General features: G+C 41.1%; 5 protein-coding genes across 13 annotated transcripts in view; 3 read left to right on the top strand and 2 right to left on the bottom strand.

Annotated features, from left to right (window-relative positions):
* csde1 (cold shock domain containing E1, RNA-binding) overlaps positions 1 to 37,681 on the bottom strand; it is a gene marked incomplete at its 5' end in the record, with an annotated part of 42,131 nt that extends 4,450 nt beyond the window's left edge. Inside the window, 20 exons of one of the 9 annotated variants that reach the window (XM_080031888.1) lie at positions 5,609 to 5,772; positions 5,872 to 6,050; positions 6,155 to 6,274; positions 6,404 to 6,516; positions 6,975 to 7,153; positions 7,390 to 7,494; positions 11,120 to 11,284; positions 11,371 to 11,541; positions 11,717 to 11,932; positions 12,083 to 12,208; positions 12,293 to 12,421; positions 16,022 to 16,103; positions 16,293 to 16,328; positions 16,675 to 16,772; positions 22,806 to 22,892; positions 23,696 to 23,862; positions 24,338 to 24,536; positions 27,667 to 27,911; positions 34,610 to 35,285; positions 37,551 to 37,681. In XM_080031888.1, coding sequence (XP_079888014.1) covers positions 5,609 to 5,772; positions 5,872 to 6,050; positions 6,155 to 6,274; positions 6,404 to 6,516; positions 6,975 to 7,153; positions 7,390 to 7,494; positions 11,120 to 11,284; positions 11,371 to 11,541; positions 11,717 to 11,932; positions 12,083 to 12,208; positions 12,293 to 12,421; positions 16,022 to 16,103; positions 16,293 to 16,328; positions 16,675 to 16,772; positions 22,806 to 22,892; positions 23,696 to 23,862; positions 24,338 to 24,536; positions 27,667 to 27,792 — 2,462 coding nt within the window. Of the gene's footprint in view, positions 1 to 5,608; positions 5,773 to 5,871; positions 6,051 to 6,154; positions 6,275 to 6,403; positions 6,517 to 6,974; positions 7,154 to 7,389; positions 7,495 to 11,119; positions 11,285 to 11,370; positions 11,542 to 11,716; positions 11,933 to 12,082; positions 12,209 to 12,292; positions 12,422 to 16,021; positions 16,104 to 16,292; positions 16,329 to 16,674; positions 16,773 to 22,805; positions 22,893 to 23,695; positions 23,863 to 24,337; positions 24,537 to 27,666; positions 27,912 to 34,609; positions 35,286 to 37,550 lie in introns of those variants that run through there. The other 8 variants (XM_080031889.1, XM_080031891.1, XM_080031890.1 and 5 more) reach the window with 8 other exon arrangements.
* Positions 37,682 to 62,289: 24,608 nt separating this feature from the next.
* On the top strand, positions 62,290 to 69,784 carry sike1 (suppressor of IKBKE 1). Its single transcript, XM_080030573.1, has 5 exons — positions 62,290 to 62,723; positions 63,428 to 63,533; positions 63,615 to 63,757; positions 63,857 to 63,970; positions 67,635 to 69,784. The coding sequence occupies exons 1-5, from the start codon at positions 62,565 to 62,567 to the stop codon at positions 67,746 to 67,748; spliced, it is 636 nt and encodes a 211-aa protein (XP_079886699.1). The 5' UTR covers positions 62,290 to 62,564; the 3' UTR covers positions 67,749 to 69,784.
* A 427-nt stretch (positions 69,785 to 70,211) lies between these two features.
* micos10 (mitochondrial contact site and cristae organizing system subunit 10) lies at positions 70,212 to 79,333 on the top strand. Its single transcript, XM_080030863.1, has 4 exons — positions 70,212 to 70,324; positions 77,181 to 77,228; positions 78,904 to 79,010; positions 79,117 to 79,333. Exons 1-4 carry the CDS (start codon positions 70,252 to 70,254, stop codon positions 79,123 to 79,125), a joined length of 237 nt encoding a protein of 78 aa, XP_079886989.1. The 5' UTR covers positions 70,212 to 70,251; the 3' UTR covers positions 79,126 to 79,333.
* Positions 79,334 to 84,870: 5,537 nt separating this feature from the next.
* On the top strand, positions 84,871 to 100,266 carry htr6 (5-hydroxytryptamine (serotonin) receptor 6; the record flags this gene model as incomplete). The annotated part of the gene is made up of 4 exons (XM_080031312.1): positions 84,871 to 85,691; positions 91,524 to 91,608; positions 93,137 to 93,271; positions 98,982 to 100,266. 4 exons carry the CDS (start codon positions 84,871 to 84,873, stop codon positions 99,306 to 99,308), a joined length of 1,368 nt encoding a protein of 455 aa, XP_079887438.1. The 3' UTR covers positions 99,309 to 100,266.
* Positions 100,267 to 100,493: 227 nt separating this feature from the next.
* Positions 100,494 to 125,841, bottom strand: tmco4 (transmembrane and coiled-coil domains 4). Its single transcript, XM_080031269.1, has 14 exons — positions 125,779 to 125,841; positions 124,975 to 125,125; positions 120,669 to 120,843; positions 120,039 to 120,066; positions 116,297 to 116,426; positions 114,490 to 114,587; positions 113,398 to 113,541; positions 113,118 to 113,237; positions 112,373 to 112,537; positions 110,567 to 110,703; positions 108,833 to 108,917; positions 108,470 to 108,587; positions 105,964 to 106,081; positions 100,494 to 101,407 (listed from the first exon to the last, which is right to left on the bottom strand). The coding sequence occupies exons 1-14, from the start codon at positions 125,825 to 125,827 to the stop codon at positions 100,955 to 100,957; spliced, it is 1,971 nt and encodes a 656-aa protein (XP_079887395.1). The 5' UTR covers positions 125,828 to 125,841; the 3' UTR covers positions 100,494 to 100,954.
* Positions 125,842 to 144,179: the final 18,338 nt, after the last annotated feature.

Genomic DNA, 144,179 nt, shown 5'->3' with positions numbered 1-144,179 from the left:
TAGATGACGAGAATAAGGTAAAACTAATTGTGTTGTCTGAAAACACTTCAGACTCACAACAAACTAAAATAATGTGCAAGATTTGTCACGCGCGGACACGCGAGTAACATGACATACGCGACCGAGAGACAGAGAGAGAGAAAGAAAAGTGATATACGACCTGATCTGCACCTTTAAACATCCCGACCAATTTGTTTATTCACTTTAAGTCGAGTCATAGTAGTCTATGACCAAGCAATCAATGAATAAAAACACAGGAAGTTTAAAGCTCCTTAACTCCTGCCACCACAACTGTCAACACTACAATGCAACTGCCTATCCAGCCAGCTCCATGACATAAATAAATCATGCCCTTACATTTAATGCTAGCAAAAGACGTGCCCTATCAACACCATTTACAACTGGTTATTTTTATTTTGACATATTTTTATTAAATTATTAAAAATATGTTTCACTTATTTAGCCTATTACTATTCTCCCTGTTTTCAGTTAAATTAGGCCTTTGTTTAAAGTCCAAAGTCATGGTGTTTTTAGAAAAAAACCTTGTTAAAAGTAAAATAAATGCATAATGTTCTTAAATCAATGATTAACTGTCTTTAATAATCGTGATAACACAATGTGATTACTCAAAATAATCATGATTATGATTTTTTCATAATTGAGCAGCCCTACCTTCTTCCATGGTTTAGATCAATTAGAAACAATTAAAGTATTAAAAAGTTAGGCCTAGTCATTATTAGTATTTTGACTTCATATCTACAGGTTGTTTATTGTGATTTCATTAGCGTCAGTGAGCTCCATGGTAACGCAGTGATTGACAGGCTGACTGAAATGCTCTTGAGCTGGACAGAAACTCCCCTCTCCCAACCCAACACCCCTCTTAAAATACACAAACCGTTTGCCTTTACTGTCGCGACCCCAAAAAAAGTCGGTCGCGTACTGACCCCCCAAAGGCCCATTCTGAGCCAGGAAAAACCCTGGAGATAACTGCACCAATCTAATGCATGCTCTGAAGGCTTGGCGATCAGCCCGTCATCTAGAAGGGAGGCTCAAATTGACTTCCATGTTTACTCCAATAAATAAGCATCTTGATTTTTCACCGGGAATGATGAACTCATTCTTCCGGCAATGGCATGACAAAGGCATAACCAAACTTGGTGACTTGTTATTTTTCAGATAACAGTTTAATGTCATTTGAAAATTGATAAAGAAATACCAACTTCCAAAAACAAGATTTTTTTCATTTTTTAAAAAAATTACAAATAAGGCATTATATTACTAAGAGTACAATTCATTTTTTTTGTAAATGCAAATGAGCTATACACTAATCGTACATGCCAAAAATAAACCCAAATAGGCTTAATTTTTTCCTTTACTCCTACCACAATAAGAATGTACATAGTAAAAGTATAGTTGGAAAGTAACTTTTTTTGTATTACAAGTTTCTTTTTAAATGAATTTGAATATGCACATGAGCTCCACACTTATTGAATATCCAATCATTGTACTGCCAATGGGTGATGGCAATGCTGCTTTTAGACTGGCCTCTAACCTGAAAAAATGCCTGGCTTACCTGCCAGGGGTATAACAGGTGCTTCTCATGAATTAGATTGATAGATTGAGAGTGAAGGAGTAGGGATGTCTTCCACAAAACATCCAGCTGTGATGTTGTGTCATCTGCTGGCAACAGAGCCAGTGGCTGATACACAATAGGTTCACGTATAGGAGGAATCATAAAGTACTTAATGTGTATGTGACCAGTGTTGGGAACGTTACTTTAAAAAAGTAATTAGTTATAGTTACTCACTACTTGTTCCAAAACGTAACTGAGTTAGTAACAGAATTATTTTATAATAGAAGTAACTCGTTACCAGGGAAAGTAACTATTTGCGTTAGCCTACTGTAAAAAAAATAAATAAATTGTCAACAAATTTGGATTTTCCTGAGCAGTTTTCACAAGTCAGTTGAAATGAGTAGAACAGACAGGTAGGCCTACTTGTAGGCTACATAACCGTCAATATTTATTGCACATCAACAGACAGCAAGAGGTTTATCCTGCACTTCAAGTAGGCCTAGCCTATTTTGTTCTCAACAAAAGTAGTAGAGGAGACTGCTGAATGTACCGTGCTGATCTGCTATCACTGGATTCACTTCAGGGGTGTCGGCTAAAACACCACTTAAGGCCAAACACGTCAGACTATGAAGCATGAGACGATGAGAGGAGGAGTAAGGATTTATCCTATGTTTATTTCCTTCTTTAACATGCACAGCAGCATACAGATCCCAGGAAAATAACAGTAGCAATATTCGGCTCGTGATGACACGCTAAACAGCTGTTGCAACCGGCGAATCGCGGCTGTTTAATAACGTGCATAAATTATAATTTATAGAGATCGGGAAACTCCATGCACTTACTCACAAGGGCGATGCAAACAAACTCAGGGAGAGCACGTTTCAACCGTGGATTGATAGGTGGTTACTGCGGCAACGCGCACAACAGAGAGAGAAAGAAAAATAAACTTCACTAAACAGGCGCTCCGGCTGACTGACGTGACGGCGCTAACTGACAGTTATAATGTCATCCACACTGAATAAAACACAACTTAAAACAGTATAAGAAATAACAATCGCTTATCTTGTTGTTAACCCACCGGTCTCCTTACTAGCAGTTTGTGTAGTATGGAGCCAGCCAGGGGTGCTTTTGGATTACACAGTTTATTCAATCAATTCATAGTAACGCACCGCATTTAACGTTCAGTAACGATAACGGCGTTGTAACGACGGAAAAAGTAATTAGTTAGATTACGCCGTTACTGAAAAAATAACGGCGTTACCTAACGCCGTTATTTTAAACGGCGTTATTCCCAACACTGTATGTGACCAACCGCAGCAATATCTGCAGCAGTCACTTGGATCTTTAAAAGGTAAAAATTAAGCCTATGCGGATATATTTTTTGGTAGCCTATATTTGATAAGTGTATAGCTCATTTGCATATTAAAATGTATTTTCAAAGAAACTTGTAAGATAAAAATGGTGTATCTCAAACCATGCAAAGCACGATGCAGATGTGCTCATTGTCCAAACTGCCATTACCTCTGGCAGAACAAAAGACACAGTCTCAGTAGGTGATGACAGACTTGTACTCTTGTTGCATCATGCTGATCTGAATGCACACGAGCCGTTTATGGCACAAGAACCAAAGAAAGCAACAAAAATAAGACAGATACAGTATGGTGCATAAAGTAGACAAAGGAGTTACTTGGTCCCAATGTGTGTGACAATCTCCTCTTTCTCCATGCCATTTCAGGCTGTGATTCTACGTCTATTTGGCATAGGAAAGGGCATGGCACTAGCCTGGAAATCCAGACCTGCCACTAGGCGCTGGCAAATTAAATGCGCTGCGCCTGTTGGTCTTGACACTCTCCATTGAAGCTCATTAAATATGTCAAGAAATCCTGAGCTACGTTTCAATTGGTTCTATGTGATATGGGCGGGCCAGAGCCCTATGTATGGTGCTCTGGGGCGGACGTAAACGGATGACGACAGTGCGCCGTCGAAGCCGTGATAGTAAACATCAAATATAGCTGCAGATATGTTGTTTGAGTTTGAGACGGCTTTGGCCTCGACCCTTTACGATTTGGAAGACGGCACTCAAACCTTTCATTAGCAAGTAAGTGGAATGTTCCGTTTTGCCGACCGACCACAGCAAAAGTTACATTTAACAGTTTAACAGCTGTTCGCTAAACGAACGGGGCTTAATACGTCACATTGTTCATTGCTCTGATTGGATGTAGTACTATCAAATTGCGTGCAGTGGCATTTGAAGAGACAAATCTAATTCATGAGAGGGACCCCTGGCAGGTAAGCCAGGCAGTTTTTTAGGTTAGAGGCCAGTCTAAAAGCAGCATTGCCATCACCCATTGGCAGTACGATGATTGGATATTCAATAAGTGTGGAGCTCATGTGCATATTCAAATTCATTTAAAAAGAAACTTGTAATACAAAAAAAGTTATTTAAAGTATACTTTTACTATGTACATTTTTATTGTGGTAGGAGTAAAGGAAAAAATTAAGCCTATTTGGGTTTATTTTGGGCGTGTACGATTAGTGTATAGCTCATTTGCATATTAAAATTAATTTTCAAAGAAACTTGTAATAAAAAAAAATTCATTTTCATGGATACTTTCATTGTGTAAAGTTTCATTTTGAAAGGACTGAAGGAAAAAAATAGCCCTATTGGGATTTATTGGTGTCTCGCCTTATTGGCACACACCTCGGATTGATGAGAATTAAACCTATTTCCCCAACTAGGATATCTTAGGACTTTTAGTATGTTGTTCTGGACACCTCAGAAATTATCTGAGCTGAAAAAATAAAAATATTTTACAATTTATTCTATTTTTGGCACCAAAATGCCTTACTTTGCTTGGCCTAAAGGTGTCTGTTAGTCTGCTTTATGGTGTAATAGCTGGTAGCTCTACTACTGATAACCAGAGGATCAAAAGTCTGTTGGAGAAAGAATTATCAGTCAACATTGATGACGAGATATGGGTGGATATTTGGAGTTATGCTAAAAAGATTTCCATCTGTACATGGACAAAAGCAATCCAGTTAAAAATAATACATAGGATTCATATATCTCCTAATCGCAGGCATTCTTTCAACCCAGCACTTTCTCCTCCGTGTCTTAAATGTAAAATAGAAATAGGTACCCTAACTCATTGTCTAATATTGGTCTGACATGTTAAGTGAAATAGAAAAAATATTTGGTATGGATTTAGAAATGGATCCAATGTGTTTGATTTTATGTCTTCCAAGTGGAAGTATACCTACTAAATCTGGCAAAAGGTTATACAACATTTTAACTTTTGCTGCTAGGAAAAATATCTTGTTACAGTGGATTAATGATAAGAGCCCCTCTGTTAATGGTTGGTTGAAGGTTTTACTGGAGTTGATTCCTCTAGAATATCTCACAAATATTATACATCACAAAGTGGACCAGTTCTACAAAATCTGGCAGCGCTGTTTGAACTATCTTGGACTGGACTACTCTTTGATTATTGTACAAGGATTCTCCTAAACCTGGATTTGTGAACTGTGACTTATGATGGGCCTGAAATGTGAACCATTTCCTGTGGCCTCAACGTAATCTCTGTTGACTTGAGCTGTACTTTGTATTGTTTTATTTGTTTTTGTTTGTTTGTAAGTATTGTTTGTATATTTGTGGTGCTTCTTTGTATTGTTCTTGTTGACAATAAGAAAAGCCAATAAATATGTTAAAAAAAAGGAGGCGTCGGTCATTAGCATAGAGTAGCAGGGACAGGCTCTTCCTTCTCTCCTAGACAACTGACAAAACAAAAAGGAGGCGCCATCTAGTGGCACTGCATTAAACAGCCTGGCTGTGACCAACTACTGTAGACAGTTCATGTGTTTTGGGGTGAAGAGAAGATGGCAGTCATTCATTAATAATTAGTTGTGAGGAATTTTCACTGATTTTGACAAAGTGATTTTGACACCAAGCATTCTCCAGAATCACTGACTGCACCTTTAAGTTTGAACCAAAACTTACTTGAGGTTCAACAGTGTATGTTCCATTGGAGGACTTACCTGATCCTGCGTACATTGCAGGCACTACATTTTCCTGTGCGTTGATTGAGGACAACTGAGAACTCAACCTCATCCCCAGTCTGAAGCTCCAGGCCATCCTGCACTTCTTTAACATGGAAGAAGAGCTTTTTGCTCTCACCCACTTCATATGTGATGAAGCCAAACTGGAGGCAATAGGAACATACAACATAGGATTAGAAGCAGTAACTTCAACATGTGATGCAATAAGCACTAATGAATCTAGACCAATACATGCTCCCTACCTGGTCTTTGACACATTCCACCATGGCTCTACGCTGAGGGACCACGTTACAGGCCATCTTCTGTCCAGTCTGGGCCACTGTGCAAACCTGGAAGTTCACAAGTTCTCCTTTCTGCAGACAATCTGCCTTGTTTGCCATTCCCATGATTCCAAAGGGATAATTCTGGCCTTTCGTTCCATCTGAAAGCAACCAAGAAGGGAGGACAAGTGACATCTTCAATTACCAGAGAAATGTTGACATTTAAATGCTTGCTGTGAAAGTCCCAACCTAACTAGACACCAACCTTCCTCTGTGAGCTCAATAAGCCCTTGGTATTCTGTCTGGGAGGGGTCCACACTGCGTATGGGACGGATGACTTTCCCCAGAATTGTTGTCTCATCAATATCCTCACAAATACCATTCACTAAAAAAATAAATAAGGTGGAAAACAGATTTACATTTATTATTTTCTAGCCAGTTCTTTTTGCTGCCAAGTTTAACATTAATAATATGACTAATGTCCATTAGGAAGCAGGCATTAACCCCCTCTTACCTGAAGCCACCTTGGTAACCTTTTCAGCACTGACTTTGTTTCCCTTTCCCTTGGACAAAGTGTACTCCACTGTGTCGCCCAGTTCCAAGTTCTCCAGGTCCCCACACATTTCACTGAGCAAACAAGAGATATAGTGAGACTATGGAGATGGTCCGATGCCATTAATACATACATCAGCAACTAACATCCTCCTTCCATCATAATCATAAAAACTAGTGCAATAGCCCATAGGGCAATGGACACAAGCACTCAGCACTTTACTGTTCAGCATTTTAAATGCATTAATGTCCATAGGCCTGGTTAACTAGTGCAATAGACCACGTGCAATAGAGCAGTGTGCAATAAACTCAGGTACTTTTTCTCGCACTTTAAATTGTCTGAATGTTTTTATGTCCTAGAATTACCGTGTGATGTTCTTGTTGTTTTAGCTTTGTTCAATGTGTAGGCCAAGGTTTTACTGTGTCATAGTGTTGTTGTCTACTGGTTAAGCAAAATGTAGCACAATGCCCAAGACAAATTTCCTTAACAGGACAATAAAGTTTACCCTGACCCTTCCAACTTAAAGCTCTACCTGTAGTGAAAGAAAATCTCCTGGTCATGATTTGCGGTCTCAATGAAACCAAAGTTGTCCTTCAGTGTGGCAACAAATCCATGCAGTCTTTTGGCATTGGAGGCGTTGCGGTTAAGGACCCTGATGGACACTGCACTCTGCTGGCCAGTTCGCTTCACTTCGTTAATGGAGAATTCCACCTTAAGAGGATAAATAATGAGTCGCACGGGGAGACAAAAAAGCTTCAAATTTGAAAATGTCTGAAATCCCCCCCACTGCAAACAGCTACAAAACCTGGGTTATACTAGCAGCCTGTCTGGTAGAGGAGCCCACGGCTTTAACAATTTAATTTTAATACTTAAAAGACAGTTTACATTGTGCTGACCCTTTGTACCATGGTCCTATCATTATTAAGTAAAAGTCACTGTGTAGATACCTTGTCTCCGGCATGTGGCAGGCCTCCTTCCAGGTCCTTGGTATGGTATGGCACAGTGAGCTTCTCTCCACAATCTTCATATGCAATCACTCCTTCCTCAGCTTCCTACAGAGTGTGCAACAAATACACATCATCATCATCTACTAATCATGAGGGTCAACCAGCTTTCCCCAGTTATGGTGGATCGTCTCATCAATGCTACACCTGGAGCCGTATTCACAAAACATTTTATCTAAGAGCTAAGAGTACTCCTAAGGAGCACTAAAAGTTCTTAGTAAAAGTTGGACTCACAAGCTTTGTGAATAGGTTTTAAGAAATGAGTCTTAACTAAGGAGTGGGAGAAACTCCTAAGCTAAGACTAGAGGGCGGTGTTGACCCTGTTGCTATGGATGACATCGTGTTAATACCTTCTATGCCCACAGTGATTGGTTGAGAGGGAATGAGTCCCTAAGAGGGAATTTATGATAGATCATTAAACCCTCACAGGTATTAAGGTACCTTTCAGAAAGCTCACTATCATTAAATCTCTCCAAAATGCCATCAAATGGATGTATTGATTTACTCTTAGTGACTTAGGAGTTTTCATATATTTAGGAACTAGTTTTAGCTTTGTGAATTACTGATCTTGAAAAGTTAGGAGTCCCAAAATTAGGAGTGAACGCTCCTTATTTAGTTAAACCGAAATCAGCAAGTTAGGAACTACTCTTAGCCTTAAGATGTTTTGTGAATACACATGCCCCTGTTTCTCAACAAAACTGGTGTAAGCTACCAATGTCTCAACATATAAAATCAGATGATCAACAGTATGAAGTGTATTAGAGGATGTAGTGCAGTCAGGCGACACAACCATAAGAAAAGCAATGTGTGCATTCTATAGCAGCGTAGTTGGTTAGCATTAGTTTAGGGCACACTCACACTAGACCATCTGAAACGTGCCTAAGTACGCTTGACCCCTAAAGTTTAGTACGTTTGACCAGTGTGAGTGCGCCATCCGTACTCATGTACAGTACACCTCCTCAACCACGGCACACTTGGGAGAGGTGTACTCAGGCCACAGTACAGATGCTAATAAGCCGACACGCACACTAGAACGCACATAGATGGCGATCCTAACGCCAATTTATAAGGGAGGCACACTTACTAGTCGACACCAGAAATATAGTCGTTAGCAATTTATTGCCCATCACTCAGCCTTGAACATTTTGATTTTCATGTGTGAGAATGAAGGTGTAGGCCTATAGGTGTGGGCTTAAGGGAACCATCTCTGGCCATACAAAAAGCTCTGACTTGGAGCCATTGATGTGTGTAAATTCAGCTGGTACGCGTGTCTGATGACAGGCCACTATCTTAATAATAAACAGTGCAGCGCACATTACAACAGCATTAGCATTAACAGCTTGGTACTTGTCTAGAAGAATGTTAAGACTAAAGGGCTCCTAAAGCATTTACATTGTGCCTGATTTTCTCCCCCACTGGTCATTCCTACAGTTTACATGAGACTGCCCCCCGCGACCCAATACGTCAACGCGCGCAACGAAGGCTACATTTAAAAAATAAATTTGCTGAAGGATTCTTGTTGGTTTGGGGCCGTATTCACAAAACATTTTATCTTAGCGCTAAGAGTACTCCTAAGGAGCACTAAAAGTTCTTAGTAAGGAGTGATTTCTTAAAACCTATTCACAAAGCTGATAAGACCAACTTTTACTAAGGAATGGGAGGGACTCCTAAGCTAAGACTAGAGGGCGTGGTTGACCCTGTTGCTATGGATGACGTCATGTTCCTACCTTCTATGCCCACAGTGATTGGCTGAGAGGGAATGAGTCCCTAAGAGTGAATTTATGATAGAAACACTGTGGGAGATATCCATATCGTGTCGCTGTATTAAAGTAAAGAGTTTTTATATACAATTAATGACAAGTGACACTGATTTAACATGAAACCAAGATACTGCAGGGTTTCCCACACCTTCGTTCACAATTAGCCTACAATAGCGCCACATAGGCCTATTAATTTTAAATATTAAAATGATTTGAATCGGAAAAAATATCCTCATTGAACAGCTGCACGCCATGCACTCTCACTGTATTTCTCTCAATGGCGGACTATGCAGCAATAGTCAGACAGCGACAAACCAGGAAATTCACCATTTAGAAACAACAGCCGGCGAAATCGTAAAATGCATGCGGAAGGAAAAAGGCGAGACGCGCAACTATACAGTAGCGGACCTGTGGAACGGAGGAGATGCTGCGAAGCGCCACATATAGGCCTACTCTAGTAGGAAATTAAACCCAAACGTGACACCAACAGTAACTTTCAGTGCATCATAAACCCAAAGCAACTGGAGGAAAATTAACTTAATAAATATTTTTTTAGGCTATATAAATATGATATATATAAATGTGTCTATACTTTCTAAATATAGCTTTACTAAGATCAATAAACCCTTACAGCTATTAAAGGTACCTTTTACAAAGCTCAATATCATTAAATCTCTCCAAAACACCATCAAATGGTTGTCTGTGATTTACTCTTAGTGACTTAGGAGTCCTCTCGAGGACTCATAGCTTTTCATAGATTTAGGAGCTAGTTTTAGCGCTAAAATGCTTTGTGAATTAAACTTATCTTAAAAAGTTAGGAGTCCTAAAATTAGGAGTGAAACGCCCCTTATTTTTGAGAGTTACTCCTAAATCAGCACGTTAGGACCTACTCTTAGCCTTAAAATGTTTTGTGAATACGGCCCCTGATGTGGAACTGGAATGTTTGCTGGCAGGCTCGTGTGGCCTAGTGTAGGGCTGCATACACACACACCCATTAGGATTGTAGTTGACCACCAGGAACAGCTCTGCAATAATCACTATGTATTCCCTCTCCGTTTTCAAAGTAAATGCATTACAACTTACTGGCATGTTATTGACTTTGGAATTGAATACCTCATCTATGAATTTCTGACTTTTTTAAGCTACTGATGACCAATTCAAAGCTTGCCGACTGTGCATGCTCTAGGCCCCAGGGCTGATACAATGACTAATCCTGGTGCCATTTGTATCATTTCAGAAGGACCAAAAGAAAGTGATCGTTATTGATCAAATATCCTCACACACCCACTAGAGTAAAGACGGTTCCTTAAACCATACTAGTAATATGGATCACAGTTTCATCATTAATTGTGCAGCCCTACAACTCACCGAGTCAGTGATACATGGTTTGAATGTGTGTTTCTAAAGGTTACATGATCAAATACCATTCTGTCAATTAATGATGTAAATGATGCAATGAGTGGGCCAGGGGCCTGCAAAGACCAACCTTTTCTACAACTTTACCCTTGAGAAATAAAGAGACAAACATCAATTAGATTGCAAGTCTTGTCAACATCACAAAGATTATTTGTGGAGTGTTGGGTTTCAGAAGGTTTATTCACGTTCTGGGAATCAAGTCATTATTTCATAGACTAAATGCAAGTGAACTGTTAAGTGTGAAAGGTTTTTAATTCATTTGAGACTTTATTAACATGGCTTCATGCAGGAGGTCTAAGTCCTACCTTGTCTTTTTTCTAACCAACAAGGAGCATGTACAGGGCCAAGTCATTGGAAAAGAAAGCAGAGGAAAATTAGAACTAAAATAAATGGTGAAGAGGGGTAGATGATGTGGGGCTGGGGTGGATTATGAGGCTAAGTTCTCTGGTATTTTATATAGAGTTGTGATGTTTGTCATATAATGGGCATTCTGGTACCTTCTCTTTGCCTTTGGTGGGACTGGCGTTCTTGTTTGAGTTTGCCAATACTTCCTTCTCCACCACGCCCACAAAGCGCTGCTCAGACTGGGTATGGAAGGACACTGTGCCCTTGGGCAGCTTCTTGATGCGCACTGCATGGTTTCTTTGAGCGGACAGCATATCCTGCCAACAACGGGTAATTCACTTTAGTTTTGTCATCAACAAATTATTACTATGTGCCTGCTTAAGTAATAATACAGGATACATACTTTTGCGAAAAGCTTATAAACAGGACCTACAGGCACAACAGTGAACTCCACTTCATCTGAGATGTGCAGTTGGCTCTCCTCTAGAACTTCACTGAAGTGAAAGAACATCCTAGCATCTCGATCCACACACTTAATGAATCCAAAACCATCGCGTATAGCTGCGATCACCCCCTAGGAGAAGGTTTAAGAGACAAAGTTACTGCCTGATTGAGTATTCACTTCAGCTCAATAAATAAGGCAGTCCCTTCCAGATCTTATTTTATTTCCCTAATCTCTACAATGATTAATCAGACTACAATTGTCTAATTCAAAAAATAAATCAGATTTATTCCTTTGGAATCCTTACCATTTCACGGCTCTCCTTGGTGACATCAAAGGTGTCTTGGAGGATGTCAATGTTGGTAGCTCTCTCCAGCTTGTCTCTGCGGTCAGTGGAGATGTTAAACTGGATGTGGTCTCCCTCCAGAAGGGTCACCTTGGACTTTGTGTCCTTTTCACCAAAAGGCATTTCCTTGTCAGCAAAACCAATACGAGCACTGATGCGACCTGGAAGAGGGTCGTTCTGTGGGAAAAAACTTGTGAATTTGAGTATAAATTATCATTTATAAGTTTAGTTTTTTTAGGGAAAATAACCAAATATCTCTAGGGTTCACAAACTTTAGAGCAGCACTGTACATAGGAATTCAACTCGTCAGACGTTTGATCAACTTGCCTGGTTTTTGGTGGGAACCTTGGGGATGACCTTGACGACAGTGCCTTCAAACTGCTCAATGCTGATGTCCTCAAAGATGACAGTTCCTTGGGGGAGCAGCCTCACATCTGTGGCCACTTCTTTACCCTATGACCACCACAACAACAGATAATGTTATACACATTCAGGCAGTGGGTGGGCCCAGCGTTCATGTGAGGAGGGGAGAGTTACATTTCTGTCTTTGATGGTGAACTCCACGTCGTCTCCAGCCTGCAGAGCCTCCAGATCACCTTTGAACTCGCTGTAGTGAAAGAAGATCTCCTTGACCACATCAGCCCGCTCAATGAACCCAAACGCCTCCTGGAAGAGAACACATGCGTCAACATGACGCTACAGTAACCTACCACTCACCATGGTACATTCAGGGATGGAAATAGGCATTACTTATATTGATATTAGGGCTGTCAAAATTAACACGTTAACGCAGGGTGATTAATTTCTGGAATTAACGCGTTAATTTTTTAACGCATGTGCAGAATGATCCGCCCCGTGCATCGCACCCGCTCTGTACTACAGCCACTCTAACGTTGTGGCTGACCCAGGATCAGTAGCTGCGCGTGGCCAAACAGCAGCAGCTAGTCTGTTTTAAACTACTAACCACGGACCTATAACTGCTGCTAACGGCCACGTCTGTGTCGCGGGCGGCAGTTGCTCTCGGAAGCAACAGGAGAAACATTCTGCTCCGTTCACGGGAGGAAACAAACGTCTGCAGTTTTCAGAGGTGTGTGTGATTAATACGTGACATATCATCAACATAACGTCGGCTTTCTGTTACAAATGAACAGTCCCATAGAACGTGGTCGCGTGTGCAAACACACACACACACTGCAATCAGGTTGTAGTCAGGGATGCAAAACCATGGATTCACCAAATAAATGCAATTCTATAGCCTATCCTATATTTGCTCAAAGACATAGGAATAGAGACAGCCAAATTGAAGTATGGTGCGGTAGCATATGTTTTAGTTGATTATAATTTATTTGCAGTATTTACACCATCATTTGGATTTTCAATTAATAAAACGACATTTACATGTATATATTCACCTTCTGTCCTTTATCTTTCCATTCATACAACAATATACAGAAAATGGTAATTTTTCAGGCCTATTTCGAATGGTAGAATTAATTGTGATTAATCCACAGACTCCTGTGATTAATCTGATTAAAAATGTTAATCGTTTGACAGCCCTAATTTAAATCAGATCTTTCCATTTAATCTACCTGTATTTTATTTTACCAAACAGCCAGGGTTCAACATAACTTTTTTTTCCTACTGGCCCGCTGGGCCAGTGGATCCGAGTTTTACTGGCCCCTTGTATATTTTCACTGGCCCTGCACACACTTTTTTTTCTTCATAATTTAGTGTCAATAATTATAATACCTGTATTAGAAAAATAACCAGATCTAAAGGGAATATCTATACTGTAACAGTATAGATATTCCCTTTAGATTTGGTTATTTTTCTTTTAGTTAATTATATGAAATGTTGATATCGCTCATACACATAATATAAAACCAGGCAAACATATTGAATTTGAAGCCTACAACTGAAAGTATGTTGAAAGAGTGGGCCAGTATTTTAAAGTCCAGTAGTTTGATGATTGTTTTTATTCATGAATTTGGGCAGTTTAATGAATAGTTCACCTGCAGAAGTCATGTTCAAACATAAAAAAAATAAGAGATGAAGGTCTGATCATTCTTTGTGGTGTGGTAGGCTGTTTTTATTACTTTCTCTATATGCATTAGGGATGTGAATGTGTCGACCGAATGACCGGTTTTCCACGTGCGCTCAAGTTGACTTTAAAAATAGAATAGAAATCCGAAAATCAGGGACTTATGCCGTTTTTTTAAATGGGAGATTTCACCGTATATGCGAGTTCACGTCTGGTCGTGAGCGCGCTGCAGGAGTGTCACTTCTCCATGAAGTGTCAGCTTCACATAAGAGTCCGGTGTGGGACCATTTTTTCAAACTATTGATAAAAAACAGTGCAGTGCAAAATATGCAGCATAAGTTAAACGCTCGTCTAAGACTATGACGTTAAATCACCTTAGAAACACACAATGCCTTCGTCCGATCACAGCAGCGTTTCACCGTGTGATCTCGCCAGCGAGTGAGCCTCCGCGCAGATGAACTGTGGTTTGTGGCTAAAATAATAACCGGGGATATTAGCGATTTCAATGGGAAAGACTTCCGCGATCTGATTGAATGTCTCGAGCCTGAAAACACAGTGCCAAACTGCGCAACTATAGGAACTGTACAGTGAGCGGAGTCCCTCCGTTGGTTTCTGTCTACAACCGACACAATCACCGGAGACGCATTCACATCGTTTAAATAACGCCTCTCATTTGTATTACCATTGGGGCTTGGATGCAAATACTGTAACATTACGGCGGCAGATAAAGGAAAAGCGCAGTTATCATTTTCTGCACCTCAACCTCTGCTGTGGGAAGAAAGAAAGGGGGCAGAGTAAGTCGATTGATTTGTCGACTCGCAGGCGGACGGTAGGCAGCTCTGCCAACGGAGCGAGAGTGCACCCGCTTGTTGCTCCGCCTGTCAAAACGCCCACGCATCAGTTGTCCACTGGCCTTTCATTAAAAAATATAATTCATATTAGGTTTATTATATTGAGTCTTAAATAAACACTGCTTTCATTACGACTCAACGCGCATTTCAATGAACCATGATATAGTCTACAAAAAGATACTGAACTGTGATTGGCCAGTCACTGGCCCGGGGGGGGGGCCCAGTGACTGGCCAATCAACTTGCCCTGCATATGATTTTACTGGCCCCGGGCCTACGGGCCATGTGTTATGTCGAACCCTGCAAGCTAGTGGCTAGTTCACTTGAGGAAGTGTATGACCACTGTTCCCAACTGTTTGTCATAGTGTATTTACACTGAACAAAAATATGAACAATGCTTTTGCGCCAATTTCCCATGCGCTGAAATCCAAGATCCAAGCCTTTTCCACGTAACCAAAAGGCAGATTTCTCTCAATTTGCATCCACAGATTTGTTTAAATCTATTAAGGCCAGGACACACCAGCCCGATAATCGCTGTCGTCAAAAAAAAAAGACGAATCTGTTTGGTGTGTGCCGTGACGTCGGCCGACGTAGAGGTCGTCGGGCTTGTTTTGAGCCTGTCGGCCGCCGATTGTACATGTTCAATCGGCGGCCGACCGTCTTTCATTTGGAGCAATTTGATTGGTGGAGGGCTAGCGAATCAGTGAAGCCCGGAAGTGAGGCGGGTAGCACAAACAGCTAGCCATCGTTTTAATGTGTTTGTTCGTTTCGTTTTGCGAGTACTCGCATGCATCAACCCTTGTTGACTGCTCGACACCATGCTCGACACTCTGCTAAAAATTGTGCTCTTATGGTCCATAAATATAAATACGTATTTCTATCTATGTTTATGCTCTAGAGAGCTGTCCCATCATTTCCGGCTTTCGTATTTTTTCGGGCCACAATACAGGTTAGCGCCGTCTGCTGTTGTGGAGACATTACAAGCGCGGGACGTACAGAAAATAAGCAGTCGTCTCGGTGTGTTTTTGGGCCGCGACGGAAAGACTGGAGCTTCCTGAAACGGCGACTCCAGTTTTTGGGTAGTCGGAACGTGTCGGACTGGTGTGTCCTGGCCTTTAGTGAGCACTTCTTCTTTGCCTAGATAATCCATCCCCTGTATGAGCAGTTTCCTGATATGAACATTGTTGTGAATGTCTCTTTAAGATAAAGAACGGCTTGTTATTGTGACCAGCCTAAGGCACACCATTTCAGCAAAAACTAAGTATTGTTTCTATTTTTGTTCAGTGTAGTTATGTGAAGTCAGCCATCATAAGTAAATGAGACTTGGTCTAATTTACACAAAGACAGGTTAATGTAATGTTATCAGTAGCCCTTACCTTTGTAGCACACACCACACCCTGGCACCTCATTTGCTCTTTCTTCACAAGTTGAATATTACGAGCACTGACTGCACCAGTACTGAAAATACAAGAGTGATAAATATAAAATAGTGTTAGCTGGGAAGTGAGGCTGCCACTGAATCCTTTTTCCATCAATTCATCTATAGATTAATCAGTAAAATAGTCAAAACGATAATTTATCTCAAAAACAAAACAAACATTTAATTTTGAGAGAAAAACTGTCGCAAACTGTAGTGAGCAATCCTACTTTGGTAGGAATTCATTCACGTCGCTTTGTCTTATTCTAAGAACAAGAGAGGGCGAGGAGAAAAACAAATACATCAGAATTATTTAACATGTTAAAATGGAGGCATAGTAATGATCACTGACTTCATGTCATTTACATCATTAATTATATTAATCACAACAGTTAAAACATCAATGTTTTGGATCCACTACATTAAAAACATTTACTTCAACTAATTGCTGTAATAAAATGAATGAGATCAAGAAATAAAAGCCCTTTCTTAAAATTCTGTTGTCGCCGCCATTTTTAGAGTCTGTGGAGCCGCTGAGCCGACCAATGACTGGAGCCAAAACCAAAAGCCCTACTGGAAAGAATGAACACCTCACATGCTGGAAACACTTACTGCTTGTTGGTGTCCATGTAAAAGCTGACTTTGTCGCCTATGTCCAGGTGGATATTACCCTCCACATCCTCGGGAGTGTACGTTAGGTAGAACACTTCCTGTGGAAAGGCAGTGACAAAAATGTGTTCAAGGGATTAGGACAAGAATTACTTCACATACAATAGAACCTAAGTAGGTAAACTGCATATGTATGAAGGACCGGCAGACATGCAGAGGCTGAAAATGTTAAATTTTGCCAGTCACTCAGTGCGTTTACATGCAGACTCATTAACGGGTAACTAAACGAATAAGACTTCAAGAGGACTTTTAAACTGCATGTAAACACCTTTATCCGATCTACTTCGCACACAAATCGGCACAATAACGGACAAGAGAAGTCGGATAAGAACACCTAGATAACTCGATCATTGTCGGCATTCTCTCTGCATGTATACAGGGATCGGATATCGCATATCGGACTTCTCGTTCTGTGCCTGCGCGTTATAGGCTACACCATGGGTTATTGCCGGAAGGGAACCGGACGTGGCTATATAACCACTTGTTGAAAGCATGGTTGAAAGGGCTACAGCACCACCTAGCATAGTGGAGACAGCCATGCATCGGACATTTATCTGATTCCTGAAAGGCCTTGTATACTCGGACAAGTGACACGGTCCGTTCGAGTGTCTAGTTCGATATATGTCTGAATCCAATCTAGTTTTGCCATGGAAACGCACTGACTGAATGAACACAGACTGAGCTCTCAACAGCATATGGAATATTATTGAAATCATAAATTATAATGTGGAAGCAGATGCGAGAAGGTTTTTAGCATAACCCAAGCAACCATAACACAAGTCATTGAGATTTCTGTACTAAATTCCCCAGAGTGGAAAGATGACATTTTAATTAAGTTGATCATCCTTTCATTGATGACGTATGCTGTAATACAGAGGGGTGTACAATGAAGCCAGATTAAAAAATGGAAAGTTTAGTATTTTGTGGTTGTATGAGGTACTTGTGCAGTCATTTGAAGGTGTTTGGGGCAAACGTCGCTATAGTATATATATACAGTAAATGCTTACCTAATAAATATACACTCACCGGCCACTTTATTAGGTACACCTGTTCAATGGCTTATAAAAACCAAAAGCTAATCAGCCAATCACATGGCAGCAAATTTATGCATTTAGACGTGGTCAAGAAAATGTACAGAAGTCAAACCGAGCATCAGAATGGGGAAGAAAGGGGGTTTAGGTGACTTTGAACGTGGCATGGTTGATGGTGCACGGCAGGATGGATCCATACTTTAATGTTGTTTACACCAAATTCTGAATGTCACAACTGACATCGAGACTCATCAGACCAGGCAAGATTTTTCAATCTTCTATTGTCCAATATTAGCCTGGCTCCGCCCGCCCGCCTACTTCCGGCCAAATTTCATTTTCCCTTCAGTAGTCAGTCTGGGTGTACAGTACATTTCCCAGTTTTACCGGAGAATCTACAATCGTCCAATCAGCGAACAGAGCGAGTGGCTGAGAACGATGACGTCGAAGTCGCGCTCCAGTTTCAGTTGAATGCTGCGTTCCTTTATACTCGGAAGAAGGAGATTTCCGACTTGGTAGTTCCGACCTGTCTGTGTTCCAGTGCATCTGCTCGCGAAAGTATGGACGCCTAAAACCTTTCTCGTCCAAATAACTAAACGTTAGGCTCTAGCAAGTTACCGTTGCCAGGTACCGGTAGATTCAAAGACTACAATATGTAGTGAAGTCAGAAAATTTCCGAGTTCCCTGTCCAACTGGAACGCACCCTCAAAAGCCAGCTCATGACACACGTGACGACCAAACGTGATGCGATTGGTTGGCTAATCCAGAGTGGCACTGGGTAGATCCAATAGTTTTAAACTTCGACAGACACCCGCCTCCAAGTGAGTGAACGTTTGCCAATTACAGCACTTCCAGACCTTCTGTACAAATGAAATGAAGTACGATGGTCTGGTTGGACCAGGCTAGTCTAATATTGGGGATCCTGTGAGAATTGTAGCCTCATTTTCCTGTTTTTAGCTGACAGGAGTGGCACCCGGTGGGGTGTTCTGTTGCTGTAGCCCATCTGCTTCAAGGTTGGTTGTGTTTTGCGTTAAGAGATGGTATTCTGCATACCCTGGTTGTAACGAGTGGTTATTCGAGTTACTGTTGCCTTTCTATCATCTCGAACTAGTATGCCCATCCTCCACTGACCTCTGACTTCAACAAGGCATTTTACGTCCACACAAATGCCGCTCACTGAATATTTTTTCTTTTTCGGACCATTCTCTGTAAACCCTAGAGATGGTTTAGAGTGAAAATCCCAGTATATCAGCAGTTTCTGAAATACTCATACCAGCCCTCCTGGCACCCTCAACATTGCCATGTTCAAAGTCACTTAAAACCCCTTTCTTCGCCATTCTGTTGCTCGGTTTCAACCTCAATAAGTTGTCCCGTCCAGGTCTACATGCCTAAATGCATTGAGTTGCTGACATGTGATTGGCTGATTAGTTATATGCAGGCATGCAAACTCATGAGCCATGAAAAGGGTGAGAAGCCCGAAAACAAACAACGGTAGGGGGGTCTGGGGGCATCCCCCCAGAAGATTTTTTTTGTGATTTGAACATTTAAGAGAAGCAATTTGGTGTATTCTGGTGAAGAGAATTAAGGACAAAAAAAACGTTGCCAGATGAATAATAAAATGAGCAAAACAGCCAACCTTCTTGACGTTTACAATACAAAGTGTGTAGGCAGCCTATTTACCAAGAAAAACAGTTAAAAACAGCTTAGAAAAACGGTTAAAAATGCTGGCAAAACCAGCTTTAAATAAGACAGAAAATAACATGGAGCCTCAAATCAATCACACCAAATTCCCTTACAATAAACTAACTATTTATATTGTGGCAAACAGGATTTGCCTTATCTTTGTTACACAACCATCAATATAACACATAAGAATACACTGTGTCACCATAGTTAATCTCGTCCTCACGCGCACGCACGCACACAGACACACACACACACACACACACACCTCAGTCGTGCGCAGGAACATAATGGTGCAAAATGAGACGATAGTGGAGGAAGCAGGTGAGTGTGTTGTTTCGGCGCTGATCTGCTAAAATCACTACATGCACGGCCAGAACACCACGCACTATTCAAAAACAGCAATAGACAAAAGCACATTATTAACTTGAGGTGACACGTTAATCCGCAGTGACAATCCGCCAACCGCGGCTGTTAATCAGCGCAAGCATAAAGCAATGCAAATGGCTGTAAAACAACGGTTGGCAAACTCCGTGAATTTATTTAAAAAGTGATTCACATAAACCGAGTAGGCACTAGGGTTGCCACCTTGGATTTAGGAAAAAAAGGGACACTTCATGTTTGGGGCGGAGGGCTCGGCCATTATTAGGCTACCAGTTCAGACTGACCAGTGTAATGACCTATAATAACTAGGGGTGGAAAAAAAAAAAAAAAATCCGATTAATATCGATTCTCTCTCGGACGATTCTGAATCGATTCAGAAAAGTTAATAAATCGATTTTTTTATAATATTTTTTTTTTAATAATTATTATTATTATTTTTTTTGTAAATACCAATACTTCCTGCGCCATTGTGCATGCACACCACACATGTGCGAGTTGTTTCCAAAGTGGCTTCAAAAGGGCTAAGGGCAGCAAACCCATGACCTGCACCGGCTTTATCTCGGTTTACGTTTTTGTATGAGAGCTGAATTCCAAGCCATACTTTTTGTACAATGTGTTGAAATGACATAGAAAATAATAGATAATAGAATATAAATCCTATAGAAACATGATTTACGAGATTAGAAATAAGATAAAACTGAATCGGTTTAGTTTTTACATACTTCCATATTGTGTTGAAATGCAAGCTGCATTGATTATTGCACTGGTCATAGAAAGTCATATTTGTGACAAGAAAAGCTTTTCTCTTAATACAATATTAGAGAAGACAATTCATCTGTTGATTGTCTTTAATGATCATCACAAAAGTAGGAAGTGATTAGCAAACTCTGAGTAGCAAACTCAGATGTGCACTAGGGCTGGGTATCGTGAAGGACTTCGCGATACGATACGTATCACGATACACTGGGCACGATACGATATATCACGATATATTGCGTATCTTGATATATCACGATATATTGCGATATTCCATAAACAAGTTGCCTTGTCAAACAGAACAGCACAATATATTGATAATTGCACAGACAAATGAAGTCAAAACTATTTTCACAACTTCCTTTACTATTTTTCTTCCTTTTTTTTGGTTTTGGCAAATTATCAAACACTGCTGCAGCTGCCATAACATCAAAATAACAAATCCAATTCACTCTTGTACTAACTGTACAGGACACACTGAACATGAAAACACATCAGTGTGCTTTTGTGACACAGTGAATCTTAAGTATTTTTATAAACAAAACTGATCTAACTTCAATAGTCAGTATCCTAGAGGCTCAGGCCTGACAGCAGACATGGGTTTGAATCTGACCCGTGGTTGTTTCATTCCCTCTCTGCCCCACTTCATATCTGTATCTCTGCACTGTCAATAAAGCCTTGAAAAGCAAAAAAAAAAAAAAATCATAAAAAAATTAATTAAAAAAAAAAAATCGATATTTCGACACAGCCCTAATGTGCACATAAATATATTTTTTAAATTCACACATGGGTGTACATAAAAAACTTTTTGCATTGAAAATCGATTTTGAATCGAAGACCTCTGAATCGGAATCGAATCGTGACGTGCCAAGAGATTCCCACCCCTAATAATAACCATAAACACCTACAGTGCTTTTTACAGTAGGATATATAAGGAGACTGAGGTGGGAACCCTGGACCTTGTAGGGTGGTCCGGGGGAATGCTCCCCCGGAAGAAAAAAATGCAATAGTCTGGGCCCATTATCTCATAATCCGTATATGAACCAAATGGTTTCCACAATCTTTTTTTCTATTTTCGCCGGGAGCATGCACAAGCATTATTTATAAAAAAAAAAAAAAAAAAAGTGGGGGGCCCCACACTGGGTCTTGAAACGGGCCCCGAGATCGTTGAGACCGCCCCTGACCGCTTGTCGTGCCGCCTGACAAAGGAACACTGCGCTTTCTCTCTGCCCGGCCCCGCCGCCTCTCCATTGAGAATGCATTAGTTGGCGCAACAAACGCCTCGGCCCGTGTGAAACGGCCTTAACTACTGAACGAAGGAAATCAAATGAGGCTTTGGCATTTCCCCCAAAAAACGGGACAAATTGTGTCCCGGGAGAGATTTATTTTTTCCCGGGACAGCTGGTGAAAAAAGAGAACAATTCTGGGAAAAACGGGACGGTGGCAACACTAGTAGGCACATTAACATGGTAAAATACTAGTACTGCGGCTACTTGAACGCTCCGATGACTCGGAGAGAATTTTTTTTTTTTACTTTCCTGCAGACGCTCTGACTGATGTCACCGCCCCTCAATGACAAACACTGTTTCTGATTGGCCAAATGACCGTCAAAGCTCATATGATAGGAGTTAACATCCGTCAATCATAGTTAGTCACTATGGTCACTCCATGTCCATGCTTCGACACACACACACACACACACACACACACACACACACACACACACACACACACACACACACACACACACACACACACACACACACACACACACACACACACACACACACACACACACACACACACACACACACACACACACACACACACACACACACACACACACACACACACACACACACACACACACACACACACACACACACACGGCCATCAGACCCCCCCCTCCCCTCCAAAAAATATTTTCTCAACGGATCTCCACGAATCACATAGATGGTCAATTTTGTTTCCAAAACGGCGAATTTCGCCAAAAGGTGACGAGTTTGCATGCCTGTATATGTGTTAACAAGAAAATGAACCGCTGTACCTAATAAAGTGGCAAGTGAGTGTATATGTTCAATTGTACACTAAAGCTGGGTTAACAAATGGAGTTGATAACCACCATGGTGATACCCGTTAACTTTGATGGAGGGTTTAGATTTTGTTGAGCCAGTTTAAGCAAAGAGAGCCAGGCTTGGTAGAACAGCCCTCAGGTCAGCTTACCCCGTTTCTCTCATAACAGACACTGCCAGTGGGCACCTGGCCGGGAGCAGACTTTCCATCCAAGTGCACAGGGATTGATGAGACGACCTGCACAACAGGGGGAATAGCACAGAAGCCATTATTTAACACACTGCTTTACCAATAGAAGATTGTATATTGATCTTAATTACATGGCCCATTTCAATTCTGTCTAGACATGTAATTGATGAGATGGCTGAATTTCAGATGTCAAAGTAGCAAGTATATCAAGTGTCACAGTTGTTGTACTATATCCAGGGGGTTTGCAGAATGTGCATGTGCTTGTTTTTCTAAAATGTGAACAAACCAGCAGGCCTTGGAAGGGCCTCTAGTGAGTGATAGAATCAGTTTGTGCACATAGACACGTGTATGTATTAAAAGACAAGCACCTATTCATCACTATTGAGCCAAGCACCAAGTCTGCCATGACACAGCTCTGCCTTCCCATACTGAGCTCAACTTAATGACGCAGCAGTCAGGCAAATGCACTCTTTAATACAATGGACCAGAACAGCATATGGCAGACTGGTTTTGGTTAGTGAGAAGGACCAACTGAGCTGTACTTCTTGCTTTGAGCATTCACAGAGAAATTAATATTCCCTCTGGGTTTTAATTGATCACTTGACCATATCTGTTCAATAGATATTTAACCACTCCAGCAAACGTGTCAACACAAGCCAATTTGAAATTCAAATTTAGTGTAAATTCTGATGGGGAAGTTGTGTTGATGCATGATTGGAGGGAGTTCATATCTTACTATGTACTTACTATAACATTTCCCGCCCCCCAAAAAAAACAGAATGGGCCATATACAGTACATGTTAAATTGACAAGACAATGACAGAACCAAAAATAAAATGGTGTTCCTTAACTGGATGAATATAACCATGCAGCACAGTAAAGGGATAGGCGTGCACGTCTGGCCCCACCTGGCCCGAGATGCGCTCCTCTGGCAGCACCTCTGGCTTTATCTTTAGCAGCTTCACTGCTATGGGCTTGCCAGTGCGCCTGTCAGAGGATACCTCAAACTCTACATCATCTGCAGGGACACAAACCACAGGGAAAACAAAACATTACTACACTTAAATATAGTGACGTAGGGCAAGTGTTTCTCTTTTCAACAAATACAGTTGTATAGGTTCAAAGATGGAGTCAGCCATTCTGGAGAACGCTTGTTGTCCAAATCACTTTGTCCAAATCAGTGAATATTTCCCCAACAACCCGCTTCCTGTACTCACTGCCTGTGTGCTGGGAAAAAAAATATCTGATGTTAAAACGGAGCCTAGGCTCTGTAAACTGTTAGGTAAACAAAGGGGCTTGGCCCATCGTAGCAAGCAACATGCTCGTTTACATAGCCTAGGCTGTGTATTTACACTAGGGTTTTTTTTCACCAGCGCAAACTTTACAGTGGAGGTAGTGGATCGACAAAGTAATCGATTGATTTCTTCAGAAATGGCTGACTCCACCTTAAGGTAAAAAATTATTGATAGGTTAACCAGCCCAAGGCCTCCCACCTCCTATTTTAAGCTCCTGCAAGTTGCCATTGTACTGGGAACAGTGGAAGAAGAGACGGGCCTGTCGTTCAGAGCACTGGATGAACCCGTAGGAAGTCAGCAGCTTTTCCACAACACCAGTCTCTCTGATGCCAGGCCCTGTGCCGTTGGCGTATGCAGTGTGTCCATTGTTATGGAGCATCCCCGGATCAAAACTCATCTAAGGAAGAGGAGAAGCAAGTATTTAAATGCAACTAGTCATGAGTCCACATGAAGCAGACAGAATGGAGGCAGCTGTTTGATGCCAACCTTAAAACAAAAACACTTCAGACATGCAGGAACAGAAAACGCCAGAAGTGTGGAAGAAAATGCAATGGTAAGGCTACATCAGAGTCTGTGTGGGTGGGCTGTCTAGACATAACAGAAAACAACTAGCTGACAACGCATAGAATGTACTTCAGGATAATTCACACAATTGACCGAAAATGAGAAAATTAACACGAAAACGACACTGCTACGCTTCTGGGTGTGCTCAAAAGTGACATGCACTAAAATGACTTCAAATTTATCAGGTAATTTTGTCCATTATCAACTAAGCACTTCAGTCATGCAATTTTAGTTTGACAATTTAAAATAAACTGGACCTCCCTTTACCAACCATGAATGTTTATGATGAAATATCAATAGACACAGAACATCTGCCACCACACTGGGTTGATCCTGTATTCACACACCATGCTGTTAGCCAAAGTCCTGGGACTCAACAGCAGCTCTCAAACCACTCAACATGCCCGCTTACTGATCTCTGATACAGGGGAGTCCGCTTGTATTTTTTACTTCCTGGGTGGGGATGGCAAGAAACGGAAGCAGAACGGGGGATAGACATAGGACCGGTAGAGGCAGACGGGACAGGCCCAGTGCTGCGAGCCACTGGCGGTTCAGAAGAGCCCCTTTCCATGTCTGACACTGGGGATAGGACTTGGATATGCTGTCAGGGGGAGCATAGCCAGAGCCTTTAACAGTCTGTAAATGACTATCAAGTTTTTTTTCAGTTTTTTTCCCCCTTCCATTCGGACAAAAAAAGTTTCTTCTCTACATACCCTAAAAAGGTTATTAGTATCCATCTTTACCTTGTAACATACGACACCAAATGTTTGCCCATGCATTTTTGGAGACCCAGCACAAACACACATCGTATAATGCTGTGATATTGTGTACAAACTTTATCTATTCTGTTCATATCTGAGCATAACACAGTCAACAACACCAAAACTAAATCCCTGAGGCCTGTTTCAGGTAGCTGGTTTTGAGGCAACCCAGAGTTTGTTCGCTCTGAGTTAGTGGAAACTGGGTTTTCCGTTTCAGGTAGCAGGTTCAGCGCAACCGAGAGTCTGTTACTGAGGCAACATACGCCATGGGTCTAACCTGCTCGGGAGGTGGTTAGACCTACCCCGAGTTTGTTTTCACTTTACGCTGCAGCTCCGACTGAAGAAAGAGTGTCACTGTCACACGCGTCCCTGTACAGTTTGAAGCAAAATCACTCCATAGAAATCTCCATAGGGATGTTTTTATCATTTCCTGATGATTTTACGTTTGACCGATCATTTATCCGATCAGTAGCCTTGTTCTCAGCCCTCGGTCCGTTCATATAGGCGACCACCTTACACTTCGTGACATGCTCTACATTCAGATTAATAAACCTATTTGTATTGTATGCTTTTTAAAGTCTGTGCCACTGAACAGATTTATGTCAGGTGGATTCATGTAACGCGATTGTTACTGTTCACTTGTGCGATCCTAAAGTCACAGACGAGCCTCGTTAAATAGCCTAATATGAATATAAAAATTATATAATAATTTAAACTGTGATCACTTGAGGAAAATGGATCTGGTAATAAATCAATCAGGCTCTTCAATGGAAACTGTCACCTTATGTGTCAGACGTTAATGTCTTTCACTCCCCATTTAAAAGAAGCGACAGTCTGTTTACTGCACAGTGGGCTATTAGGCTATAGCTTCCCAACATATTATACAGCGAATATAAAACACTGTCAGAAATGCTGTGCCGCGCCAGCTTTATTACTTTACTGCTGATATGCGTAACTTTTTAAAATAGACTATGGTTTCTCATATGGAAGCGAAATGATTGCTCTGTTTTTTTCTGAATTGCCGAGGAGATTAGATCAGAGTTATGTGACAATATCCCCGTTAATTCTTCTCCATAGGCTACCATAAACTCATTCGTTAATATTTCTATATATTCTCTAGCGGAGAAGTTTTTTTTTTTTAAGAAGTGGGAGGATCACGCATTTGTTTCTTCTGTTTCCATGGTGAATCATGTTATCAGCGATCCATTGACGATGGCTTTTATGCACACGCTCCACCCAGAGTGAACACGCTCAGAGTTGATTGACCCAACGCTGATCCACTGTTCTGAAACCGAAAACCCAGAGTTACTCATCAACCCTGCGCTCTGAGTTGACCAACTCAGAGCGCAGGATTAAACTCAGAGTATGTAAAACCAGCTACCTGAAATAGGCCCCTGGTGATTTCTTTACAAGAAAACACCAAGCAGAAAACCACACAGCCACTCAGAAAGCATGGATCTGATCCCGTGACCATCTATCTTAACCACTCATTTGATTGAATACACATGTCTTCAAACGATCTATGGAAATACAGAGAAGAGTCAAAAATGAAAGAGAAACCAACTTGGTTGCACAGCCAGTTAAGGGGAAGTGGTTTTAGTGCAGTGCGGCAAAGTTTGCTCAAGGTCTAGTAGTGAAATAAAACTAATGAAGATGGAGAATCAGAAAATGCGCATGACAGGTCAAATATTGGTGCATCTACAGTGGTGATGGGTAATGGATTATGCGGGGGGGGGGGGGGGGGTCCCAGAGCAGCCTCTTCTGTTATGTGCTAAACAGTACTATCACAATGAGAACACCTTACCATTTTCCTAGGGACCAACTGGTATGTAGTTTATCATTTCATTGTTTCTTGAATTGGTGTTGAGTTGACGTAATGTAGCAGCATCTAACCCAACATAATTTGCCATGTCATGAGCGACTAAGGTTTCATTGGATTGGGACGCACATTAAAAATGAGAGGGGCGGGGGGCTCGTCAGAACTTAGTTAAAAGTGCCACAGTTCTACAGTCTAACGGAGGAACACACCTTACCCTGAAACAATTAAACTTTATTACTGAGTAGAGGCTAGTCTTGGGAGCCTGGAAAAGGGATGAAAGAAGTTAGGCCATTCAGAGCAGAGAAATGCAGGGCAAGGTGGGTGGATGGGTGTTCGATGGGAGTGGGGCACGTAGAAAAAAGAGGTGGCAAGGTGGAACTTACGGATCGGCCATATGGCGACAGGCTGAGTCCGACAGGGGAGGTGCTGCTCAGGTCAGCGCTAACAAACGCGGTGGGTGGCGACGCAGGCAAGGTAAACTCAACAAAGCCTTTCCAGGGGCTGCCCATATTTTCCCATAAACTCGGACCAAACTTGCTTGAGCACTTGCTGAAATTGATTGTATTTTTTTTGCTTGAATGTTAAGTACTATTTTATGTAACAACCCAAATGATACACCGCTGGATGTCTGCAAGGGTGAAGAGAGGAACAAACATAACGGGTAAGGCAGATACCCCAGAAAAGGGAAAAACTCAGGGAGGAAATGGCTTGAAAACCACAATAGAAAAAATGGTGCGGGCTTTGTGTGGGAAGGCAATCAAATCATTCTCAAACTGAATTCAACTGTTTGGAGTTGGGGGCAGATCAGCTAGCTTATGTGAAGTTTGAGAAAAGTAACCTTTAGAAAAATGGCAACGTACACCGATATGATGGAAGCTAACATTCAATCATTAGCATTGATTGCACATTAGGAATGTTTAACTGCAATGCAAAGAGCAAGGAATGAAGCAGCTGCTTGCACTGATATATACTTCTCAAGTACCCCTTTCACACCAACAGGAACCAAGAGACAGTTCTGGGCTGGTGCTGGGGCCAGTTCAAAACTGGTTACAGCCTAATACCAGTTATGAACCGGTTGGCTTCACACCGACCAGAGCCAGCCATGGAGCCGGCAAGAGAGCAACGTCATGATGTCACTGTAAACGTCTGTGTACGTCGCCCGACGCCGCTGCTCTCGTGGCTAATGCTAAAGCTAGCTTTAAGCACAACAACAGCAGCAGTTGCGTCTTATTTTTTTTTTTATTTTTTTTATATACACGTGTTGCCTCTCGCTTTGCTTACCAAACAGGACCCATGCAGCATATTTTCGCCGGTCAAATTGATCGCTACAGTCGGTAATTATGTTACGTTTGCGTCTCGTAGTAGTGGTGTTTCTAAATATGGCGGGCATGAGGTTTGAGTTGGTCTGGTAGGTCAGGATAATCCCTCCCCCGGTCGCTGGCAGTTCTCATTTCTAGCCCAGCTCAATTCTGGGGCTGGGGTTGAACCGGTTTTTACAGCCCGGAGCCGGCTCTATGGCTGTGAGAAACCAAAACAATGGCTCTAGCTCGGAACTAGCTCCGATTTTGCGGCGGTGTGAAAGGTGTCTCAGTGAAATCGACTACTGCAATTTAGAAATAGGAAAGCCCAAACTCGAATACAAGATGAAGTGACAATGAAAAGTTCAAGAATAGAAGCAGGTGTGTTTGTCAAAGTCACTGTTCAGTGATAAAACCAGAACAGCTGGCCAAACTAAATCAGTGTTACAAAATCTGTATATTAAGGTTATGTCTACAAACAAGTAGATATAGGCTGTGTCTTGATTCAGGTATTGCAGCCTACGAAGGCTGCATTTGAAGACCGATTGCGTCATAGCGGCGCGCAAAGGCTGTCCCGTTTGCAAGGCTCCTTGCAAGGCTCCTCATATGCGGTCGTGAAATGCAGCCTTCGTATCACGGTTTTGAAGGCTGCATCAGATTTATCCTTCGCGGCCCAACATATCCCAAGATTCATTGCGTTTTTTTCAGAGATGGCATAAAATAAAATAAGAAATAACAAAACAGCAACGTGTTGCTCCATCTTCTTAACTTTTATCTTCCTTTCTTTTTTTCTTGTACTTTTTTTTCTTTTCGTCTGGTAGACAACTTATTTTTCTTTTTTCCTCCGTTGACAGGGCTGTCTCCGTTGGCAGCAATCAGGGTTGCTAGGCAGCACAGGAGCGGCGAGTCGTCACGCAAGGTAACGGCTTGTTACGTAAACCGGAAATGCTCGTAAACCGAGACCTGCGGAGACCGTCTCGTTTAACAAGGCTCGTTGGCCTTAAAACCGGCCTTAAAAATCGGCCTTCATAGGCTATAGCCTTCATAGACCGCGAGACTGCGTCCTACCAAGTGCGTGGTCTCTGAATCAAGACACAGCCATACACTCACCGGCCACTTTTTTTCTTGTTAACACATATAACTTATCAGCCAATCACGTGGCAGAAACTCAATGCATTTAGGCATGTAGACCTGGAAGGAACAACTTATTGAGGTTAAAACCGAGCAACAGAAGGGGAAGAAAGGGGTTTTAAGTGACTTTGAACATGGCAATGTTGAGGGTGCCAGGAGGGCTGGTCTGAGTATTTCAGAAACTGCTGATCTACTGGGATTTTCACACAAAACCATCTCTAGGGTTTACAGAGAATGGTCCAAAAAAGAAAAAATATCCAGTGAGCGGCATTTGTGTGGACGTAAAATGCCTTGTTGAAGTCAGAGGTCAGAGGATGATGGGCATACTGGTTTGAGATGATAGAAAGGCAACAGTAACTCAAAAAACCACTCGTTACAACCAAGGTATGCAGAATACCATCTCCAGTGTTTCCCCCAGGTTCACACAGCAGCGGTGCGCCGCCGTTGCTATATTTTTCCCGCCGCTGCTATAAAAATAATTTGCATATCAATTAAGGTTATTTTTTTTGCTGCATGCGGAGCCTGTGTCATATCCGCACGCCGCCCACGCTCCCAATGGGTGGACACTCGTGCAGCTTACCGCTAGGAATGTCTGCTGAAAGTTACAGCTCAGCATTTTAAGCGATGAATTGATGAACTTCCATCAATGAAAAATATGTCAGTTTTCTAAAGGGCTTTAAATAGGCCAATCTATGTGGCTAAATAGCATGCCAATATTGATGTTTGATTGTGTCAAGTCATGAAATGTAACTGTAAAAAAATTATTTTCTGTGGGTTATTGATCACATTTGAACTGTGATTAGGAAAGGCTTCAGGCAGTTGGACACTTGTTTTGTTTTCAAAATTTAAAAACAAATTGACTTTGTTTTCTTCCAACATCTAGATTTTGGGGCTTTGCAGATATGCAAATTTACACATCATTAGTAAGATATTGATGATTTTTCATATTTATTTAAACATTTTGGAAAATATTGTAATACAAAAAGTTTTTGTTTTAATGTCAGTAATCAACTGGCAAAGTTTCATAATGATATCTATAAGTTCAGAAAATTCCCCATTAGGCCATCCCCATTCACCCCCATTCACTTAAACAGTGGTTCTGATTTGCTATGTCGGCCCGCTGTAGCTTTCCAGCAGCTTGTTGACAAGGTTGTCCACCCAGGTTGTGATCGTGGAAGGTCCTAGGTGAACAACCTTTTACAACGCTCCATGTCCATAAAATCACTTTGCCCCCTGGGTACCAACCAAACCATAAATTGTTTACACTGGTGCTGGGTCATGATTCCTAAAAAAAATATATTCCATAATATCTCTTTCTCAATGAACCTGAATGTTGTCTTCTCCTTCACAGAAAATAAATGCATTTCCACTAAATTGATTCTAGAAAAAGACACAGATCGGTGGATTTTTATCCACCAGAATGCAGGAAATTAAGTGTTAAATTAAAAAAATTCTGGGGGGTGCCCCCATAACCCCACCTATAATTTGTACCCCCAAATGTTGAAACAACCTAGCCTATATGCCCTGTACGCAGGTTGTTTTACAATATATACGTATGTTGTTTTTACTTTTTTGATTAAAAAGAAGGCATGACGGTAAACTACATGTCTGGGGCCGGTTTCCCAAAGCCTTCTTAACACTATGTCATTTGTAACCCCTACGTAGAGTTCCTACTTAACGTTTCGCCTGTTTCCCGAAACGTTCTTTGCTACGAATCTCTTTCGTAAGTCATACGTTGGTAAGGTTGGTCTGGAGCGCCCTCAGAGCCTTCTTAGCTCTACCGTAGGGATGTTTCAGCTCTCACTTGTGTCATTAAACTAATAAATCTGACTGTATTTCATATCAAACGGACACAGCGATGACTGTATTTAATAACAAACTGTTCAAAAGGATCCAACTGTATAGTGTATATCACGTATATTTAAAGTAGGCTTAGGCTATTATATATTTTTTGGTTCCGCTATATTCAAACCCCAGAAATCAATAACGTTTGAGCTTATCGATACCGCTATGGAGTCCAGTAGGCTAGGTCACATTATGTAATTTTAAATATCGAGTCGGGTCATCTTCAGCTAATTAGGCCTACTTCAGCGTATTATTCCATCACTGGACCGCATCATGGACTGTAAAAGAGTTCTACCTTCGACTGTCTTGAAGAAACTCCTTCAACCCGCTCCGTCTCCCAAAAAAAAAAAAAAAAAAAACTCTTGTCCGCTGCCGCTGCAGACGGGCTCGGCACCGTCTCATCATTCATTCAATGCAGCGGTGATCAACAAACGAGAGACTCTGTAGCAAGTCCCGCAGTTAAAAAATCGGATAGTTTTTAAATCCATATTAAAATCTGCAGGATAAGACCTAGTTAGCTAAACAAAATCGCTAACGGTTCAAATGTGATGTGTTCAGGTCGGCTCAGTAAAATGATTATTAGGCAAAGGTCAATAAAATGACATCATGATGTGTTCAAATGTAACATCAAGAAAATAAGAAATTTTAGTTTTTCACGGGAAGCTTGAATAATAGCCTACAGTTTGGGTAAAAAACTTGTTTTCCCAGCAATATAAACTAAATAGTAGGCCTAAATATGGAATTATGACATGCTTAAAGTCCTATCCTGAACTCTGCTCATCTTATACGCAATTAAAGCAATAATACCAGTTCTCTTTAAACAAAATAATAGAAAAGTATCGATAAAGATTTGGATTGTGGAGTCTTTATAATGGTATCAATATGAATAGAAATTAATGATCCTCCCTACTTACAGTGTAACTGGGCAATAGCTTTAACATGGTGGACTTTAATCATTTTATGGCACACGATACATTTTTGGCACAATGTGACCGTTTTAAATAAGTTAAATTTTTCTGAGGAAGCTAACATTCAGCTTGACTGAGCTAGACTGAGTTTTCTGAGCCCCTGGGCAAGGTGCATGGCAAAAAGAGGTCCTTTCACGATGCTGCAGCAGGACCAAGCGCTTGGTGTTGTGTGATGTCATGATATATAGGCTTATATGAATTGTTGTTCGTTTTATGTGGTCAGGATGAGACAAGTAAGCAGTGTTTGCATTTAAGAGATACGGTTCGCTAAAAATGTTTTGGGCAAGTGAACAACATTCGGGCAAGTAAAACATTACCTGTATGGGCAAGTGCATTTGAAACCTTAGTGTCAACCCCTGCTCTGCACTGTTCCACACCGGCTCAGCTGACAGCTGAGAGCTTTCAGCTGAGCCGGGCAGAGTGCGTCGGATCCTCCGCCTCAAAACATGTAAACGTGCGAAAAAATGAATGAATAATCAATTAGAGCTTACCTTAAAATAAGTGTGCAATGTTACTGTTTATTGTATTAGGATTTTAGCTCATTTGGACTGTTTTTATTTATATAGGCTATTGGCGATATTATATCTACTTTCAGTTTCATTACTGACCCACCAAGTAACGTGATTAGTGTTCTTAAAGATACTTAGATTATAAAACAAGAGTTCCAAAACACAGATGATGATTCAACAAACTAATTTATGACTTTATATTACACTAGAAATGCACGGGTAGATTTGATTAGACAGCATACAGATGCAGCTGCGCATGAAATGAGCAGGAAATTGATAATCGAACTCTGAGCAACCGATTTCAGTAGTGTACGAACGACGTAAGGAGTGTTTCTCCTAAGAGACCGTTCGGGAACCACGACTACAGAGGTAAACAACGTTGGTAAGTCATAACGTAGGAGTCTTCGTAGCTCACTAAGAGAGGACGTTATCGGGAAACCGGGCCTTGGCCCTTAGTGTGATTATGATATCGTAGAGTGGCCCTTTGTGAAAATGAGTTTGACACCCTTGGTCTAATTGATATTTCCTACATTCAAACGGCATCTCTGCAGCACACATATTCTTATAGTCCAGGTTGTGGCCCAAATAAATGATGTTCAAACAGGACAAAATGTTTGACTGCTGTGCGTTAAAGGGGTGATGAATGCAAGCTTAATAAGAGAATAAATCCAGGCGAGCCAAAACATCTCAAAAATAGCTTAGGGGCTAGGGTTAAACTTGTTTAAGAGTCAGCATCAATTATCCTATCTATAGTAATACACAAGACTCCTTGAATGGGATTTAAGTGAATATTCTCCTCTCAAAGTGCACCAGATTCATGCATTCAAATTTAAAGGGTACAAAAAACTTTCGGCCGCGGGGGCATGCCCTCGGACACCCCTAGAGGGTTTCGGGGGACCACACCACCGCTGCTGAAAAATCCTGCGGGAAACACTGATCTCTGAACGCAAAACATGACCAACCTTGAAGCAGATGGGCTACAGCAGCAGAAGACCCCACCGGGTGCCACTCCTGTCAGCTAAAAACAGGAAACCGAGGCTACAATTCTCACGGGACCACCAATATTGGACAATAGAAGATTGAAAAATCTTGCCTGGTCTGATGAGTCTCGATTTCAGTTGTGACATTCAGATGGCAGGTTCAGAATTTGGTGTAAACAACATTAAAGTATGGATCCATCCTGCCGTGCACCATCAACCATGCCACGTTCAAAGTCACCTAAACCCCCTTTCTTCCCCATTCTGATGCTCGGTTTGACTTCTGTAAATTTTCTTGACCACGTCTAAATGCATAAATTTGCTGCCATGTGATTGGCTGATTAGCTTTTGGTTTTTATAAGCCATTGAACAGGTGTACCTAATAAAGTGGCCGGTGAGTGTAGTTTGTGATTCTACCAATTATCTTTTTTAAATGTAAATTCTTAATCCCCTTACTGGAGACTATTTCCAGCATTACAGGAGGGGAGGAATACATTCAAAACAGGACAAATTAATTCACATGTTAAACAATGCAAAAGTACAGTTGTCATTAACATGATTAGTGTCATGTCATGAAGGGACAAATACTGAGACTCACCTTTATTCGTTGAATCTTATTAGTCTCAGGATCTCTTGAGACTATGCAGTTCTTGCAGATCTCTTCACTCACACACACACACACACACACACACACACACACACTTGTTACAGGTTTCTGGCACAAGGTCTAGATGGATGCATAGAGCAAAAAAAAAGTTGAGAAATCCAGCACAAAAAAGGCAAACGCAGGTGTGAAAACACTGCTTAGAAAAATGACAAGAAAAACAGTGGAAGAAAAAAGGGGAAGACAGTGGGAACTATGGGGGGAAAAAACTAGCAGATAGCAGCCCACTCCACACCCCGGTGGTGAGTCGTGGTGTGGTGAGGATGAGGAGGGCTAGGAGCAGCGTTGGGACGTGTGCTTTGTCAAAGCTGTTGAGTAGGCACAAACTTCTGGTTTCAGATCGCTATTGTCGTCTCAGAATGTGTTTGGGTGTTGGATTGCTTCTCTTATGCGTTTCAAATTGGGGCTGATGTGCGTCTTCTTTGGTCGTTTCAGGATTTGGTTACGTTGCGTTTTAAACCGTTGAAGTGATCCTTGTTTTTTCTCCACGGGACTTCGGTGTTGTTGCAACTTTGCTTCTTGTGAGGGCTTTGTCTTCAGTTTCTTTGTTATGATCTGAACTTGAAGCAGTTGCGGATGGTACAAAAATTCAGTTCCGTTTCACTTCATACTGTTGGGGGGGGAGAAGACTTGGTTAGCGCCTTTGACAACACTGTCCCAAATCAAAACTTGTAAAGTGAACACAAACAGGTCAAAAAGGGCCAAAAGGCTCTACAGAGAGGGAGATAAATGTAACCAGTGGCTTGATGCTCCAAAAGAACCCAAGATTCTTTGCCCCCAGACTCACTGGTATAAAAATAGGTTTTCCACGGATGCCTCTGGACTGGATAAAGCCCACAATGCCAAGCAGCTGACAAGCATGCAAGAGCTATGGATCAACAAGTCCTTGTGTGCATACCTTCAATTCAGATCCTTATGTTTAATTTAAGTGTAAACTATGTGTTAATTTTGCTAATTTTAGCTAGAAGCTCAGAAACTGATCTCTAGCAGTGCGACAGAGCAGTGTGTTGTTGACCCAAATACACATTGAAAACAAGCTGGACGAGCCAACTCGGGACACATGATATCTGTTTGGATCCCACTTGTGTTGCAATGTCTCCCATCCCCACTGACTTCCCATACGGTTAGAAATAAACAAAGTTTTAAAATTTTTCAAAGGAATTCCTATGTCAGTTGATCCAAATGAACTTAAAATGAACATTTATGTTTTTATTTTCATTGGCAATGCTTGAATGAACACAATATACCACGGGCAGGAACTAAAGCTGCACAGCAGAGTGATAGTAAACTCAAGAAGGGCTGTGGGTTAAAGGTCATGAGCAATATAAAGACATGACTCCAATGAAAACAAACTTTTAAAAGATGGCCTTATCTGCCCCCTGTATGTTTGGTGACGCAGAAAGAAAAGAAAAAAACAGTACACCCACTAAACCACCAGCACTGATTGGCCAGTTGAGCACTTTTCTAAAGTAGTTGTCAACTACAAAGAAAACCCTGTAATAATTTAACAAGAAGTTCTAGGAATCATACACTACCCAGTTCTAGATACACGATAACGTTTGGGTTCTTTTCACGGCGGTGCTCTGGGCCCGAACAACAACTGGCCTGACAGGACCGACTTGCGACTTCCTAGCAATCCGCCAGCCTCAGCTGGGGCTGCTAATGTGGCCTCATCCAACACGTTGCGGCTATCGAAAACGTCACATCTAGCCTAGCCAGCTAATGGTTTTAACAAATGTCGAACTCGAAAGTATGCCTTAACAATCTAAAAGACATGTAACTTTTCGCTGCTTGTTGGCCAACACAGCGCTCACGTGCTAACGATTAAATATAAAGCGCAGGCATCTTAATGACCTTGTGTGGACAAACAGAACCAAGCACAGTAGCATAGCTAACGTTAAATCGTAAACAGCCAACATCGCCGGGCGTTACCAACTTGAGAGGTTAGCATGTTACACATATTTAGTTCATTTTATATCATTAATACGTGGCTTGGTCAATAACTCGGAAAGTGGGCATTCAATAAAGTATCTCCCATACACCGATACAAGCGCACCTGGCGCATAAAACGGCATTTTTAATGCTGGGGGTTATTGTTTTAAATATATACACTTGACATACGATTATGGTGTGTTTTTACACTTTATTGGAGTTAACTTTGTGATAAACGAGTAATTATAACAATGATACTTTGTTAAGAGCTAGAACCGACACAGGGTAGTCTGGTAAAAATGTAATTTTTCAGACAAAGCAGAGTTTAGACTCGTCGATGAGACAGTGACTGACGACTTAACCTTAGCAAACTGTTATGATATGGTGCACGTTTACTTTAAACTGAAAGAAAGTCAGGATGAATCATCGGTAACACAGTTTATTATCTTCTTAAATTAGACAGATAACAGAAAGACAACGTAATCGGAGCTAACTGCACGAGGGCGGGACAACAAAGAAGCTACGACAGGCGACCGCAGGTCGTTCTTATTTCTAATCAATAACTGCGCCTGTCACTTATGTTCAATATAGTAATCTCACATGATTGCTAACTCTTTGGTACATTGAGGCACCTTTTTGAAACATGGAACTGTTTGTTTGAACCGTTAACAGTGTAGGCCGTTCATAGTGCTAAGTTGCTAAAAGCGGCTACAGTAAGCTAGCGTGCTGCTGGGCTGCTCGCTCCTTCTGTGTGTGGTGATTTATGGTGAGGCAAGAACACGGCTGCCACCACCCAGGCCCCAGCTCTGCGTATACCGAAGCGCACAGCGCCCCTTACAATTGTATCGACCCACTGGATAAGCAAGGCAAATGTCTTATTGACACATTTAAGAATAATATTTTAATTATTCTATTTAAAAACGTAATATAAATAAAAACTCACCCCAACAGCTTTCAGCACTGTCACCAGCGCCGCTAGAAGCAGCACGGCACATTACGTAGTGATTAGGGAGGCGACTACCGCGATATTTGACAGCGTTAGGACCACCAAAGAGCCTATAGAAAAGAGTAGTCCATACTTTCGTCTCGCAATGGTCCATGGGAGACTTTCCATGAAACTGTGATATTTGTGTAATATTTTATCAAACGTGCTATTTATACTCGAAAGCCAGAAGATATTATATAGTCATCAGCATGACATTAACCATATATATATATAGAACATATAATATGTTCTATATATATCTATGACATTAACACGTGAACTCAACACGTATTCCTCAATGTAATCCCCTGAGAGTGACTACTCCTACAGTAGTGTTTCTGAGGACACACGTTGCAATTTGGGAGTGCATTCAAGAACGTCATAGATTGTAGGGGAAATTGCATTTGAGACCCACATGCTTATTAGTAGGGGAGCCACTGTATTTCCGTATTCGAATGTTATTTTCGGAGAGTGTTTGGAATGTCTTCTTGGTTGATTCAATCTTGAGAAGAATGATGTCTCCATTTTTTCTGACTAAGTTTATATTTAGTACCTAATTAGCACTTTGACATTTGGTTGCAAAGCCAGGATCACTATACTAGTTTTGTTAAAGGTTCAGCGGAATGGTCAGTTTAGCTAACTTCCTGTCAGTTAGCAGTCCCCTCCCTCGTCCCCACGTCACCACATTAAGGTTGCGTTCCGAATCGCATACTCTTTCTTTTTTCTATTCTACATACTACATCCGACGATAAAAAGAATCTAGTTAGGATGCAGTAGGCATACTATTGGGACATACTTTTCTCTCTTATTTCATCATAACATTGTCCCTTGATCTTGCCTCTTGCTTTTATATCCGTCACATCCCTGTTTGTTTTCATATGGAGGCTTCGTCGATGTTACGTCACTTCACGTGCGCACTGGATTGTGGGTCAGAATCGCCCAAATAGGATGCACTTTTCAACACTAACAATCTTGGCCGCATGAAGTAGGACATCCGGGTACTTCTAACCATCCTAAATCTGGCCACAAGAATCGGGACATCCTAAATCTTTTTTCTACATACTATATAGTAGAAAGTATGCGATTCGGAACGCAACCTAAAGGTCACATATTATGCTAAATGCACTTTTTAAATGTGTTCCAACATACATGGGTCCACGGTGTGCCTAGAGACTGCCAAAATATAAAAAAAAAATAACAATCTCTCCTTTTCTCACTCTCCCCCTTTCTGAAACCCCCACCCCTCCCCCCCAATATACTCCGTTCAGAATTCTTGCGGTTTATGACGTCATAAACTGCACAGCCACATCCCCATATTTTCTTTATATGTCCATGCTTCCCCCCCACATTAGCAGTAGTCTATGATAACCCCACCCCCCCCCCATTTCTTATTGGTCCACGGCCCTGAGATCCGATGGAAAATTTTCCGAGTGACAGCCATGTTGCTTTCCCCGCTAAGCGACAAGATGCCCATAGTAGCCTACAGCCTGAATGTTACATACACCAACACAGAATGCTTTTGCTCATACTCCACTAATTTATCTTAACCACAGCAGTCTATGCCTCGTTTTTAATAACACAACGGATAGGAAGCTACTTGTGGTGAAACTGAAAGAAATGTTTTTATTGGTATTTTTGCCTGACTGGTGTATAGCTATTTAGCTTTGGGACAAGCATTCAGCTTTTGCTCATAAAAACATAATTCTATTACCCACACCAGTCTGGAAATGCCTCGTTTTTAACAGGACAAAGGATTGGAACTTAATAGTGTGGAAGTCAACTTTGAAGATATTTTTTTCACCGATTTGTATGGTATTTTTAGCCGGTAGCTTCCGAGCTAGCTTCGAGACAAACATTCAGCTTTTGCTCATAAAAACATAATTCTATTACCCATACCAGTCTGGAAATGCCTCGTTTTTAACAGGACAAAGGATTGGAACTTAATAGTGTGGAAGTCAACTTTGAAGATATTTTTTTCACTGATTTGTGTGGTTTATTTAGCCGGTAGCTTCCGAGCTAGCTTCGAGACAAGCATTCAGCTTTTGCTCATAAAAACATAATTCTATTACCCACACCAGTCTGGAAATGCCTCGTTTTTAACAGGACAAATGATTGGAACTTAATAGTGTGGAAGTCAACTGATTTTAGTGGTATTTTTAGTTTATTTTATCGTCTGAGTCTTATTTTTAGCGTTAGCGCCCATGTAGCTTCGGTTGTAGCACCAAGTTTTGCTCATAATACGCTGTTTATATTCCCCACAGCAGTCTGAAAATGACTCGTTTTTAACATGACAAAGGATGGGAAGATATTCCTGTAGAAATCAAACTTTGAAGCTACTGTTTTCACTGGTTTTAATCATGTCAGGTCATGTCAAACTGTTCTCAAAGTATGGCTTAGCTCCGGCCGGGTAAACACTGTGTTCGCAGTCACGCAGTGTCTCTCTAGTATCGCGAGAGCACGGCAGAGACGGTGGGAGAGCCCCATGGACATATAAAGAAAGCCCGGCAGAGAGGTGGGAGGGGCCAGCCAGATCGCACAAATATAGGTCATCCTGAGACCAGAGGACAATCAGGGTATATAGAGGCTTGCTACAATAAATGATCTGAACGGGTTTGAAAAAAAAAAAAAAAAGTATTAGGGACTACTTAGACCATATAAAATTGACAGCAAAGTGCATAATATGTGAGCATTAATGCACTGCGTCTTCAAACAGCGAGTTATCTAGCACGTCCATGATCTAGCGTCATCTCAAATAAGTAAGTGTGATAAAACATGATAAAAAACATCAAAACAGACATTGGGAAGGATTTTTACCTGCTCCGCCATTGTAGGCACATAAACATTCACCCATCTGTCGCTCTGCGTGTGCACCGGCAGTGAGACGGGTGCCGGTTTGTAGCGTTCTCTCTTGTGATTGGATATCAGTTTCGGGATCCCCGAAAAGTTTATTTGCCGATTACATGCAGAGCGGGTGACTGAGAGATCGGCTTTATGAAACGCGCACACTATATAAGTGATCACTGTATGAATAAAAGGCGATTTAACACTTATATTAACATTAATAAATCGCTTACTTCATCTTTAAATACAGTTCCCGGAATTTCCTCTTTTTTTAAGTGTGTTTATGTTCATGAGTATTGAACAGATGTCCAGGTACCCTTTTTTAATGTTTTTTTTTTTTCTTACAAACTTTTTAAAAATTGACCTTAATAGGTAACAAATGAACAAAATTTCAAGTCTTGTCTCTGCCTGACAGAAGGTCACTGGTCACTGTGAAGAAGGCACGTGATTGGGAAGTAAACTTGTGCTGGCCAATTGCTTCTTTAAGGTTGATCTGAAGTCAATATTTATAACACATACTCAAGTTATTTCCAGTAGCCTACTTACATTGTGTACATATCGTACAATAATGTTCTTACATAGCTATTTACTTTTTAAATTATATTGTTAGCTTTTATTGTTGGTTAAACCTAGTGGCATTAAGCACATATTCTTTACACTTGTTTCTTGTGGGTTTCTATTCTTAATTGGAGCAACTGTAATTGTGGGTGGTGGGATGGCCTAGAGGAAAGGTGGTCGACCAGTACCCATGAGGTGCCTGGTTCGATCACTGGCACTGGACTGGAGGGTGTTTGTTGTAAAACTAGTAGTGGCTAGTATTAGTGGTGGCCGCATTTACATATACGGTGCCCAACATTTCTACCATTGTGTCCTTGAGCAAGATACTTAACCCCAAACTGCTCCAGGGGCGCTGTAGGGGAGAACGGGGTAAGTAGGCACACTTTTTACTCTACTGAGAATTGCTCATCACCTAAACATCTTTCGATAGTCATTCCTACATTACATTGAAGCTTAAAGTGTTGGCTTGAAATGTGTACCCCTCACTTTTTCTATCTTATTGTAATAAAGAAGAAATTAATCATCAAAGACACCCTTATACATTGTGACAATCAACCCCATCAAGGGGTCGGTTGTCATACACTATGGGGTTGTTTGTCATGATGTTATCTTCATGGGAATAATCTTGAAATGAAGGAAAGAAAGTAGAACTAAATTTGAAAATGCAATTGCATTGTCAAGTTGACAAATAGGCCTATATAACTTAATGTAGCCTTGGCAGCTTGTCTAGTTTGGGATGCACTGGGTTGTTTTGATTGTTGCCCTTTTTTCCTTTGCATGCTAGCTGCCTTTTCCTGCTCTATTCTTTCCTTCTGTGGGGTGTCAGTGAGGATACAGCTTGACAATTTATTTCGTTATTGGGTTCCTTTTCTGGCTGTAGCCTTTGGATAACTTGTGACAACCAACCCCCCCAAAAATGTGACGACCAACCCCAACTTGAATTTTTTGCTAGCATCAAGGCCAACAACCATCTGACAACTAATTAGCTTGCTAACCACAATCTAAACTATAGTTTACCCTTCACACTTTTTATGCGTAACAAGTGTTTTGTTATAAACCCATTCTGTAAAAGCCTAGAAGAAAAATACTGAGGAGCTAAATATTTTCAATTTGACATGAAAAACACAAACAGTCCTCTCACCTCAAATTCAGCAGTCTAACTCCAAGGAAGACTATGTAGGTGATCTCTGGTCCAAATTCTGGATATTTACATACCAACATTTCACAGACAGCACCTTCTGGTTCCGAGATATAATGATTGTGACAACCAACCCGTGTGACAAATTACCCCGTACTCCCCTACTACGGCTGACCCTGAGCTATGACCCCCTCCAAAGTATGGTAACTTGAGAGAGGATATGCGGAAAGACAAATTTCAATGTAACCATTGACTAATAAAGTAACTTAAATTCGCTCTTCCACAAAAGCAACATTCTTCTGCTGGCCAATTTCTTCTGGGCTGGATACATCATACTGCACATGGAGTGGCATCCCAACCTTTGTAGTGATATTTGGCAGGTCTTGAATTACTTTTCATTGCTGTATGCTATGTACACAAGCACACTAAGCTCCAAATACACTTCAAAAAATGATTGATGTTCATTTGAAATATAATCTGTGTTTAGGCATACATGCTAGTTCTCAAAACCTGTCCACAGGAAGCTATTTGATGCTTCTATGGTCAGATTGGATTAGAATCTCGGAGTAGTAGCCGGACGTCAATGAGGTGAGCTGTAGCAATAGGCCTACTTCAAAATGCCAGCGTCAAGCGCCTCAAATGCATTTAGGACTTTCTAATACTTATACTCTGTAATATATTATTTTTTGCACAGATATGGCCATACTTCTAGCTGAATTACAATCGGAAGGCAGGATGTGTGGCTAAAACACATTGCTGAATTTGACCGATTCATTTTACAAAATCCAACCGAAAAAATGGAGAAATATTTATTGGACTTCCGAGGAACCACAAAAATCTAGATATAATCTTCCAAAATTAGCAAAATTGACGGATACATTAGATTAGATACATTGGCTCCCCTACTATATGCTGTTGATATTGTGGTAGCCGAATTCCCCGTCGCGACCAAGGACAAAGGGTGAGACTGGACAATCATCATTGTGTGTTTCAGGTTTATTTCAGGAGAGATTTCATCAGGACATACAGAGGATTTCATGGAGCATCGAAGCAGGCAGGCTGAGGCCGCAATGGCACTGCTCATTAGTTACAGAACAGTGTCTTATATTAACATGTGTGGGGGGTATCAAGTGTATCATATCTACAATTAGACATATACTCGTCCTTCTAGGGGGTGCTTCTCATCCTCCCTCAGTGACCCTAACCTTTAGACTTTACACAGTCAGCAACCCTTGATATTACAGACTACTGAAATCTACCACATTCCTCCATTTAGAAGAAACTTCTTCTACCAAAAACAAGATGTAACCAAACATATATGAATGGCCTAACAGAAACCTCCAACAAAACACAGAAACACTCTTTATGAGTAATGTAGGAGACAATGCATCGGTGTAACACATTACTGCAGCAAACTACATATGAATGGGACCAACAATGCAACTGCTTAAACACTGAACGAAGATAAAATGAGAATAGGGTGCGAGAGCCCTCTGCAGCCGAATCTCAAGAGTCTCAAATTCAGATATTTTTAGCCATGGTCAGCTTGCATGGGAAATGTAGTCCATCCAACTTTGGCACAGAGGATGGCTCCTCCATTTCAAAATTGGCAGACTCCGCCAGACGTGGAATTTGGTGGCCAGCGGCCCAGGAAAGTCCAAGCTGGTATGCGGTTGGTATGCATTTGGCCATCTCCTCTATCAGCCATGACCATGGAATGCACTTGCGACAGCGCGGGGGCAGTACCCCGAGCAGTCAGCTTTCTTGATGACAGACATTGGTCTCCAATCTCTTTCCTCAATTTCTTAGCGTACATAAAGCACAGAGCGACGTAACAAGCTCGAATCCAGTCCAGCCTTTTTCCCAAAGTCTTAGTCAATAAAACAAGCACACGGTTCTTTCATATAACAGTGGAACTACTGGATACCTGGCCATAACGGAGCCTCTGTGTTTTAGTCCCCCAGCCCGGACGCTCACGCCGTGACCTTGAACTTGGCACAGAGCACTATCAGCCGTTTACACCTCATCTCCCGTAGCAGTTCTCAGTTATTTTTAGGTACTGGAACAGACATGAACCTTTCAACTTGAGCGTTCATCTGGGATTCCCACTTCGTTCTGCATTTCCTCTCATCAGATGATTTCCGTCCAAGTACAGGTAGATTACATTGTGTTCCTGTCATATCCTGTTCGTGACGCCAACTGTGGTAGCCGAATTCCCCGTCGCGACCAAGGACAAAGGGTGAGACTGGACAATCATCATTGTGTGTTTCAGGTTTATTTCAGGAGAGATTTCATCAGGACATACAGAGGATTTCATGGAGCATCGAAGCAGGCAGGCTGAGGCCGCAATGGCACTGCTCATTAGTTACAGAACAGTGTCTTATATTAACATGTGTGGGGGGTATCAAGTGTATCATATCTACAATTAGACATATACTCGTCCTTCTAGGGGGTGCTTCTCATCCTCCCTCAGTGACCCTAACCTTTAGACTTTACACAGTCAGCAACCCTTGATATTACAGACTACTGAAATCTACCACAATATTGATATATGGTAATGATAATCAAAACTCCTAAATATGATGATGGATATTTGAGGCGTTCCGGCAAGATGGCGGACTGAGCGGTTGTGACTATTTAGAGCACATGTGGGAAAGTTCCTCAAAGTGAGTTTTTTGATCATATACCCCGGCTAAAAAAATTTAATTGACTGTCTGACCATGTCCAAACAACCGAAGAAGCTAGAAATTAACCGAAAATCGCATGAAGACGATGCAAATAGCGCAGAAGCTACATCTTCTCAGAGAGAACACGACTATGCCATGGATGTGGAGCTAACAGCTAGCGGTGAGAAACGAAGCCTCGACGAGATGAGCGACTCCCCACCACTGACTCCATCCAAAGGTGCTCACACCAGAAAAATCTCTAAACAAAATCCATCTGCCACTGATGTGATGGAGGCAATTCTAGCACTTCATTCTAGATTCGACACCCAAGAAATAAAAATGGCGGAGATTAATACCAAGATGACCCAAAATGCAGTGATGATTGCTAACATAACAAGTCGAGTTCAACGCTGAAGAGGTAAAGGAGTGTAAGGAAAAGTTTGCTGTTTTGGAAACCAAGGTATCCGTCCTACGAAAAGAAGTTGACGAGCTCACGGAACGGTCCAGAGAACAAGACCGATACAAAAGACGATGGAACCTGAGAATAAAGGGAATGCGAGAGAAGATGGAGGAAAACATCAGGCAAGATGTGATTCGTCTGCTCGGGGACATCGCTCCAGAATGGTCCCGGAACATGGACGACTACGTTGACACCGTACACCGCCTGGGGAGGATGGAGGAGAACAGGACGCGCCAGGTGATTGTACAGTTTACCAAGCGCCAGCACAGAGACGGCATTTGGAGAATGACTAAGAAGTCGCAGGTCTGCGAGGCTGCAAAAATCCGGTTCACCGAGGATCTGACCAGAGAAGACAAGTTGGAAAGGGAAAAACTTTGGCCGCAGATTCTGCAAGCAAGAAAGGCTGGTGAGAAAGCATATTTCCGCGGTCCATTTGCTTTCATAAATGGTCGCCGCATCTATGCTAAAGAGTAAATAATATGACGTGACATGGACAGGCTTTTGAATATATAATTTAAAAGGTAGGGGTATATATATATTTTTTTGAATGTAAGAGGATTACCCACTTCTTCTTTTTTCTACTTCTAAAGCTAATTTAGAGAGCACTTTAACAGTATATTTGCATACACTGTTGAATTATTATTTACTTTTTTACAGCAGTATTTTACTTTATTTATGGTAAAAACAAGTTTATCTTTTATTTCTTTGAACACAAGGGGTCTAAGGGACAATGTGAAGAGGAAAGCAGTATTTTTATTTTGTAAGGGACAAAAAGCCCACTGCACTTTTTTACAAGAGACTCATGCCTGCAACGATGATGCTACCTTCTGGTCAAACCAGTGGGGTGAAAAAATCCTATTCAGTCACGGTTCTAATCGTTCTGGCGGTGTAGCCATATGTTTCAATAGATGCCCTGGGAAGGTAATCACCTTTAAAGCTGACGAGTTTGGTCATTGGCTAGCTGTTGTGTTAAATGTTGAAGGGGAGTTTGTTATTTTGATAAATATCTATGGTTTTAATAACGGTAATCAAAACAAATTGCTGTTATCAGAAGTGACAGATGTTATTATTGAATATAAACGTATCATTCTGAGCTTATTTTGATCGGTGGGGATCTAAACTTGACACCCGATGAATGGCAAGATAGATGGCCTTCTAAATATAGTACTAACCAATGGAACCCTATTTTATTTGATTTTTGTAACTCCAACAGCTTAACGGATATTTGGAGGGATAGAAATCCAGATGTCAGTCAATTTTCATGGAACAAACCAAATGGTAACTGTAAATCTAGGATAGATTTGTGGTTGGCAACTCCTGAAATTACAAAATATGTTTCAAATGTGTCTATTAGTAGTGCCCCTCTAACAGATCACTGTGTGATTCATCTCACATTAAACCCAGAGAATAGGACTAAGTATAAAAAAGATTATTGGAAATTTAATGCTGTTCTTTTAAAAGATGAGGAGTTTATTAGAGTTGTTAGAAACTTAATAGGAGAAATAAAAAATGACATGAGTATACAAAGTTGTAGCAGCAGATGGGAGTATTTTAAATTTAAGGTAAGAGAGTTCTCGATACAATATAGTAAAGCAAAAAATAGACAACAAAAACAATATGAAGTTCAATTGGTGCAGGACTTAAGTGATAGCTGTAACAAGACTGTAATATCTGATGCTGATAAAAGTAACTTCATAAGCCTACAAAACAAGTTAGATAATTTATATATCAAAAAGGCCCAAGGTGCTTATGTTAGATCTCGGGCTAAATGGGTAGAGGAAGGGGAAAAAAATACTTCTTATTTTAGTGGATTAGAGAAAAGGAGACAGGAGAGAAAGGTGATAAATACATTAATGGTCAATGATATTGAATGTACAGATCAAAGAAAGATATCTGAAGAAATTTATAAATTCTACTCCAAACTTTATTCTTCAGAGTTTTCCACCTTTGACTCAGATATTTTTCTAGAAAGTATAAAGTCACATGTCCCCCAGATAGATTTAGCTTTTAAAGAAATGTGTGAGTCCGAGATCAGAATATCAGAATTAGACGAAGCAGTCAAGAGAATAGCAGTAGGAAAGGCACCAGGTCAAGACGGTTTGACTTCAAATTTTTATAAACATTTTTGGGAGGATATTAAAAGCTTCTTATTTGATGCCATAAATGAAATTTTGAGAAATGGGACACTTACACCTACGGGACAGGGACTTATAACTCTCATCCCCAAACTAGGTAAAGATAAGAGATACATTGACAATCTTCGCCCTATCACCTTATTGAATACTGACCTTAAATTGTTACACATGTGATTGCTGAGAGATTAAAGGATGGTTTGACGCATATTATATCTGACACCCAATCTGGTTTTCTCAGGGATAGATCCATACATAATAATTTAAGATTGGTATTAGATTTATTGGACTATAGACATTTCATTGAAGATGATGGAGTGATTCTTTTTTTGGACTATTACAAAGCTTTTGATTCAGTTGAACATTCTTTTAATTCATGTAAAAAATTGTCAAAATGTCCAACCATTAAATGTAATGGGAAATTCATTGGTTATAAGTCAACTGGCAGATGACACCACTTTATTTTTGAAAAATACGGCACAAATTCCAGCAGCATTAAAAGAAATTTCCTTATTTTCCAAAGCATCTGGCTTGAAATTAAATATGAAGAAATGTGAAATGTTAAGTATCCATGATCATCCTTTAAGTATTGTATATAATATCCCATTTAAAAGTGAAGTCAAATATTTAGGTATTATAGTCACAAAACATAAAAAAGTAAGAGAGACATATAGAAAGTAATATTAAAAACAATAAAACTATTCTCAACAGTTGGCTTCAGAGAGATTTATCCATTTTTGGACGCATTCTACTTACTAAAATGCAAAGTTTATCCAGACTAATTTACTCTGCATTCTCTTTGGAAATACCTGACAAACTAATCAAGAAAATTAATCAAGATAACTTGGAAAAATAAATATCATTATATAAGAAAAAGCGATATAGTTAAATCTGCTGAAGATGGTGGTCTAAATGTCATTGACTTTGATCCTATGAATGGTACCATCAAATTAAAATGGTTACAACATTTTATTAGAAAAGGTCATAGTTTTTGGTTTGATTTCCCATCTAAGATCTTCAGGAATTTTGGTAACATTGATTTCTTATTAAGATGCGACTTTGATATTTCCAAATTACCAGTCAAGTTATCAGCTTTTCATCGTCAGGCTCTCCTTTACTGGAAACTCATATACAGGTACAAGCATAATTTTACTCCACATCCCAATATGGAATAACAGATGTATTCTAATTAGGAGAAAATCTTTTTTTTTACAAGGAATGGATGGAGAAAGGTATCTGGTCAATTTGTCATTTGTTGGATAATAATGGTGATATTGTAGGAATTTGCAACATACACTCAACAAAAATATAAACGCAACACTTTTGTTTTTGCTCCCATTTTTCATGAGATGGACTTAAAGATCTAAAATTCATTCCAGATACACAATTGTACCATTTCTCTCAAACATTGTTCACAAATCTGACTAAATGTGTGATAGTGAGCACTTCTGCTTTGCTGAGATAATCCATCCCACCTCACAGGTGTGCCACATCAAGATGCTGATCTGACATCATGATTAGTGCACAGGTGTGCCTTAGACTGTCCACAATAAAAGGCCACTCTGAAATGTGCAGCAGAAAGATAGGAACACACTTACAACATCTCAAACTACAAATAGCCTAGATCTGATATTAGATATGTTACACACAAACATACACACATGCACACTCTCACTCACACACAGACAGACACATGCACACAAACACACACACCCAACTTGGCTGATAAAAGGCCATAGTGCTTTCCACTAGGCGCGCTGAATCGCCCGAGGAAGATGGCTGCTGTTGGGACTCCCCTTTCTCCCCAAGTTGAGGATAGGCTAGGTACATAGGATAAGATAAGATCTGAACGAGAACCTGTCTCTTGTAATGAATAAGTAACATCTGTGTTGATAGTAGAAGCTGTCTACTAGCTGTACCTTGATGTCAACCTTGAATAAAGTGAATCCTGTTAAGACCATGATCCTACTTCTCCGCGTCTCCCTTGCCTGGTGAGGTGTCTCCTTCCTAGTATCAAATGTCAGTGGAATCAATGGCCACTCGGCCACGGTAGTATCTCTCTCGTTCCACTACAATATCTTAACATATAATTCTTTCATTGTGAAATATAATTTGGTTTGTACTGAAAAGCAATACAAAGTGGTAATTAAGGCAATACCACAAGCTATGATCCTTTTAACCAAAGGCATGCTAACATACTCTATGATCATTCCACAAGAGCCGTCATTATTCATAGAGGGAGAACATTTTCCAGATAAAAAATGTAACAATAAATTTATAAGAACTGCCCTTAACTCAATCTGCTTCCCTTCACCACTTAAGAGAAAACATATATTCCAGAAATTTACTAAAAATGATATAAAAAAGATAAGAACCAATTACCTGTCCTTTCCAGTTCCTCCCAAAGTGAAAGAAGTCCACTTTAAAATGTTGTATGAGATTTATCCATGTAATGACTTCTTAAATCAAAGATTTAATCTTGATTTGAATGTATGTACTTTCTGTAATTCCGATATTGAAACTGTAGAACATCTCTTTTTTCTTTGTAATGCAACCCAAACTTTCTGGAATAGGTTTCAGTACTGGATAAGTTATAACGAGAAAGATATCTATTTTGACGTATAAAAAAATAAGATTTGGTCTAAAAATGGAAAACAAAAAAACTCAATTTGGAAATGATAATTTTATTTTATTGGCAAACTATTTTATTCATAAATGTCGATTTCTAAAAACTTCCCCCGTTTTTGTTGCATTTTATAACGAATTAGTATTATATAAAAAAACAATTAAACTGTGTAAAATGAAAGGAGCCCAACTTTTTAGTGAATATGTGTGTGCCCTGATTCCTGATTGATCACTTGTGTTGATGTTTTGTTTTGTTTTTTTATTTTGTTTTGTATGCTATTTTCTTTTATGTAAAGTGTGTTGATCTCGCTCGGTTTGTTTGTGTATGATAGGAATACGAATGTGATATGCCTTTTTGAATTGTGTAAATGTTGTTCTTTATAATAATAAAGAATAAAAAATAAAAATAAAAAAAAGATGGATATTTGATGGCCGATCAAACGTGTGCATGAATATCTCTTGAAATGTATTGTATTTGAAATCCCACAATTACTTGATGTTCACCCATAGAACCCAGACCCATTTCTCCTTAAAGCTCCCATATTGTGCAAATGCATTTTTCCGATGTTTTTGAACATAATTATGGGTCTACGGTGTGCCTACAGACTGCCAAAGTATCAAAAAAAAAGAAAGCTCTCTCCTTTTCTCACTCTCCCCTTTTCTGAAACCCCCCACCCAATATACTCCAGTCAGAATTCTCCCCGTTTCTGACAACAAAAACTGGAAAGCCAGAAGCTTCCACTGTGCAGTCCACCCCCCTATTTCTTATTGGTCCACGGCCCCGAGATCCTCTCGAAAAATATTCCTTCACCCCCATGTTGTTTGCTTGTTGCTAAGCGACAAGATGCCTGTAGTACGGCAAAACATGATGAATGTTGCATAATCCACCAATTTATCTTAACCACAGCAGCCTCGTTTTTAATAACACAACGGATAGGAAGCTACTTGTGCTTTTTTCAAACAGTGAAACTGAAATAAATGTTTTTATTGGTATTTTTGCCTGACTGGTGTATAGCTATTAGCTTTGGGACAAGCATTCAGCTTTTGCTCATAAAAACATATTTCTATTCCCCACACCAGTCTGGAAATGCCTCGTTTTTAACAGGACAAAGGATTGGAAGGTATATTGAAGAAGTCTGACTTAAAAGATAATTTTTTCACTGATTTTAGTGGTATTGTTAGCAGCTAGCTCCCGAGCTAGCTTCGCAGTATCCACCATCTTTTGCAGCATTTTTATTGTGAACATGCCGTTTCCATTAGCGTGTGGCTGTCAGTGCATCTGTATGAACATAGTCTTTCATGTAGACAAGGATAGGTCATGTCAAACTGTTCAAAGTGCGTTACTAGCACTAGACTTGGTTCTTCTCATGGGTAGGCTAAACCTAACTGTGCTAACAGGCTATACGTCAGGGGTGGCCAACCAGTCAGAGACAAAGAGCCACATTTTTTACTGTGTTACTGCAAAGAGCCACATCGTACACACGGGTACACACAGTGGTGATTCCAGGAAATTTTGACTGGGGGTGGCCAAGGTGGGCCACAGAGCTAGAGTGGGGTGGCCATTGCACCCCTGAATGAATAGCATGTGATATGCTGTACAACCAATTCAAAGATGATTTATAATCCCAAATGCCCAAATCATGTTAGTATCCATTGTAATGTTTGTCAGAAAACTAAACCCCTGAAGGGGGGTCTGGGGGCATCCCCCCCCCCAGAATATTTTTTGTGTTTTTAACATGTAATCTAAGCATTCTGGTGAATTCTGGCGAAGATAATAAAGGAAAAAGTCAATATTTATTTCAGCTCAGATGAATAGTAAAATTAGCAAGACAACATAACTTGCTAGCAGCCAGATGCCTAACAACTGCACAGAGGGACGGATGACCACTAGCTTTTGACCAAATATCTTGCTAAAAAAATAAACCTTTATTTATGAAAGTCTGCCCTTGCTAAGAACATGTTACACTCACTAACTACAAACTTTAATTTTTTTATTCAGATTTCAAAAATCTGCTGGGACACGTGCCTATACACAAGCACACTTATGCTGTTTTCAAGACCTTTGCTGACCAGAGACCAGTTCTAGTGGCCACAGTCCTACCACTAATTTAGTAATTGAAAATTGCAAACTGATCTCATATCAGTGGATTGGAGTGTTTGTGTGATGAACTTGGCAACTACCTATCAAAAAAAGTTAAGAAAGAAAATACATATCATCTCTGAACTAGGATACATATCAGGAAAAAAATCTTACTGGCACTGGGGTGGCCAGTAAGATTTCAGGGGGGGGGGGGGGGCGTTTTTATTTTTGCGGGGAGCTTGCACATGCATGCACAAGCATTATTTATTAAAAAAAAACAAAAAAAAAAAAAAACAAGGGGCCCCACACTAGGACTTGAAACGGGCCCCCAGATCGTTAAGGCCGCCCCTGTGATAATGACAGGACTGGACTCCTACAGTACTAAAGACGACAGGGCAGTCATTTTCAACAATGAACATTGTGTGCACTGCCTCACACACAAACTCTCAGTTCAACCAAGTCCACAAACAAAAATATAACAATTTAAAATACCGTTTTTCTCGTACTATGCATGTTGCTTTGTGGGACTTACTTTTAGCATGGAGAGAGCTGAAGTGGCGCCGAAGATTTGAAGCCTTGAAATGCGCAAATGACACCTGGCATATAAGGCAGAATGGTCTGCCATAACGTTCAACAAAAAATATGAACTCTCCCCCTCTGTTTCGGAGCGAACTTGACACAAATAGTTTACTCACGGAAAACCTCCCTCCAAGCTGAGCGGGCAGTTTTATGTTGCGTCCGCACCAAACGTTTGCGAACGTTATGTTGCGTCCTCAATTAAACATTTGCGAACAGGCATACACATAGGGCCTACACATTAATAAAATAAAAAATGAAATAATAGACAACATGTAAAACGAACATAAGAGCCGCATGAAACGTTTGCGAACATGCACACACATAGGCCCACACAAAAAAAAAAGTATATAAAAAAATTAAAAATAAAAATTATAATCACATAATTTGATATGAACTGAAGAGCCGCACGAAGCTGGGCAAAGAGCCGCATGCGGCTCGCGAGCCGCGGGTTGGCCACCCCTGCTATACGTCATCATTGTTTACAAACAGACAGAGGGTGAAGCGTATCTGGCTTCGCTTCCGGACAGGGGGCGGGGGCAGCTCAAAGATTGTATATTTACGAGGGGAGCTGCAGCTCTTTTTAAAAAATAGGCCATTGTGAGATTAGCTGAACATCAGCATAGTACAATAAATTATCTGAAAGTTTTTTTCAGCAAACAATTGAAGAAAAACGTATTAGGGACCACTAAGACCATATAATATGGTGTATAATAGAACCAAAAAGTGTATAATATGGGAGCTTTAAAAGAAAATTATGAAATAGATAGGGTAAAACATCAAATATATTGCCTTTTCATTGTTATCAACTCGATTGTAAAAAGGATTAACAAATTATTACATTCTGTTTTGTATACGTTTTACATAGCGTCCCAACTTTTTCGGAATTGGGGTTGCACATAGGGGAGAACGGGGTTATATGTCACAATCGTTATAACTCGGAACCAGAAGGCACTGTCTGTGAAATTTTGGTATGTCCCAGAATATCCAGAATTGGGATCAGAGGTCACATACATAGTCTTCCTTGGAGTTAGACTGCTGAATTTGAGGTGTTTGTGTTTTTCATGTCAAATTGAAAATATTTATCTCCTCAGTATTTTTCTTCTAGGCTTTTACACAATGAGTTTATAACAAAACACTTGTAACCCTAAACAAGTGTGAAGGGTAAACTATAGTTTAGATTGTTGTTAGCAAGCTAATTAGTTGTCAGATGGTTGTTGGCCTTGATGCTTAGCAATAAATGCAAGTTGGGGTTGGTCGTCACATTTTTTGGGGGGTTGGTTGTCACATGTTGTCCAAAGGCTGCAGCCAGAAAAGGAACCTAATAACAACACAAATTGTCAAGCTGTATCCTCACTGACACTACAGAGAAGTAAAGAATAGAGCAGGAAAAGGCATTGCACTCCACCCCAGCTGGAGAAGAAGAAACAGATGAAAACTGGATGAAATGAAAGAGATAACAGAAAATAGGCACTAAACAAAACAAAACAACTAAGCTGCATCCTGTCTTCAGTCCCTGTCTGGCCACGGGACCTCATCTACGTCACAGGCGATGTTCTCTCTGGCCAAGCAGCAGGGGAAGAATGGCCTACATGATACATGAAGCCTGGAAAGGCCTCAGCAGTCACATCACCACATGCATCCTCCATGGCTGGCAGCAGTCACATCGTGTCTGCGGATTCCTCTCGTACACCTTCCATCTCCAGGTAGAGAAAAACTCCTCATTTAGATTGAGGAAGAGAGAGTATGGAGGGAGATGCAGGACGGACATTTCAGGATGGCCCCTGAACCAGTCGTGGACCACAGCAGCCCTCCTTGTCCTCTTCCTCATCTTCCTCTTCCTCCTCCTCTTTCTCTCACTCCTCTGCCTTGCTGCTCACCTCTCTCTTCAAAGTTGCCACCATCCATTGTTCTCCAAAAAAAATCTGTGACCCTCCAATAGCAAATTGCTGCTTGCTAATTGCACAACAACCTTTGGAGTTTGTATGTGATTGGCAGTGTGTTCTATGTGAACACCAAGAGAGGGAATTCAGGAAGAGTGTGGTAGAAATTTGGAGGGAGTTTTGTAATAAAATGGTATAGGTCAACTCCTACAAGTAAGGTTTGAGGAATGATAAAAAAAATAGATGAGGGCAGTTCAGAGAGAGTTGCAGTACCCATCGTTAAAAGATGAGGAGAATACAGCTGTGACAAATGAAGATAAGACAGAAATAATAGCTAAAACTCTTCAAATGATTCATAGTAATAATCTTACAGAAGAAGGGAAAAGGGGGAGGCAAGAGACTAGGGAGGCATATCCAGTGTTGTGATGGGGCAATGGATGCACACTTATATCCAAGAGATAAGAAGGGAAATAGCAAAATCATGGGTAAACTTATCCAGGGAAAGACCAAAGGCATTACACAATGTTAAAGCATTTAGGGGTTCTTAAAGGCCTACTTCACCGGTTTGAATATGAAGGTGTATTGAATTCTGAGATCCTATGTAGTATAAATGTACGAAAAAAATTGAAATCGGTTCATCCTAGCCTGAGAAAAGGCAGAAAGAGTGTTTTTTTAACTCTATATTTCTCTTTCTCGTGACATCACAGAAAGAGAAATATAGGGTTAAAAAAAAACTTACTTTGTAAATATTACTGTGATGTCTATTACTGTGATGTCACAGTAAAAAAAAAAAACACTCTTTTTGCCTTTTCTCAGGCTAGGATGAACCGATTTTAATTTTTTTTGCACATTTATACTACATAGGATCTCAGAATTCAATACACCTTCATATTCAAACCGGTGAAGTAGGCCTTTAAGACATCAAATTCAACCTCATGAACTTTAGACACATTCGCCATCAAATGTCCATAGCAGCAAAAATGTTCATGCACTCTATGATTTTCTCACACATCACTTACTGTTTACCCATTTGGTCACAAGCTACTGTCACATCCCTGAAACCTATACAATCACTTCACAAACAAACTGTTAAAATCCTGGACAAGAAAACCTTGTAGATTTCATCATTGTCCAATATTACAAAAGCACAGATTACTCAACTGGGAAAACATCTTGTCTTGTCTATAAAATCATTCACAGTTTATCATCCCCTCCGCTCCATCAGTTTGTTAACATCCGAACAGCTGATGACAGCAGAACTAGAGCTTCAGCGAGGGGAGATTGTATTATCCCTTTTAAGACGAGTGTATTTGGCCATACTTCTTTCTCTGTTCGTGCAGCTACTGAGTGGAACCTCACCCCCATAGCCATCAGAAATCTGAACACATATAGGGTCATTTAAATTCCAGTTAAAGAAATGGCTCATTGATAACCAGAGCTGTCTACATTACCATTAACCTGTTCATGTCATTGTCTGCTTTCGTCTGATTGTCGCTCTGCTGTGTTTTTATTGTATATTTTAGCTTAACCCATTGATGACGGCTGCTGCGCGATGCCACATTGGCTCTCCTGCCTGATGCTGCGTCGCGCAGCATTATTACTTTATCTAATTTTCATGGCATTCCCAGCATAGAATGCACTGTCATTGGTTCAAATACACATGAGGTGGGTTTTGTTGATTTTTTTAAGACCACGTGACCACCCAAAAGTTGTGTGGTTTGCCGAAAATCATGTCAATCAAAAAAAATTTAAAAAATTTAATAAAACAAAATAATAAAAAAAATACGCCAGCTATGTCGGCGACAGAACAGTTAGTGGCGTTTGGTGCGCAGAATCAAGGTCTACTATAGACTACTGACGAAAATCACACAACACATTGCATCTATTTATTAACAATATTTAATAATTTTCTAATTCATCTAATTTTGACGATTTTTAGAAATATTTATTGGTTTGTAAGCGCCAAGGGAGCATGTTTAAATAAAACCTGTGAACCTTAACTTTTAAATGTATTTTATTTCATGTTTCTATGTGCTACACAGGCTTAGATATTAAGGTTTTGGTAGACTTGACAATTCATACTATTTTTTCAGAAAACCCTCAGGCATTAAGGACATGCATCCTAGATTGCCATAGTCATCAATGGGTTAATAGTACTTTTTACTTTACTTACTTTTTAATAGTACTTTTTACTATAGGTACGTTGTGTTATGTAAATGTGTAACTTTATTTTCTTTTAGGGTGACTTTTACCATCTGTCTAGGGACTGCAGATGAAAAATAGCCTTCTGGCTAATTCTGGCATATTGACATAAATGTTTAATAATATGCACTGTCCCTGTATTAATTAATTAATTAATTAATTAATTAATTAATTAATTAATTAATTAATTAATTAAATAAAGTATATATATATATATATATATATATATATATATATATATATATATATATATATATATATATATATATATATATATATATATATATATATATATATATAATAAAATATGGGAAGAGGGGAGGTTGCCAGACAGTTGGAAAGAAGCAGTGGTTATACCAATAGTTCAACCAGGGACAGATCCAGCAAATCCAACCAGCAACAGACCAATTGCTTTAACTTCGCATGTTGGGCAAATTATGGAAAGGATGATCACAGAGAGAATGACATTTTTATAGAAAGTAAAGGTCTGGGGCGCTCCAGTGGTGTAGTGGATAGAGCGCGTACCATATTGGCGCCGACCTTCGTTGCAGTGGTCGCGGGTTCAAATCCGACCCATGGACCCATCGACCCTTTACTGCAGGTCATCCCCCCTCTCTCTGTCTCCCCATTTCAACTCTGTACTATCTAATAAAGCTTGAAAATGCCAAAAAATTATCTTTGGAGAAAGTAAAGGTGTGTTGTGTCACCTTACCAGAGTGGGGTCAGGAAGGGGAGGGGAGCAATGAATCCAGTAGTCAGTCTTGTAACAGAAATAAGGAAAATGCAAGTGAATAAGGACTCAGTATTAGCAGTGTTCTTTGATGTAGAGAAAGCGTATGATAAGGTATGGAAAGAAGGATTAATGATTAAGTTATATAAAATGGGCATAACAGGGAGAACTTTTAATTCGATAAAGAATTTTTCGATAGGCCTATACAGGGGCGTTGTTAGGATCATGAGACATCGGGGGCTTAGCCCTGGGGCGAACATTGACTAGGGAGGGTCCGGGGGGGTTGTCCCTCCCGGAGAAAATGTTGCACGTCAGTTAGTTAAATCCATCAATTTGGTGCAGTAGAACAGTTAAAATAAAAATGTCAGTCCTCAAATGCCTGCTGATTGGATGCAGACCATTGGGTGTGGGTGTGTACATATACAGGGTACAGGCTGTGCCAACTATTCTCCCCTTATTGTGATAAACCGTGTTTTAAAAAAAAATATATATATATATTGGCAGCTTTATCGAACAGTTTGTCTTTAACAAACATCCAAGAGACAAAAGGTACATTGGAATAGAAAATTAAATGCAGTCTACATATTTGTGTTATCTCGTATATGCCTATGAAAAACAATGAATCAATTAACTGATTGGCTCTCAAAGTCCTGCCTGACACTCAACATCAGTAAAACAACATGCATGCACTTTTAAAATAGAACAAATGAAAATCAGCCTGATATTATTGTTAATGAGAGAAAAGATCCAGACTGCTTCACATTTTAAATATTTAGGAATAACTATGGACTCACAGCTCTCATTCAAGAAACATGTGAAGCAGGTGAGCAATACAGTCAAATTCAATTTAAGGAATAATAGGCCCTAGGTACATTAGGAACCAGCTCCCTTGATTCTTAACACAAGTAAATTATTTTGAACTACTGTTCTGCACCAAAATTAGTTTTTGCTGTAACGCCTGGTGGTTAAAACCGGCATTGCATGTGTGATTTGTGTTTTTTGACCCTCCTGTGTTACCTTAGTTTAGTTTGATGCAACCATGGACATATAAAGAAATGGACACCGTATTGAAACATGGCGCCCATTCATTCCTATGAAAGCTGCTCATAGGCGCAGAGAAGCAACAAGGAAGCATAATCCGGAAATTCCATGCGGCCCAAAGCATTACGTAGCATGGACGTAGCGGCATTATGGACCTATCAAGAAAGAGGGCGGCAAGCGTAGCGGACTGGAGGCGGGTGTCTCGTTCTGTAGCATCTAGCCTGGCGAAAACAAACTGAAAGCCGTTAAAAGCCGTTGGGCTAATAAAACGCTTTAGGTGGCGTTTTGAAATGAGAAAACTTACATTTTAATAGTATATGGTCTAAAGATAAGTATGAGCCTATGATTGATATCCAGAAAAAATGTGCAGAGACACAATCTTGTTCGCCGCTTGTACTGTGTGGACAGGGACATCTGCCTACAGGCCGCATGAAAATAAGCTCCACCCCTTACCATGCAATACCAATGGGTTGGCCACATGTCCATGCTGGCTGCTCGGAGAAGGCAGCATCCTGGGGGCCTGGATGCAACCAGCAAGAGAGCACAGCATGTCAGTTAATTCTCATCTTTCTTGTCCTGAGAGAGTCTCAGTCCCTGAGTATTTATGTTTAAAGGATCTAAATTACTTTTGTGGCATAGCAAGTAGACTTATGTTTGTTTAATTTCTGAATGTTTAATTTTAGCTTAAATTTGGCGATGCTAATCGCGGCAGCATTTTGAGAATGCATTGTAAGTTAGCATTGAAGCTAGCGGGACCTGAAAGCCCTGTTCACAAACACACACACACACACACACACACACACACACACACACACACACACACACACACACACACACACACACACACACACACAGCCTTTCCTCACCCTCACTCAATGAATTCCCGCTTGTCTTTGTTTTGTGTTTGTTTTCCTTTTTTTGTTGCATAAAATGTAGGCTAGCAGTAACATGTAGTAGACTAGCTTTTCATAACTAAACGGTGGTTGTCATGTCTCTCTTCTTTTTTGTCTTAATCAGTTGCTATAAAAGAGAGCATCAGTCATAGCTTATCTTGCCTTATCTGGCTTGGTTTGTTATAGCATCAGACAGTATGGTATTTCACCGAAAATTTGCATACAACTTTCACAGCTTTCCTCACTTAGAGATGGTCCCTATTCCAACGCAATGTGGATATTGTTCTATTGCCAGGGCCAGGGGAGAAACTGGACCAAGTAATCTAAAACATAGGCTACATGACTGCTTTGGACAAACGTTTGCTTTTATAATCGGCGAATGTTATCGCGGGGCTATAATAAAAAATAAAATAAAAACGAAATTATAGGGGAGAGTGGCCTAAGTTGTGCATTTTGGAAGTTGTGCCACCCCTTGTTTCTAGAAAACCGTGGAAGAAATTGGAAATGTGACCACATATTTAAGAAGAGCCATCCATTTGACTCATCCTGTAAAGAAGGGAGACACAAGGAATAAGATATAAGCACATTTAAGCTAAAAAAAACTGTGTTTTGCCTTTCAAAGTAAAATTTCCATGATCAAGGTTTTTTGATTATTGTGTCTGAACAATTATAGACAAGTTTGAAAACATTTGACACATGTTTTAGTGCTTTGGTATGCTACATTTTGAGTCTATACAGTTAGCACAATGTCAGCCCTAAACTGCTGCATCATGCCTATTATCCAAATTTCTGGGATTGGGGTGATTTGTGCCAAAGGGGCTGGGTGAGTTATAAGTAAGTAAGTAAGTAAGTAAGTAAGTAAGTAAGTAAGTAAGTAAGTAAGTAAGTAAGTAAGTAAGTAAGTAAGTAAAATGTATTTATAAAAGCACATATGACAGTTTGCACTGTCCAAAGTGCTGTACATAGTGCATTCAGTAGGTAAACAATGAAGGTAAAATAACAATGACCAAAATAAAAGATGTAAAGCCCATACATCCACATAAACACAGATAGTAGTGCAGAGGTAAGATAGTTAATGGGGAGGGGGTGTACATATGGGTTTTGAGCCTTGATTTAAAGGCAGAAATGTAGGGGAATCACATTTGTCAGGTGGCAGTTGGTTCCACAAGCACAGAGCAACTAGTGCAAAGTACATTTCTGAGAGTTGTGCCAGTGGCATGGCTGTATACGCTGGTCACCAAAAGAAAGTGATTGTCTACAGTAGCTCAGAAGAGAGTGACATCTCAATTCCACTTAACGACACCACTGATGAGAGTTCAGATGGCCAGAAAGATGATGATGGTGACTTTGTCATTGTGAGCTTTGCAGGTAAAACCATTAGATCTGCTAGGCCTTGTTTAAGAAAATTGTCCTTCAATCTTTGTCAACCATTTACTTTATTACCTTTAAATAAACCTTAAATAAGTGATTGTCTAATGGATTTGTCTTGCATTACAGTTTATGAGATATATATCAATGGCACAATTCACCCCATGGTATTCTCTCCAACCGCACAACTTACACCACACAGGGGGCAAGTTGTGCATCAAGACAACTTTTTTTCCGAAAGCTATATTTCTTCAATAGTTTATTCCAGATCCAAAGTTTTTATTGCCAGGGATGCACAACACCCTGAAATATATGTACATATTTGAGGACGCCCAGGGCTAAAGACGCCACTGGGCCTATATCAAGCCCCAACCTCAGCGATTTTTACCGGCATCCAATAAGGAAGTGACCTACAACTGTAGTAACCAGAAAGTGCCACTGGGGGTGGCGCCAAGACGAGCAGTTTTTCTTTGACTCACTTGTTAGATAGGCCGTTTTCAAAGTCTTATTAAACCTATTTACAGCCTGGGCCACAAAACCATTTTAGTCTGTATGTTTAGGTCATATCTCCATGACAACACTGAGGGGGGTGAATTTTTTTGGCCCACGCTAGTTTTTATTCTTTTGGAGGTTAAAATGTATTGGCGCGATCTCTTGAGTGACAGCTCTCCGCCCGTTGTCCCTCACTTTGCCTCGGAGGTATACGTCAGCTATCTCCCTCCCCCCGACGTGACGTCGATTCCCCTTTTCGGCAAGAGGAGTGAGGCGGAGTAAAAATCTCACAAGATGGCGACGCGCACAAACCAGGATTATTGGATGCCGTGTGAATAACTGAGGTCAGCCTGGATGCTACATCCATATTATTTACTATCTATGGCCTATATTCAAGTGAAGATTGGAACAGCATTATCGAGAAGGTGTAGGGTTGATAACGGAACCCCTCAGGGTAGTGTGATTAGCCCAATATTGTTTTCTATAATGATTAATGATGTGTTTTCTATGTAAGGGATGATATTGGGAGGTCATTATTTGCAGACGACGGGACCTTATGGAAAAGGGAAGAGAGTTTAACAATAATTCAAGGGAAAATACAGGAATCAGTTCAAGTGGTAGACAGGTGGTCATATTCGTGGGGATTTAGATTCTCTGTGGAGAAAAACAATTACGGTGTTTAGGCTACTAGAAAGAAGGAGGGGCTGTAGTTCAATTGTATGGCAAACAGCTGGAGCAGGTGAAAGGTTTTCGTATATTTGATACAAAGCTTACATGGAGTGATCAACTTATTATTTTTATACAAATTATTATTATTTTTTTATTTCTTGAGAATATATCTGGTTCCCACTCCAATAAACGGTAGTAGGTGGCGGTGATGCACCTTTAACTTTAGGTGGTGGGTGCCACCCGCCAGTAAATAGAAAGAAGAAGAAGAAGAAGAAGAAGAAGAAGAAGAAGAAGAAGAAGAAGAAGAAGAAGAAGAAGGCTAAGATACGGAAGTGACGTTGTCAGTTCATGGTCCCCACACGGAAACGATTGACTTGACAACAAAACTTTCTTTACAGTTAGATGCAACAAAACCTATGTTCGGTATTTGTATGTCCTTTACTTCTCTGTCGTGTATTTCCACAGGAATGCAGTAGTTCACACACGTATCCACCAAGGTACCACAGCTACCTCGGCTAACTAAGGCTAGCCAAAGTAAGCTAGCACGGACTGCGGGGAATTCTCACCAAGCTGTCGGTGCCAAGCGGCTTGTTTACGGTAGCTGTCAGTTTAGGGGAAATGGCCTGCACTTTAGAAAAAGTGTTGGGCGATGCCCGGACCCTCCTCGAGAGGTTGAAGGAGCACGACACAGCCGCCGAAGGACTGATAGAGCAGTCCGGGGCCCTCAGCCACAGAGTTCATAGCATGAGAGAGGTGGGGAATGCTCTCCCAGACAAGGTAAGGACGGGCATCTCTACACGAATACAACGATAGCTCACTCTAGTGCCCTGCTATAAAGAGGGTATCACAGTACTCCGTTGTTCTGTTTCATATCGGTTAAGAATGAATCAAAGCAGGATTTATTCCACAATTTTCACGAATAACTCCTATAATGATCCTATACATTCTTCTCCCCTAAAAACCCAGAAGCTAATGTGGAGCAGGCAGCAGGCTGAGATTGTGATGCGTTTAAGTGCTGCCTGTTGGGTCACTTCTGTGCACCAGCATATAGAAAGATCCTTTACATTTTCAAAACGATTGGATCAGATGTGTTGTAGATGTGTACAGTGTATTTGAGAAGATATAGACACCGATGTTAATTTCCTTTATTGCTGAATGGAATTTGGCATGACGTCTGTTAGTTTTCATTGCCCGACAGCCATCGCTTAAACTGCCACTATATTCTTATTGTTATCTTTGTGCGTTAATTTGATTTATCAAACATACATTTTAAGTCGTTGGCCAACCACTTCACAATTATTTTTCTTTTGTAGTAGGGTGTTAAATAAATGATCCCATGCGCTTTCACTTTGTGATGATGTTGTTGATGCCTGTTTTGGAACACATTCCCGAATTTAATCATAGTTGATTCAAAGTGGAAACAGAGCCTTTCTATTTACTCTCATTCATTTCCACTTGGCCTTACTGCTCTCTCCTCCCAGCACATTGAAGACACTTCAGAGATTCAGGAGCTGACCAAATACAAGCCGCATGTCCTCCTGACGCAGGAAAACACTCAAATCAAGGAACTACAGCAGGAGAATAAAGGTCAAAAGTAATCTGTTTATTGTATGAATATATACATCTAAATTGATATATCTTTGCTCACCTTTTCATGTCTCTCTGCAGAACTATGGCTGTCTCTTGAAGAACACCAGTACGCTCTAGAGTTGATCATGGGTCGATACCGAAGGCAGATGCTCCAGCTGATGATGGCCAAGAAGGAGCTGGACACCAAGCCTGTGCTCAGCCTCCACCAGGACCATGCAAAAGTACAACCACTGTCTGCACATCTTCAAGTTCTCAATTGTTCCTAGGTCAGGATCCTAAATAGATTTTGGGGAAATGTCTGTTTTTCTGTGTGTTGTCAGGAAGTGCAGAGCCAGGTGGAGAGGATCTGTGAGATGGGTCAGGTGATGAGGAGAGCAGTGCAGGTGGATGATCAGCACTACTGCTCTGTCCGAGAGAGGCTCGCTCAGCTAGAGGTCAGCACACTGCTCCAGTACAGTCAGGAACAAATCTACATGTGTTTCTGATTGAACCATTATTTGTGGAAAGCTAATACTGGACAGGACTGAATGGGGTTCTCTTAGTTCTTTCTTTCGTGTGTAAGGTAAAGAGATGCATAGCAATGCATAAACACAAACCTGCATTTTTTTAATAATATCTAGTCATGCAGAGAGTTTTATTTGCCCAGGTTTGGTGATATGGAACCCGAGATGTCTGCTGCCATCCAATGCAATATAAGTGAATAGAAATACTTTTGTGGCACTCGCAGTAGGGCTGTGCCATATCATACCATCCACGATACGGGTGCTTTCTACGTCCGCGTTTATGTGTCCACGTTTGAACAGGTGTATTGATAAAGTTTGGGCTTTTTACTTTTGATGGTTTTATTGCGCTTACTTTTTAGCATTGTTCACGTCAACTGGGTTACGTCAATCTTCAATTTATCTTTCATCTCTCTGCCGTGGCTGTCCACCCGCATGTGTGTCTGGCGTGTCCACAGTGCTGGCTGATACACTGAAAACAGTGTGTTAATTTTCTAAACTTTAAAAAAAAAAGGGAAGAAAGGGGAAAAAAAAAAGGTTTTCGTTTATTGATTTTTCCTAAATAGTTATGATTAAGTAACCAGTTACTAGGGATGGGAATCGAGACCCGGTGCCGAGTCAACCAATTCCTTGGAATCGTTAACATGCCTGCTTAACGATGCCGCTTATCGGTTCCGCTTGTTGCAAATGTGTCATGACTTGACACTCGCGCTGCTTTGTTTTGGTTCAGAACGCAGCAAACATAGCCTGGCTCCGCCCGCCCGCCTACTTCCGGCCATATTTCATTTTCCCTTCAGTAGTCAGTCTGAGTGTACAGTGCATTTCCCAGATTTAGCCGGAGAATCTACAGTCGTCCAATCAGCGAACAGAGCGAGTGGCTGAGAACGATGACGTCGAAGTCGCGCTCCAGTTTCAGTTGAATGCTGCGTTCCTTTATACTCGGAAGAAGGAGATTTCCGACTTGGTAGTTCCGAGTTCCGACCTGTCTGTGTTCCAGTGCATCTGCTCGCGAAAGTATGGACGCCTACAACCTTTCTCATCCAAATAACTAAACGTTAGGCTCTAGCAAGTTACTGTTGCCAGGTACCGGTAGATTCATAGTAGATTCAATATTTAGTGAAGTCGGAAATTTCCGAGTTCCCTGTCCAACTGGAACGCACCGTCAAAAGCCGGCTCATGACACACGTGACGACCAAACGTGATGCGATTGGTTGGCTAATCCAGAGTGGCACTGGGCAGATCCAATAGTTTTAAACTTCGACAGACACCCGCCTCCAAGTGAGTGAACGTTTGCCAATTACAGCACTTCCAGACCTTCTGTACAAATGAAATGAAGTACGATGGTCTGGTTGGACCAGGCTACAGCAAGCATGGCGTTGAGACAGAATCTCTCTAAATGTTGGTTGTTTTTCACTTGAAAAGACGACAATACGGCCACCTGCAACAATTGTAAAGTTTCCATTTCGTCAAATGACACGCGCACAAGCAGGAGCGCAAGCGAGCAGACGGCGATCCTGACGGTTAAACGTTTAAATGTCCGCTGCCTGTCTAGTCGACACCAGAATTGCCCATTGGACTTGTACATACAATGTGTGGGAATGAACGTGTGTGTAGGCATATGTGTGGGCTAATAAAAGAGGGAGAGAGATAAAAAGGTGAGAGCAGCATAAAGCAAAGCAAAAAGGTTTTCTTGACCGCTGCCTTAAGCCCCGCAGTGTTTACTCACGTTCGTCAGCTGGTTTGTTTCTTTTTCCTTCCGTCAGCTGTTCTGCTGCCTTTACGCACGGCGGGTGGAGACGAACCCAAAACAACATACAGCGGAACTCGGCGGTGATAAGGAAACGATAGTCTACACTTAAGTTTAACAATAAACTTCATAAAGACACACTTAAAATAACGATCTCTGCCCATACAAAAAGCACTGACTTGGATAACTTGATGGAGCGATCGATGTGCAAAGAACATCCGGCACATGTCTGATGACGGGCCGTTATATTAATAATAAACAGCGGGCGGGCTTATAAAAAAGGAAGAGAGATAAAAAGGTGAGAGCCTTTTTCTTTTTCCTCCCGTCAGCTGTTCTAATGCACCCTTTACGCACGGTGGTTGAGACGAACCCTACACTAAAGTTAAACATGAAACTTTGTAACTACACACTTAAAATAACGATCTCTGCCCATACAAAAAAAAGACTTGTATTACTTGAGGAGCGACCGATGTGCAAATGTGTCTGATGACGGGCCGTTATATTAATAATAAACAGCGCGCTGCACATTAGAACAGCATGTACATTAATTATCTCGTATCCTTCCTGAGAGGGCATACATGATATTTTTTCTGCAAACAAATGGTTAATTTGCCAAAGTTGATAGTTGGTCTTGTCTTTACAGAAGACTTCTTTGTATTTTTTTCAGTTGAATTTTGTTTCAAGTTGAATGCAAATGAGCACAGTTAATATTCCAAAAGGCACAAGCTCTTCCTTGACTGTTTTCAGTCTGTGTTTTTAGTTTTTAGGGAACATAGTGGCATTTGGGCTTAAAAAGGCAAACCTTTTTATTTTTTGTCCGGACCAATTAATGTGAAAATTGACAATTTCCTAATCCTAAAGTACTCTTGATAATCTTTGCACACACTAGACACACTTCTGATCAGATATTTAAACAGGTTAACACAAATAAACACATTTGTACTTATTTTCTCACACAATGAGAATCGATAAGAGAATCGATAAGGAATCGGATCGATAAGCAGAATCAGAATCGTTAAATTCTTTATCATCAATTCCCATCCCTACCAGTTACACATGTACACGTGCACACCCCTACTGTATCATAATACAATGTATATGTCTTTACATGATAAAGTGCCAAATCCAGATATCAATCATATAGTAACATGATGCTATGTCACTGCTAATGCACTATGTTGCTGTTGCTGCCACACTGGCATAAGACGCTTTGAAATTAATGACAGATAGTTGAAAAAGAAGGATGGAGAATGCCCTTGATTTTGTTTGCACCAATATCAATCAATCAATCTTTTATTTTGATGATTATAAATGATTTATAAATGCTGCTGCCTTCAAGCTGCAATCACCAATAACATTTTGTCAATTCTTTTTTTTCTATATCATTATTGCATTAACTACCCCAAACTCATAGTTATTGAAACATCACAATTACAGGGACAGCTATTTTTCAGTAGAATATATTTCCAGTGGTAACTGTTTACAGCAATGTCCGTAGATTCCCCAGAGTAACAGAGAGCCAGTGTCTTGAAGGAGATGCTAGTGCTAACGGCTCAGATAAGAATCGCCACATACTCCATTCACCTGAACTGCATTGGGCTGGACGCACAAACCACATACCAGTTTACAGGGCCTAGGCTGTGTCGTCACACTGATTGTGTATCATTATCAGTGTACACACATTACAGACACAGGAAGCAGGTTGTGAGGAGATATTCACTGTTTTTGACAAAGTCATTTTGGCAACACACTTTCTCCAGAATCACTGAATACACCTTTAACTCTCAAAACTTATGTCCGATGATGGTTTTAAATGTGTGGGTATTCATCATGTTATTCTGACCTGTTCAGATTGAGAACAAGGAGCTGAGAGACCTCCTGGACATCAGCAAGGCATCTGTGAAGACGGCCAGAGAAGAGAGCAACCAGCCGGCAGCAGAACAAGAGCCACTGGCCAATCAGTGAGCAGAACAGCTTCAGTATGGACGCTGGTTCAAGCAACAACACCTCTAGGACCAGCAGACAGGCGTGATCCTCTCTACCTGTGTTCACCACATTATTTATTTTTATTTTTATAAATGAGATGGAATGCAGTCAAACCAGAGCATATTTTTTCGTAGGGACCGTACCAGTCAACACCTGCAGTATCTGGATGATAGCTTATATTTTCATATGTTATAACTGCAGTCTTGTTGGAGTGAATACCACATCAATCATGACTAAGGCCATATCTTGTCTTATTACTGACAAGAATTCAGTGGGATCTAAGATTCACACATGTGTACTGGAATAGAGAAAGTAATGGCAAAGGGGATTTCTTTTGTTTTTAGCCAAAGACACATTTAAACTTGACGGACACAGTTTCTACCTCTTTGGTACCCCTTTGTTGTTCACACAATGTGAAATGCTCATAAATTAGACCCACTATGAGTTCACTTGAGGTCCATTCAGAAGCCAACTCATATTCTACATCAGTTGAAAAGGCTGTGCTTGATAATCACTGCCAACATGATGACTATTGGCTGTTTCACACAGTTTGCCTGCTGAGGAGGGACTTACATGTGCATGTGATGGCCTATCATTTTATGAATCTGGATACATTTGTCAGTCTGTTTGCAGAATTCATTACAGGAAATGACATGATTTCCATGTGTAGTACTTTGATTCTGTGTGTTAAACACCAATGTGCTAGTTTTCAGATTTTGATGCAAAGTAGTTAAATGTACCAGTTGATGGGAAATATTTATGTAATCGTAACTATAACAAAACATGCCAAGTTTCTGTAAAATTGATAACAAATGTGCTGTATGTTGTCAAATTGTATATTGCCATCTCAGGAAATCAGTGTCGGTAAGATGAACATGCTGTAATTACTTCATGGCAGTGTACTGATTTGTGTCAAACAAAATTTCATTAAGAAACTTTAAAGAGCACCTATTATGCTTTTTCAACTTTTATGACCTATAAATGCTGTTATAATGATTTATAGTCATGTTTAACCATACTAAAGTGTCAAGTAATGACTTACATGCATTTAGACCAGGGGTGTCCAAACTACGGCCCGCGCTTTTTATTGGCCCACGGCCGATTTTAAAAATATAATGTAATATGGCGCTTTTAATTTTTAAATAATTTAAATGCACTCATTATATTACAGAGAAATATATGTCCCATAAAAGAAAAAGAGCAACAAGCCCATCCCAGAGGACCCTGCATAATATTTTATTTTAAATTAATATTATTATGGAAAATCTATGTGTCCTTCTCCAAGAGCTTCTAATTCATCTGACACAGTGTCTCTTTTTCATACAAAATTCTTCAGATTTAGCCTCTTAATTTCCCTCTCAAAGTGCACCAGATTCATGCATTTCACTTTAAAAACTTTAAAAAATCTCCCGGGGGGGCATACCCCCGGACCCCCCTAGGAGGGTCGGGACCTCGGCTGGATACTATTGTCACCCTGCTGGACATTGGACGCAAAGGCAGAAAACACTGGGGGTATCATTGGCATATAAACAAGAGGGGGAATGTGCCTGTTTAGTGTGCAAGGAAAGTGTTGCCGTGAAGAAGGATTACAATTTACGAAGACACTATGAAACTAAACATCTAAGCAGCTACATGTCCAGATAAATGTGTTATTTTTGCAAAGTGGCCCGGCCCTTCGTAGATTTTTCTGTAAGTGGCCCTCAGTGAAAAAAGTTTGGACACCCCTGATTTAGACGTATTCCCTGCTGACCGTCTGGGGTCTGACCATGTATGGTAATGCTGCAACATCCTCAGGCACGCTCCGGCCATGCCCCCACCTGCCTGCTCAAATATTCCCGTGCACCGCTGAAAGTCTTCCGGAAGGTAACCAATCTCAACTGAGTGGGGTTGGCAGGAGGGGGCGGAGAAGGACGAAGCCCAGTGTTGACAGAGAATGCTGAATGCGCCCAGATGAGAGAGAGTTTCCTGAAAATCTACATAGTTTTTTGTGCTGTGATACGTGTCAGGCTGCTCCATAGGAGTCATTAATGAGAAATGAAGACCAGAAAAGTAGTATAATAGGAGATCTTTAAAATAAATTTACAATAAAAAAATGTATGTTCTCTAATGCTGTTTGCATTGTGTTGTACGTAATTTACTGTTCAGGCTCTTAGAATTACCGCTGGATGGCGACATTGAGCACGTTGTGCGTAACCGCAGTGAGGGTTGCAAGAGTAGCGTAATGATAAGTTCAGGTAAACGGGTATAAACTACCTTTGGATACAGCATACTTGTATTTTCACTAATACAGTAATAATGTGTATGAGTTCTCCTTTAAAGTTGATACAATTTTTAAATAATTGACGTGCTTTAGCCTTTAGTAATCTGAATGCTGTCGCTTGGCCGTTCCTCTGCCATCAAAGCGTGAAAAATCGTACATTTTCGAATGCACGTGAAAGCAGCACCGGAGCTGGGTTTGACACTTCTAGCCTGCCTCAAGCTAATGTTCAGCATGTCTGAGAAGGAGCTGGGGAAAAAGTGGGACCGATGCCTGGCAGACGGTGCCATTAAACTTGGTAAATATCTCATTGTCTTCTGCGTATGACGACACATTGAAGTCCCCCTAAGGACAAAATGATCTGCAGTTTTTTTTATTGTATTCCACAGCTGTCATTGACTGGGCGGGAGGCTAACTAGCTAGCCATTAAGGGCTCGTAAAGGACAACTGCATGCCGGTTAGATATCCAAGCCTATTATTCTTATTGGTCAAAGTAGGGCGCAGTTTCATTACATTCTTCTGATGTTGTATATATATATATATACACACACACACACATACACACATATATACATACATATATATATATATACACATATATACATACATACATACATACATACATACATACAGTGTTTCCCCCAGGAAATGACTAAAGGCCAGGACACACCAGCCCGAAAATCGCCGTCGTAGAGTCGATAGGGGGTCGGGAGACGAATCTGTTTGGTGTGTGCCGTAACGTCGGCCGACGTAGAGGTCGTCGGGCTTGTTTTGAGCCTGTCGCCGCCGATTGAACATGTTCAATCGGCGGCGACAGGCTGGCCGACCGTCTTTCATTTGGAGCAATTTGATTGGTGGAGGGCTAGCGAATCAGTGAAGCCCGGAAGTGAGGCGGGTAGCACAAACAGCTAACAACAGCTAGCCATCGTTTTAATGTGTTTGTTCGTTTCGTTTTGAGAGTACTCACATGCATCAACCCTTGTTGACTGCTCGACACCATGCTCGACACTCTCTGCTAAAAATTGTGCTCTTATGGTCCATAAATATAAATACGTATTTCTATCTAATGTTTATGCTCTAGAGAGCTGTCCCATCATTTCCGGCTTTCTTATTTTTTCGGGCCACAATACAGATTAGCGCCGCCTGCTGTTATGGAGACATTACGTCCCGCGCAAGCAACAGAGCGTACGGAAAGTCAGCAGTCAGTTTGGTGTGTTCTCTGGCCGCGACGGGAAGCCTGGAGCTTCCTGAAACGGCCGACCCCATTTTTTGCGTAGTCGGAACAAGTAGAAACAAGTCGGACTGGTGTGTCCTGGCCTTTAGTCAAGGTGGTCGCTGCCCAGGGGAACAGGAGGCGAACATTTTGGGGGTATTTTGCTCAAAGACGCCATGTGCACTAAAGAAATAGACAACTGTTTATTTGAATACAAAAATACAACTGACACTGACCTTAGAGTTGTGCAATTGTGTTTGCTATGTGCAGGTACACATTTTGTGCAAACATACAGTAAAAAATACAATTAAAGAAAACTTCTACTGTTTTGGTGCAATACCATGCAGACCTAGGTTTCGTTCCGAATCGCATACTTTCTACTATATAGTATGTAGAAAAAAGATTTAGGATGTCCCGATTCTTGTGGCCAGATTTAGGATGGTTAGAAGTACCCGGATGTCCTACTTCATGCGGCCAAGATTGTTAGTGTTGAAAAGTCATGGACATATAAAGAAATGGACACCGTATTGAAACATGGCGCCCATTCATTCCTATGAAAGCTGCTCATAGGCGCAGAGAAGCAACAAGGAAGCATAATCCGGAAATTCCATGCGGCCCAAAGCATTACGTAGCATGGACGTAGCGGCATTATGGACCTATCAAGAAAGAGGGCGGCAAGCGTAGCGGACTGGAGGCGGGTGTCTCGTTCTGTAGCATCTAGCCTGGCGAAAACAAACTGAAAGCCGTTGGGCTAATAAAACGCTTGAGGTGGCGTTTTGAAATGAGAAAACTTACATTTTAATAGTATATGGCCTAAAGATAAGTATGAGCCTATGATTGATATCCAGAAAAAATGTGCAGAGACACAATCTTGTTCGCTGCTTGTACTGTGTGGACAGGGACATCTGCCTACGGGCCGCATGAAAATAAGCTCCACCCCTTACCATGCAATACCAATGGGTTGGCCACATGTCCATGCTGGCTGCTCGGAGAAGGCAGCATCCTGGGGGCCTGTGAAAAGTGCATCCTATTTGGGCGATTCTGACCCACAATCCAGTGCGCACGTGAAGTGACGTCACATCGACGAAGCCTCCATATGAAAACAAACGGGGATGCGACGGATATAAAAGCAAGAGGCAAGATCAAGGCGCAATGTTATGATGAAATAAGAGAGAAAAGTATGTCCCAATGGTATGCCTACTGCATCCTAACTAGATTCTTTTTATCGTCGGATGTAGTATGTAGAATAGAAAAAAGAAAGAGTATGCGATTCGGAACGCAACCACACTAAATACAAATAATGGACCATACTCTTAACATGTGTATGCACATTAGAGTGCAAATTCAACTTTTTAAAGTTCCGTTTGGATGGGGGGCTGTGCGACTATTGTGGACAATAGGCTTACTGTGTTGCGATTGCCTTTATTTCATTAATGGTTATTATTAGCCTACTTGCTTGATTTCTTTTTAAATACAGAGGTTATTGGTTGTCTTGGAACATTTATCTCCCAATTTAAAACAGAAAAATAAAAGCAGCATTGACAATTGCTGTTTTACAAATAACTTTATAGTTTAAATAACAAATACAATGTGTTTTCCCCTTAAAATGACTAAATACATTTCAAAGACAGTAACAGTGTGGCACTTCTGTAAACTTACTGAAACTTGGCTGGGCCATCATTCTCATGCATTCATCAGACTTTTCTCTGCGCTGTCTAAGCTGATAGATAGGGTGTGTTGCCACGGTGATGTGGAGTCTTAAACTAGTCTAGCTTTGCACAGCACTTATTTCTGTTCAGCTAAATATCCCCATAGAACCGCACTGAGTTTATTTTCGCCACTAGTTCAATGATGGCTTGCTTCTGCTCGTTGACTCTCCCGCGGACATGCCGTATAGTCACGCGCGGCACGGTCGCGCGCGCAGAGCCGTGGAGCTGCAGACATACACAGAGCAGCTGATAGGGAAACGCTTGGAGACACAAGCATACATTTATTTACCGCAAGTCGCAGTTGTGACCATGCACAAGCATACATCACGCTTGCTAGTACATTAATTATGCAGCACTAAAAATTAAAAATAAATTTTTATTTAATTTTTTTCTTTTTTTTGGTCGGTAGGTATAAGGCGGGGGGCTTGCGTTGCTAAGGCGGCCCCTTCACCAAAAATTAATAGGCTAACGCTATGGCAACTGCTAGTTCCTGGTCAGAACAGAGTAGTGCGCGCTTCCTCTCCAAATATCCCAAGATATCCCTCACCTTCAAGGCCCTCCACAGCCTCGCCCCTCCATACATCTGTGAACTCCTGCACACCAACACCGACCCTTTCTCGTCATTGTCATCTCGTTCTCATATTGGTGTGGACAATTTCAGCACATTTGAATATTGGTATGGACACGTCCACACCATCCATACGTAATTTTACGCCCATGTCTGACACTCTTTCCTCTTTTAAGTCTTGTCTAAAAACCCATCTTTTTAAACTGACATATTCCATCTAATTCATTGTCTCCCACCCATTTAACCCTTCTTGTGTAAATTGTTTCAATGTATCTTGTTTTTGTGTTTTTTATGATTGTTGATTTTGTTTTTTAAACACTGCCCTGTAAGGTGACCTTGGGTGCTATGAAAGGCACCCTCAATTAAAATGAATTATTATTATTATTATTAAGAGCCCACGGATCGGACACCGTCTCTGTAAGCGCTATAGTTCTGCTGATGCAAAGAGACCAGTGGTCATGACTACTAGAGACCAGTGGTCATGACTACTAGAGACCAGTGGTCATGACTACTAGAGACCAGTGGTCATGACTACTAGACCAGTGGTCATGACTACTAGACCAGTGGTCATGACTACTAGACCAGTGGTCATGACTACTAGACCAGTGGTCATGACTACTAGAGACCAGTGGTCATGACTACTAGACCAGTGGTCATGACTACTAGAGACCAGTGGTCATGACTACTAGACCAGTGGTCATGACTACTAGAGACCAGTGGTCATGACTACTAGACCAGTGGTCATGACTACTAGACCAGTGGTCATGACTACTAGAGACCAGTGGTCATGACTACTAGAGACCAGTGGTCATGACTACTAGACCAGTGGTCATGACTACTAGAGACCAGTGGTCATGACTACTAGACCAGTGGTCATGACTACTAGAGACCAGTGGTCATGACTACTAGAGACCAGTGGTCATGACTACTAGAGACCAGTGGTCATGACTACTAGACCAGTGGTCATGACTACTAGAGACCAGTGGTCATGACTACTAGAGCAGTGGTCATGACTACTAGAGACCAGTGGTCATGACTACTAGAGACCAGTGGTCATGACTACTAGAGACCAGTGGTCATGACTACTAGACCAGTGGTCATGACTACTAGACCAGTGGTCATGACTACTAGACCAGTGGTCATGACCTAGAGACTCACGTCAGCAATACTCGCCGTCGTGCGATGACGTCGGTTAGGAAAAGTGGAGTCGAATTCATTTTAAACAGTGCTGTCTTTTCCTATATTCGAAAAGAAGCCCCTTTTCATCTCTCCTTGACCCGAACATAACACAGCTTTCATATCCATATGATCGACTCTGCAATATTCCTGCTAATGTACAAATCTTTGCATAAAAAAATGTATCCTCAGTATTAACCTTAAGTCAATGCATTTCCACAAAGAAAAATCTAAATCTAAATATTGTACCAGAACTTAACACAAAATCAAACCAACAGAGAACTGCTTTAACTTTTCCTTGTGCTACATTTCTGTTAAATAACACATCTTTGCAGACAGATAAGGTGTTTAGCCCTGACCTCATTGCATCATGTATTTGTTTTATATGTCAACAAAGTTATAATTTTCTCATGTCATGGATATGTTGCCTATTTTCAGATAGATTTCCGTCAGGGAATTGGTTCCAGACCATACCAGCTGTAGTTTGGTGATGGAGATTTCTGTTATTTGTGCTTCAAACTGTACAGGGACGCACTGTGACAGGCTTTCTTCAGTTTTTTTCTTAGAACCCATTTTTTACCAATAAACAAGAAAAGGAGAATTTGACTCGTATTTTTCGTTCCTGCGTTCCAGCAAGAAAACAGTCAAACGAAAATACGATTGGTTTTCTCCTTTCTGTCACTTTGGATTCAAACCTCACCACACTAAGCACACATCCATTAGCATTCCATTCTTTGTACGTTTAGTTATTGAAATAATATTGCTGGTATTATAGGCCAGAGGGGTATACTACGAAACAAACTCAACAGAGCCCGGCTCTCTTTTTTTGATCTGGTTCAACATAACACATTCCCTCGCTCAGAGCTAACCGGTATCACGAAGGAAGTTATCAACCTCTTATGTTGAACGAGGGTTTCAGCTTCAGGCTCTGTGCGCGTCCCCATAAGAGGGGGCGTTTGGCCGTCATTTGACTCTGCTTCCGCACAGACTGGACTGATCTTGTGCCGCTAACTTTACACTAACGGACTGATGGCGAGCAGCTGAGTAAAAAAATAAATAAAAAAGTGCGTCGCTAACTTCACTCGAGGAAGAGTTTGTCAGTCTGAATGATCACAGAACAGCAGAAAACAGAGAGCCGAAAAAAACTCTTACTGCAAATAAGGAGAGAGTGGAATGTTGTCAGAAAATTGGGATTCATTTATTTTACAGATCGTTCTCGCAGTGCATAATGTGACATTATAAAGCAATTAAAGGTTGAACTCGGATTTAAACAGTACACCGTTTAGCCTAGTTGATAATCCTACACTTAAGAATCTGATTTAAGTCTGACACTGTCCCCTAATGAATAGCATAGCCTATGTGGAAAATCACTTTAGTTTTGGGCCACTGTCCACATCAAAATTAATACAATTTAGATTTTGATTTAGGCTAATAGCCCTTTATTTGCATCTTATGAATACCATTCAAATAAATAGCCTAGATACAAAACCTGTAGTCTGTATTTTCCGGACAAATATGTCACCTGTCACGTCCCAACTGTAATCGCTACTGATGAAAAGAAAGAAGCCCACAGTGAAATAATGTTGCAACCTGTGATTTTATAGAACGCTTCATTAAGAGCCAGTGTGTGTAGATCGCCAGGTAAAATCATTTGAGGTGAGAGCATAGAGTGGCGCTGCATACAGTAGGTCTAGGCTATTTTACATTTTCTGCATCAATAACTATGCATGTGGCAAAAAGCCACATGTTACAGTTCACTCTAATGTAAGCCTTATGTCACGGCTTCGTTTCGTTCATTAACTTGCTGATCAATAAGTTTACTGATTTAACTAGTTTACTCAGTGAAAAGTATCGCTCAGACATTATAGTCAGGTCCGCGGGATTTCAAAAGGTGTAGTTTCCTTAAAGGGCAGCGCTCTAAGAGCCAAATTTAAACTCAAACTCTGGAACAAAAACTGGTCTGAGCTGGTTAGCCGTGCAGCCTCTGTTACCACGGTGATCTAACCAGGTAGAAAGAGAGCCACCTTTCGTGATACTGAAAACTTTGGCTTTAGACTCAACAGACCTCGCTCAGCCCTTAATCTCGCTTCGTAGTATAAACCTCAGGGCATTCTGTAATATGACAACAACAACAAACAGTCTTCAGTCTTGCAGGTTCTGCTTACGACCAAAAGGACCATACGATTGGCAGATGTTTTAATGGAGTGCAATGTTTAGTGCAATGACGCGGACGGGACATCAACTGTTGGCTTTTTTAGTAAGCTGTTTAGAGGCTACATGTCTTTAAATTGACATCTCATTTATTGACCAATTTCAGCGAGAAAATGTAGGGTGACAATACTTTACTTCCCAGCACCCTTCTGTAGTACCAGGGTCCAAGTTGAAATGTTTCTATATATTGTAATATGTATTTGAAATCTAGTGCATTAAAAAACAACAACGCTACACTGTCATCCATGTCCCACTGAAGTTGTTTTCCTTTTCTCAGGCACTGGGTTGGGGTTAGGAATCGTCTTCTCTGTTCTCTTCTTCAAACGTAAGTAGCTTTAATCAATTGTTTCTGTATCTGTAAACTTTCATTTAGCTCAGAGGGACTCAGCTAGGAGTGATGCTCTGTGTGGCTAATGCAGAACCTACACTGGCTCAGTTCTAGCAGGGTTCGACATAACCAATGGCCCGCTGGCCCGGGACCAGTAAAATCATATGCAGGGCAAGTTGATTGGCCAGTCACTGGCCCGCCCGGACCAGTAACGGCCAATCACAGATCAGTATTTTTGTAGACTACATCATGGTTCATTGAAATGCGCGTTCAGAGTCGGAATGAAAGCAGTGTTTATCAATATAATAAACATTATATAAAATATATTTTTTAATGAAAGGCCTGTGGACAAACGATGCGTGGGCGTTTTGACAGGCGGAGCAACAAGCGGGTGCACTCTCGCTCCGTTGGCAGAGCTGCCTACCGTCCGCCTGCGAGTCGACAAATCAATCGACTTACTTTGCCCCCTTTCTTTCTTCCCAAAGCAGAGGTTGAGTTGCAGAAAATGAAGTGAAAACTGCGCTTTTCCTTTAAAATACTGGCCCACCCCTTCAACATACTTTCAGTTGTAGGCTTCAAATTCAATATGTTTGTCTGGTGTTATATTATGTGTATGAGCAATCTCAACATTTCATATAATTAACTAAAATAAAAATAACCAAATCTAAAGGGAATATCTAAACTGTTACAGTATAGATATTCCCTTTAGATTTGGTTATCTTTCTTTATTTTTCTAATACAGGTATTATAACTATTGACACTAAATTATGAAAAAAAAAAAGTGTGTGCAGGGCCAGTGAAAATATACAAGGGGCCAGTAAAACTCGGATCCACTGGCCCGGCGGGCCAGTAGGAAAAAAAAGTTATGTTGAACCCTGTCTAGTATTTTATTTTTTATTGTTTTTGCTAAACAACACTCCGCCCTAACAGAAGACATTATACAACCTGAATTTCTAATATAGAGCACCAACATCACCCATCGTAAAAGCACACAAAGGAGCATGCAAATATGTTAATGTGAGTTAAGCACAGTAATAAAGACAAATCTTGAATCACCGCCTTGCGGTTGCATGCATCCATTCGGCATACAGTTGCTGAACAGTGAAAGTCCAGTGGTGGTAGGCATGCTAGAAGGTAAATCTCCTAAGAAGCTTCAGTATGGTACAAGGTCACAACGACCTGGCAATAATATGTAAAGTAGCAGTAACCTTTGACCTCCACAATCTAATCAGTTCATCTATGAGTTGTTGTTATTATTATTATTATTATTATTATTATTATTATTATTATTATTATTATTATTATTATTATTATTATTATTATTATTATTATTATTATTATTATTATTATTATTATTATTATTATTATTATGAGTCCACATTTGTGCACAGTTTGAAGAAAACCCCTCAAAGTGTTCAGAATATGCAAGATCACAGTGACCTTTGACCTCCAAAATGTTATCAGTTTATACTTTAGTCAAAGTGTGAGGTTGTGCCAAATGTGTTGAGAATGCCTAAAAGCGTTCTTGAGATAATTCATGACGGCCTTTGGCTGCCTCGGCGCAGAGGCATAACAACAGAAAGGGTGTTAGAAAAAGAGTGTGAAAAGGACTTCACATGCCATCTCTGGTGTGTTAACACTTAAAGACATAAAGTACCTGTTTGCTTTGCAGGGCACACGTGGCCCATCTCCCTGGGCTCAGGAGCGGGACTCGGCATGGCATACGCCAACTGTCAGAATGACCTGAGGTCCCATTATATGCTGCACAGAGGCCAAAAGGTTTGTTTGTGCAATGAAACACATATTGACATTGAACTCAGAGTAACAACTCTTTCATTGTAAATGCCAGTTCATTTATCTAAGTGATTTCTTCTTTGTTTTACAGGAGGAATAGCTGCAAGGCACACAGGGACTGTCTATGTTTGTGTTTTTAATTTCTTTTTCTTTAGTTTTGTCTGTGGGAGAGTCACCATTTGCACTGTTTTGCAGTTAGATCCTTGTCTCCCTGTTAAACGACCCATCCTTTAGTATGACTCTGTACCATTTGAATGTGTCTGATCAGGACAGTCTGTGTTTATTTAATAAAATAATCATGACAATTACCCTTTTGAATCATCTTTCTTTTTTTTAAGCTACAGTGCATACATTTTCATATAAAATAATTTTGGTTACATTGAAGCCATCGCCAAGCGAGTTGAAGAACTGTTGATTAAGCCTATTATCAGCTCCACAAAACTCTCTGTATTTCTCAGTATGGCAGCGTTTACAAACTGGTGTCGCCCACCGAAAGTGGTGCAGGAGCTCAGAAAAATCATAAGAAGAGCCCAAGAAATATTTCAGTTGATTCTGCTGCAAAGAAAAAACCTGGACGTACAGCAGAAGGTGTAAAATCCATGAGCTATCACTGAAGGCTTACCTCATGTAGATGCACTGACTTTGTTGAAATAACTCAGAATTCCTTATGGGGGTGCTATAAGTTACGTGTTTTTAAACTTATATGGAACTAAGTATAGCATAAAAAAAAGTATTGTAATATTTTATCAGCGCTAGATTATAAAGATATAAATACACTCCCAGCAGTGATGTTGGTGTTTGAAGGAGTAATAAGGCTTGAGTGTTTAGCAGCTTTTAAATGGTGAGGTTTCAGTTCATTTTGGATGGCGAGTGGGAGTGATTTTCTGAAAGGTGTCCTGAAGGAAGATGGGGGTTGCAATGCAAACGCTTTGCCATAAGGTGGTGGGCTCAGTGTGAGTGACACGGGGTTAGGAGGTTGGCATAGAGATGGAGGAGATTAGTCTGTTCAGAGCAGGCATGAGCATCGCCAACTTACTCTGTGTTCAGTGTTCCACAAGTCTATTGAAACGCTGGAGTTTACCTGAAGACATGCTTTTTATTTCTTTTTTTGAATAGTTCTCATTGCCACATCTCTACACATATTAAAACTTTTTTGAGTATAAATAAAACACCAGAAGCCCTGAAAGCCTATTTGAGAGGTGAAATTATATCATTTGCAGCATACAAAAATAAGTGTACAAAACAGAAACAAACTGATCAGATTCTGAACATAGACAGACAATATGCTAATTCACCTTCATCTGAACTTTACAAAGAACGTTTAAAACTTCAGACAGAATTCAACCTTCTTTCCTCTCGTCAAGTTGCAGACCAGTTGCTTAGGAGCAGAGGTACTTTTTACGAGCATGGTGACAAGATTGGTAAACTCCTGGCCAATCAACTGCGCGGATTTAGAGCGAAGCAACTCATCCCTGGAATACGGACAGACAATGGGTGTACAACATCAGATCAGAAATTGATAAACGAAAAGTTCAAAACATTCTATTCAAATTTGTATAGTTCTGATTGTACAGTAGACGCAGCGGTGATGGAAACCTTTTTCAGTAACCTAAACATGCCTTCCCTTTCTCAAGACCTGAGACATAGCCTTGAGGCACCTATTACTCAGAAGGAAATTATTGCAGCAATAACATCTATGCAATCAGGCAAATCTCCTGGTCCAGACGGACTTCCATCTGACTTTTTTAAGAAATTTTCAGCCGAATTGTCGCCTTTTTTATGTTCGGTATTCTCAGACTCATTTGACTCAGGTAAACTCCCGCCTTCGTTCTACCAGGCCTGTATTTCCCTGTTGTTAAAAAAGGATAAAGATCCTCTAGATTGTGCATCATACCGACCAATTTCACTATTAAATACGGATGTGAAGATACTTGCTAAAATTCTCGCCCACAGATTGGAGGATGTTCTCCCCTCTATCATATCCCCCGACCAAACTGGGTTTATAAAGGGACGCCAATCATTTTATAATATCCGCCGGCTAATGAACATTTTATATTCCCCCAGAAATATTGAATCAGAATGCCTCGCTTCTATGGATGCTGAAAAAGCATTTGATAGAGTAGAATGGAATTATTTGTTTTTCACCCTTGAAAAATTCGGTTTGGGTCCTGTTTTCACTTCTTTGGTTAAATTATTATATGCATGCCCTTCTGCCTCAGTATTAACAAACAGCCGTTACTCAAGTAGTTTTGATCTGCACCGTGGGACCCGGCAGGGTTGTCCTTTGAGCCCGCTCCTTTTTGCTATTGCAATTGAACCACTTGCTATTGCCATTCGTGGTAACAAACAGATTCAGGGGATATGGAGAGGAGGAAGTGAACATAAGGTATCATTATACGCCGATGACTTACTTTTGTTTGTCGCCAAGCCAGCCACCTCTTTACCGGAGGCACTTTCTGTGTTGGAGGTCTTTAGTCAGTTTTCTGGATATAAACTTAACTTGAGTAAGAGCGAACTCTTTCCGATTAATAAAGAAGCTCTTAAACTTGATTATACAGCTCTCCCACTCAAAGTGGTGACAGATCATCTGAGTTACCTTGGGGTATGTTTTACCAGAAATTTAAAAAACCTATTTAAATCGAACTTCCTCAAATTATTGGATCAGGCGAAGCAAATATTATCGAAGTGGTCTCCTCTGGCTTTCTCTCTTATAGGTAGAATAAATTCAATTAAAATGACATTACTCCCAAAGTTCCTATATCTATTCCAATGTCTCCCCATCTTTCTCCCCAAATCCTTTTTTCAGGCCCTTGACTCTTTAATGATAAATTATATTTGGAATGGTAAACACCCTCGGTTACGGAAAGCTTTTCTTCAAAGGCCCAAACAAACAGGTGGAATGGCCCTCCCTAATTTCCAATACTATTACTGGGCTGCTAATATCCGTTCTTTAGTGTATTGGGTGCATTTTCACCTTGACGACTCAGCCCCAGTCTGGGTAACAATGGAGTCCAGCGCTATTAGCCCATTGTCTCTATCTGCCCTCTTATGCGCCGCACTTCCACTCTCTTCGGCTATTCCCAACAGTAGTCCCGTGATTAAACACTCCCTTCGAATCTGGACCCAATTTAGGAAGAATTTTGGAATGCAGAATTTTTCACTTTTCAGCCCAATTGCAGCTAATCATTTGTTTACTCACTCGACGGTGGATGGTGCATTCAAGATCTGGCATAAAAAAGGCTTAAAATGCATCGGTGATTTATTTATTAATGATCTATTTGCTAGTTTTTCTCAATTGACAAAACACTTTGGTATCGAAAAGACACATTTTTTCCGATTTCTGTAAATCGGGCATTTTACGCAGAAGTTAATTCCCCAATTCCCTTATAAACCGCCAGCCAATCATGTCGATTTGTTTCTTTCTGTAAACCCCACATTAAAAGGCTCAATTTCTGTGTTTTTCAACCTTATTTCGAAGTTGCATAGCCCCTCATTAGCAGCTATAAGAACCCTGTGGGAGCAGGACCTAGGTTCTGCCTTCACAGATCACATGTGGGATTCAGTCCTGGATCGGATACACTGTACCTCCATGTGCGCCCGACATGCTCTTGTGCAATTTAAAGTAGTACATCGTATCCACATATCTAAAACTAAATTAGCTCGTATGTTCCCCGATGTAGACCCGACCTGTGATAGCTGTAAGAGCGCACCGGCATCACTCTTTCACATGTACTGGTTGTGTCCCACCTTGACTGAGTTCTGGACATCAGTTTTTCAAACAATTTCTGAAGTACTTCAGCATCAAATTAAGCCGAACCCTTTCACTGCAATTTTTGGCATTGCTCCAAATTCGGGCTTACCTAAAGTGAAGCTGAGGGTACTGGCCTTCACCTCATTACTTGCTCGTAGGGCTATCCTACTCAAGTGGAAAGATCCTGCTCCTCCTTCCCACTCACATTGGATTAGAGACATTATGGCATGTATGAATTTAGAGAAAATACGTTACACTACCCAGGGATCCGAGAATAAATTTGACAGAATTTGGCGCCCCTTCCTAAATTATTTTAAAAAACCAACAATAACTATAGAAGAGTAGCTACCACCTCCCCTCTTTTATTTGATTGAATTTTTATTTATTTATTTTTTCATATTGATTGTTTATTTCTGTTTCTTGTAGTGTATATTTCGTGTTGTTGGGTGTGAGGGTGGGATGTGGGTGGGGTATGTTCGGGAAAAAAAGGGGGAAAAATTTGTATTCATTGTGCTACAATTTCTTTGTTACTAACATTTAATAAAAAAATCTTTGAAAGAAATAATTGATTTCATAAGCGCATTTATTCAGAGATCCTATTAAATGTATGGAGATCACTTCAAAGTGATTTGAGTTAAAATTCACCTTTTAAACGATCCTTTATCAGGCTAGCAGTTAAAAATAAAGGACAACAACTGCAAAATGTTCAAGGATCAAACACATTCCAAACAAACTGGAGACAAGGGGATTGAATTGTGTGGGATATGAGATCATTTCCAAGGCATGGACTGCAGAGTAACAAAAGCTTAAAGGTGGAGTCAGCGATTCTGGATGCAAAATCAATAAATATATTTTCACGATCCGTAACCTGTCCGTACTGTGTGCACACTGAAAATCCATACAGTTTAGCCTATAGGCTCTGTAAACTGGCATGGTGGGCCCCCTTTGTTTACATACCCGATGTGTACATGCCAGTTTACAGAGCCTAGGCTGTGTATAAACACTTGCATTGATTGTTGTTCCTCCATGACCAAACATGGAGGGGGAAAATACCACCCACACTAGCTCCAATGAAGAAGAATTAGCATATCTTGGCTTGTCATGGTGCATGGTTATGCATTAACAGCCCAAAGCTTTGCCACTCTTCCCTCTCTTCTGCTGTCTGCTCTGGCAGGGAGGTGCGCTGGAGTGGCCGACACAGGGATTAACAGCAGCGGGGGATAGAAATGCAGCGTTACAAGGACCATGATACCTGTAGAGCACTTAGGATCGGAGCCTTTGCTGCTGCACTATTTTGTATTGGTTCTCTGCTCCCCTACGCCATGAATAATCTGGCGAAAGACTCGTGAAAGGCAATAGAGCTCCAGCCAGGCAAAGGACTTGCGGAAGCTGCACAATTACATTTCTGTGAGATGAGGTGTAATTCTTAGAATTGGTCCTTGTTCTCTTTAGCTTGAGTAGTTCCTCTTGACGGGCGCATGTGGTATGGCTGTGTCTGTGTGTGCGCCCTCCTCCTCAGCCTGTCATCAGAGGAAGGTGCTGCTTGGAAAGCCTCTGTCACTCAGCCAAAGGCTCAGTCTGGCTCCTGGCTATGGATGAGGCAGGGACAGAGAGCTGCTTGGAGAGATGAGAGAGACTGTTGGGGATTTGGAAGTAAGACCTGGACACCTTGAAGTATTCCTGTCAGAAACAGGAATGGAGATATTAACCCATGGAGAACAGTCTGGTTAACCGTGGAATGGAGAGGGTTGGATGGCTTTTCAACACAAGACCTCATTGGCTTCTTTTAATTTCACAATATCCCCAAAGTGAGAGCTTTGGTGTCAAAGGAGAACTGGTGTGAATCTTTTGGAATCCCACGATTCGGTTGGGTTTTGGTTCTTGGGGTCACGATTTGTTTTAAAATTGAATTCAGTACAAAGGAGGATTTCAGGATCGTCTCCATTCCGCTGTGTGCTAAGAAAGACGTTGTGGCAAATTATGGAATGAAAGAAGAGTAAAGTTATTAAGTTTTGTTAAAAAATTCACCACCCCTATTATGTAACATGTAGTGGGGCCTGAAGAGCGAATTGATTGATTGTTGCCAGCAGCACTATGGCTGACTCCAAGTTGTCCGGCTCTGTAGCGAGCTACAACATCAGCAGCAGCTTTCCCAGCTCCAGTTGGAACATCAGTGGCAGTGGGCCTTGGTTACTGGCCTTCATGCTCACCGTCATCATCCTCATGACGGTGTGTGGCAACGTGTTGCTCATGGCGCTGGTGTTTGCCCATCGCTCTCTGCGCTGCACCTCAAACTGTTTCCTGGTGTCCCTGTTCCTGTCTGACCTGATGGTGGCGCTAGTGGTCATGCCCCCGGCCATGCTGAATGTGCTGTGTGGGGGCTGGGTGCTGTGGCCGGCCTTCTGCCCCATCTGGCTCTGCTTTGATGTGATGTGCTGCAGCGCGTCAATCCTCAACCTGTGTGTGATCAGCCTGGACCGCTACATCTTCATCATCTCCCCGCTGCGCTACAAACAGAGAATGACCCCCCCTCGGGCCCTGCTCCTGGTGGGGGCTGCATGGGGGCTGGCAGCCTTGGCCTCCTTTCTGCCCATTGAGATGAAGTGGCACAGCTTAGGCCACGGAAGTGCACTGACATCCTCACTCAGTAGAAATATCAACTCTTCTCACTCTGACACACTGCACCCAGACTCCTACTTCCAGCTGTCCCCCACTGGAGGCCTAGCGTTCCAGTGTCGCCTGCAGGTCACCCTGCCCTTTGCCCTGGTGGCCACCGTACTCACCTTCTTCTTGCCTTCCAGCGCCATTTGCTTCACCTACTGTCGGATCCTGCTCGCAGCGCGGAGGCAAGCCAAGAGGGTGGCGGCCCTGAGCCACCCCCCACACCCACATGCCTCTCTCGGGGAAGCTTCCAGGTAGGGTCGGGTGGTAAGGCCATATTTACCATGAAATGAAAGAAATGTATAACGATACAGATTTGGCGATACCATTTATACAGTGGAGAAGAAATGAGTTTACTCTTCTACCACTTAAAAATGAAGTAGGCTGGGGGCGCCCATAGCTCAGTTGGCCAAGGCTCTGCAGTGGACCTGGGTTCGAATCCTGCCCGGGTCAGTTCTCTGCATGTCCTCTCCTCTTTGCCCCTTTTCAACACTGTCTCCCCAATCTGTCTAATAAAGCAAAAAAATAAAAATGGCCAAAAAATAATATAGGGGAGAACGGGGTAATCTGAGCCACTTTTTACATTTGCTCCCCTCTAAGCGAGCTAAAATGATTTATCACTCAAATTTACACATTTCCCATTAATTCAGGATGTTTCCTAGAAATGGGCTTTAGCAGAATTTTTCCAAGACAAAGTGCAGTGAAAATATGATTGTTTTAAAAAAAAGTTGTCATGTGGCTCACTTTACCCCAGCTGTGGGGTAAACTGAGACAGACCAGAAAAATCAAGGGGGTAAACTGATCCACTTACTTTTTCCACTCTGAAACTACCATAACAACACATATTGTAACAGTTAGAATCCTGAAAGCTAGCCACACATTCGAGAACTAATGTCGGACTAGTAAAAGAATGATGGGGTTTGGTCAATTAAGCAAAGCAAATTTTCTAAACACTTGAAAGTAACTCTGAACAAAATCAAATACAACACATTATAATTCAAAAGGTTTTAATAAGATTCAAATGAAAGATAGAACCAGTTAGATAAGAACACAGTCTGGGGGTCAGAACACAGGACCCTTAGAGCCAACTTGTGTCTGGGGGTCAAAGCATAGGAAAATCAGAACCAGCGAGAACAGCCTGGGACTCAGAACACAGGAGAAGACCCAACTGGATTATAACATCAGCCTGTCATACTCTACAACTAGGCCTACTCTACATTCCAGCCCTGAAGGTTACAGGGAGAGATGAGAAGGTGCTCTTTCCGTGTGGTTGCCCCAGGTCGTCTTCCTGGTGTATTTCCTTGGCATGATGGCTTTTCTACAATGTGTATGACATTGTTCTATAATATTACATTCAAATATGTTTAAGACTAAACTTAACTTGTGCCTCATGGGTGGGGAAAGTGAGACAGTGTCTCACTTTCCCCCACAGCATTTGGCTCACTTTCCCCCACCACCACAATTTGAGAAAAAACGACCTCTCTTAGCATTTCAGGCTAATCTTTAGCTAATATAATCACATGGTTTTTATATGTTGGTAGTTCATCAACACGTATGATAGAAGTTTTTCTACGTGAACACATTTGCTTTAGCACAACAGTTGATTAAGTTGACAGCAAGAAAATTTACTTTTACATGCAAAATACCTATTTTGGAGAAAAAAACATGCTTATAATAGCACCATGAGGTCCTCTCTTTCAGGGCCATGGGGAAATGAGAGGGGCTTGAAAACATATATCTCACATGACCAAATTTTTTTTCCGTTGCCTAGATACAGGGGGTGGCTCACATTACCCGATGCCTCAGATTGCCCCGTTCTCCCCTATATAAAAAAATAATAATAATAATTAAGTAGGCTACATTAAAAGGTGGAATCAGTGACTCTGGAGAAGGACTGGTGTCAAAATCACTTTTTGTCAAAATCAGTGAATATCTCCTCATGATCCACTACCTGTCGGTACTATATGTGTGCCACTGTAGGAAATTAACCTTTATTTAGCAGGGACTTATTTTGCCCCTGTGAAATGTTTTTCGGTAGCCTGGAAATCCAGACCCTGATATCTTGAACGATAGAGGGTCTGGCCACGATCAATAGTAATTTCCAACTCAAGGGGCGGCTCCTACTCGTGCATTTCAAATGCCACTGCACGCAGTTGGATAGCACTACAACCAATCAGAGCGATGCACAAGGTGACGTAAGCCCCGTTCGTTTAGCGAACAGCTGTTAAACTGTTAAATTAAACGTTTGCCGTGGTCGGTCGGCAAAACAGAACATTCCACTTACTTGCTAATGAAATATTTGAGTGCCGTCTTCCAAATCGTAAAGGGTCGAGGCCAAAGCAGTCTCAAACTCACACAACATATCCGCAGCCATCTTTGATGTTTACTATCACGGCTTCGACGTTGCATGCACGTCACTGTTGTCATCCGGTTACGTCCGCCCCAGAGTACCATACAAAGGGCTATGGCACGCCCATATTAGATAGAACCAATTGAAACGTGAGCCCAGATTTCTGGTCTTTTTGAAAAAGTTTCAACGGAGAGTTTCCAGACCAAAAGGCGCAGCAAATTTAATTTGCCAGTGCCTAGTGGCAGGTCTGGGAATGCCAGGCTAGTTTTTCGGGGCATTTTGGATAATTTCAAGGGCAACTTGATCAAATGTTTGGAAAGATCTTGTTTCATCTATTGGGGGACCACCAGGGTTTACCAGATCAAATATAAGACGTTATAAGACCTTTCATACCACTTAAGATTTAATCTTAATCAAACATTTTCTGTTTGTTGGGTGTTTTTCTTCAACTCAACACATCTGAAGTCAGACTTATCTCAGTTGTGTTTGAAAGAAAAGTGCTATGTGAGTCTATGGGTGACACAGTATCAACTAATGCCAGTAAGTGCTAAACACACCTGATTGCAATGAGTTGATGCATTGTCACCTCTCACGGAGCTGAACGAGTCCCCGTGTCCTCACACAAAGCGAATGAACGAGAGATGGCAGTTAGTATGGATCACGATGAGGTAATGTGTTTATGTTGTAAATAATGACTATTTCCGATGAATAATGGTCATCTGATGATGCTGGTGAGGCAAAGTAAACTTTGTTTTAGTAGGCTACCGCTCATTCATTTAGGAGTAAACACTGCAGTCTAGTTTCGCTGCGTGAAATTGTGTATACGTTGCTTGGCAACGCCCTCCCGCCCGACTATCACTCTCCCTTTTAGCTTTTCTTCATTGCATTTTATTTTTTTTATTTTATGGTTCAGCCCCGTTATCAGTCATTATGACGACAAACAACTGTCTCAAACAAGGCTCCCGCTCCCCTTCCCTCACCAGGAGGGATAGGCTTCTCAATTCACGTTCCTGCGCCACACTGAAATCTGTGACCAATACGGATATGTGACCATAGAGCATGCACGCGTGAACCGAAAATCGGACTGGGTGTACGACCAGATCAAATGCAGCAATAAAAACTATATAAAAACGTCTTTCTTTGCACTGATGGTCTCGTTTGCTGTTAAAGGTAATTTATGAAGGCTGTTTAAAAGATATTTAAATGTTACTCGTAGCCGCTTTAAGCTTACTACATTTATTTTGAAAATGTATATTTTATTTAAAATATTTGTGTTACTAATGGCGCTTTTCTACTGCGTGGTATCAGCTCAACTAGACTCGACCCAACTCGCATTTTTGGCGTTTCCACCGCAAAAACATGGTACCTGGTACCTTGTAGTGGCTGCTTTTTTGGTATCGCCTCGCTCGAGGTTCCAAGCGAGCTGAGCCGATGCTAAAAGGTGACGTCGTCGGCAGACTGCCGGCCACTGATTGGCCAGAGACTACCGGCTTCATTCTGTTGTATATTCTCCCAAACTCTCCGGGACTTTTCGAGTGTATTTTGTATCGCCGAGTGCAGCCTTCTCTCGCTCTCTTTCATTTGATTTGCATCACAGATTCAAAAAATTGCAATGAAATGTCCATATATTCGCTAAGCTCACCCAGTTGTGTTGGTTGTTGAGTATGTTACTTTAAACCATAGATAGTATATTGAAATGGATGTAGCATCCAGGCTGACCTCAGTTATTCACACAGCATCCAATAATCCTGGTTTATGCGCGTCGCCATCTTGTGAGATTTTTACTTCGCCTCACTCCTCTTGCTGAAAAAGGGAATCGACTCAGTGTTGTCATGGAGATATGACCTAAACATACAGATTAGAATGTTTTTTTGGACCAGGCTGTAAATAGGTTTAATAAGACTTTGAAAACGGCCTGTTTAACAAGTGAGTCAAAGAAAAATTGCTCAGTCTTGGTACCACCCCCAGTGGCCACCGAAAGGTTCTGCAATCTGCTGTGTCACTTCCTTATTGGATGCTGGTAGAAATCGCTGTGGTTGTGGCTTGCTTTAAACATAGGCTGTGTTCGGAAAGCCATACTAGCGTCCTACATCCTACATACTCACCATCTATATACTGCATACGGTCTACTCAAAGATCGATTGTGTATGTGAGGTGCGTCGAAACGTTTTCTGTTGAAGTATACTCAAGCAATTTAGAATTTCTTCTTCTTCTTATAAGATTCAGGCAGTTTAGACGCTGTTTAGCGTATAACCGCCCTCTACAGGTTAGATATTGAACTAGATTTTTACAGTCCTGTGTTCATCATCTGTGTTTATGAACACACAGCAAACATAATTATGTTTTGAGGCGGAGGATCCCTCCGACGCTCTGTGTCCGGCTCATCATCAGACAGCACTCAGCTGTCTGTGAGTTGAGCTTGAGCTGGACGAGCCGCGGTGTGTGGAACAGCGATCTGTTCTGATCTCTCTCCACTATCAGACTCACATCACTCATTTCACTTAGTAACTCTAATGTTGTTAGGTATTTATCTTCATCTCTTATCTATTGTAAGAGTTTGTGAACGACTGCACGTACAGTTGTCAGATCGCGGACCCCAAAAGAACAAGTTGCTAGACGTTGCCTAGAAACTTGCTCGAAAATATTTCATTTTCCTGTGGGGTAGAATTGACCCAATGCATTGTGGGGCGGTTGAGAAGGAAAAGTATACAATCGATTCATACCCAAAATCTTCCCAGAAGTTAGTACTCATCCGGGAATTTCTCACATACCCAAACTCGCATACCCAACAGTCACATACTCAAATTGAAGTCAAAATGAGTATGAGTAGGACGTTAGTATGGCTTTCCGAACACAGCCATACTGTACACAACACGAGAGGAGCTGTATGGGCAGCTAGCAGCTATAGCCTAGTAGCCAGCTGGGACAGAAATTATAGCGAGCGATTACATTACAAGCCTCGGACTGAACTGATTACCTCAATACATTATTCAGGCTGAGACACGGCTTGCATTTGAAAACACGTATCCTGAAACAAGCACTTAACAGTCAACTTTATGATGCTCGTGTTTACATGCATAGGGATGTACGTGACGCATCCCTACAGCTGAGTGGCAGAGTCACACATCGGGACACCAATCCTCCCTTTTAATGGCCTGTCGCAATATTCCTCTACTTCTTTTAGCAAACAGATACAAGGGGGGTATTTCTTAAACTTTTTCTGCTTTGCTACTTTGCTCCTGAGTTGGCTTTCTGCCGCTTTGTATGACGACCCCGCCCACGTTCAGGAGATACTATTTGTAGTGGAAAACGACCCGTGCTGCTACCAAAACCGAGCTGAGCTAAGTCAAGTTGAGTCGAGCTACATGTGCGGTGGAAAAGCGCCATAACTAAAGCACGGCTGGTGGTGTCATGAACCTGTTAAGATTAAATGATTACCAGACATTTGCACACTAGTTTATTTTGTCAGCTTTTTGAAATGAAAGATGAGCAAACCCTGCAGGAAAATTCCAGTCTGTTATTCTTTTGATATACTCTAACATACACATTTTTGTTCCATATAAAAATGTGTCCCAAATAAAAGAAGAAAATAATCAAATGTGATGGAAGTACACTGTATGGTTATTTTATTTTGCAGAAAGAAAATACTATATCGTGTTATATACTGTTACCATTATATGAAATGATTTATACCATGCTAGAAGATTTTGACCATACTGCCCCACAATACTTCCAGGCCTCCTTCACCTGCGGCGAGGCAAGCCCAGCACAATGCAGAGGACTGCAGTCACCAGGAGCCTCCTGTGTCACACAATGTACCGGTAAGGAAGAGAGACCAAACACTTGTGAGAGGAGCAGACCAGGATTAGAGTGGGAGTTGAAAAGGTTGACTGTGTGGGTGCAGAAAGTAGCACAAAGATAATACCACAATTACAGTGATTCATCTACAGAGAGTTGTCTTTTCCTTGACATTTCTGAGCTCACACATACTGTTCAATACTCTTCATACTTTTATGTCTCATTGCAATCCTCTTAAAACTCCAATTATCCTGTTGAAATCCACTCCTGATCTAAGTGCACCAATTATAAACCTAGAAATGCTATTTTTCTTATAATTGCAGGCCACTGTTCAAGAACTCTGTCAGCCAAATATGCCTTTTTAACTTACAGGGATCTACGGGAATTTGGGAGTGTAGACTCACTTGACTGTTCTAATGTCTTCAACTCTAACTGTGTCCTGGAGCTCACCTCATTGAACGTATAAATGAAAGTTTGATTGACAGACTTGGCCCAAACAATTTGGGTGTTTTTTTTCTCGCCCATCAATAAACTAATAGGACTTCTGAGATATTTAGTACCTGTGCCATTTAGGTGGCACTAGCGCTGCAGTAGGATGTGCCTCTCAATGAAAAGTTGGATGAGAATAATTGATAGGCCTACAGCTTTTTTGTGTGTTAGCAATGGAGCTACAGCCAGAAAATAATTAGCTTACTTTAGCATGAAGGCAGGTTATAATTATGTTTTAAATTGTGCTCTAATGTTAATTGTCCTACTACTAACAATGTACTTGACTTACTAAACATGATTGTAAAACTCATTATTAAAAAACAACAAAGATTGAGACAACTATGCTAGCCGTTTCTCCCTGTCTTTTGACTTGGCAAAGGTATGATACTGCTTGCTTTACCCAACTATTTACCTATTTAGTGACAGATATAAAAGTTGTATGGGACCTTGTCCTCCGACTGTCACCAAGGAAGACAATAAACTATTTCCTGAAATGAACAACACATAATTTATTAATGGTGGAGTCGGCCATATTGGAGAACGCACTTTATTTTTTTAGCAAATGTGACTGAAACTGAGGTAAACTATTTATTTTTGTTAGGGACTATTTTCACTTGCTGATTAAAGGTGAATTTGTCAAAATCAGTTTTGTAAAAATCTGTGAATATGTCCTCACGATCCGCTACCTGTCCCTACTGTGTGTGTGTGTGTGTGTGTGTGTGTGTGTGTGCTGAAAAAAAACAAGTGTTAATACACAGCCTAGGCTCTGTAAACTGGTATGTAAACAAAGGGTGTGTCAAGAAAGGGACCCACTGTAGCTGGCAACAGGCCTGTTTTTCCAGAACCTAGGCTATGTACACAGTATGGACAGGTAGCGGTTTTGACTACAGACATTCTCCAGTGTTGCTTTCTCAATGTCAAAAATATTCAAATGATGTTTTACTTGTCAAAGAGACCATGGAACAGTAGCTCTTCCAAAAACACCAATGAAAGCAAGGGAGAGAAATGATGAATCTGTAATTGTAGTAGGAGTAACTGTCTGTTGTTGTGTGCTGCCCACAGCCTTCAGTGAACAGTGAGCGTCGTCTGGCTCACAGACAGGGTCGCAGGGAGCTGAAGGCCAGCCTGACTCTGGGAGTCCTCCTGGGACTCTTCTTCAGCGCATGGCTTCCATTCTTCATCACCAACATGGCTCAGGTCAGTACCATAGGTCAGTACCATAGGTCAGTACAGGGACCACACATTGGCTTTTCCACAGATACAACACAGTTACAAGGTCAATATCTTTCTTTTATTGGCTCTCCTTTCCATTCTACATATCTCAGCTATTCAGAGTTTGTTTTGTTGTCAAATATCTCACATTTGTGGTAGGCACTACGACAGTGTGAAATTCAATGCAAAAAGAAAGGCAGAAGTAAGAGAAAAAAAGACACTTGGATACCGATCTATTTTTGCCAAGCAATCCAATGAGAAAATAGATTGGCACATTGAGCTGCGTGTGGCTGACTCATTTCATAACCCAGAAAACAGCACACCAAAGAACTGTTCATAATTGGTATTCTTTTTGAGTTGTTGATTTTGATTTGATTATGCAGAGCATGCACACTCATTAGCAGACAAACATTGGTGACCATGAAAAACCTCGGCGGGGGAAATTCATTTTAAAAAACAGCTTAATCTAAATTGGTAATGACACTTGTCTTGTTTTTCAAGCTTTCAATGATCCAGTCATTTTGATTTCCCATCTGTGCCCTCTCGCTTCTCCCCCTGCATCACATAAAGCCCAGAGACTTGACTGTGTCAGCACTCTCCTTCCATTTCACACTCAATGTGCTGTGTGAAACGCAGCCTCCCTCCCCTCTAGCAGATGTCTCCTCCTTCACTGGCCTTCTCTAGACCTAGTATGTCCAACATCACTGCTTTCAACTAGTTCTATTCAGGGAGGATAACATTGGACATAAAAGAGGATTTATGAAGTGATCAGTAAAATGGGAAATCTGTCTTTTTTGATAAAAGACTCCAACTGTGCCCATTAGGTGCAGGATGCAAAATAAAGAATATATTGGACTACACACATTATTTGATTGATACAAACAAATGTGTGCAATAGACTATAACACATAAATGCAATTAGCTTTAAGTAAAATAAAAAAAGTTTTAAAGCATACACTTTTTGTATTTTTTTCTGTATTTTTGTATTTCTATATTTATTTCTGAATGTCTTTATTAGTACATATTAGTCTTAATGAACCCCTGTATTTTGATGGAAGTAAATATATAAATATACATACACACATTTAGACTAAATAAATATCCATTTAGCCAAAACCAATAAATAAATGTTTATTTAATTCTCACGTATATATCTTTATTATACTATCTATGGTATATATATATACAGTATATATACACTCACCGGCCATTTTATTAGGTACAGCGGTTCAATTTAACTGTCAACACATATAACTTATCAGCCAATCACATGGCAGCAACTCAATGCATTTAGGCATGTAGACCTGGGGCCTATTGCATAAAAGTGGTATTAAAGGGGTAGTTCAGGATTTTAGACATAGGGCCTTATTCCCAAGTTAGCCTTGGTGTTCTTTATCATTGGAGACAGTTTTCAACACATTTAATTCAGTCCTTCTAGTTGCAGAGTGCGCTCGTGCTAAGCTAGCGCACGGCATCGGGGGAATACCTAGCCTGCTACTAAAACAGTCTTACCCACTCCACAGTACACCCGAGGCCAATCAATTATAACGCCAGACTATCGATGTAAATGTCTGTGTTGATAGAATAATTTTAGAAATAAAACCAACCTCGCATCGCATGAATTATCGCATTTTGAGGGACTACTTTCTTAGCAGCAGCGGACTTTTACTTTGCTGTGTAACCGAATCACTACAGCAGAAAGTAAACAGAGCAGCGTGGGACAGAAACTGAAACTGCACTGCCACCAGTCTACCGTCATTCTGTCCCGGTTCTCTGCTGCAGCTCCAGCGGGGGCTGTCTCTACAGACGCTCTTTCTCTTTCTGCCCTTTGAGCATCCCTCTCAATTCTTCATCAGTGTATTCCGGCTCGTACAGGTACGGGCAGCAGCAGGTAAACAAACTATTATAGAGCCTGTAACCTAGGTATTAGTCCGCCGCTGCCGCAGCCTACAAGGAATAAAGTCCCTCAAAATGCAATATGCGAGGTTGGTTTTATTTCTAAAATTATTCTATCAACACAGACATTTACATCGATAGTCTGGCGTTATAATTGATTGGCCTCGGGTGTACTGTGGAGTGGGTAAGACTGTTTTAGTTGCAGGCTAGATATCCCCCCGATGCCGTGCGCTAGCTTAGCACGAGCGCACTCTGCAACTAGAAGGACTGAATTAAATGTGTTGAAAACTGTCTCCACTGATAAAGAACACCAAGGCTAACTTGGGAATAAGGCCCTATGTCTAAAATCCTGAACTACCCCTTTAAGATATCCAGGATGATTGATAAAGCCAGCCTTGACAAAGTCTAGCCTGGGCACTTTGGATTAGTCAGTAGCATAAACACCAATCCAGGATGTAAAGGGGCTGCTTTGTCAAGCCAGGTGTAAGTCATTCTGTTAAGTGCCAGCCCACAGCTTTCAGAAGTAGACCCAGAGATCCAACACAGATTTACTGATGTAAAAATGTAAAAGACGGCCCATTTTCCCACAATGCTTTGCTAGTTTAAACCGTAAGTCAGGGGGCAGTTCATTTTATAGAGGGGATGTCATCTCTGCCAACTAATCTTGATGTCCCTGCATTGTTTTATGATAAAATAGTTGACAGTGAGCAGTCTGCAGGTGCATTTAAAAAATAGAATATCATGGAAAGTCCATTCAAAAAGTTAAACTTTCATTACACAAAGTGAAATATGTCAGGCCTTCTTTTTGGATGATTGATTGATCATGGAATAAAAAATCCAGTCTCTCAAAATATTAGAATATTGCATACAACCAATCAGAAATGTCGACCTTCTGAAAAGTATGTTTATTCTAGATTAATTTCACTTAATGTGTAATGAATCTAGAACATATTTAAGTTTCACTTTTTGAATTAAATTACAGAAAAAAGGAAACTTTCATTGATATTTAATTTTGTTTTAGATGCACCTCGATATAGTTATAAGTACAAAGTGAATTTATTTGACCCACATTTGCAACGTCATCTACCATCGATAATCAATTGTATAAATATAGCCCGCAATATGAACAGACTATCACATAAATTATTATAATTTATATAATTTCATTTTAATGTAATTATAATTAAGTTAATTATAAATGGTTCAGGTTAAATGATAAAAAAGAAGAACTATTTAACTAAATGACAATGCAGTCTTTTATATGGTACTTTAAAACAGATTATTGAAATTCAAGCATTACACAGAAGATCATGGAATAACTGTTAAACACCTTGATTTCAGATCGGAGTGACAGCTGACTGAGCCAGTCAGGCAACAGAATAAGTTTATCCTTTACGTTTAGCCTGGTCCCGACCAGGCTAAACGTAAAGGATAAATCTCCATGGTAACTTATGTCCCTCCGCTTTTATGCAACCGGATCATGGCTAACGCAAGCCAGGATAACCGAAAAATCCTAGGTTAATCCCTTATCCTAGTTTTATGCAATAGAACCCTGGACAGGACAACTTGAGCAACAGAATGGGGAAGAAAGGTGTTTAAGTGACTTTGAACATGTCATGGTTTATGGTGCTAGACGGGCTGGTCTGATTATTTCAGAAACTGCTGGTCTACTGGGATTTTCACTCTAAACCATCTCTAGGGTTTACAGAGAATGGTCTGAAAAAGGAAAAATATCCAGTGATTGGCAGTTGTGTGGACGTTGATGTCAGAGGTCAGAGGAGAATGGGCATACTGGTTTGAGATGATAGAATAGAAAGGCAACAGTAACTCACATAACCACTAGTTACAACCAGGGTATGCAGAATAACATCTCTGAACGCACAAAATGACCAACTTTGAAGCAGATGGGCTACAGCAGCAGAAGACCCCACCGGGTGCCACTCCTGTCAGCTAAAAACAGGAAACTGAGGCTATAATTCACACAGGATCACCAAAATTGGACAATAGAAGATTGAAAAATCTTACCTGGTCTGATGAGTCTCGATTTCAGTTGTAACATTCAGATGGCAGGTTCAGAATTTGGCATAAACAACATTAAAGTATGGATCCATCCTGCCGTGCACTATCAACCATGCCACGTTCAAAGTCACTTAAACCCCCAATTCTTCCCCATTCTGATGCTCGGTTTGAACTTCAGCATGTTGTCTTGACCATGTCTATATGCCTAAATCAAATGTATTGAGTTGCTGCCATGTGATTGGCTGATTAGCAATTTGTTTTTACAAGCAATTGAACAGGGGCCTGTTGCATAAAACTAAGATAAGGGATTAACCTAGGATATTTCGGTTATCCTAGCTTGCGTTAGCCATGATCCGGTTGCATAAATGCGGAGGGACATAAGTTACCATGGAGATTTATCCTTTACGTTTAAATGTAAAGGATAAACTTATTCTGATGCCTGATTGGCTCAGTCAGCTGTCACTCCGATCTGAAATCAAGGTGTTAAACAGTTACTCCATGATCTTCTGTGTATTGCTTTATTTTCATTAGTCTGTTTTTAAAGTACCACATAAAAGACTGCATTGTCATTTAGTTGGTTCTTCTTTTTTTATTATTTAACCTGAACCATTTATAATTAACTTAATTATAATTACATTAAGATGAAATGATATAAATTATAATAATTTATGTGATAGTCTTCATATTGCAGGCTATATTTATACAATTGATTATCGATGGCAGATGACGTTGCATATGTGGGTCAAATAAATTCACTTTGTACTTATAACTATATCGAGGTGCATCTAAAACAAAATTAAATATCGATGAAATTTTCCTTTTTTCTGTAATTTAATTCAAAAAGTGAAAATTAAATATATTCTAGATTCATTACACATTAAGTGAAATTAATCTAGAATAAACATACTTTTCAGAAGGTCAACATTTCTGTATTATAAATCCTTTTTCTGATTGGTTGTATGTAATATTCTAATATTTTGAGATACTGGATTTTTTATTCCATGATCAATCAATCATCCAAAAAAAAGGCCTGAGATATTTCACTTTGTGTAATGAATCTATGAAAGTTTCACTTTTTGAATGGACTTTCCATGATATTCTATTTTTTAGATGCACCTGCAGACTGCTCACTGTAAGGTTTTTTATCAATAATCAATACAGGGGCATCAAGAACATTTGGCAGAGAATACATGTGCTCTATGAAATGAACTGCCCCCTCACTTACGGTTTAAACTAACAAGGCATTGTGGGAAAATGGGCCGTCTTTTCCATTTTTCCACCAGTAAATCTGTGTTCAATCTCTGGGTCTACTTCTGAAAGCTGTGGGCTGGCACTTAACAGAATGACTTACACCTGGCTTGACAAAGCGTCCCCTTTTCATCCTGGATTGGTGTTTATGCAACTGACTAATCCAAAGTGCCCAGGCTAGACTTTGTCAAGGCTGGCTTTATCAATCATCCTGGATATCTTTATTCCACTTTTATGCAATAGGCCCCAGGTGTACCTAATAAAGTGGCCGGTATTGTGTGTATCCTTCACGTCTTACAAGCATGCTGACATCATTTCCTTCCTCATTCATTTATTAAGGCCTTTATTTTGAATAATATTGTTTCGTGCAGGAATGTGCATTTAAACAAAACGGGCCACTTTCTTAAACACTTTGCTCCATAATAACTCAAAAACTCTTCACACTATATTTCTCAGTTTATTTGATTTATTTCTGTCATAAATCAGTTTGACATGTTACTGTAAATGAGTGTGTGTGTGTGTCTTGATCCAGGCGGTGTGTGAGTGCGTCCCTGTGGCGCTCTTTGATGCCATCACCTGGCTGGGCTACTGCAACAGCACCATGAACCCCATCATCTACCCGCTGTTTATGAGGGACTTCAAGCGTGCCCTGGGGAAGCTGCTGCCCTGCTGCTCCTCCTGGTCCACACGCAGACCCTCTCCAGCCCTGTCTCTGTCTCTAAGGGGCTCAGCAGAGCCCCCCTCTGACCCTACACAGCCCCCTGCCACCGCCACCGACGCTGTCAACCTGCTGGATGCAGAGCAGGCTGGCATCCAGCTGCCTCTGCTCCTGCCCAATCAGGTCCACACCCTGGATTAAAGAGCACTTATGGAAATAAAGTATATCTAGAGAAAATCTTAAAGCTATATTGCGTTACTTCTGTGGCCCCCAACAGGAATTCACAGTAATTGCAACAACACTGTCAGCGCTTCTACATGATGTAAGCCTTGATGAGGTGATCACGTATGGATTTTTTTACCTTCTACTGTACCTCCAGGTTTTTTCTTAGCAGGAGAATCAACAACTGAAACGTTTCGTGGGCTCTTCTAGAGCTCCTGTGCCAGATTGGGGGGCGACACCAGTTTGTAAATGCAGCCATACTGAGAAATACAGAGTTTTTTGGAGCCGATAGGCTTAATCAACTTTGCGTCAACTCAGCTTGCAATGGCTTGATTGTAACCAACATTCATTTATATGAAAAAGTTACTCACTATAACTTTAAGTCAGGGTTTAGTGGAAGTTATTGAAGAATCATTTAACAATTCATGATTTAGTGAAGAGATTTAGGACTAAGAAAAATAAAACAGAACCAAACTGAATCTTTCTTAGTACAGCCAGCTCCATCTGAAATGTGTTTCCTTCACATTGTTCTTACAGATCAATGATTCAGGGTCAGAACTATTTCCAGTTATTATACTGTAGTCTGTATAGACGACAGAGGTGGAAAGAGTACAAAAATATTCTACTCAAGTAAAAGTATGATTACTTGGATGAAATTTTACTTAAGTAAAAGTAAAAGTACTGGTCTAAAAATCTACTGAAGTAAAAGTAAAAAAGTAGCTGATTTAAAATGTACTTAAAGTACAAGTTACTAGTTACTTTTTAACAGCGGGAGGGGGCAGGGGTCTCTTCAGTGTAGGGCATTCTATATATAGACAAACTAGTTTTGTTTAATTAATGCAACACTTTTACAAATTAAAGTGCACAAATTAAACAAATCATGTCACCACACATGTATGGATGTATACTGTGTCATTATACTTTAGATAAGCAAATATGGAGCAAATAGTCTGTTAATGTGGGAATTTAACCGGTCTACAGACCTAGACAGATGGAAATTGCAAGGTTAGGAGTAAACATACTCAAAGTAAAAGTAAAAGTATAGGTTTTAAAAATCACTTAAACAATTACAAGTACACGAAAAAACTACTCAATTACAGGAACGCAAGTAAATGTAATTCGCTACTTTACACCCCTGATAGACGAGGGGCTTCACATTGTCTGGATGTCTGCAATAGAAGAAAAGGTAAAGGCCTTGAAGAATAATTGCCCCCAAACCTTGTGGAGATCATATTATAAGGAAAACATCCATAGCAACCGAGAGGAAAAGGTTGTTAGCTGACATCCTCTCAAAGTCAATATTTCCGAGGATTTGATCTCACAGTGACGACAGGAAATAAATGATGACACTATTTACAGTTGGTAAAAAAAACTTCATTTACAAAATTCTAAATTGTTATTATATGAATACATTAGTCTAGAAACACCACACAGTGGTTAAAGAAGGCAGCTGGTCCGGGGGGCGTTTCATTTGGAGGCTGCCATGTGTGTGTGCATTGTGATCGCCGGCTCTGGCCCCCTCTCAGTGTGCTGAGGATGGAAGGAATATTTTATCCAACCAAGCTTTGTTGATGACAAAAAACTTGAGAAAGATGAGATTTTTGAGGGGAAGCAGTTACATGCTTTTACAAGTGTGGCTGCCTTTGTTTGTGTGTGTGCTCGGTAGTCCAGTGTGTATCATCCCAGCTCCACGATATGTCTTCATTATCAGGGCCTGCCTCCTCTAACCCATCACAGGCATTCTCCTCAGCAGGAAGCCCTGAACTGTTCCCCACTCCCATTTGACTCTCTGGTTCAGTATCATTCAACGAGTCCAGCAGCAGGTCTGAAATATCAGGGATATCCCAGCCATCGCCTGTGTCCTCAGTCTCTAGCACACATTCTTCTGTCCCACTGTCAGCCTGGGTGTGTGTCTCGCTCACTGGGTGCTGATTGGTTGTCCGGTCAGACATTGTCCTCTTGGGAACTGCTGCAGGCGGAGGGAGGACGAAGGAGGCTCCTGGGACTTCTTTGGTGGGAACCCCGACTGCCACCAGGATGGTGTCCATCTGACGCATGTAGTCCAAGTGACCATTCACCTGGGAAGCACAAACATGCTTGAACTCTGTGCCACTAAGAAAAGGATGCACATTTCTATGTAAATTGTTTTAAAGCTATTGTGCACAACGTCGCCCCCCATGAAGAATTCGGAGTAATTACAACAACACTGTCGTTGCATCTACATGAGGTCATTCTTGAAAAAGAGATTTTAATCTTAATTAATTTTGCCTGGAGGGGGGATAGGGGGGGGGTTTGGGGGGGGCGACAGCAGTTTGTAAACGCTGCCACACATGGAAATACAGAAATTGTTTTGTGGAGCCGATAGGCTTAATCAACTTTGTGTCAATTCGTTTGGCAATGGCTTGATTGTAACAGGCAAATTGCACAATTACCTTGTACAAATCTGTTCTTTTCATATTCTATTGAACAGCAAATGTCCCTATACCCAGGTATATAGTGTATGGTGCTTCATACATGTTGTTACGTATCATTTATAACCCTATTTCTATGTTCTTTTGAGTCAAATGTGAAACCTTGGATGCTTTACCTGTTTCGACAAAACCACTACAATGATTAGTATCTAATATGTGTAAAGTTGTATTTGGATTGGTGGCAGAAAGGCATTGGTGTGAGCTCACAGACCAGCAGGGGCCTTACTTCTGTTCTCTTTTCATTTGATTTAAACAAAACCACTGTCTCTTTTAAATGGCAAATACATCATCATCATCATCATCATCATTATCATCATGTTTTTGTATTAATTACTAGAAAAAGCATTTTAACCCAAATACTGGTTGTTTGTTTGAACCTGTCCAATGGTCAGATTCTAAGGCGTAATGTGGTAGGTTTCACTCATACGAGAGAGATCAGCAGCAGTTCCTCTAGTCTACAGTGTTTCAGTGTTGTGCTTCATGCTCAGCTGTGCTCGACCTCAGGTACACTGCCTGCTCAGCTGCTCAACAGACTAAAGAATAGAGCCACATATCGCCCTTGGGAGGCAATAAAAGAATATGATAGTGCTACTGGACTGACACTCCAAATGAATGGATGTCTAAGTACTGTTTGTGCCTCTGCAACTGTTGACTGAAATAGAAATGTACAAGGTGATGGTTACGTCCCCATGTAGGTGATGGTTACGTCCCCATGTGAACCAGACAGGGAGTAACAATTCATGTTTTAGTTTGAGGACCAAAGGAGAAAAACACAAAGCACCCACAGCATGGAACTTGTAACCCATTATCTGCCTGTTGACGATGGCAGAGATGCGTCGTCTGTGTTTTAAACACGTTTTACTCATGAGTAATCGATCCCAGAAGTTTGAATCCGTCGTCATATTTCCAATTTTACCTATCGAGTTTAATCTACACATTGTATTTTGCCTTTTTTCCTCAACATTTCCTCTTTATTCTAGAAGTGCATCGGGAAAAAACATCCTCCTACCATTTTCTTTTCTCTCCCCTGGCCCCAATACTCTTCCGTATCACAGTAAAGAATGTAATTGAAAGAATGAACAGTACGTTTTGTCAACAGGCTGTTTCCACACAAACACAATACAGCTACTGGATAACTTCTTGAGTGAAAATGTGTCAAATAAAGACATTACTGAGTGAAGGACTTGTGTACAACTTAAAGCTCCCATATTATGCAAAATGCACTTTTTCGATGTTTTTGAACATAAACATGGGTCCACGGTGTGCCTAGAGACTGCCAAAGTATCAAAAAAAAGAAAACTCTTTCATTTTCTCACTCGCCCCCTTTCTGAAAACCTCCACCCCTTCCCCCAATATACTCGTCAGAATTCTCGCCGACTGTGACGTCATAGACGGCACAGCCACTTCCCCCCACATTAGTAACCAGAAACTTCCACCGTGCAGTAGTCTATGATAACCCCACCCCCCTATTCAGGAGTGGACTGGGACAAAAATTCAGCCCTGGCATTTTTGGCCATGGCAGCCCACCATGATTATTTATACGATATGTGGAGGCAGGGGCGTTGCTCCAAATTCTGGGCCCCTATACAGGAAGTCCTGATGGGCCCTCTGAGAGGCAATCTTACAATACAAACATGTAAAAGCTATGTTTGTCTATAGTCCAAAACGTATGAGTGACTGGTCACTCTCTGAGCCAGATAACAACACAATGTTTCTATTGATGAATGACCAAATCATTACGCGTACTTGAACACAACCCCTGGTCTAATGACTCTTAATAACCATGCACACACACAGTGTTTCTCACAGGAATTTGGGAGACTGTGTCATGGACCCTGGACCTTCTAGAGGGTTCGGGGGAATGCTCCCCCGGAAGATTTTTTTTCAAATGTTAAAGTAAAATTCATCAATCTGGTGCACTTTGAAGAGAAAACTAAGGATAAATCAACTGTTTCCTATGTAAGCTATTTAGTAGGCTATTATTTGCTGGAATAATGTATAGACACAGATGACCAAAAAGCAGAAAGAAGAAATGTACATGTTTAAAAAATCCAGTCAGCTTCGGGAATTTTTTTCCTTTGTTTGTATTTTTTAATGGCCCAATATAGGCCCCTGATCTTCGTAGCCCCGAACAATGTTATTTAAAAAATAACATAAATGTACTGACGAATGAAAGGCCCATGAAATCTTTTTTTTCCCTAAATAACGTTTTTCTGGGCCTTCAAAGATCAGGGGCCTATATTGAGCCAGTAAAAAAAAAAATATATATATATATTTTTTTTTGGGTGCAGCCCCCCTCTGCCTTGGGCCCCCCAAGCCTGTCCGCAGTCCGACGGCCCTGAACGTAACTGACCATCGTCAGATGCTCATAATTACGGAGTAGAAGTTGAATGCATGATAATACAATTTAATGCAGCCTCTGAATGGGCGGCCCTCTGCTGTGTGTGTGATTGGGCCAGGCCCAGCCTAGAACCGATCATAATGAGTAATGGCCTGGGACAAAGTTTTATCTAACTTTCAGGTGAAGTTGACAGCCTGCACGCACAATTATATGTCCATGGCACTCCCGAGAGGGAAGGGCCCTCGGCCCTCGGCTGTGTGACTTGGCCGGGCCGGGCCGAGTCACACAGCCGAGGGTCCATAAAAAAAAAAAAAAAAAAAAAAATGATTTTTAATTTTTTTTTTTTTTTTTATAAATGGACCCGGCCCGGCCCAAAATGCCTGCCGGCCCACCGGGACGATGCCCGGTATGCCAGATGGCCAGTCCACCCCTGCCCCTATTTCTTATTGGTCCACGGCCCCGAGATCCTCTGGAAAATTATTCCTTCACCGCCATGTTGTTTCCCCTGCTAAGCGACAAGATGCCTGTAGTAAAGCAAAGCATGCTGAATGTTGCATAAACCAATACAGCAGCCTTTCGCTCATACTCCACTCATTTATCTTAACCACAGCAGTCAAATGCCTCGTTTTTAATAACACAACGGATAGGAAGCTACTTTTTTTCAAAAGGTGAAACTAAAAGAAATTGTTTTATAGGTATTTTTGCCTGACTGGTGTATAGCTATTAGCTTTGGGACAAGCATCCAGCTTTTGCTCATAATAACATATTTATATTCCCCACACCAGTCTGGAAATGCCTCGTTTTTAACAGGACAAAGGATTGGAAGCTAATAGTGTAGGGGTCAAACTTTGAAACTAAAGTTTTCACTGATTTTAATGATATTTTTAGCCGCTAGCTCCTGAGCTAGCTTCGGGAAAATCATTGATCTTTTGTTCATAATAACCTATTTATATTCCCCACACCAGTCTAGCAATGCCTCGTTTTAGCAAGACAAAGCACTGGAAGCTAATAGTGTAGAAGTAAAACTTTGAAACTAAAGTTTTCACTGATTTTAGTGATATTTTTAGCCGCTAGCTCTTGAGCTAGCTTCGGGAAAAGCATCGATCTTTTGCTGCAATTTGATTGTGAACATGCCGTTTCCATTAGCTTGTGGCTGTCAGTGCATCTGTATGAACATAGTCTTTCATGTAGACAAGGATCGGTCATGTCAAACTGTTCAAAGTGCGGCTGAGCTCCTGCGTTACTAGCACTAGACATGGTTCTTCTCACGGGTAAACCTAACCGTGGTAACAGGCACAGCAAAGACGGGGCGAGGCCAATGGCTTCGCTTCCGTTTCAAAAATAGGCCATCGTGAGATTAGCTGAAAATCAGGGTATAGAGGCATACTACAATAAATGATCTGAACGTTTTTTTCTGCAAACAACTAAAGAAAAACATATTAGGGACCTCTAAGACCATATAATATTGACAGAAAAGTGTATAATATATAATATATAATAGACCTTTAATAGGCAACAGAGACCTGAATATGGCAGATCAGCTGTATATCATTTACATTTGGGAGTGTATGATGTCAGCAGTGTCAGGTAGGATTGTGTTGAAATAGTCAAGGGTCTCTTCTAGCATATCACAGACTCAGATACAACAAAACGATCAGTCATTTCAATGCCCCACTTTGACATTTGTTAATTTGCAACCGCATGTTGCTTTTCTTGAAAGGTGAAAACCTTGTCATGTTGAATACTCTTCAGCTCATACTATATGTGGATTTACTGTATGTACTGTATACTGGAACCTTTTGATGCCTGAGCTCTGACTCACCACGGAGGACAGATCCACGTTGATTATACGTCGGTCCTGGATGTTGATTGGCTGTAGACCGGCAACAGTCATTTGTGCCGATGAGCTCCGGTACAAGAACCCCAGGAGCCAGTCCCCTCTGGTAGGTGAGTGGTGCACAGTCATTTATTCATGGGTTAGTCACATCACAAAATATACAATATTCCAAATCCACTACTGCTAAAACACTGGACATCAGATATACCATTTTTAAACAATGATGAGTATCAGTGATTCTTGAGAAGTGGGACAAATACAAACCCTATGTTTCGGCAAATTAAATGACATGTATGTATCCAACATATACTAAGCTACTGAGCTAAGCTTTGACACAACCTCCCAACTTTTTTTTTTTACCGTCATTGGCCCATCACCACCATCAGATGTCAACTCCGTCAGATTTCCTGTCTGACGGTGTTGACATATTTAACGTTTCTTAAACATAAAAAATTGAATTTATCTAGTAGCCATTTGGTTTTTCTGTTGATGTTAGGTGCTAGTATGAACTACTTATCAGAGCCTGTCTGACTCTAATGTACTGTGCAGAGGTAGAATTTGACAAGAGGTCCTTCAAAGTGACAGCTGCCCCTTATTTCATTGGAGTACCTATTTGCAGACCCATGGGGGAAACCATTGAAAACGGAGCTCCACCGGAAATAGGATGGGGCCACGCCCCAAACTAATTTCATTGGTCAGAATTGTACGCCCCAAACTCAGTTCATTCGTTCATTGGTCAAAAGCGTTGTCCCTCCCCGAACGTCATTTCATTGGTGGAAAACCATGAACTCTCAATTTCATTGGTTTAGAAGACGATTTGTAAATTTGACAGCTATAAGTGCCGGTACATTTGACAGCTTCATTCAATGATTGTACTGTAAAGTACAAGTATCAGAATGGCTTTCTGTCCTCAGCCAGGAAAAGACACACACTCAGACCATGACTCAGACAAGCAGCTTTTGGAAGTCAGGATAATTATATATTTGTTACACAGATATGCCTAATTGTTTGTTAGACAGATAAGCCTACTAGAAATAGACCTAATTGTGATAGTTTTTGCACTTTTTAAAATGAGTTATTTATTTTAATGTGGTGGCACTTTTTGTGTTTCATTTACAAGAGTTTATATTTGTATGTGATTGACCTACTCGTGATAATTGTGAATTAAACAGACGGATTTCGGAAGATGTACACAAAGCTTTGTTGCTTCATTCATCTTCTACCTCAACATCTACTTTTTACCACCGTCCTGGCCACTTGGGACCCTTAACAAACTGACGTATTTTACTGTGTACTAGCACCATAACCGGTGGAAACTGTGTATTATTATTCACCGCTAGGTGAACTCCGGCAGTAAAACAAAAAGAAGAAAACAAATTCAGAGTAGGTTACAATTCTGACCAATGAAATGAGTTCGGGGCGTGGCTTCCGGTGGAGCTCCACTTTCCCCATGGGTCTGCAAATAGGTGCCTCTCCTTATTTCGCCTGATTTTCTTACATTTTACATAATAATAATAATAAAATGTCAGACGGTGTTGACTTACAGTAAAGTGGTCCACTTAGAATCCTTATAAAACATGAATGTGTTGTAGAAAAACTGTTTTATTGATATGAGAGATTATTTAGTGTCGCTTTTGATGAAAAAAGCTCTTTTTAATCATTAAAGTACATTTTAATAGGTTTAATTACATATGAAAGATTGAAACCTTCTCTGAGGACACACTGTTTTGGACGTCGTGAGAAGATAACAAGTGTCATATATTTGACATAATAATGATAAAATTAAATTTAAGGGGATAATTGTGCTCCAGACATTCTATTCTTAATCCCTAATAACATCTACAATTTTAAATATTTTTAGTTTTAAACATAACAGCAGTTACATATGGAAGACAGCCTTTTGTCCCGGTTCTCAAGAATCACTGATATATTAAAGCTAAAGCAACTGCAAGCATTTGTTCTTAAAAATGTAAACCTTTTCCTCCTTGCACAATGCAGAATAAATCTCTGTTTAACCTTGTTTCCACTGAGCGGTATGGTTCGGTGCAGCTTGGCTTGCTTTTATTTGCGTTTCCACTGTCAAAAGTTGGGAAGGGTACCAAAATAAGCGAAACGTGCAGTTCCTTTTTTTTGTCACCCTTTGGTTGGGGAACAAAGCCGTCCTAAAAGGGGGGAGCTACACACTGCATTCCGTTGATTGGTCAAAAGAATATTAGGTTCCGTGCAAGAGGTGTGTGTCTTGTGTTTGGAAAATCATGGTTCGCAGTTCTTTGTTTATTGTGTGGGCTACACTGTGTCCTGCTGCTATGATGTCACCATAGTTACATAGCTGCTGCGGCCAGCAGCGTTCAAGGTCTCTGACCCATAGCCTGTATGTACTGATAAAGCACACACCTGCCTATCAAGTAAAGGTACTGTCGGTAGTGGAACACAAGCCAGATCTAGGGTTAACAAAGCCTGCTGAACTGAACAGTGCTGCTCAGTAGATTACCTGCAGTAGCCGTTGACTATTTTTCCAGCCACCACCCTGGTCATTCTCTCCCAGGCCTTTTCAGAGCCGTCAACAGGAGCTCCAAGGAGGACCACATCCTCCACTACTCCTTCACTACCTGAGCAAGCACAACAACACAGGCCTCAAAACCTTTTTATGGACAATGTTAAAACATTTATTTTAAAACATTTTTAAAATTGTATGCGTCATGACTACAACCCAGGAATTTAAAAATTTGAAAGATGCCTGAAAATCTAACTGAATTTACCATATTGGTAAACAGTCAGCAGCACAAGGAATTGTGCATGTGAATCCAATTCCAATGTATTATAATAAGGTTTATCCAAAGAAAGGTGTTCATACCTTGGTCATTGGCAAGCTCCTGTAGACAGTAGTAGATAACTCGGGCCCCAAGACTGAAACCTATGAGGCTGACAGGTCGCTTCCCCTTCAAATACAGAAAAAGGACGAGAGGCACATTACATTATGCTAATGTTGGCTGCATAGGCAAATTATACTGCTTCTTGGTCTTCCAACATGTGCACCCACTATATATCAAAACGCGTAAGGAAGTTAAGTTTGTCCATTTTGTGCTACTGTGGAAACAGTTCCCGCTATTATGTAGAGATAACATACTTATGATTATTACATTCCATTTCTACCAAGTCTGTTGTGAAAAATGCCAATATTTTCTACACACTGAACATTTATGATGGATATAATATATTTTATAAAATTTTCTTGGACTGCTAAAAAAATTAACCAAGAGAAACGTCTTGGTTGTAGCTGAACTAATGCAGTTAATACAAGTAAGTGTACCGTACTTTCCGTACTATATGCCGCACTGGACAATAAGCCGCAGGTGTTATTATGTTTAATTACCATATGTAAGAGTTCGTGCACAGAGGGGATTGTCGGGAAAGAGATGGCTGCTTGAGGAAGCTCCCACATTTCAACAAACAAGTTGCATATTTGCATAACGTATGTAAGTGTTACCATTTTGTGCAATAGTAGCTATTAGGGATGGGCACGAGTGTTTTCGCTACTCGTGTGATCGCTTGCATTCCTCGAGGATCAATCATTCCTCGTTAAACTTTTTTCTATTTTTAGGACGCAACGCATCTGTCTACAGAACAACGGTTGACCGCAATAAAGCGCTCAATGCTTATGTCAAACAGTCACAGTTGCCATATGATATTAAGGATTTATTTTCCACAAGTTTAAAACACATTTTCCTAACTGAAAGTAATTAAATAAGCGGGCCACAATTTAAACCGATCGAGTAGGTCTGCGGTGGAGAGAGAAAAAAGAGAGAGAGAAAAAGCATGGGCTGTAGTTGGCTAACATTCAAAATAGACATTTAAAATAAGAAGGGCAGCAAATACAATAAAATTATTGTCCTACAATTTAAACACATAGATAGGCTAAATAACTCACCAAAGCAGTAGAAGTAGTAGGCTAGATCCACTCCTGTCCGTGACTAATTACCGCGACTAATTCCTCGTTAACGGAACGTTACACCGGTCGGCTTTTGAATCTCAATCCTATATTCCATAATAAAGGCTTCTTAAATGTCGTTTGCTCGAATGTGCCCGAAGTCAGCCTGGCTTCTTTACGTGATTTTCCAAGTTTTCCAGCACCGCATTCAGCTCCGCGGTGCTGTGGAGACCACACACTGGCTGCGCTGCACGGAGGTGGCAGTTATTTGCGGTTTCTGTTTGACACAACGCTTAGTTTATTTAACTTGGATCAAAATATTTAATTTTGTTAAACTTTATATCCGTTTTGTGCCGTTTTGTACACGTATATAACATTTTAAAATAGGGGCGGCCGGCCGGCCTAAAGGCTACAAACACTAAAAAAAACAAAAAACTATTTTCCTCATCCACCAATCGAGATCATTTGAAACGAGGAGTACTCGAGTACTCGATTACTAACGCCCATCCCCAGTAGCTACAGAATATATACTGTGCTGTGTAATAACAGGGTCGAAAAACGGGGGAAAAGTCGCGGCTTGTAGGCCGAAAAGTACGGTAGTCAATTGTCAACTAGCCCTTATATCGCTAGTGCTGACACAACACCGCGGTAGTACAATACCTGATGCCTGCTCCTCAACACCTGGGCCAGGTGTTTCCCTACCTCAGCCGAGCGGTTCAGACACACACACCAGGGGTTGTCTATCACGCTGGCTGCTGCCAGTAAAGAGGCCGGCCACGTCAGAGCAGCCACGATGCCTGGTGAGGGAGGGAGGCAAAGACATTGTTGTGGTACTAAGCAAGGATCAGTACAACAAAAGGACAAATTACTACATTAAAGGAGGAGTCAGCCATTCTGGAGAACGCTTGTTGTCAAAATGAATTTTGTCAAAATAAGTGAATGCCTCATGATCTATCTATACTGTGAGCACTGGAAAAATTATAATCCATATACAACCTAGGCCAGGGGTCTCCAAACTTTTTTCACTGAGGGCCACATACAGAAAAATCTACGAAGGGCCGGGCCACTTTGCAAAAATAGCACATTTATCAGGACATGTAGCTGCTCTGATGTTTAGTTTCATAGTGTCTTCGTAAATTGTAATCCTTCTTCACGGCAACACTTTCCTTGCACATTAAACAGACACATTTCCCCTCTTGTTTATATGCCAATGATACACCCAGTGTTTTCTGCCTTTGCGTCTAATGTCCAGCAGGGTGAAAATAGTATCCAGCCGAGGTCCCGACCCTCCTAGGGGGGTCCGGGGGTATGCCCCCCCCGGGAGATTTTTTAAAGTTTTTAAAGCGAAATGCATGAATCTGGTGCACTTTGAGAGGGAAATTAAGAGGCTAAATCTGAAGAATTTTGTATGAAAAAAAAAATGGAGACACTGTCAGATGAATTAGAAGCTATTGGAGAAGGACGCATAGATTTTCCATAATAATATTAATTTAAAATAAAATATTATGCAGGGTCCTCTGGGATGGGCTTGTTGCTCATTTTCTTTTATGGGACATATTTCTCTGTAATATAATGAGTGCATTTAAATTATTTAAAAATTAAAAGCGCCATATTACATTATATTTTTCAAATGTGCCACGGGCCAATCAATCAGTGTTTGACACCCCTGCACTAGTGGGTTAACTAAGAAATGAAAAATACAAAGATGGCTGTGGATATGTTGTTTGAGTTTGAGACGGCTTTCGCCTCGACACTTGAAAGGTTTGGAAGACGGCACTCAGATCTTTCATTTGCAAGAAAGAAGAATGTTCTGTTTTGCCGACCGACCGCGGCTAAAGTTTAATTTACCAGATAACCCGCTGTTCGCCAAACGACGGGGCATAATACGTCACCTTGTTCATTGCTCTGATTGGTTGTAGTGTAGTCCAATTGTGTGCAGTGGTATTTGCAATGCACGCGTAGGTGCCGCCCCTTGAGTTGGGAAGGTCTATTGATCGTGGCCAGACCCTCTATCATTCTAGATATGGGTCTGGACTTCCAGGCTACTCATTACCTTCAATCACTGCAACAACAGTTAAATTTTAGTTCCCGTATCGGACACATAAACACTCAAGTTTCCAAATACAGTTCCACTGATTAGTTAGTTAGTAAATTTACACAAGGCACAATGAAATGTGTCTCTTCACATATCCCCTCTCAAGTTTTCCACCTCAGTGGGGGTCAGAGCGCAGGGTCAGCCATAGTACAGCGCCCCTGGAGCAGTTTGGGGTTAAGTGTCTCGCTCAAGGACACAATGGTAGAGATGGTGGGCACCCTATATGTAAATGCAGCCACCACTAGTTTTACTACTAACACCCTCCTTTATTACCCCTTACTGGTAGGCCCCCTTTCCTCTGGGCCATCCTACCACCCCTAGCCTGTAGTGTTTCCTACCAGAGACCACCCCTAGGCTGTAGTGTTTCCTACCAGAGAGCACTGTGTACTTGAGCGCCTCCTGGGCCACCATGCTGACCAGCCCATCCAGCAGAGAAGTCATAGCTGAGCCCAGATCCCTCAGGAAGCGTGACTCCCACAGCAGGCAGTACTGCTCCCCACAGTCCCCCAGGCTGCCCCACGGGGCCTGGAAGGAATCTGGAACACAGCAGAAGGGTTTAGGTGAAGGGAAACGACCGAGCAGCACTTGTAGTTGAAAACTCTAAAAACTACACTACGAGCGCCCGTATCTTCCAAGCGTGCGTGCCCGCCTCGCCTCGCCTATAAAAGTGTTCTGGATTACAATGACTGAGTATATCAAAGTCCCCAAACAGAAACAAGACTTTACTGGAGGGCACTGGAGTCGGCTGGATTTTCAAAGTAAAAGCTCCAAAGGGTAACAGAGGCAAATTTGTGGGCTACATGAGCGCTGATTTCATTCATGTAATTTTTTTCTTACAGAATGACGATTGAACTACTTCTAGTACACTGCAATGCTTTTAGGGCTAAGACCTCAGCTGAGGTTTACCTATATTCCTGGTACCATAAAAGAATATCACACGTGTAAAGCTGGCTGGGTTTGTTCATGTAGCATTTAGAAGGTTTAGTTTTCCAAGTGGACATTTTATAGATATAGCAATATAAAATGAGATGTACCTTGATGAAAGGCTTTACTCAAATCACACACCTAATTGTAAATTGTAAGTGGTTGCATTGAGACAGTACAAACTACACTTACTGTATTTACCACTGCAAAGCCATCCTGTCACTGCAATGGTCAGATGAAGATGCTTCCCGGAGCTCAGTGGCAGGAATTCAAATTCCTCTATCGCTCCAACACACTTATTCATCTTATAGCCTGGAGAAACAACGTAATGACAATAAAATACAGGTAAAGAGCAAAATGCTGCAAATACAGAATATAGGAAATGCCACAAAACCAAGTGTATTTATCAAGTTCAGTTAAATTTCTAAAGATGATAACTCCGCTCTGCATCAGGTATCATAATAGCACTGACCAGTCAACCCAGCTCCTGCTGCTCCAAACAGGGAGGCCATGATGGCGATGCCAGTAGCTGAGCCCAGAGCAGCAGCCCCTCCTGCCCCCAGCACAGCCCCAGCCCCGGCTGCCACCATGGGGGCAGCCAGCCCACCCGTCAGCCCTGTGTGTCAGGCAGAGAAAAGACAAGTCATAGCCAGTAGCTGTAAGGTACAGAAGAGTAGTAGGGCCACGGGAGAAGAAAGAAAATGAGAGAGCTTTTTTTTTATTCATGCGCATCAAGAAAAAAGTGGAAACACAATTTGGTGAATAAAGACAAAATACAATGTGTAGATTAAACTGGACAGGTAAAGACTGCTGGGAAGCTGGAAAGATGTGGACTGATTGAAACTTCCAGGATGTATAATAAGTGAAACATCAGAAAAACACAAAACGATGCATCTTTGCTACAACCTCATTCTAACTGAAAGCAGACGTTCTCTAAGCTCCACTTATACCTGCACCGCACTGTATCAGTGTGAGGGTATTGAATCATTTTGCTTCCGAGTTCTGCTTTTTAGACTGTGCTCTCGTATCACAGCCCGCTGCACATAGAGAGCGATGTTATAAGTAAAAATTAAGTTGTAGCCAATTTTCTGCCTCATGCCGACAGCAAAGATGCATATTTTGTGTTTTAATAAGGTTTACCTGATGAGTTTTTGATCACGGAAGTTTGAATCTGTCAATATCTATCCAACTTTACCACACGCTTTAACTGTCCACTTTATTCTCAGCACTGTGTTTCGTCTCCTTTTTGTCAGCATTGTATTTTGTTTGTATTTCCATTGTATTCTCGACAAATGGACTCTATTCTCAAAGTCCTCAAATATCTATTCTCAAATGAAATAAAAATGTCTTCTCCTCATATTTCTTTCTCTCCCGTAGCCTTAATACTCTTCTGTAGTAAAAAGGCATTGGAGAGAAAAATAAATCTATGGAAGGAAAAATGTAACTCTTGAAAGTGTGTGGTAAGTAATGTAAGGGGCAGTATGTGTACAGTATGCTGCACCCTATGCAGCTGAATAAGCAGTTGATTGGCTTATCAGTGTATGGATCTCTCAGGAGTAATCACCGATCACAGTCCCTCCGCCCACAGTGGCTAGTCCAATGAGAAGGTAGCGCCGGAACTTTCTCCCTCTCTCTCTCTTCAGCCGACGACAGGACTCCTCTCTACAGCAAGCAGTCAGACAGAACATCTGGATGAGTTGAAACATTGAATGGATCTAGGAATGAAGATGTCAAAAAGTGACTCTTTGGTGCATTTAAATAGAATCTTGAAATAATAAGCTACCGGTTCATGCCGCGGAACCATCGACATGCAATCCTTATGTGAGGCCACAGTGCACAGTGTTTGGGTTCAGGATTAAACATACACACAAAAAAACATTTTGTAAAAAAGAAGAAAAAAAAGAGAGCTAATAGAGAGCATATCATCAATGTATGGAATAGTATTAGGGCGACGGGCATGTTGTTATTTAAGAAAATCGAGAATAAAGAAGACAAACAATGTTAAGAAAAAAGATGGAACACATTGTGGAGATTAAACTGGACAGGTAAACACTGCGGTAAAGCTGGGAAGATGTGGACTGAGTTGAACTTCCGGTATAAATCACTAAAGAACAAAAAAAAATCAATACCTTCACTCCAACTAGGCGTCTTCTAAGCTCCACTAATAACATTGCTCTCTATGTGCAGCGGGCTGTGAGACGAGCGGGCAGTCTAATAAGCGCAAAACCGATGCAAAAAATATTCAATACCTTCACTCTCATAAATTGCAGTGCAGTTAATAGTGGAGCTTAGAGGACGCCTTGTTTTGGTCAAAATGAGGTTGTAGCAAAGTTGCATTGTTAAGGTGCGAACACACTACACGCATTACACACGTACAGACGCGTATAAAATCGGCAATTTTTCCCATTGGTTTTTTGAACTCCGCGCGTAGGTGCGTATATACACGGCTCATACACGGCTAACGCGCCTAAAGTGTTGCTTTAGCGCGAGTAACGCATATACGCGCCATGTACACGCGTATATGCGTATATACGCACCTATGCGCGGAGTTCAAAAAATTTTACTTTTTACGCTCCTACGCGTGACGATTAGCCGCGTTGGCCAATCAGAGTTGGGCTTGACCCGACGTCACATACATTGGCACAGTCGGAGAACAGTGTACACAGAGGCTGAGAAACACGAGGAGGAAAATGTATTGCGGGCGGCCGGTGCTGTATGACAGCAGCTCGGGAATAGAAGACGTGGGGAAAGTAAACCAGGAGAATGGACTTCCTGGTTAATTCAGTGAATATGTGCGGCTGTGCTTTAGCCGATAAACCAAGTTAGCGCCGTATAGCATTAGTTAACTCACCTGGTTGTGTGCGGGCGGCTAGTCATATTATGAACCCAAACATGACAGCTATGTCCGGGAAACTTTCACGACGAAGTACAGCGAAGCACCGGTGTTGTGTCGGGTCGGGTCTGATCGCAGCCATGGTTGATTAGGGGAGGGAGACTAGGCACGTTACGTGTGTAGAACCATGTTTGACACAAAATGATCAAGCAACATTTTAACTGCGTTACGCGCGTAAAGCTTACGCGGGTAACGCGTGTAGTGTGTTTGTACCTTTAGGGTTTTAATTACCTTTTATTGATCCCAAGTTTATTCTCAACATTGTATTTCGTCTTTATTCACAAAATTGTGATTCCACTTTATTCTCAAAATGTTGTCTTTGTTCTCGAAGGGCATCATTTAAAAAAATCTCCTCCTAAGTTTTTTCTCTCCCGCTTAACTTTTACTCTTCCGAATCATTCAGTATTACAGATTCATTGAGGATTTATAAAACTCAAACTAGATGATATTTCATTCTCATCCATGGCAGGATACTTACTCGCTCTCCTGTACTCGTTCCCTCAGACTCTCTCCCAGCGTCTCCTCAAACTGCTCCAGTGTCTGTGTGGAGACTCGCAGCAGACAGCTGAGGTGCCGGATCAGAACCCTGGCTCTAGCATCATACTGGCCTGAGCACACCACACAACATAAGTCAGTTCCATTTCATCCTTACTGACCGCCAGAGGCGGTGCTTTAAGCACTGGATATATCTCGCACCTGCGCAGTTTGAGTACCTATACCAACAAAGTCACCTGTGACACCGGAAGGCTATATATTCGACAGAGGCTCTGTTCCTTTCATCTTCTCGCAAAACAGGAGTACTGCCTTGTGGCCTACACTAGTGTGTTCACATTTTTTTAAATGAATTGCTACAGCTGGTCTTATGCAGCATCGGAACCGAATTGGTTGGAGTCGCTGGTAAGTGCTCGTCCTCCAGAGGCTGTCTAGCTGGACAGCTTCTTTGTTGGTGAGGCAGTGTGTCCGCTCCCAGCGCCAGTAGCCACTATTCCAAAGCTATCTTTCCAGTTTTCCAGCTCTTCTGGGTTCTAAATTACTGCAGTTTTTTGGTAACTTTTTTGTTGGCTTGCCTGCATTGTAATTAGCAGCAGTGTTCACGCTCAGTCTAATTTCTTCCATTCAATCACTTACTGGTGAAGGTAGTGCCCTCGCTCCCGCAAACACTTTTTCTGAACCGGGACAATTTACAAAAATAACATTAGCCTTGTTTAGAGCAAGGAGTGATGTGTTGTACCAGGTGTTAGCAATGGCTACTTTCCACGTGTAGTCCCAGGGCAGGTAAGTGTAAAGTTTATGAAATGATGCTCCACAAAATGGTTGAGATTAAATTCTTTAGTCAAACTTTAAAGAACCCAATGCCCCCCATGTGGTGGCGCCCCCTGCGGGTAAAGTAGATTATGAAATAATATAGTATGAGAATATGAATTATAACAAACTGTGAACATTACAGTAAGTAGAACAATGAAATACAAAAACTACAAAAGCAAAGACTACAAAATGAATGGTGTTCATTAGCAGCAGCGCTCACGCTCAGGCAAATTTTCTACTGTTCAGTCACTTACTGGTGGAGGCAGTGCTCTCTCTTCCGCTCCCGGTAATACTGCCCTGTGGTTTTGTTGTTCAGCAGCATACTGGTGAAGACAGTGTTTTCGCTCCAGCCCCCGGTAACTGCTGTGTGGTTTTCTATGTGGCCTCCTTTTGTATTGGTAATAAGCAGCAGTTTTCACGCTCAGGCAAATTTCTACCATTCAGTCAATACTGGTGAACGCTGGGCTGCCTGTACTTTAGACCTCTGGGTGGTTTCCTGGCGGTTTCTGTCCCATCCTAGGCCTGAGAAGCCTTAACAGGTTCTTAAAGGTGCTACCATTCCATATGCTTACCTCGGCGGCAGACACCCTGTGTGCCGATTGTGTTACACCACCGGCAGTTGATGTTTGCCTGTCAGGGCCGGCATTTTCAATTCAGGGTACTTTCCTTCAGGCTCTCCCTCTCCCCGAGGGTTTTCACCAGGGTCATGGCGGCAGCTCTCGCACCCCTGCAGATGCAGGGCATGAAGGTTCTGCCGTATTTAGACGACTGGTTGGTCTGTACGCCGTCCCAGTCACACATGGCCCGGCTGGGCTTGACGATGAACCGGGTCAAGAGTTGACTGGACCCTTCCCAACGGGTTACTTATCTGGACTCAGTCGCCATGAGGTCCTACATATCACCTCGGCCTCCTTTCCCTCTTCAGGGCCTTTCATTCAATTTCTCCATCTTTTGGGCAAACTTACGGCTGCCTCAGCTGTTGTGTCTCTGGGCTTGCTGTCTCTGCAACCCCTGCATGTGGCTGAACGGTCTCCACTTGATGCAAAGTGGCACAGGCAAAGGAGTGTCAAGGTAACTCGGCAGTGTCTACTCTCTCTGTCTCCATGGAGAGAGAGGGCATATCTATCCCGGTAACAATGCTGTTTGGTTTTCTGCTGCAGCTCGCCATGGCGCCTCTACCTCTCCTGTCACAGCTGGGGGGGTCAGATCTGAAACTGTTCTCCAACTGGTTTTGCCGCTAAAGCTGTGGATCCAGTGCACTGCGCTGTGGCCACTGTTCTGGAGTTGTTCCCTCCTGGATAGTGGCCGCTCTCACTCCACCTTTGCCCCTTTCACACCGCCGAAAAATCGGAGCTAGTTATGAGCTAGTTCCGAGCTAGAGACAGTTTTTTTGGTTTCACACCGCCAGAGAGCCGGCTCCGGGCTGTAAAAACCGGTTCAACCCCAGCCCCAGAATTGAGCTGGGCTAGAGATGAGAACTGCCTGCGCCAGCGACCGCGGGACGGATTATCCTGACCAACCCAGCCCAACTCAAACCTCATGACCGCCAACACAACATAATAATTACCGGACGTAGCGATCAAATTGACTGGCGAAAATACACTGTATGGGTCCTGTTTGGTTAACAAAGCAAAGCGAGAGGCAACACGTGTAAAAATAAGACGTATTCGCCGCTGTTGTTGTGCTTAAAGCTAGCGCTAACTTTAGAGTTAGCCACGAGAGCAGCAGCGTCGGGCAACGTACACAGACATTTACAGTGACGTCATGACATTGCTCTGTTGCCGGCTCCATGGCTGGCTCCGGTCGGTATGAAACCAACCGGTTCATAACTGGTATAAGGCTGTAACCAGTTTTGAACTGGTGAAAGGAGTATCTGAGCCTTTGGCCCAGGGGGAGTTGAGGTGGCTGTCCATGAAGGCTGCATTTTTACTCGCCATAACCTCTGCGGAGTGGGTCAAAGAGTTGCATGCCCTATCTGTGAGTGATACATTCCATGAACTCTGATGGCTCAGGTATCCCAAAGTGGCCGAATGTTGCATTCCTACCAAGGTGCTTAAACGCAACCACCTTAACCAGCCCATCCAGCTGGCACGCTTTGACCCCCCATCTGAGGAGAGTAGGTCTGAGCTACTGTGCCCGGTGCCGGCTATTATTTCTGATACCACCTGTATTCGTCAGTCAGAGCAGCTCTTTGTTTGCCATGGTGGCCCTAACAAGGGGCATGCCCTAAACAAGCAGAGGCTGGATTGTTGATACCAGTGCACATGCCCATGGGACCAGTGGATGCCCCCTGCCATCTGGGGTGAGGTGCCACTCAACCAGGAGCGTCTCAGCATCATGGGCTGCCGCCCTGAGAGGGCTGCCCCTGGGGACCATCTGTGCCGCGGTATCGTGGGCATCGCCTAGCACATTTTCCAGGTTTTAAGGTGTCAACGTCGCCACTCCCCATCCAATGGGCTTGGTCCTGATGCCATGCTCTGCTGTCTCCAACCAGTGAGGTGGGTGCTTGGATACTTCGTGACCTTGTTGGTATAGGTCATCAAGTGCTTAAAGCACCGCCTCTGGCTGTCAGTTAGGATGAAATAGAATGTAGAGTTACATATGAGCCAGAGTTCCAAGTCACTCAGAATCCTTGTGTTTTCAACAGAAGATTCTGGGAACAGATCCTCTTTCGACACCCGGAATATAAAGTGTCACGAGGGGTCACAGATGACTTTGTTGGTATAGGTACTCGAACTGCGCATGCGCGAGACGGATATATCCAGTTCTGTAAGCAGCGCCTCTGGCGATCATCTATTCATGATTCATAGAACTGGAGTTACATACGTAACTCTACGCTTTACACTAACAAGCTTATTTCAATCAACACCAGCTTAAAGTAGACAGTAGTCATACATTCATCAAATAAGACCTACCGTCTTTAACAGAAAAAGACACCAGATCCTGCAAAACAAAGGGAATGCGGGTTATTATAGGTGTGTTTTAGGAAACAATAAATAATTTCCAATTAAATAACAATTGACTGTACATATATACATTAAATTGTGTATGATCTTGAATGGAAAGGACAGTGACACACATTCAATACAGATGTTATAGACATTTCAAAATAACACATTTGAGAGCTGTAACGCATAGCGTGATACCGTGGTACTTTTGCCTTAAGTGATCATACCATCAGAATATCAAACCAGCCCATGCCTAGTCCGTACCGTGTGTGTGCAGAACAAAATCCAGTGTTAATACGCAGCCCTTGCTCTGTAAACTAGTATGTAAAAAGCGTATGTAAACACCATAGCTAGCACCATGCCAGTTTACAGAGCCTTGACTGTGTATTAACACCGCATTTCATTTAAGCGAACACACAGCACAGACAGCCAGGTAGCGGATCGTGATGAGATTTCACTGATTTGGACAGAAAGTGATTTTGACAACAAGCATTCTCCAGAATCACTGACTCCACATGTATAGTTGTTGTCAGTCCTATTTCCCACAGGGCCACTACAGTAGAATGTAATCCTATTCTCCATTGGGATGACAGAGACCTGTACGATGGGCGTGGCCCCAGCAGACAGCAGTGCTTCAGCCTGTAGGGTGGAGAGGAAGGTTTCAGAGCCCTCGTAGCCCAGGCCTGACAGGAAGGCCTCCATCACAGGCATCACAGACTGATCCAGTGCAAGCCAGCCTACCAAGCCCCGGAGATACCGCTCCCTGAACACACTGACAAACAAGCAAGAGGTCAGCACCTTAAGACCAATATGTTATTATCAAGGATTAGTTTAAAGAGATCCTATTATACTACTTTTCTGGTCTTAATTTCTTGTTAAAAACTGCTGTAGAGCAACCTGACACGAATCACATCACAAAAAACTATGTAGATTTTCGGGAAGCTCTTTCTCTTATTTTGGCGATCCAGCAGGCCCTGTAAACACTTTGCTTCTGCCATCTCCGCCCCCCCTCCCCCCCTTCCTGCAAACCCAACTCCGTTGTGATTGGTTACCTTGCGAAGGGAAGTTGTGATTCTAAATGTCTGCAAAGAATCAGCCCGGGCGGGACGCGAACGCGGGTCTACTGCTTTGTAAACGATCTCTCTACCGGGTGAGCTAAGCGAGCACTGGTCTGATGTTGTCACCCCCTGCTATATATAGCAACCTGGGAGCTTGCCTGACCATATATGGCAAAAAGATCTGGTGACACACACATACCGGAAATTTGAAAAAGTTCGGCTCGACTGGCTGCCATAGTTTTTAGTGCTCTGCACAGCCACCCCAGACGGTCAGCAGGGAATACGTCGAAATGCATGTACGTAATTACTTGATACACTACTATGGTTAAACATGACTATAAATCATTATAACAACGTTTATAGGTCATAAAAGTCGAAAAGTATCATAGGTCCTCTTTAAAAAAAAATGTAGGCTGTTCAACCAAATCAGTATTCACAAGGGAAAAAAGAGAAAGCTGCTTTTTCATTAATATGTCATTTGTGCTGAAAGGAAACAAATAAATAAAAGTCCTCATGATTTTCTTAGAGGTTCTACCTGGCCGCTGCTGCTGCCTAAAAACAATTCAAAGTACATTTTTTAAAAACTTCCTGCATGTGTGAAACTCCTAAAGACGGGGTAACATTGCTCTCTTGAATTTGACTTGATGGATGACCACATGCATGCAAATCCAAATTTGATATGATTGTATAGTTTTTATCGTTATGAAAAGCCCGGGTCATTTAATCTAGAAGCCACATAAAAAAAATATAATCAAATCAAATGTAGGCTATATTTAGGACCAGCATCCCCTACTTCAGCGTTACTCAGTGGCGTGCACAGGTAGACCTGAAGTGGTGCTGAAGCACCTGCCCTTTTCCCCTGGCCCAATCAAGTGCCCTTTTGAAAAAGAAAAAAAAATCTGAAAGTTCGTTTTTTTTTTTTTTTTTTTTTGCCCATGCCGACATTATCGTCTATAAATGCTCAACGATTAAAAACGTTTGACAATAATGCCCCAATAAATATGTCCCCCCCCCCTCATCCTCCGCACACACTTCAACGTGAACGTGCAGAGTGGACACAAACGGAGGCGCGTTGCCGCAGCTGCTGCACACACACACCTACTCCCCGGCCTGCCCTGCCCCACCAGCGAGGTAACGCATTGAATGGAGTCAAGAGTGTATTGTTTGCCCCCTAAGCCTCAGTTGCCAAGCTATAACTTGCATTTATTTGTCTCTGTTTTAAAGTAGCCTCTATCATGCAGCGCCACACAGCTGGGCATAAATTAGCCGACTGTCCTGCTTAACAAGCTAGCCCAAAAAAAAAATAGATATGACGTGATGAACACAACTAATGTCCGCGGAGTTTGTCATTGGTACAGCATGTGAATCTATCAGTATGCTGAATATTTAGTGTTGTTTAGGTTTACTTTAGGCTATATAATTAACACATGCAGTAATTTATTTGCTAAATGACAAACAGGCAATTCCCAATTGCCTGCAGAAAAAGTAGCCTTGTGCTTGGTTGTAATGTAACCAAGCAGTCTTATTTTATATGGTTGGTCTCTTTTTATTTACAAATTGCAGTATAATGCCTAGAAAGGAGAAGTTAAAAAGGAAAAAGAAAGGGAGCTACAGCAGGCAGCCCAGGGGAGCTGCTCTCTGCTCTCCTGGATGAAAGCATCCACTAGCTCAGATTTTAATGTTGAACTGTTCCTCAAATGTTATTGAAATATCTTCAAGTCCCTAAATCCATATTAAAATCTGCAGGATAATAACTAGTTAGCTTAAAAAAAAATCACAAACGTTCAAATGTGATGTGTTCAGGTCGGCTCAGTAAAATTATTATTAGGCAAAGGTCAATAAAAGGACATCATGATGTGTTCAAATGTAACATCAAGAAAAAAGATTTTTTTGTTTTTCGCAAGAAGCTTGAATAATACAGTTTGGGTGAAAAACTTGTTTTCCCAGCAATATAAAATAATTAGTAGGCCTAAATATGGAATTATGACCTTATGACCTGTTTAAAGTCCTATCCTTAGCTCTGCTCATCTTGTAAGCAATTAAAGCAATAATACCAGTTCTCTTTTAACAAAATAATAGAAAAGTATCAATAAAGATTTGGTTTGTGGAGTCTTTATAATGGTATCAATATGAATAGAAATTAATGATCCCCCTCCTTACTTACAGTATAACTGGGCAATAGCTTTAACATGGTGGACTTTAATCATTTTATGGCAGACGATCACTTTTTGGCACAATGTGACCGTTAAGTATAATAAGTCACATTTTTCTGAACACATTTGTGTGGAAGCTAACATTCAGCTTGACTCTGAGTTAGACTGAGTTTTCTGAGACCCCCAAAACCAGGCCAGGTGCATGGCAAAAAGAGGCCCTTTTACAATGCTGCAGCAGGACCAAGCGCTTGGCTGTATGTGTGATGTCATGATATCTAGGCTTATATGAATTGTTGTTGGTAGTATGTGGTCAGGATGAGACTAGTAAGCAGTGTTTGCATTTAAGAGATAAGGTTCGCTAAAATGTATATTTTAATAAGCATATATCACTGTTTAACATTTGTTTTAGTTTTTTTTGGGCAAGTGAACACGACATTCGGGCAAGTAAAACATTACCTGTACTTGCCCTATGGGCAAGTGCTTTTGAAACCTTAGTGTCAACCCCTGTTATTAATATGGTGGGGAAGTGGCTTTTCTCGCTATGACAACACAGCGAGAGAAATCCTGAACAGAGTATATTGGGGAGGTTTTCAGAAAGGGGGAGGGTGAGAAAAGGAGAGTTTTTCTTGTTGATACTTTGGCAGTCTCTAGACACACCGTGGACCCATATTTATGTTATTAAACATGTAAAAGTGCATTTTGCATAATATGGGACCTTTAAATGTTTAATTACATCGCATGGTTCTTAAATTATGAGAGTTTGAACATTAGACCCAGCGGAATGGCGGCCCTCTTGGATTTGGCCTCTCATGGTCTGCAAAGGTAAAATCTGACTTCCCTCCACATCTGAAAATAAACCTTATGGCATGTACTAACCATGGCATAAATGTCATGCTATTCTCAAAAAGTGCCTAATTGTTAATATTAGGGCTGTCAAATTAACACATTCATTTCGATTAATTAATCACAGAAAAATTAACGCAGATTAATCGCACTTCATTAATGCCCTTTGACCCGGTGCAAAAGAGGTGCGCAGCTGTACCGAGCTGCACCTGTAGCTTGCATACACAGCCCGCACGGGTGAAAGGGAGAAAAGTAAAGAGAGAAGCAGGGGAAAGGGCGGGGCCGAGGGCTCTATGGACGGTTTATGGGATGCTTTGGGCAAATAAGCATGAAGGTAGGAAGACATCTTACTTTATTCTCCGCAGTGTCTGTGCATTATTGATTTAGTGGGTGCAACAATGTAGGTTCAAAAGTATCTCTCAATCTTCCTCCGCGTGTCTCAATTTTGTTTGCTAGCTGTCTCGTCTCCCGCGTAAACGGACACCGGCCCCGTGTGTGTGTGTGTCAATATTTTTGCCTATGAGTACGACGATGGTGAATGAATCGGCATATAGGCATCTGTGGCAGTGCAGCGCTGTCTGTTGTGGAGACAGAAGTTACGAGAGACGGAGAGAGAGAGAGAGAGAGAGAGAGAAACAAACTGTACTAGCAGGCTATAGGCCTACAGCTGTTTATAAACAAGTATAAAAGTGTCATAAAAGTATGCGATTAATTTAGATTAATCACAGAGCCTGTAATTAATTAGATAAAAAAATGAATCGCTTGACAGCCCTAGTTAATATGTGAGCTTATCTGATGTAGGCTACTACAGGGAAGACGCACACAGAATGACGGGATGGCAGCTGTTACCTGTTCTCAGGTCCAGTGAACAGCTGGCCTAGAGAGACGCCACACAGCGCAGCGTAAGCGAAGCGGCCCTGTTCAGTCAGCTGCCTGCTCATCATCTCCTCTGGGTTTAGGTCACGTGGGACATGTTGTGTGTTTTCTGCGCCCCCTGGGTCTGAGGTGAAAAATGGACAAAGACTAATTATTAACTTTTGAATCAGACACATCACCGAAGAAACCAAATAGCTAAGTGGCACATTCAGAGATATTAAAAACACATTCATCAGCAGTTCAAATCTCAAACATATGGCCAGCCTATGGACAATAAAACGATGGGATTTTATTATGCTGTTTGGTGGAACAACAACATGCCAAATTGACCAGACCAGGATGATAGGAGCTCTTGTGAATATTCCACTAGATATTAATGTGACCAATGACAACTGAAATATTCGGCGCAGTCCAGTTAGTTGACGATTCGTTCTGGACACTATCTGAGACTAACTTTGTAGCCTACTTCTCATAATGTCTGATGCCTTGACCTGAATTCAACACGCTGAGTTATCTACTCCTAGCCTATCCAGGCCTATCTGGGTTTTTTCAAATTAACATATCCTTTAGCCTAAACGAATACAAATAACGCCACTGTACTCTAAACCAGTGACTTTACCCGCTTGCGTTAGCTCTACAGCTGGCAGACAGTGAACGTGCTGCCTCAGGCGGTGAATTTACTAACGTTTCAGTTGTAACTTTTAATAAGGTCGGCATTGTAATACATAGCTCTATTTCCGGACTGGGGGAAAATAGTTAAAAAATGTTAGGTGGTACCTGGAGCAAATATGTTGTCGGCACTGCTCTGTTTCTCCTCCATGACCATAGATCACAACTTTGTGTGGACTGAACTTGTGTTGCCTTCACGTGTTCCTCTGGGGCTCTGACATCTGACAATTACACGTCCATAACACATACGCTTTAGATGGTAAATAGGCTATAGCTACCAACGCACACACTTATTTCCGTTTAAATGTTAGCGCACAGCTGAAGTTTTCTGGACTGATACAAAAACAAGGTAAGAAATGTACATTAGAAACACGTTTGATGAAGTTTTCGACTGTACTTGAAAGCACCTTTATTTGCAACTTGTTTGTGACGTAACTTCCACGTACGCTCAAATAGTAGGACAGGGGGTATGGTCTATATGTCCATCCATGGTCTATACACGACTGAAACTTTTGGAAAGTTTTTGGCAGACATAATAAGAAGATACAGTTCACACCCTTAGAACAGGAATGGGCAGTTATGTAGGCCTACTACTGGAGGCAAAACTGAAGAATCCAGCTGCTGGTTTCACTGATGAGCACATTAATTTTTTCATATAGGCCTAGCCTATAGCCTAGCCTATAGCCTAGCCTACTGTATAGCCGAGTGAGAGGAAAACATGCCGTGCATACAGCTACTGGCCAGTAGGTGTGAGTGTTACATTGGTTTTCTCGACACTTATAATGTTTCTCCCTTCTGGCCCCACATCCCTAAGAAGGGCAATTATTATTGTCTGTCACTTCTACTAGCTGAATGTTTACTCTTTTCCTGTAGTTTATTTATTCTTACATTCTATTGCAAATGTCCCAGTCGCATAGAACAGTCCTAGAGCAGTTCAAGCTCATTTACTATTTTTAGAGTTGTTCTAAGGTCTATATTCTGTCTGTCTGTCTGTCTGTCTGTCTGTCTGTCTGTCTCTCTGGCTGCCACCAGAATAATGTTTCTTTTCAGGTTTTCAGAACCTGAACATTACCTTCAAATTTCACATGAACTTCTTTGGTATCATTATGCTTGATTTGAATATATGTCGGTTTTAACAAGATGTCATTTAAAGCATTTTTCATCAAATCCAGCAATAGCTTTTTCCTAATTGTGTTCATACTGCACGATTAATAATTTATTTACATGTAGCCTATTGTAATTCAGCTTCTCCAGAAATATAGTAAAGAATAGTACAGTTAGTATAATATAGTATTATATAATCTAGTAAATGATGGTAACGTGTGTGTAGTATGGTATGGTATAGTTAAACATGGGTCTATTGCATTATAGCATGGTAAAGTGTAGTACAAAATATGAGGTAAATGTAGTAACATTTTGCAGAAAAACGAAATAAAGCTAAACTAATATATCAGCAGTGGCGGCTCCTGACAATAATCTCAGGGGGGGCAATTGTTGCCATGATGGGAAATATGACCCAAAATTAACCTAAATCAGATCGCATATGACAATGTCATATTGCATTTAACTGTTTGTTTTTCCTGTTCATCTGGCATAACCACTCTGGCAACATTAGACAAGCATTGCACTGTACAGTATTTTTGGAAATTAAGTTAGTTAATTTCTTGAATAAAATTATTTTAGCTCTAAAATGATTAATTATCCGGCTGTGGCCATCACAGATAACTTGTCATCTACCAGTGTGCTCCTCAGATAGGCTTCCTTTAAAAGTTAGGAGACAAAAATGGATGCTGGCATAGCATGTGCAACATTAACAGTGCTAATCATCACATTGGTTTGGGTTACTACTGTCTACAGCACTTGGTAGGCGGGTTTATGTCGGACGGTGAAAGCAGCTGTCAGCTAAACGACGATCAACAGCTGATCACCGTTCAATAGCCGATCAGCTGTTGAACGGCGCTGGCTCGTATATGCAGATTGATGTTTAATGTTTGTTTTACCTTTTCTGAGAGATGATGCATAGGGGTGACACCCAAAGTTATCCATGCGGTCTCTGTGCTGCCATCAGGATGGATAAAAAGCCAGTATACAGTCCATATCATCATGCAGCGGCAGCAGGACAGAGCGTTAGCGCATTAGCATCCTGCTAGCCTCGTTAGCCGTTCAAACGAGCCCCGTGAAAATCCGCGTTTATAAGATCCCCCAATCCATCTTGGTAGATACTTGCTTGATGGTTACATTTTGTCTGGGAAAGACCTAGTCCGAGTCCGATCAAGTAAGTAGCTTGCCAGCCTAGCCTGAGTTGATATAAAGTTGTGTTGGTCTTGAATATGACCGCTCTGGGCTGCATACTGGACATGTGACTGTATCAGTCACTGTAATTGGTTTATTGTTTACTGTACGTATGACGACAACACGTTAGTGCGAGCACCCCCGGAACCCATAGAGATTGCATTGCGAGGCTTGCAGTTTGAAAAAAAAAAGTTTTACATTGATGTCTATGAGAGCGCTGGGGGCGATTTTCAACCAGCCCGACATCGCCCCAGAGTGACGGTACAGAGCACAGACGCTGATTGTACAATGATATTCAGACTTAGATGCAGGTAAAAACTGTATTGAAATCATAAATTATGATTATTAATACAAAAAAAACAAAAAAAAAACATTATTATTATTCATTATTATATTTTCGTTTTTTGCTGATATGGCTCAAGGAGGGCGGCGCCCTATCGCCCTCTATGGGCGAGCCGCCACTGTATATCAGTGATTCTTGAGAACCGGGTCTTCCATAAGTAACTGCTGTTATGTTTAAAACTAAAAATATTTAAAATTGTAGATGTTATTAGGGATTAAGAATAGAATGTCTGGAACACAAATATTCCCTTAAAATTTATTTTATCATTATTATGTCAAATATATGACACTTGTTATCTTATGACGTCCAAAACAGTGTGTCCACAGAGAGGGTTTCAATCTTTCATAATGCAATAAAACCTATTAAAAATTTACTTTAATGATTAAAAAGAGCTTTTTTCATCAAAAGCAACACTAAATAATCTCTCATATCAATAAAACAGTTTTTCTACAACACATTCATGTTTTATAAGGATTCTAAGTGGTGGGACAACTTTACTGTAAGTCAACACCGTCAGACATTTCATTATGTAAAATGTAATAAAATCAGGCGAAATAAGGGGCAGCTGTCACTTTGAAGGACCTCTTGTCAAATTCTACCTCTGCAGAGTACATTAGAGTCAGACAGGCTCTGATAAGTGTTGTAGTTTTAGAATATTTTACATTCCAAATCTTTAAAGTCCAGCGTCATAACCATGATACGTCAACACCGACTTACAATTTCTGAAGAAGTTATTTGAAATGTTTTGATCATTTTATTTTCCTGACGTAGTTCATACTAGCACCAATCATCAACAGAAAAACCAAATGGCTACTAGATAAATTCCATTTGTTATGTTTAAGAAACGTTAAATATGTCAACACCGTCAGACAGGAAATCTGACGGAGTTGACATCTGACGGTGGTGATGGGCCAATGACGGTAAAAAAAAAAAAGCTGGGAGGTTGTGTCAAAGCTTAGCTCAGTAGCTTAGTATATGTTGGATACATAGCCTACATGTCATTTAATTTGCCTAAATAAAGGGTTTGTATTTTTTCAACATTGCACCCTGTTTTGTCCCACTTCTCAAGAATCACTGATGTATTTATAATCAGTCATTATATCAGTGGTTGAGACAGAATGAGAATGTGATGATCCAAGAGTGAGGGTTAAATGCATTTCAGTCTGATTCAATGCATGTTAATGACATGCAAGAGCTGTTGTGCCCTGTACATGGCTTTCATTCTATTGCACTATTTCTTGCCAAAAGTCTTTATTTTCTTATACAGAATACAAACTACATTTATCACTGTGCTACAGATCTCTGACTTTCTCTGTTTTGGTGTTCAGTCTGGCTGCTTCTCTTCCACTACCTTCCCATATGCTTGATCAGCTTCAGTTTACTGAATATGTTTGTCAGTGTTCTCATCCCCCTTCATGCTTCCCTGTCTGAATTCTGTCCAATGACAAGAGATCCAGCCAAACACCGGAACAGTGTGCAAGGACAGGTTGATTTTACGCCAAGGTCTTGTGGGGAGGAAAATAATACCTTAGCCCTGTCACGGAGAAATCTCCAAACACTCTATTGGTGTGTCTCTGAAAGGCATCCTGTTTATACAGCCTGCTAAACACTCTCTAGTGTATCATAAACAAGAAACTATATGTAGCAACGCCACAGCTTGATACACAATAGTGTGGCCTTAATGGGAATCTTTTCCTTGCATAGAAAGAATAACGATGTGTCTATTAAACACAGCATGTACCAAATAAACAAGCATCTGCTGATGATATACAGATAAGACACATTGTGAATAGGACCCATCTGAGTTCTCTTTTCACAGAGTCAAACTTTTTAGCTTGCCTAGACTTGTGATCAGGAAAAACAGAAGTGTGGAAAAGCCTGATAGTAAAGATGATATGGGGTGAACTATGAAATCCTGGTTAAAAAAAGTACATTCCTGCTGTAAGCAATACACTGCCTTCAGTTTAGTATCTGTGTTGGCATTAGAATGATCCAAAATGTCTTTAAATGCATTATAACACGAGACCAGTGTTTTACATGATATTGCATTTGCCCTTAAATTATTCAAAACTTGTGTTAAGATCTTCAAAATGTTATCTCTCAAATTGTCTATTTAAAGAGGACCTATTATACTACTTTTCTGGTCTTAATTTCTTGTTTTACACTGCTATAGAGCAACCTGACACGAATCACATCACAAAAAACTATGTAGATTTTCGGGAAGCTCTTTCTCTTATTTTGGCGATCCAGCACGTCCTGTCAACACTTGAGTGTGTGTGCTTCGGCAATCTCCGCTCCCTCCGCCTGTGCTTCGGCCATCTCCGCTCCCCTCCCCCCTCCTGCAAACCCCACTCCGTTGTGATTGGTTACCTTCCTTCCGGAACACTTTCAGTGGCGGGAAGCGCGAGCATGGACCTATAAGGGCGCGAGGCAGACGCGAACAGGGAAGTGACAGCATTACCATACATGGAAACATCCGCGTGGTGACTTCACGAAGTTACATGCGACGTCACGAAGTTACAAAGGGTAGACCGCTTTGAACACGTGACTTCTCGACTGGCTAGAATAGTGTTTAGTGCTCGGCACAGACACCCCAGACGGTCAGCAGGGAATACGTCGAAATGCATGTAAGTCATTATTTGATCATTTAGTATGGTTAAGAATGACTATGAATCATCATAACAACGTTTATAGGTCATACAAGTCAAAAAGCATCATAGGTCCTCTTTAAACACATCTTGCAGCTATTTTGATATTTTATTCATATATTTATCATCCATTGGAGATAATGTGTGTCTTGGGTCAGCCTCATTCCTGGGGTCTCTCTGGGTTGTTTTGTGGGTCCCCTCCTCTTTTCTCTTTCTTCCATCTGACTCTGTCATTCATTCTGTCTTTGCCTCAGTCTGAAGCCCAGCTGGAGTTCAAAGTCATCTAAGCTTTGACTTTCCTAAATGCTTAATCCAGTGGTTCTCAAAGTGCAGCCCGCGGGCCAATGGCGGCCCGCATTGAATTATGAATTATTAAAAAAAAAAAATTATCATATTTTCATTTTTATTTTTTTATTGAAACGCACGGAGGGGATGCGTCCCCCGTAACAGTAAACACAGTACAGGGGTCGAAACACTTAAATATCCCTCTTAATTGTTTGTATTCATTCCCCACTTATTAAACTTGCGAAGTTCGGCTGGCCTCTGCCTCTCGTTGCAGACGGCTGGTCAGCCTCCCGCAGTGCAGCAGGCAGTGTAGTGGTCCCAATGTAAGTTGTTAGATAGTGAGCTTGTCAAGCCCAATACGATGCACTTTCTCACATTCAAGGTGAATTAGATTAGGTCAAGTGTCTAAGGATGGATGCTAACATTATCTGGTTTCTAACTCTTTTGCCTAAAGTTTAGCTAACAAACTAACGTTAGCTAGCTGCTGATAGCCATGGAACTATCTGCCTAGTTGACTGCTGATAGCCCACCCTGTTTATTTCCAATGTATAGTGTCATAATAGTTAACACTGCTGCTGCATCATGAGTAGTGAGTCCTACAAAAAAACACTCCAAAAGGTGATACGTTTTCAATGTGTAGAAAGTTTTGAACAATAAAGTAGAATAAATATTTGAATGCAATACAGAATGCCTCAGTGCCTTACTGATTTATATTCCATTCAATGGGAGCGAGTTGTCTTTTCCTTAACATTTCCACCATAAATAAATACAGAAGACACAAATTACTGCATAAAAATTAACCAAAATGCACAAAATGAAGTGTTCGAACCTCAAATTTTTATGGGGGACAACCCCCAGACTCCCGCTTTTAATGTGTGTTCCCCAATGTTGAAATGAGACCTAGCCCTTCATTTATTACTTTAAATGTGTTAATTACACAGTATTGGATGCTGACCAATACATGTAAACTGTAAAGACGCAAAGACGCTGGCCATTGAAATTATTTCAGTTTTATATATTTTTTTCCTTCGGCGGCCCTCGGTCCAATGTTGGGTTCCTAAATTGGCCCTCAGCTATCAAAAGTTTGAGAACCCCTGGCTTAATCTAACCCTCATCCATCCACATCTAGGACCACCCTCAACTGTTTTTAAATAATAAGAATAATATACGAATAATAATGATACATATTTTTCATTGAATGTATTCAAATTCTCAACTGTGGCTTGCCTTATTTGACCCCCTTTTCTGCTGTGGCAGTTTCTGTTGGGTCAGATCAAACTCCAAGCAGCACATTCTGTCAGCCAATCAGAATCAAGTGTCAGGGATCAATGGAAGGTAGGTAAGTCAAATGTATTGATAAGCTTATTATTTATGATTTAATTTTTTATCAGATGCATAAAGACATGCCAACAAAAAACAATCATTCCAGGAATGGAAAAAGTTCTTGACTCCTTTTATAAAGCATTTACTAGCCTAATGGTGATGGTTCCCTCCACCATATGACTTCTGGGTCCGTGTATAAAGTGTTATTTTGTATTAAGGGCTGAGTCCAAAGTGACAGAAAGGAATATACCGTTCGTAATTTCGTTTTACCGTTTTCCAGCTGGAATGCAGAAACGAAAATTCCATCCGAATTTTCCTTTCTTGTTTATTGGTACAAAACGAATAAACAAATATGACAGAACAAGGAAATGGGTGAAGGAAGGGTTTTGTTACTTTGTATTAAGAGCTTAGTCCCTATTTAAGGAGCTATTTTCTGTCCGATTTCCCTTTGTTGGATTCAGACATGAAAACAAATAAACGAGCCTCATTGGCTGTGCCACTGAGAGCTTCCTGCTGCTGTATTTCCAGCGTAAAAGTAGCCTTTATAATAGGATCATAGCATACACTGACCCATATAGCCTATGCCCTATTGAGCACAATCTGTGAAATGTATAGCCTACATGTTCGAATAAAATAATAGGCCACATATTTTATTTTTTTATTTAAGAACACGTTCTCACTCCCAACCACTCAACATTTCTCCCCAACTCGTCCTGTCAGTGTCCCTTTGAGTCACTTTTCGACGTGCATTAATATAGCCTACCTCTATAGCCAGTACTTTGGCAAGGCATGTACCAAGTGTGCCACCGCACAGGCAAGGACGGATTAACATGTCCACGAGCCCTGGACACAAACCAGCCATGGACCCCTACCAACACGCAATCACACACATTATAATGCAGCGCGCAGCCGAGAGAGAGAGAGAGAGAGAGATACGGAGACATGTCCCCAATCTCACTGCCGACTAACTGTAAAGTGAAACAACCGCCTCGCTCAGTTAGTTTCAGTCTACATCCGACACAATTAATATAATCACCACCAAAGCATGGACATCGTTAAAAAATAGCGATCTCATTCTTATTATCATTAGGGCTTTGATGCAATCTATAAAATCTGAACATTACGGAGGCAGTGATGGTGCGTAAAAGGACGGTGCAGTTGGCAAGATCTCCTCATACGCCTGCCACAGCAGATAAGCCACTGTAAGTCGATCGCTTTGTTGATTCATGCCTCTGACTCGTTGACTCGCAATATAATGAGTCGAGGCTTTTAATTCAATGCTGGGGATGTTGAGCTCTTTGGCGATTTCCCGTGCCTTTTTATAGCCTATAGGCTAGTCTCAGCCCACCGCGTTCTCTCTCCCAGCGGCCAGCGCAAAAACGCAGGTCCCAGCCGCTTCAGAGCGCACAACCTGTGTTCCACCCGAAAAAAGAAAAGAAACACAAGGTGGACACAGGCCCTTAAGCTGAATGACCGCTCTGGTAACGGGCATTCCCTTACTGGACGCCGAATATTAGACCCCAAATATAAGACGACCCGACTTTTTACGACCTAGGCCTACTTGTAGGGGAAACCCCCAGTCTTATATTAAAACCATCACCGCTGCATGTATTGGTGCAGTTTGTATTTATCATTGTAGCGAGTTGCGAGACAAGTGCAGACAGAGCTTTTTTTTCAGCACCCCCTGCTGAGAATATGTTCACGCGGCTATGTGCGCGTCTGTTTTATGTTGGTGAGCCTGAGTAAGTAGCCTATATTTTAGAGAAGTTTCACATCAGGCCAGCCTATTATGTAGCCTAGTGACGTGCCGAGTCCTTTTATTTATTTATTTTTGCCTCGCACCCAGCCGAGAGTCAAGCAGCTCCGACGTCAGCATGTCATTCAAATAGGCTGCTGCATCCAAATCATCCCGCAATTACCAATTTGATACCAGAAAAGTTGCCAGCGTGTCTGTTTCTCCCCAGCGCACAGCAAATGAGATATATATTTAGGCTACTATTGTTATTATAAAAAGTCACGCAAGAGAGACGATAAACAAACATAATGGTCAGTTATCATTTAGAGTAGATGGCAAGATGATAAGGCAGATTCTTTGGAACAACTAAAAAAGGCAAAAGTTGATGATGATGTGAACAACTTGTTTGTGCTTTAAAGTCGCCAGAACGCAAGAAACAAGTCTTTGAGGCTCCTGGGGGAGGACCCCCAGACCCCTGTTATTGTACAGACACTAAATAAACGTGCCACACCGAGTTTTAATGAAACACACGCATAATCTATTTTCTGGCTATACGTTATAGTGCAGCACCCCCATATTGGCCAAGCCCCTCCTTCGCCCCGGTGGAGAAAAAATCCTGGCACCGTGCATGATGCTAAAGGCAAACCATCCCGTTCTAGGACCGCCACAAGATCGACTTGTGCGTGGAAAGGAAGACAAATCTTTCCTCTCTTCTGGTTGAGAGACAGGAGTCCGTGACGATGGCCAATACAGCGGTATACCAGGATGATTGCAACCTGGTTGTACAACGCTATGATTGTCGCAGCCGTTAAAATGAGGCTATTGATTTTCTGTTTACAAAGATGTCTGAATTGTTTATTGTTTATGAAAATAGACATTTTGAATTGAAATGATATTGATGATAATGATATTATATAGTACTGTTTATGCCTAGACTGCTTTGTTTTTTGTGGGCGGGCTTTCCGCACCGACCAGGTAGGCCAGGTGTGTGTTGGTCATGATGAAAAATAAATGTCAAGGGAAAGAGGCGGTGGTTTAAAAAAGTATTTCGACCGCTTATTAAGTTCACTCGTTGCTTAAAATGGCTTATTCGTTTCCCATATATTTTGCTTTATTTACAAGACAGTTTTTCTCTTTTTTGAGTTGTAAAATAAAGGCAATAATTTTTTGAAGTCGCGAGTGCTTGGAGATTATTGGAAGCTAGTCGAGCTGACCTCGCCTTCTGTACCCACGGCTGTACCCAAAGAACAGCCGAGACAATGATACTGTCATACTTCAGAATGTATAACAGGTTTCAACATGTGAAAATAAAGTGACAGCTGCGCTAACTTGATCAGGTAGCCTAAGGTCAATATTTTTACAGTTGTGAATGATGATGCTTTATTATTCTACTTGTTAAACATGAAGGCTATTGCACCCAGATTACACGCGCACAAAAGTAAAGCTGCGTGCGTGTGTCCTTGATTAATGCACGTGCACGTCAATGAGCAGGGCCTCTTACCTCCCCCCCCCCCCCACACACACACACCTGCCACGGACCTGTCTATAGCCTACTCATAACGTCTATAATCCACGAGCCGAGACCGCAGGGAGGACCACACCACAGCTGGTCGCCCCAATGGCTTTTTTTTTTAATTTTACCTAGCAATGGCAAGACCACAGGTCTGTTTTTATAATATTGTTAGCGAGAAATATTGTTAGTGAGAAATATGCATTAGGCTATGATCGCCCGATCAGCGTTGGGTCAATCAACTCTGAGCGTGTTCACTCTGGGTTGAGCGCGTGCGTAAAAGCCATAGTCAATGGATCGCTGATAACATGTTTCACCATGGAAACAAGAGAAACAAATGCTTGATCCTAAAACACTCCTGTTAATAAAACAAAGAATGATATATGCCTATACACCTAGGTTTATTAATCTGAATGTAGAGCATGTTCACGATGTGTAAGGTGGCCGCCTATATGAACGACAAGAGGGCTGAGAACAAGGCTACTGATCAGATAAATGATCGATCAAACGTAAAATCATCAGGAAATGTTAAAAACATGGAGATTTCTATGGAGTGATTTTGCTTTAAACTGTACAGGGACGCGTTGTGACAGACAGTGACTCTTTCTGCAGCGTAAAGTGAAAACAAACTCAGAGTAGGTCTAACCATCTATCCAGCAGGTTATAGTCACGGCGTATGTTGCGGCTTTGGCGAGGTGTTCACTCCTGTTATGGACGCTATTAAAGCTAAACGTGACGTTTAAAAAAAAAAAATAATCAGGAAAAAATCATATTCACAAATTAAAAAATTAACAATGGTCCGACCTTTTATTATGTCCAACCACGCATTTTATTTAGAGGTTGATTATAGCCTATTTAGGCTTATTATGTGCTGCTTTCTGAGTTCCCTACTTTCTTATTGCAAGCTGAAGATAAATGTATCAGTTTTCGATCATTTTATAAAGGTTACTTTTACTCTGGAAATACAGAAGTATTTGAAGAATTGAATGTAGGAAATAAAACCTCTCCGTTCTTCCGTTTCCTTTCTGTCACTTTGGACTCAGCTCTTAATACAAAGTAACAAAACCCTCCGTTCACCCATTTCCTTGTTCTGTCATATTAGTTTTTCGTTTTGTACCAATAAACAAGAAAGGAAAATTCGGATAGAATTTGTTTCTGCATTCCAGCTGGAAAACGGTAAAACGAAATTACGAACGGTATATTCCTTTCTGTCACTTTGGACTCAGCCCTTAATACAAAATAACACTTTATACACGGACCTTTCTGTCACTGGCTTGACTTTCATTTATAGATCCACTAAAATAGGATTTGAACAAAATGTTGAGCTCAAAGGGAATCAATTGGTTTGAACTCAGTTGGCAACACATATCTCTGCACACCTTGCATACTTATCAGTGGAAGTGTTACAAAGAGTGGGTTAAATGTCATAAAAAGGATAATGAGATGGCTTTGGGTGCTTTTTTGATGTGTCATTACCGTACAATACGATTTTTCTTAAACATTATTATAAAAGGCCTGAATCTGTCATGGTCTGTCTTTGTCTTGTCTTGTTTTGGTGGTTCCCCATGTTTCCTGTTTTATTTTGGTATGTCTGTATTGTTCCACCCCATGTCCTGTCAAGTTTCCCTCCTGTGTGATTGCTGCTCCCTCCCCTTATGTGATACACCTGTCTCTCGTTGTCTACCCTGTCTTGTGTGTGTGTGTATTTAACTCCCTGGCTGTGGCTGTGTCTTGATTCAGGGGTTGCGGTCTTGGAACCGGCCTCGTAGGCTGCATTTGAAGACCGATTGCGTCATAGCGGCGCGCAAAGGCTGTCCCATTTGCAAGGCTCCTTGCAAGGCTCCTCATATGCGGTCGTGAAATGCAGCCTTCGTTTCACGGTTTTGAAGCAGTTTTGAAGGCTGCATCAGATGTATCCTTCGTGGCCCAACATATCCCAAGATTCATTGCGTTTTTTTCAGAGATTGCATAAAATAAAATAAAAAATAACAAAACAGCAACGTGTTGCTCCATCTTCTTAACTTTTATCTTCCTTTCTTTTTTTCTTGTACTTTTTTTTCTTTTCGTCTGGTAGACAACTTATTTTTCTTTTTTCCTCCGCTGACAGGGCTGTCTCCGTTGGCAGCAATCAGGGTTGCTAGGCAGCACAGGAGCGGCGAGTCGTCACGCAAGGTAACGGCTTGTTACGTAAACCGGAAATGCTCGTAAACGGAGACCTGCGGAGACCGTCTCGTTTAACAAGGCTCGTTGGCCTTAAAACCGGCCTTAAAATCGGCCTTCATAGGCTATAGCCTTCATAGACCGCGAGACTGCGTCCTACCAAGTGCGTGGTCTCTGAATCAAGACACAGCCTGTGTCTTGATTCAGAGACCACGCACTTGGTAGGACGCAGTCTCGCGGCCTATGAAGGCTATAGCCTATGAAGGCCGGTTTTAAGGCCAACGAGCCTTGTTAAACGAGACGGTCTCCGCAGGTCTCGGTTTACGAGCATTTCCGGTTTAAGTAACAAGCCGTTACCTTGCGTGACGACTCGCCGCTCCTGTGCTGCCTAGCAACCCTGATTGCTGCCAACGGAGACAGCCCTGTCAGCGGAGGAAAAAAGAAAAATAAGTTGTCTACCAGACGAAAAGAAAAAAAAGTACAAGAAAAAAAGAAAGTAAGATAAAAGTTAAGAAGATGGAGCAACACGTTGCTGTTTTGTTATTTCTTATTTTATTTTATGCCATCTCTGAAAAAAACGCAATGAATCTTGGGATATGTTGGGCCGCGAAGGATACATCTGATGCAGCCTTCAAAACCGTGAAACGAAGGCTGCATTTCACGACCGCATATGAGGAGCCTTGCAAGGAGCCTTGCAAACGGGACAGCCTTTGCGCGCCGCTATGACGCAATCGGTCTTCAAATGCAGCCTTCGTAGGCTGCAATACCCATGCAATACCTGAATCAAGACACAGCCCAAGTGTGTCATTGTTCTGTGTCTTTGCATTGTACCTGTTGGTGAGTCTGTCCCTGTATTCCATGTGCCTTGCCTTTGTGCCTTTTTTGCGTTTCTGGAGTTTTTGTGTTTTTTTGGACAATAAATTTACCCTCACGTGAAACTTTCTGCATTTGGGTCCTGCTTGCCTGTCTGCCTGTCGTCACTGTAACAGAATCCCTTAGCATGGAAATAGGTTTAATGTTTACAATGTCCATGCCCCTGAGACCTGCAGCCATGTCTGGGGCCTATTGCATAAAAGTGGAATAAAGACATCCAGGATGATTGATAAAGCCAGCCTTGACAAAGTCTAGCCTGGGCACTTTGGATTAGTCAGTTGCATGAACGCCAATCCAGGATGTAAAGGGGCTGCTTTGTCAAGCCAGGGGCCTATCCGAAAAGTCCAATCTCCTAACCTATAAGCCTCCTTTCCTATGCCTTAACCCCTAAACGTCATCGGGGTTAAGGAGAGATGAAAGGTGCTTCCTATCGAACATAGGAAAGGACAGCACTGTTTCAAATGAATTCGACTCCACTTTTCCTAACCGACGTCATTGCGCGACGGCGAGTATTGCTGACGTGAGTCACTAGCGTGAAACTACACTATAGCCTATTCTCCGAAAATTGACCACAACAAGCGCTCGTTTGATCCATGCGTTCTTTTCATATTGATTTTAATCAGGTTGTCGCCAACAGAGTGAGAATCACTCCCATATATCCCAATTCACATGTGGAATAAAAAGAGGCTACACTTGTGTTGATGTTGAAATGAACTGCCCCCAGTAACTTCATTAAATGTGAAGTTGGTATTTTATTTTCTTATGGTGTAAATTATGTGCTACGAAAATAACTATTATGATGTTGGTCTTTTATGAGTTCTTTATTATCTTTAGCCTGTGTGTGTGTGTGGGGGGGGGGGGGGGGTATTTTGTTTTAGCCGAGTTAAATCTTCCTCTCTTCTCCTCTCTTCTGTTTTACCTCTCGTTCGTATTCGTGTAGAGTCGGTAAACTCCGGCGGTGGCCTGTTGCTTTAAATCTTGCCGCCGTAAAGGATTATGGGATACCACTATCTCCTTTCCTTTAGCATAGGTTGGTCAGGAGTAACCTATGCTAAAGGAGGGTTAAAGGATGAATCGAGGCTCCTTTCCTATGCCTTTCCTAAGCATTTGGAGAATTCGGATCACCTATCCGCCGAGTACTTCCGGTTCATCTCGATAGGAAAGGAAATTTCCTATGCAAAAAAAAGTTTTCGGATAGGCCCCAGGTGCAAGTAATTCTGTTAAGTGCCAGCCCACAGCTTTCAGAAGTAGACCCAAAGATCGAACACAGATTTACTGATGGAAAAATGGAAAAGACGGCCCATTTTCCCACAATGCCTTGCTAGTTTAAACCATAAGTCAGGGGGCAGTTAATTTCATACAGGACATGTATTCTCTGCCAAATGATCTTGATGTCCCTGCATTGTTTTATGATAAAATAGTTGACAGTGAGCAGTCTGAAGGTGCATCTAAAATAATTAATATCATGGAAAGTCCATTCAAAAAGTGAAACTTTCATAGATTCATTACACAAAGTGAAATATGTCAGGCCTTTTTTTTGGATGATTGATTGATCATGGAATAAAAAAATCCAGTATCTCAAAATATTAGAATGTTACATACAACCAATCAGAAAAAGGATTTATAATACAGAAATGTCGGCCTTCTGATGTTTATTCTAGATTAATTTCACTTCATGTGTTATGAATTTCTAGAATATATTTAAGTTTCACTTTTTGAATTCAATTACAGAAAAAAGGAATTTTTCATTGATATTGAATTTTGTTTCAGATGCACCTCAATATAGTGATAAGTACAAAGTGAATTTATTTGACCCACACTTGCAACGTCATCTGCCATCGATAATCAATTGTATAAATATAGCCTGCAATATGAACATCAATTATTATAATTTATATCATTGCATCTTAATCTAATTAAAATTAAGTTAATTATAAAGGTTAAATAAATAAAAAATAAGAACTAGGCCTATTTAACTAAATGACAATGCAGTATTTTATGTGGTACCTTAAAACAGGCTAATGAAAATAAAGCAAAACACGGAAGATCATGGAATAACTGCTTAACACCTTGATTTCAGATCGGAGTGACAGCTGACTGAGCCAATCAGGCAACAGAATAAGTTTATTCTTTACGTTTAGCCTGGTCCCGACCAGGCTAAACGTAAAGGATAAATCTCCATGGTAACTTATGTCCCTCCGCTTTTATGCAACCGGATCATGGCTAACGCAAGCCAGGATAACCGAAATATCCTAGGTTAATCCCTTATCCTAGTTTTATGCAATAGGCCCCTGGTCTGTCTGGATATATTGTCTAATAAAGCTTGTAAAACATGTTCCCTGTGAGGCACAATCAAGCTACAAACATCTTGTTCTTCAGGAGGACAACCTGGGCTATTAGAATATACATGATGCAGTGATGTCAGTTGAATGTCAAAATAGTTATGGGACCATGAAGACAAAAAAAAAAGCGAAAATAAAATGACACCCAAATGAATAATAAACATGCATTTCTAAGGCCCAAAACACTTCTCCTGTGTGTTCAGAGTTGAATAATAAGTCCATACTTTCTGTCCCTTATACATACTGTAGATACAGGCCTTTTACAAGTTCCAAACACATCAGATCGGGCCGCAATCGTCTAAATTAGGATTTTCCGACTTTATTACATGTCCCTGAAGTGACTTGACAGATGAAATGAGGTTCAATGTTCATTTTGTCATATAGACATTGAAACTCAGGAACATCTTTTTTTATAATTGTAATATTGTGAAGCTTTTTTCGGACAGAATTCATGAGCGGTTAGTTAGGAAGCATGTAATACCTGTATTTGAGTATCATATGTTAAATGTTGGTATTTTTATGCAAAACAAAGAGGTTGAATATTTGTGTAATACTATTTTGATTATATGTAATTTTTATATCCACTAATGTTTCTTTAAAGTTACTGCAAATTCTGTTGCTTTTGAAAATCATTTTTTCAGTCTTTAAAAAAGGTGGAAACAAGAAGTGCTACATTTATAAAATTTTAATTTATTTAATTCCATTTTTTGTTTTATTGTTTTGTTGTCTTTGATTATCTTATCCTGTTTGTCACGGTCACAGCTTAGCAAATTATAAAATGTAATGGAAAACGTCTGTTTTTGTTGTAATTGAAAACTTTGAATAAAAAAATATCTCATTAAGTACGTGATGACATTGGGGGGAGGAGGGGAGAGACAGCTAAATGCACTTTATTTATTCTTGACTAGTCAAGAAGACCTAGGAAGTACCTTTCTGATTGGTTGAGAAGCAGGTAACAAGCAGGGTAAACGGAGAGCTAACATTTGCAATTCAAAAGTATAATTTTGGTTGATGTGAATGCCATGTGCATTGTAGGTGTTTGGTTGAAGTGGACAAATTCAAAGTTTAAAACTTAAGCAAATTTGTTCCATTGGAAAAGCTAAAACTCTCCAACCTAACAGCCTGCCTGTCTCACATATCTCCCACCCCCATCAATCTCCCTTGTGCTAAATCCACACTTCCCTCTTGTACTTGAGCTCTGTCACACAACCTGGCAGCGTGTGTGTGTGTGTGTGTGTGCTCAGTCTGACAATGGATTACTCATTGAAAAGCAGACAGGCAGAGCTCACGCCAGACAAGTTCAAACAAAGCCCCCCCCCCCACCCCCCCCCCCCCCACTCACACACACTCACCGTACCATATCAGTGAAAGACAAAGTCAGGCTTCTTCTCCCTTCTGTCACCTTGACACTCGAGAGGAGGAGCTGAGTGAAACCGAGACGAAGTGGACTGAGTGAACTGTGGGGCACTTTGAAGGGTGTGTTCATGTGTGTGTACTGTAGGCATATAAAAAAAGAAAGAAAGAGAAAGAGCAGGAAGTGGGGAAGAGATAACAGAGAGAGGCTAAAACTTTGGAGCATGTGCAGAATGTGAGTGCAGGTGAAAGGCCCAAAGAGTGGGAGAGGCAGGTGTGTGTGTTAACAGGCAGGATGGGGCCGCACAGACAGCTTGTCATCTGTCTGTCAATAGCAGACGATGGGATGTTCTTCACACCTGGCCAACGCATGTCAACTTTCATGTCAAGTCAACTTTATTTGATATAGCCCACAATCTCATCACATGCCCCAATGGGCTTCACAATAGAAGAAAACTAAAAAGCTATGTGGGTTTTTTGTTTTCTTTTATTGGGTGAACCATAAGCAGACAGTTAAAGTACACAGAGAGTAGACAGTAAAAACAGTACACAAAGAATGCATAAGGCAAGTTATAAGGATAAAACATCAAAAGAAATTATGAAAAACAGAAGCATACTAACAAATGAAAACTAGTTATGGTTGGTGAAACGCAAGAGGGAAAAGATAGGTTTTTGACTTTAAAAGTCTCATACAGATTTTTTTTGTGAAAGATTGATTCACTACAGTTCATCTAGACATATGAAAATAAAAATAAAAAAGCTTCTGAAAAAAAAGCGTATTTTTTAGTGTCATGGTTTTGGCCAACAAAAAAACGAATAGGTAAGATTGCAGCAACAAGCAATTCAGTGTGTCACTATAAACTCTAAAACAATTACAGGAAAATGAAATAAAACAGTGTTGTAAGGAATGGGGTGGGTGGATTATGAATCATTTGGATACCGCCCCCCGTTTGCGTCTGGCCACATCGCCTCATCGACATCACATGCAATGTCATCCTTTGAGAACCAACAGCAAAAATATTCCTGATATCCAGTCGAAATGTCCTAATTATGGAGCTATTGTGTAGGTGAACTCTCTGCCCATGCTCCTATATTGTTAGGCCATGATCTATAACACGGTCCACTCAGTGACCCTGTCTACGTCTGTTGCCTTCTTTGTCCTCGTCCTCCTGCCGCTCTCTGTTGTCCTCTTCCCCTCACTCTTAGGCCCCTGTTTCCACCTGAGATTATGATGATTTTGGTAATCTGATCACAAGTGGCCAGCTCTCAGTCCGTGTGTTCACACCTGTCTGTCCACATGTGACTTCTTTGTCCAGCTGTGATCGGACACCATTTAACCGCTTTGTATGTAAATCAACACGTACATAATTTCCGTTTGCATTGCTGTTTTTAACCGGTGGAGTTCAAACAAGTAAACATTCAGGGCTGTACAGTGCCACAGTTTTTGCCGAATGCTTACAAACATGTTGCAGGCTTTGGCTCACTGTGTCAAAACTTAACACACAGGCCGAATAGGACAAAGCACATGGAGATAAACTTCTAACTTATACGGCAAAATGAAACTCTTGAAACAAAACCTAACAATCCCATTTCAAAACTGTTTTTAGCATCAAAACAATACACACATGCACTTTTGAATGACTCT

This window comes from Ammodytes marinus (assembly GCF_949987685.1).
Source record: "Ammodytes marinus genome assembly, chromosome: 7".
In the NCBI taxonomy this organism is placed as follows: domain Eukaryota; kingdom Metazoa; phylum Chordata; class Actinopteri; order Uranoscopiformes; family Ammodytidae; genus Ammodytes; species Ammodytes marinus.
The sequence above is the reverse complement of the archived record's forward strand: the minus strand, read 5'-3'. Positions and strand labels throughout refer to the sequence as shown.

Bases quoted from the DNA above. Each gene is read 5' to 3' on its own strand.
- tmco4 (XM_080031269.1), bottom strand. From the start codon at position 125,827: ATGGTCATGGAGGAGAAACAGAGCAGTGCCGACAACATATTTGCTCCA. The intron at 125,126-125,778 runs GTACCACCTAAC...TTTTCACCTCAG, and splicing joins CGACAACATATTTGCTCCAG to ACCCAGGGGGCGCAGAAAAC. The intron at 108,918-110,566 runs GTATTGTACTAC...CTGTATTTGAAG, and splicing joins TGTTGAGGAGCAGGCATCAG to GGGAAGCGACCTGTCAGCCT.
- sike1 (XM_080030573.1), top strand. From the start codon at position 62,565: ATGGCCTGCACTTTAGAAAAAGTGTTGGGCGATGCCCGGACCCTCCTC. The intron at 62,724-63,427 runs GTAAGGACGGGC...CTCTCCTCCCAG, and splicing joins GGAATGCTCTCCCAGACAAG to CACATTGAAGACACTTCAGA. The intron at 63,758-63,856 runs GTACAACCACTG...GTGTGTTGTCAG, and splicing joins TCCACCAGGACCATGCAAAA to GAAGTGCAGAGCCAGGTGGA.
- micos10 (XM_080030863.1), top strand. From the start codon at position 70,252: ATGTTCAGCATGTCTGAGAAGGAGCTGGGGAAAAAGTGGGACCGATGC. The intron at 70,325-77,180 runs GTAAATATCTCA...TCCTTTTCTCAG, and splicing joins AGACGGTGCCATTAAACTTG to GCACTGGGTTGGGGTTAGGA. The intron at 77,229-78,903 runs GTAAGTAGCTTT...TTTGCTTTGCAG, and splicing joins CTCTGTTCTCTTCTTCAAAC to GGCACACGTGGCCCATCTCC.